Source organism: Xenopus tropicalis, chromosome 4 (assembly GCF_000004195.4).
Source record: "Xenopus tropicalis strain Nigerian chromosome 4, UCB_Xtro_10.0, whole genome shotgun sequence".
NCBI classification, from domain to species: domain Eukaryota; kingdom Metazoa; phylum Chordata; class Amphibia; order Anura; family Pipidae; genus Xenopus; species Xenopus tropicalis.
This window is the reverse complement of record NC_030680.2, coordinates 16,352,024-16,496,202: the sequence shown is the minus strand read 5'-3', so window position 1 is coordinate 16,496,202 and position 144,179 is coordinate 16,352,024. Positions and strand designations below refer to the sequence as shown.

General features: G+C 43.7%; 5 protein-coding genes across 18 annotated transcripts; 3 read left to right on the top strand and 2 right to left on the bottom strand.

Moving 5' to 3' along the window:
* The first annotated feature begins 1,081 nt into the window (after positions 1 to 1,081).
* On the top strand, positions 1,082 to 7,778 carry olfml1 (olfactomedin like 1). The gene is made up of 3 exons (XM_002938036.5): positions 1,082 to 1,529; positions 3,339 to 3,627; positions 5,538 to 7,778. The coding sequence occupies exons 1-3, from the start codon at positions 1,407 to 1,409 to the stop codon at positions 6,323 to 6,325; spliced, it is 1,200 nt and encodes a 399-aa protein (XP_002938082.4). The 5' UTR covers positions 1,082 to 1,406; the 3' UTR covers positions 6,326 to 7,778.
* A 15,212-nt stretch (positions 7,779 to 22,990) lies between these two features.
* On the top strand, positions 22,991 to 110,211 carry ppfibp2 (PTPRF interacting protein, binding protein 2 (liprin beta 2)). Of its 13 annotated transcripts, XM_031900504.1 has the most exons (31): positions 22,992 to 23,187; positions 24,308 to 24,394; positions 26,991 to 27,078; positions 39,159 to 39,373; positions 60,959 to 61,042; positions 64,192 to 64,305; positions 76,189 to 76,320; positions 78,686 to 78,877; positions 81,918 to 82,010; positions 83,036 to 83,147; positions 84,001 to 84,033; positions 85,444 to 85,505; positions 87,922 to 87,997; positions 89,536 to 89,642; positions 89,905 to 89,969; positions 90,555 to 90,614; positions 90,898 to 90,952; positions 92,555 to 92,596; positions 93,475 to 93,625; positions 94,274 to 94,306; positions 96,429 to 96,567; positions 96,897 to 97,025; positions 98,121 to 98,271; positions 99,398 to 99,509; positions 99,603 to 99,691; positions 101,579 to 101,701; positions 101,778 to 101,903; positions 102,597 to 102,785; positions 104,326 to 104,493; positions 108,234 to 108,299; positions 109,591 to 110,211. In XM_031900504.1, the coding sequence occupies exons 3-31, from the start codon at positions 27,018 to 27,020 to the stop codon at positions 109,657 to 109,659; spliced, it is 3,048 nt and encodes a 1,015-aa protein (XP_031756364.1). In that variant the 5' UTR covers positions 22,992 to 23,187; positions 24,308 to 24,394; positions 26,991 to 27,017; the 3' UTR covers positions 109,660 to 110,211. The 13 variants fall into 13 exon arrangements, with proteins under 13 accessions (XP_031756367.1, XP_031756364.1, XP_031756365.1 ...); XM_031900507.1 differs by lacking the exon at positions 92,555 to 92,596 and having other exon boundaries at positions 22,991 to 23,187; XM_031900505.1 differs by lacking the exon at positions 24,308 to 24,394.
* Positions 110,212 to 111,142: 931 nt separating this feature from the next.
* On the bottom strand, positions 111,143 to 114,651 carry LOC116410524 (trypsin inhibitor ClTI-1-like). The gene is made up of 4 exons (XM_031901373.1): positions 114,459 to 114,651; positions 112,899 to 112,939; positions 112,437 to 112,546; positions 111,143 to 111,752 (listed from the first exon to the last, which is right to left on the bottom strand). Exons 1-4 carry the CDS (start codon positions 114,502 to 114,504, stop codon positions 111,707 to 111,709), a joined length of 243 nt encoding a protein of 80 aa, XP_031757233.1. The 5' UTR covers positions 114,505 to 114,651; the 3' UTR covers positions 111,143 to 111,706.
* A 6,937-nt stretch (positions 114,652 to 121,588) lies between these two features.
* On the top strand, positions 121,589 to 132,943 carry LOC116410289. Its single transcript, XM_031900503.1, has 13 exons — positions 121,589 to 122,069; positions 123,124 to 123,314; positions 124,675 to 124,812; positions 125,264 to 125,402; positions 126,522 to 127,365; positions 128,273 to 128,414; positions 129,231 to 129,389; positions 129,735 to 129,787; positions 129,983 to 130,152; positions 130,529 to 130,923; positions 131,142 to 131,238; positions 131,636 to 131,825; positions 132,250 to 132,943. The coding sequence occupies exons 1-13, from the start codon at positions 121,947 to 121,949 to the stop codon at positions 132,393 to 132,395; spliced, it is 2,787 nt and encodes a 928-aa protein (XP_031756363.1). The 5' UTR covers positions 121,589 to 121,946; the 3' UTR covers positions 132,396 to 132,943.
* Positions 132,944 to 134,519: 1,576 nt separating this feature from the next.
* On the bottom strand, positions 134,520 to 143,194 carry cyb5r2 (cytochrome b5 reductase 2). Of its 2 annotated transcripts, none has more exons than XM_012961221.3 (9): positions 143,113 to 143,194; positions 140,702 to 140,848; positions 139,906 to 139,978; positions 138,645 to 138,751; positions 138,231 to 138,360; positions 137,887 to 137,970; positions 137,138 to 137,223; positions 136,141 to 136,240; positions 134,520 to 135,120 (listed from the first exon to the last, which is right to left on the bottom strand). In XM_012961221.3, the coding sequence occupies exons 1-9, from the start codon at positions 143,131 to 143,133 to the stop codon at positions 134,948 to 134,950; spliced, it is 921 nt and encodes a 306-aa protein (XP_012816675.1). In that variant the 5' UTR covers positions 143,134 to 143,194; the 3' UTR covers positions 134,520 to 134,947. The 2 variants fall into 2 exon arrangements, with proteins under 2 accessions (XP_012816675.1, NP_001025638.1); NM_001030467.1 differs by having other exon boundaries at positions 143,119 to 143,142.
* Between the last annotated feature and the right edge of the window lie 985 nt (positions 143,195 to 144,179).

The following is a 144,179-nucleotide window of genomic DNA, read 5'->3' as shown; positions in this document are numbered from 1 at the left end:
TTTGCAAAAGTATGCAGATCAGCTCCAAAATCACATCTACCTGTACCTGTTAAAACATCTCCCGGAAAGAGAGTAGTAAGCACAGTAGCACCAGCTGTAGCTGAAGACTCAGGCAGCACATACTTGTTTGCAGTTACAGAAAAGGATTTGCCTCAGGACCAGGCCATTCCTAATCCACGGCAGATAATTCTAATAAATGGCAATCCTGTAGAAGCTCTTATTGATACAGGGGCATCTGTTAATGTTATCAGCCAAACCATTTACCAGAACTTTACAAACAAACCTGCAATACAGAGTACCGCACTGAAAATATTTCCTTATGGTTCATCACATGCTTTGCCTATATGTGGCAAATTTCAGTCAGAACTGACCTTTAAAGATAATTCCATTACTGACTCTTTCTATGTAGTGGAATGTGCTGCTGACACACTTCTTAGCTGCAGCAGTGCAATGGCCTTAGGACTTGTTACACTAGTAAGCAATATCAACGAATCCCACATTCCTGATATAGTGCATAAACATCCGCAACTCTTTCAAGGCATTGGCAAATTAAAAGGTCTGCAGGTAAAACTACACATTGATCAGTCAATATCACCTTCAGTTCAACCGCACAGGCGCATCCCTTTTCATGTTCGCAAGCTAGTGGAGAAGGAATTACAGCAACTGCAAACATTTGACATTATTGAACGGGTTGAAGGCCCAACTCCCTGGGTCTCACCAATTGTTGTTGCACCTAAACCAAAACAACCTGGTAAAATCAGATTATGCATAGACATGCGACATGCAAACCGGGCCAATCAGAGAGAAAGGCATATTACACCTACTATTGATGACATCATCACAGATCTAAATGGTGCTAAATTATTTTCCAAGCTTGACCAGGGACATGCCTAGCAAGGACCAGATCAGCTTTAACTGTACAGGTTCCTGGTCGGCCATTGTGTCATAGAGCTAGACACAGGATGAAGCAGCCAGACATGGCACCCACCACCCAGTTGCACTACTCTGCCACTTTGGTATGGGTGAAGGGGACCATAGTGGGGAGTTTGGGAGGTTCAGAAGGAGGGAAGGGGGCCTATGCATGGGGTCTATGATGCATAAATCACTTTCCTTGTTCTTTAAATTATGGGAGAGAATTTTTTCAGCTCCAGATGTGGGGGAGATATGGGCGCAGACTGAACATATGGATGTGATAAGCAGCGAGTACAAATGCTCAGAAGCCACATGTACTGTGTGCAGAGAGGAATATGTTTCACACTGGGAATTTCTTGCCTTGGGTTTGTCGGTTCCACACAAACAGCAGCAAAACCGCCTCGTGGAGCTCTGTGTAAAGCTTTTCATATGAGGACGAGGCTTTTTTCCTGGACAGCGGCCATATATACGACTCCATCAGATTGCAGGAAACCATGGAACTGATGTTCATTCGGATACTTGTTCTTTTTGTGCTATATACAGATACAAACAGCCAGGGTGAAGCCCAAGACTCCATAATGGTGCGTTACATTGAAAGCCGCGTCGTTTCTCTGGAGGTACGTTACCCACTTATTCCTCTAGCTGGCTGGCACTGGGCACCCAAGGCAGGATTGCTGTCTACCATTTATACACTTATATACATAAATCTTGGACTAGGATTCTTTTGTTCATTCTCTGTAATGAGAAATATTTGGTATTGTGGAAACTTATAGTCATATCATAGGTTGGTGTAGCTGGGAAGAGATGCAGCAGTTCTATACCCTGTGACAAGAAGGGACATTAAAGATCTAGTGGCCTCAGACTTCCTTCATTGCCTGGGGTCAGTTCATGTTCTAGAAAAGTTACTGCACTGACTTTTGATATGAACCTTTAGCAGGCTAAGCATAGGTCAGAATTTTCAAAATGGTCAATATGAAGACTTTTCTGACCAAAAGTGGTTGGGGAAGCTGGTGAGAACTAAGGGGTCTCCTGATGGAGCCAAACCCCATCACATATTTGTTAGGTTAAGTTATCACTACTAATGTGCTTTGGCCAAATTATTGGATCAGCCCTATTTGACCCATCAGCTGCAGATCTGCTTATTTGGCGACATGTGAAGCTTCATTGCCATTCATGAGTCAGAATTGTAGGGCCAAAATGAGGACCATCCTGACCAATAAGTGAGAACTAAGGGGTCTCCCAATGGCACCAAACCCAATAACATATTTGTGGGGTAGGTCATTACTTTGGTATTCTAATGTGCTGGGGGACAAATGATTGGATTGACCCAATTTGAGCCATCAGATCCAGATCTGCTTATCTGGTAACCTAGCCAGACATGTGGAGCTTCATGACTATACATGGGTCAGAACTGTCCTGAGTATGGGGTCAAAATGAAAACTTTCCTGACCAATAGTGACTGGGGAAGCTGGTGAGAACTAAGGGGTCTCCCGATGGGACCAAACCCCATCACATTTTTGTGGGGTAGGTTATCACTTTGGTGGACAAATGTACTAGGGCTAGGATCAGCCCACTTTGACCCATCAGCTTCAGATCTGCTTATTTGGTGACCTGGCCAGACTTGTGAAGCTTCATGGCCATTCATGAGTCAGAATTGTAGTGTCAAAATAAGGACCCTCCTAACCAATAATGATCTGGGAGGTTGATGAGGACGAGGGGGTCTCCCAATGGCACCAAACCCAATCACATATTTGTGGGGTAGGCCATTACTTTGGTTGTCTAATGTGCTGGGGGTCAAATGATTGTATCGACCCAATTTGAGCCATCAGATCCAGATCTGTTTATTTGGTAACCTAGCCAGACATGTGGAGCTTCATGACTATACATGGTTCAGAACTGTCCTGACTATGGGGTAAAAATGAAGGCCTTCCTGACCAATAGTGATCAAGGAGGCTGGTGAGAACTAAGGGCTTTACCAATGGGACCAAATCCAATCACATATTTGTGGGGTAGGCCATTACTTTGGATGTCTAATGTGCTGGGGGGTAAATGATTGCATTGACCCAATTTGAGCCATCAGATCCAGATCTGCTTATCTGGTAACCTAGCCAGACACATGGAGCTTCATGACTATACATGGGTCAGAACTGATGGGGTCAAAATGAAGACCTTCCTGACCAATAGTGATCAGAGAGGCTGGTGAGAACTAACGGCTCTTCCAATGGGACCAAGCGCAATCACATATTTGTGGGGAAGGTCATCATTTCTCTGGCCTAATGTTATGAAGGTAAAATGATTGGATCCAATCAGCTGCAGATCTGCTTATCTGGTGACCTTGCCAGACAAGTGGAGCTCCGTGTGCAGTTTAAGAGGTAATAAAAATAAAATCTCATCAGAATGTATTTGTTTTTTGTTATTCGTTTCAGGACAGACTGTACAAATGTGAACAAGTCCTGCACCATTATGATTATGAACTCAAGGGCCTGTCATACAGACTCATTTCCCGCCTTGAGGAACTAAGTAGATACAGGGCCGATGTAAAGAGTGAGATGGAGAATCTTCTCGGCAGGATTGAACGAGCCGAATGGGACATCGACTACCTGGAGACTGCGTCCCCTTCAAACACGTGCGTGGAGATGGACGAGCGACTGGTGAAGACTCAACTGGAAAATGCAGAAGAAGAAAAAAGAAAAATCATGCAAAAATTAAACACAAGTATGTAATGAGAATGTTATGCCACGTGCACACATTAGTTATGGTAGGGGCAGAGCAACTGCAACTCTCTGGTTTCTATAGAAGTCACAATGCAGCAAAGCAGATTGTCTTCTCCTTGGTTTGGGGGCCCTCAAACATCTTGCTAAGAGCCCCAGTGATCTCTGCCTATGTTTATGGTACTGCAATGCTCAGGGAGCTCTATAGAGGTGACAACCCTAGAGTAAAGGTGGCTTCACCATCTAGAATTCTTTCAGCATGCTTTGCAACGACCCCTTCCTGTGCTGCCTGTCGAATAGGGTTCCCACCTGTCCAGTTCAACACTCTCTGTCCACTTGTCAGCATTTTGATACCTGAGTAGTGATGAGCAAATGTGTCCCGTTTCGCCATAAAATTCACGAAACGGTGAAAAATTCGAGAAACACATTTGTCGCTCGATTTTTTTGTCACCCACGTCTTTTTTGTCGCCTGCGTCTATTTTTTTTTTTGTTGCCCGCGTCTATTTTTTGTCACCCGTGCTTTTTTTGCCGCAACCACGCCTTTTTTCCGCAACCACGCCCTTTTTTGACACGACCACGCCCAATTTGACACGCAAAAAAACAAAAATATCCGCGCAACGCATTTTCATGGAAGTTTCGTGAAACAATTCTCCAGTGGCGAAATGCGGAAATTCGCTGCGAATCCATGCCTGCCGAAAAAATCCGCTCATCACTATACCTGAGCAAAACTTCTGCTATGGCTTATCTATCTCACCTGCCACATCATGTTGCCCCCCCCCAATATCATTATCCTGCACCTAAATGTCATCACCCCACCAACCAACATCATCCCTCCACCCCCTCAACCAAATTAGGTTTCTAAAATAGTGATAGGTGGCAAACCTTCTGCTGGAGGTGATATAATCACATACTGTACCTCCTAATGGTCATGATTGTGGCAGGACAGTCCTGAATCAAGGAAACCCGAAAGGGTGAGAAAGGGATCAGTTGGAAGCATATCTGGAGGAAACTATAGTCCTCCAACCAAGACAAGAGCCCTCCAACCTAGGCAACTTGTGTCATTGCAGTGGGACCATGATCTGATAATGTTGGGTTTTATTGTCTAACTAATTGTTTTGGTTTCACCCATGCAACATTAACAACAGAAGGGAATATGCAGCAGAATGACATACAGTATGTAAAGGGGCTTCTTATTTGAGAAGCCTCCACTTGGTCCAATTATATCCTTTCTCCTTGGTACTGCAGATTCCCTGCCTGGACTGCAACTATTTTATTTTGGAAATTATGGGGTGAAATGCCATGTATAAACCCCCTGGGCTATACTAGATGAATTAGGAGAATTACAACTCTTTTCCAAGAAAACAGATCATCTCTATGGTTAATCATAAATAGTGACGGGCGAAATGTTTTGCCAGGCATGGATTCACGTCGAATTTCTGCTTCCCACCATTGGCAGATTGTTTCCTGAAACAGATGAAAAAATTCCCAGGGGAAAAATGTGCCGTGCGTCCAAAAATTGTTGCGGGCATCAAAATAAATAGTTGTGCATCAAAAGAATAGTCGCTGCGTCAAAATAAATATTTGCAGTGTCAAAATAAGTAGTCGCGCATCAAAAGAATAGTCGGGGGCGACCAACGTTTTCGCCGCTTCCCAAATTTTTCACCGTTTTGCGAATCTTTTGAAAGAATCGTGAATTTTTCGGCAAAACGGGACAGATTCGCTCATCACTAATCATAGACATATTTGTATTCTGCCATCTAGTGGCAGTCACAGTTGTGAATGATTATAATGTTATTGCACTACAGTGAAATGATATCTAGTGGATATGTCAGTGCAATATGGGCAATATGGGCAATTTGGGCAATAGTGTGATGACAGCACCCTTCTTACTAAACTCTTTACTGTATTGTGCAGGTTGTGCCACTATGTTAGCGAAAATCAAGTCCCAGAAGATGGTGAAAAGATCTGGCGGCGCCGTCGGTTCCTGGATGAGGAACGCAGGGAACAGCTCAGAGGGTATATATTTCTTTAGTGGCAGTAACGGGGACACATTTCTAGAATTTACAAATATGGAGGACTTCACCAACATAGATTCCATGGAAAAGGCCAAGAACGTCTCACTGCCGTATCCCTGGCAAGGTACCGGGCAGGCCGTGCACAACAATTTCATGTTTTTCCACAGAAATGGCACCTTGAATGAAATAGTTAAATATGATCTGAGGGGCGAGAATGTCACAGGGATATTGGAACTAGCAGGGGCCGGTAGCATTCCGCCCTATCAGCTGTCCCCATTCACATTCATTGACCTGGGCTTTGATGAGCACGGCCTGTGGTCCATGCATGGAGATGCAGGCAATGGTGGGAATATCGTTCTTACAAAGATTGACTATCGGACTATGGTCATGGAACAGTCTTGGAACACGTCCTGCCAGAGCGCCAATGCCGAGGCGGCCTTTGTCCTATGTGGGACACTGTACGTGGTGTATAACACGGCCAGCGGGGGGCGATCCCATATTGATTGCATCTATGACACTTCCGGCATCATAACTGAAAACAAGATGTCCACCTTATATTTCCTGAGGCGCTACAGCAGCCATGCCTCCATTAAGCATAACCCCATAGAGAAGGCACTTTATGCTTGGGATGAGGGGTACCAGACTGTCTATAAATTCGATACAAGGGCCAAATATGAACATCCATGATGGACCCTACACAAGGTGCCTTATGCATGTGTTTTGGCACCAGTATAAAAATACCATCAGCACTGAGCATAGACAGTGAGACCCCTCTAAGGCAAGAAATATGGCGGCTATTACTGGCGAATCCACCCTTCGACCCTCCATCTGTTGTTGGACTACAGCTCACAGAAACAGAGTGGGATGCTGGTCCATGGGTCACCACTAGGGGCAACAGTGTGTGGGGTAGAGGCAAACATAGGCATCATTCTATCTTTCCTATTCCTGGTTTTTACCTTTACTGATATCTCTATCCCTGATCACTCTATGGTAAAGCCCTGTATCAGGTCAAGTACCTGCGGGTTTACTGCAAAAAAGTGGGTATTTTGTGGGTTGCTGGTAGGACTTCTGTAACCCTCAACCTCCCACTCCCTACCTGAACAGATCCCAACCCAGTAAGCCATCATTACCCATACACCCATGCCCAACCTACCCATCTCTGATGTCACCAGAAGGGGTGGGGCAGGCAGGCCCAAGTATATGAATAAGCCAATGGAAGGCAGTTGTCAGTGGAATTGGGTGTTAACGTTGTAGGTGGGGTGGGCTGTGGGTAGCATTTGGCCCATCCCCCATCTGTTAAAAATGTGCTTTTCCACCCAAACCCACTCAAAGCAAGAGTTTTGGGCTGAACTGCACATTACTAGACTTCCAGATGCCTGTATGGGTGTGAGTCAGTGGGTTTGGGTCAGGTCACAGGACTTAATATAAACAGATTTTGCTCCTTTTTTCTGTTTTTATTTTACCTTCTTTGGCTTCTGATGATGTCACTCACTTCTGGCTTTCAATGATGTCACTTCCATATTGCAGTGATGTCACTTCCAGTTTCATTGTGAGTTGCAGAATTCAGACAAAGCAGTTATGGGTTGGATCAGCTAGTGGGTCCAAGCGTGTCCAGGTTTGGGTCGTGGATCTGGGTCCCATCGTAGCCCATACAGCAGGCCATTTTCCTCAGTCTGTATTATTTATAGTAATGGGTTTCAGATAAGCCACACAGAATAAACAAGAACTCTGTAGTGTGGGAGTAATTGTGCCAGCACAGTCGCAAGAGCCTTTATAAAAGCCGGGGAAAGCCCTGCAACAGGAGTATTACTGTACAGGTGTCTCTTTGCCTTTATTCCTTTTCTTTACATAAATACAAAAGGACAAAAGGAAAATCTTTTGCACAAATGCCCCTTGTAATCCCTAACATGGCGCCATGCAGAGGCGGCACGCATTGCAGCTCCAGATGCATCACGTCAGTATTTCTATACGGGGAACCCATTAGCCATCGGTACCGAGTAAGAACTGATGAATTTGCTGTTGTGCAAAAGTGATGTGCTGTTAATGTTTATTGTAATCACGATTATTACTGTAACAAATATATAAGCAATGTGAGAGCAATAGTTTGGTAATTAGAGATTAAAGTCCATAATAACATGAATACTTTGCAAACTTTGCCTTCAGTATTTTCATAGTTAAAGCTGGCCTTATTATAGGGAAATTATAAGAGATGCCAATGAGAAATACGGGCTTAGGGAACCGTTCCAAACCATATTATTACATTAAAAATCATGAAAAGTGACTTGGCTTTCTTTTAATAAATTTTTGAAATTAGCCACAAGATGGCGCCATAGATCAGCATTTTTCCTTGAGCAGCATTCAGTTTGTAAGGCTCAACATATAAATAAGCAAAGTCTGAACTTTTAATGGGATGAAATATAACAGCATTATGAGAGCTTGTGGGTCAGTATGAAACGGCATAAAGAGTTAAAGGAGAGTGCAGCAGGTTATTAACCCCTGTGAGTGAGGAAAAGGGTTTGGGGGACATTCAGTGGAGGGACAGGCACAATTGTGCATAGTAAGGCATGATAAGGGGGGAAGGGTCTGTAACAGTGTGTATTGTGTGTATTGTAAAGGAAGGTGGCATATGGGAAAGGCACTGTAACTGTGGGGCGCTTACAGTAAAGCAAGATGGTGTTGGGAGAAGTTTCAGCAGTGGGGTAGTGGGTACAGTAGGTCAAGATGGAGTTTGAAGGGCTTTCTGCCTGCAGCTTTCATTGAACCAGCAGTTGTACAACTCACAGAATCATTAGGCATACAGGGGATGCTGGGATTTGTGGTTCAGTTACAGATAGAGGGCTGCAAATTGTATTACAATGGGCCTTACATAGGTTATTGTGCCCGGGGTCCCTCCAGCAGTGACTGCCAACAGCCTGACTGTGTCACTATTAGCCACATATGGCTCTGTCCCAGAGCTACAGGTATTCTCCTTGCCTATTTAATTAAACTACAGCTCCCAGCATTCCTAGCCAGACAATACAGGCCTGTGTCATTGATTAATTACAGGTAGACATGCTGTGCTGGGTACCCTTCTCATTCTGGTTGGGCAGCCTGCCCCCGGCTCTTGCCTCCACCCTACTGTATACAGATAGCAAGTCAGGAAGGCCCAGTCTACAATATCTGAAGGTCAGAGTGCTGGATCAGCCTACACTACGCTGTAAAATATCACAGCAACAGAAGGAGCTTTTGTTGTACATTTGCTGACTGACGAGTTACAGCCCTCGGTGCTGGGGCGTATTCATCCTTTCTCTGCTTTCCTTTGTGCATTTGAATGTTTGAGCCCCCAGCCCAGATGTCTGTGTGTTTCTTGTGCAACAATGGCTCCTGTTCCGCCGGAACAATGTTCCTGTGTGAGCTCAGGGCCCAGACAGAGCAGAGAGTAACTCATGAACGGAGCTTAATGTATAAATGGAAGCCATGGCCCCCCAGGCCTTGGGATCTCTGCCTTTGTAAGGAGGGTGCCAATAGGGGTGCCAATACTGATCCCTAAAGGGGAACTTCACTTTATTATTAACTTTTATTAGAATGTATAAATTCTATGTCTTTCCAGTATAGATTTTAAACTGCTGTATTCGCCGTAGCAACCCAGTGCCGCTAGCAACCAGCAGTAAAGAATAAAACTACAGATCCCAGCAACGCCACATGGCCTGAGGCACCTGTTGTGGCACAAACATCCAATACAGCACCTATATATGTCTTTTCTATGGAGAGACAAATCCGCCTTTGCTTTACAAATGGGTGCAGAATGTGAAGCCACCCACTTGTTATTGTGCAGATGTGCAGAAAGTGGGGGTGCGCCCATGGTGATGTTATCAGGCGGATGTGCCGGCTCCACGCTGCGTCTGACTGATGATGGGAGCACAGTTTAATGAGGGATTAAGCACAAAACAAACTACAGTGAGATTTGGCACAACAGAACACTCTCTATCTCTCTTCCTCCTCCTCCCCTTATTCTCTCTCACTCCCTTCCACCTCTCTCCTCTATATAATCTGACTTTATTCCCTCTACTCTCTGCTTTCTATATTGTCCCCTGTCTCTCCCTCTCCTCTTTCCCTTCTCTATAAAAAGTTTCATCTTTCTGTCTCTCTATCCCTTACATTATCCCCTATAATACATGGGTGATACTCAGAGTTCCCTGTATAACTCAGCCTGCAGCCTTGTGCCTTTATATGGGGGGCACAGAACCCCTCAGTGACTGCTAATATCCTTATCATTTACAGTAGGGGGTACATTATCCCTTAAAATACATGAGTGATACTCAGAGTTCCCTGTATAACTCAGCCTGCAGCCTTGTGCCTTTATATGGTCACAGAACCCCTCAGTGACTGCTAATATCCTTATCATTTACAGTAGGGGGTACATTATCCCTTATAATACATGAGTGATACTCAGAGTTCCCTGTATAACTCAGCCTGCAGCCTTGTGCCTTTATATGGGGGGCACAGAACCCCTCAGTGACTGCTAATATCCTTATCATTTACAGTAGGGGGTACATTATCCCTTATAATACATATTACTGGGCCATTAAAAGCAGAAAGACAGCAGTTAACAAACTCCTTCAGTCCATTCTCGGCTGCCTGGTTATAATTAGAGTTAAATAGATACAGTGGCAGATTCTGCCATAGAGGAACTGTTGACAAGGCATGGGATTTGCCAGAGCTCCATTTCCTTTAGCTGAGTTCCTAATATATTTAAGGAGGGAAATTATCAGCATCGGGTGTCAGCTAAATGTCCCTGTTATGTGTCAGGAATCAAACTCATTTCCTCTGTGTCGCCCGGTGCTGAGAGCTGTATGGGGCGCAGGAGAGGTTCTAGGTAGGGAATCAATGTACACGTACATGGGAGTTTTGTGATAATAATGAAACTCTGCGTGTTCTGAATGGGAAGGTCTGGAACCGTGTCCTAATCTTTGTTGCAAATGGTGCAGAATGTAAAAAAAGGTTTTGTTCTGGACTATAAAGGGCAAAAAAAAAAATATAAAATTATATATAAATATGTTCTTAGGGTATCTGACTTACTCTCTCAGAAAAATCCTTCATTCCCGGGACCAGAGTCTGTGCAGCTCTCTCCTCTCTCCCTTCTCCTGCTCCCCCTCCCATAAGAATTCATAAAACTCACTCCCCCTCCCTTAGGAATGTGTAATCTGAGCTATAACGAAGCTGCAAGCAGGAAGCTATGAAGACCAAGCTAAAATGGCAGCTGCTATCTTAAACAAACAGAGAAAGCTTCAAGGGCTCTTTAGTCAGGTATGATAAAGCATTCTACAGAATAAATCTAGCATTCTAGCTTGCACTATTGGGACTAATCTATTGGGAACAAACTGTCTCAGCTGCTTTCCTTCTCCTTTAAAGCTGCAGGGGGGGCCCAGTCAAGGACAAAAGCCTGGGGTCTAAATATTGGAAAAAACCCAAGTGAATAGGGAATATCTGACTGTCAGCCTTCAGTAATATGTCCAGGCTTCTGTAGTTCAGCAACAGGTAGAGCAGGAGTGGTAGGACATTTCTGATTAAACTGCTAAAAATATTTTATATTATTCATACAAGGCATTTGTTGACCATCGGGGCTCCTGAGACTGGGGGCCCAGGGCACACGCTCCATGTACCATACATGTCCTCTCCTGTGTCTCTCTGTATCATGACACTTCTCTATAAATAAACAACAAACTCAGATGCTTCCCTTCTTGCAAGGTTTTGGGGAGCTGCCAGGTAGCGTTCGGCTACAGGGCTGTTTGTTAGTGAAAGTTTGGGGTCCAAAAAACCCCTTATAACATGTAATTTGCTTGTGTATGATAGAGTCTATGCCTTATTATTGCTACGGAGCATGTCCCTTGTCCCGTGGTCAGTAGTTTCTTACTAACAGGCTCAATATGTCTAGTTAGCATTATTAATGATGAGCACATTTTTCACCAGGCATGGATTCGCAGCGAATTTCCGCATTTCGCCACTGGCGAATTGTTTTGTGAAACTTCCGTGAAAATTTGCTGCGATAAAAATCGTTGTGCAGATTTTTTTTTTTGTCGCGCGTCAAATTGGCAGCAGTTGCGTCAAAAAGGGTGCGGTTGCGTCAAATCGGGTGCAGTTGCGTCAACATTGGGCGCGGTCGCAGCAAAAGCATGGGCGACAAAAAAATATACACGGGCGACAAAAAAAATTGTGCGGCAAATGCATTTCGCTAATTTTTCGCTGTTTCGCTAATTTTCTTGCCGTTTCGCGAATTTTATGGCGAAGCGAAATGGGACAGATTCGCTCATCACTAATCATTATTACTTATAGGGCTAATTGGGGAGAAACATGGGCATTAGGGTAATGAAATTAAGGCAAACTTCATTCTATTCCCAGGTACAGAGATTTGATTCCCTGGGCTTCTGGGCCATCTTTCCAATGGTCAGAGTTCCAGTACTGGTGGCCATATATTGTAGGTAGAATTAATTAGACCAAATGATCAAATTGAATGGATGTTTGCCCTTTTCATCCTCATCTGTTATTTAACAGTATGTATGTGTTTCTATGTAAGAGAATACATGAGCCATGGCTTGGCCATAGCACCCTAACAGCACTTTAATCTGGGGAGCAGCTGCAATGCTGAATTACATAACTTTCTTTAAAAGTGCAGCTGGAACAGAGGGATAACTATGGTTATTTATATAAACTGACAATGTGGCCTAGTTCAAGAGATGCTGATCATTGTGGACATGTATTTATATTATACGGCGCGGTGCTCACCACAATTCACATCATGTTCTGCTTCCCTGTAACCGCTGTTAACAAAATAAGCAGTTTGTTCCATTCCACAGACCTCTCAGGCTACAGTGTGGGACATGTTATCCTCTTATAAACCCAAAATATTAACAGACCCCCCCCCCCACATTGCCTGTCATGTTTAATGAAGTTGTTGGTTTGTTGATAGGTTCCTCTCCCTCCATTATGATCCAATCATTGAGCCACTATCAAAGCAGTTTGACCCAGATTGTTAGTGGTGAAACTGGGATCAGCTCATTTGGCAACCTAGCCCAGCTTTAGTTGGATCCACACTGTGATGTAACTAAACACACTCTATGCCAAGGCAGCAGATACATACTTATACACACCTTACAGAACTGGCAGCCTATTGACACTATTATGGCCATCTTGGATTTTGCATAGATATTAAACTCCACTCAAAAGGGGAAAGAGCCACAAGGCCTGTTAGAAGACTCAAACCACTTCTAAGGTAATGTTGTCTCTTTGAATTTATCCAGACCACACCTAGAGGAGGCATTATGAAGGCACCCATGTATGTCAAGTGCCTAGAAAGTAAACTCTACTCATAAAGGCCCCAAAGACTGCTAGGAGACTCAAACCATGGCTAGAAAGAGGAGAACCTGGAAGAAGTGCTAATAAGGTGACATTACCTCTTTGAATGTACCCAGACCACACCTGGAGGAGAGTCCATGGCATAGTGTACCAGTCTGAAGGCACCCATGTATGCCTCTTTAAGCGTACCCAGACCACACCTAAAGGAGGCATCATGAAGCCACCCATGTATATCAAGAGCCTTAAAAGGTTAACTCTACTACACAAAGAAATCCCTGGTACAGCAATAATGCCAGCCTTGGGTTGTCCTGGTACATGTGTAGCCTAGGTCCCATAGGGATGTGCAGTAGAGCTTGTAATCTGGATAATGAGAACGCAGTCACAAACATAAAATATAAAATAAGTGAATGTAAAGTAGATGAGAGCACTTTTCTGAGCACATTGGCAATTTACATTGATTTTGTCAAAGAAACACTGCATTTCTTTCCTTCTATTGTGTTCACATGGGGTTCTGTGTCAGATTTCCTTCTCACAGCTAAAACCACCAGGGCATGGGCTTGAGCATGCTCAGTTTGCTCCCTCTCCCTCACCCCCCTCCCTGCTGTAATCTGAGCCCAGAGTTGTGATCCAGCTGCACTGAAATGCTGCACTGAGTCCTCTATCAAAAGAAACACCGGATTTCTTGTCTCATTTATATCAAGTGCCTTGAAAAGTTAACTCTTCTCATAAAGGACCAAGAGCTCCAAAGACTTCTAGGAAACTCAAACCATGACTCAGAGAAGGAGAACCTGAAGAAGAGCTAATAATGTGTCATTGCCTCTGTGAACGTAGCCCAGACTACACCTGGAGGAGGGACCTTGCCATAGTGTACAGTCTGTGCAAAGCATTATGAAGACACCCCTATATGTCCAGTGTCATACAGGTACCCAAAAAATGAATAATGGAGGAGAGGGTAATAATAAAGGGAATTAACCTTTACCAAGTACAGCCACTACACAGCCGTAATGTGCAAGGCAATTTTGGTGCAACCACCTGGTGTATGGCGGTTGCCCCAAGAAATAAATAAGTTATGTGAATTCTACCCCACCCTGAGTGCCATATATCTATATTAGCCATATAGCCATGCATGATAATTACCTCTTGCACACATTTCTGAGCATGGCACATCACAGCACTGTGTTTACTTTACATCAAGGGAATCCAAGAGACACGCCGGTGATGAGCTGTCTGGGGGCTCTGAAGGTTCGCAGGGCATTGTCTGGAATGGATCTTCAGGAAGAGAGAATTATGACATGTGACATAATGGATGTATCTTACAAATTAGCCGCAAAGCCTTTATCTGCTTCTTTGCTTACACAGACGTTATACCAACACCCAGCCAAGGTCCCGTGCCTGAGCCACAACAGTTGGGGGGAGAGGAAAAATCATAGACTTTGTGTTGGTGGGTGCTTAGCTTTCATGGAATATCTCAAATGTATTACATTTATTCCGTGCTTTGGGGACAGGCCTAACATATGTGTATAATGAGTTTACTGCAAATAAAAGAAGAATATCTATGGAGCCTTTGAACAGGCTGGGGGGGGGGGGCATAAAAAGCCCCTGAAGGGCATCATCTGGCATACAGACCTTCAAGGATAAGTAAACTGGGATTCACCCTTATGTCGTTTGGCATAGTATGTAATTTTCTGATTTTGTGTAATGAACTGGAACCATTAGATGTTTGCGTATTTCACTGCTAACTTGTAGTGTAGTGTATAAAGGATAAGTAAACCTTTAAAATAATTTAATGTAAAATTAATGAGAGGGCTATTCTAAGTACTTTGCAGTATACATTTTTTATTCATTATTTATTTATTTTTTGAATTTCAAGATATTAAGGGTTAAAGTACTGTTAATATGAATGGATTTTGTTACAACAGCGCCATCTGCTGGTCACTTTCCGAACATGAAGTATCCAAGGAAGTTGTCAGGAGAGAGAAAGAGGGCTGATCTGATGTTCTTCTGGTTAGGGAAACATTAGAAACCTCCGATAACTTTTCTCACGTTTTTCCTAACCAGAAGAACATCAGATCAGCCCTCTTTCTTTCTCTTGACAACGTCCTCGACTACGTAATGTTTGAAAGTGACCCGCAGGTGGCGCTGGGTAACAAAATACATCCATATTAACAGTACTATAACCCTTAATATCTTGAAATTCAAATAAGAAATAAATAATGAATGTAAATTGCAAAGTGCTTAGAATAGCCCTCTCATTAGGGATGTAGCGAACCTCAAAAAAAAAGTTTGCGAACGTGTTCGGGAACTTACGCCAAAAAGTGCGAATATTCGCAAACTTTGCGAACCCCATAGACTTCAATGGGAAGGCGAACTTTAAAACCTAGAAAAGCCATTTCTGGCCAGAAAACTTGTTTTAAAGTTGTTGAAAGGGTGCCACGACCTGGACAGTGGCATGCAGGAGGGGGATCAAGGGCAAAAATTTCTCTAAAAAATACCTTGTTGACACAGCGTTGCGTAAAACCGCAAAGGCAGCTGGCAGGCCTAGCGGAAATACGCTGCGTTTTTTGCTATTTCGCACTATTAGCACCATGGAAACGGGATTTGCTGAAAAACGCCATGTGTGGCTTGTGCGGCGTTTTTAGGCCGAGAAAAAACGCAGCGGGAAAAACGCCACGCGAACCCAAATTGCGAACATACGCGAAAAGTTTGCGAACTTCCGAACTCGCGCAAATTAGTTCACCGGCGAACAGTTTGCTACATCTCTACCTCTCATTAATTTTACATCATTTTACAAATTATTTTAAAGGTTTACTTATCCTTTATACACTACACAACAAGTTAGCAGTGAAATACGCAAACATCTAATGGTTCCAGTTCATTACACAAAATCAGAAAATTACATACTATGCCAAACGACATAAGGGTGCATCCCAGTGTCACATGGTCCCCAAACTCCGCCCTCATATTTGCCTATTCCACTGCTAACTTGTTGGGGAATGTATTTATGTATATTCAGGACCTTAGCGGTGAAGTCGATGGTAGCACTAGATGGTTTCTCTCTTAATCGTTTTTTTTGTCTTGTGGTTTACTTATCCTTTAAGTTAGACATCCCACAAAAGTGGCTCCCAAGATGCTTTTTGGCTCCTCAGTGCAGGTGATTTGCACCCGAATATAAATACCCTCTGATCCAAAAAGAAATAGCAAGATTCGAAGGTGTATTTTTGCTACTAAAATGCCACACGGGTCAAATTCGCCGGTGTGAACTATTTTGGCTTGTTAATAAATGTCGCCCTGGTTCACAAGTAATTGGAAAAACTCTCTGCTATCAATGAGAATAAGGCTTTCCATTGCAGCTTGGTGCCGGCATGTTAAATATTGCCTGTGTAAACAAGGGGCGAGTCGTGGGTATCACATGGCACATCACATCCTGAACTTAATCAGCCAGCTCAGATTTCTCCAAGTGTCGCCCCATAGATATCCCTGGGCTGCACCGCGTCCCTATTACTGGCACTACTGAAACTGAAGGGCAACAGTGTTCCTAACTATGTCTAAAGATACACGGCACTGAACTTTCCCTGAGTTTGGGATACAGACCTCTAGGCTGTATATGAAAGGAAACTCAAGAATGGTGGCTTTTTGCCATGGAAAGTAGTTTTGGAGCCCAAAGACCGGGTAGAAAATGAGAGATAAACCAATAGATACTACTATTGAAATGGGACATACCGTACATTTTCCCAAAAACACAGCAATTTGGAACTTCTATCTAGTATATTGACTGTACATTCAATCAATGGCCTTGGCTGGTAATTTACTGGATAGGCCAGTAAAACAACAGCTGGGTGGCAACCCTACCTCTGAGGTGACAGACAGCAAGGTAGGCAGCTAGGTTAGCTAGCAATGGCAGCTCAGGCCCCAGTGGAAAGGTTAGTGGGTGTACTAATTGTACTTGGTAGCCTATGATTAAGTACCCTATTGGTACGAAATGTGTAAGGCTTCCTTCTCTGTTTTTATATATAGATTAAATAAACTTTATACATTTTTTACCTACTACATGGCTGCTATTGACAATGTTTTGGGAAACCAGAGTGCCTGCCAGCACTCCTATGTGTTATTTCCATAGTTGGTGTACTAATCCAAAGTCAGATTGGGGTATCGGGGGCCCACCAGGTATCCAACTAAAGCACCTACAACCCAGGTACCCAAGTGCCCACCACCCAGTCGCTCCTGTTATTGTTCCACTGTGAAACGCATGGCCATCTTAAATTTTAAACAGCGAAGTAAGTAGCAATCAAGCGGGGAGTGGTGGTTGCTGGAGACTGTTGGGTTGGAGCTGATGGAAGGGCCCAACAGGGTTGGGCTCACTGGGATTTTTCCTGGTATCCTGGTGGTCTAGTCCAATTCTGTATTAATCCTGTGGCTAAGTTATACTTAAAAAAAACAGTGTGTAGTATTAATGTGTGGGTCAAACTCACCCTCACCCAACCTGGACCCTACCCTGCCACCTCCTTGCTTGCAAACCCACACCAGACCCACCTATCACTAACCAGACAGGGCAGGTAAGGATATATAAATGAAAAGAGACAGATGGAATGGCAGAAGACTGAGCTGTGCTGCCATGATGGGTGGGGAGGGCTGAGGGCACAGTCAGCCCCACAAACTCCTGCAAAAGCATGTAGGGTTCAGGTTAGCCCTGGGAACCTAAGGAGCTGGTTGTCACCAGGCTATGATTTATATAGCCATGCCCTTGGCCCACCAAGTTATTACATTTCATTTTCATTCTACTAAAATGAGAAATAACTGGACAGATATGTTATCAAAAATACATTTTTAAGCGACGTGCTTATAAAATAAATATCCATGCCATGGAGCACTGGAACATCTTGACTTTAGTGCCATGGCAACTTTGTACTGACTGCTGCTGGATGCGCCGGACCCTGATTCAAACCAAAATATTCTGGAAAATGAATTATAGATAATATACATTTTTAGCAAAAACTGCAGTGGGAGAAAGGACCCACGGCAGCTACAGATCAGCTGGGAGACCAGTGTAAAATCACCTACGATATGGAGCCAACTGATGTGTTGGAGCCCATTGCAGACCCTTGATGAGATGTGATATTGCTGTAGATAAGTGCTAGATAATATGCTCAGACCAATGGTCCTATTTATGGGCCACCAAATTGCTCCTTTAGGCTGGATGTGACGATGAATGGCTTAGTGTATTTATAAGGGGGGTTTAGTTGGCAATAATATGTGAGTTCATGTTTTTTGTGCTCATAGAAAGTTGGTCCCTCACTTTTTTTTTTTTTATATTGTCGACTTAGCCAGGCCCGGACTGGCAATCTGTGGGTTCTGGCAAATGCCAGATGGGCTGCTGTACGATGCCATAGACAGTCACTATTTATTGGGCTGGTGGGGGGCTGTTTGGGCCTCTGTGTACTTGAAATGTCAGGGCCTATTTTGGATCTCAGTTGAGACCTGGACATGGCTGAAACCATCTCAGTTGATATCTACTGGAAAAGCCAACCTTGCCAGGTCTGGTTTGACAGATTTTGGATTTCATTTGATACCAGGACTTGGCTGAAACTATCTCATTTGATATCTATTGTAAAAACCAACCTTGACTTTGGCTACTCTTTTCCTATTTAGGTTGGAAATGAGCAGAATGGTCAATGCTTCCTGTGCCCACACAACAATGTTGGCAGCACACAAGGATATCTGATGGACAGGACACAAAAGTAGGTATGTTCATTTTTTCTTTTCCCTGATCAGCCTCAGGGTGGGGCCAAGACCAAATATATGCCCTTATACCAGTACTGTGAGGCTGGCCCACCCTGGGGGCCTTAGAGCAGATAGTTGTTGGCTAAGCCTGAATTCTAGCTAGGATAATATTTGTGTAGAATCCCTATTTGCCTAGAGTGCAAAATTTGCCCTTTGCTGAAGATCTCCAGGCAGGCGCCATGGAGGGATGGTTCTCTTATAAGAGAAGCCCTGACCAAGCGGTTGACTTCCAAGGGGTCATTCTGCAATTGCACAACTCACATCACTGCACAATTCACATCATTCCCTCCCCCAGTGGAACTTGCAATCTAATTTCCCAGTCACATGCTCGGACACACAGAAGGATCAGTATTACCAGAAGCCAGCTACTATTCCACTATGTTATTAGACAGTGGGTGGGCAGACATGCAATATTATCACCACCCCTACCCTCTGGCGGAGAACAGTATCTGCCTTTCACTATAGACAATCAATTAAAAAGTGCTGTCTCACCCAGATGGACCTGCTCGCTTGAGCATTTTTGCACAGAGGTCCATGTGTCACTTCATGTTGGGTGCTATTTATGGTGGCAGACGTCTTGACCACAGCTGTTTTCAACCGGAAGACATGGGTGGTCAATATGCTATTATGTTTAAGGTGAATATGGGCAAAAAAAACCCTCTACACTTGATCAGATCAAACCCAAAACCTGAACATTTCAAAGCCCAATACTAATGTTTGCTGCTTGTATTAGTATTAATGGACAGTTGTGGGCATAGGCTATAATTTGTTATAGGTCTGGTGTCTGGTAGATAGGGGCTTCAGCCATTCCACATGAGAATGTTCTTATCAGGTATCTGTGGGAGATAAGCTGCTGTATGTTTATCTGTGACATTCCCCAGCAGACATTCCATGACCAATCTAAACATAGCAACCTGTGTGCCTCTGATATTGCCCAAGCTACTGGCCTTCTGGGAACCCACCGGCATGACCTAGGTTATTTTGAGCTTTCAGGGCAGTGGTATGAGGTGAATGGCTTACAGATTATTTCAGGGTACAGATTCCTTTCTGTGTCCCACTATGTAGAAGTTTAAGTCTTTTCAGAATGCTTTCTTGCCCATGGGTTCATTCCATACATGATATAAAGGAGTGAACCTGTGGGTTGAACGGTCAGATACCATATGACTTTCCATGCATGTAGATGTCCACTTTCCATTGTTCTGTTTCTTTGATAATGATAAACTGGCCAAAATAGTGCATTGGGCAGAGGACATTGTCGCTTTGGACAACTTGGTCTGTCGAAACCTACCCCTCAGTCCACAAAGATGCCCAGCCAGTTTGGGGCTATTTTCAACCGTACCACCTGATCAATTTTGGGCACATATGGCTCAGGATTGTACAGGCCATAGCTAGTGTCCTGGCTAATGTGTATGTGAGAGAAACAGATCATATTCCCAGGGTAGAGACCTGCAGTGGGTCGGATACCCATAGATTACCCACAATATGGTCCAGTTTTGGGTAGGAAGTTACCGATCAATCAGGTGGGTGGTCCATGGGCACCCTGCTAGGCTATCTGGGTAAACTGTCGCTGTTATCCTTCCACCTGCCCCTGACAACGCAGCAATATTTTACCTATACCTGTTGATCCCCCTCCAGAGTGACATCACTTCCAGTCCATGGTGACATCACTTCTGGTCAGGTAGTAAGTAAACCCACTATGGGTGGGTTTGGGTAGTGAGTCTAAATAGGGGACATAGCGGGGTGGCGGCTGTGGGTTGGGTTGCAGGTCAGCAGGCATGTGTCTGCCCAACTGGACCCGCGCAGGACTCTATCCTAAGAGTGAAGACACACAGAGCTACTAGTAGCAAATACTTGTCGTGGGTACTAAGATAGACAATGCTGATCATTTACTGATAATTGTCTCAAAGTGTGTTTTAGCAGAGGCAATTCTCAGTATTGTCTATGGCAGGGGATTTTCTGAAGTTTAGTAACCATGACAAGCAGCTGCTACTAAGTAGTTCTGTGTGTCTTCATCCTAAGGCATAAAGCTAATAAGACATTGCTGATTTAATATCAGATTATTACTATAACTATTTACTTCTTGCTGTAGGATGTAGGAATTAGATTTCAGCCACAACTCCCCGGTGCCCTTACCCAGTCGTGATCTAAAGGAATGTGTTCTTAATAATCCTGGGACTATTTCTGCTGCGCCGCCTTCTCTTCGCTAATTGATCGGCAGTTGGGCTTGTTATGGCTACTGAAACAAATGGCTGGTGCCTGTAAGCGGATATAAGGCTTCTCTTTTGCTTGGAGAAAGTCACTCAATCCCAGGGGTTAATTATAAGACATAGATATGATTCCACTTTATTATTAGTTTCCAAGCCTAAGTAAGGCACAGTTACTCTAATACTCTGGAAACATTTCCCCTTTTCCTACAGCCACCATAACTTTTGCATGTTATGTTCTTGCCATTGCAGCACTAGGACCATCACACATAGGGCATTTCGACCACCACTGTGTTCCAGCAGAAAATAGGGGCAATAAAATTTCTCTTGATGCTCCTAATGGTGGTTAATGTAACTGAGTCCTGGCTGGTGGTGCTTCACTGACCCAGTTTCCTCCCAAACCTGCCCAATTAAATCCTAGATCCTCACCAATTCTCTCCAACTATAGGCAGTCCCCATCCCCCTGGTTCTGCCCTCATCAACCAACCACAGCCACCCCCCTAGATCTGCCCTTATCAACCCTTTCCCTGCTCACAATCCATCCCTTTTCTGCCCCATGATGTCCCTATATCACCCCTACGTCCCACCTGTATTATGTAACCCGCTGCCCCCCTTAAATAGTGGCCAGTATTAAACACCAAGGGGGCAACTATAGTGGGGTTGGAATTTATAAAAACAAAAATAAATGCTCCCCTGCGGTGTGCTGCCTCCCTGGCTTCTGGGTCCATTTCTAGCTGGGGTACCCCCTTAGGGATTCCATCTGGCCTGTATTTTACTGAACTGGCTGATAAAAATGATGATTGATACCAATGTTATTACCAGGGGCAAAGGATAAAAATATAGGAAAGCCAAGGGCCGGAAGGAGGGGTAGGCAGAAGAGGCACGTGCCTGGGGCACAACAGTGGGGTTTTATGTTTCTTATTGAAAGCTTTGCAAGAAAAGATTAACATAAGTCAGAGTGACATGGGCACAACAGAGGGGGAGAGGGCACGGACCTTTTTCACCTACCCTTGTACCCACAGGTCCCCCCACCACCTGAATGCCCATATTACCTCCCTCCCCCCATATTTAGCATGGCCCTGCACGCTAGTTTGTTTGTGAGTGCCTGCCAGGTTGCCTAGGGCACCCAGCCAAGTTGGCCCGGCACTGGAAAGGGCAGTATTTGTAATTATTGTTGTATGAAGTGCAGGTATATTGATTAGCATTTGACACCCAATGATGGATCCCTGTATTATAATGACACTTTCCAGGGAACATTTAGGCAGTGTATTAGCTATCTATTTAATGCCTTGTTGCTGGCTCCATAGTCTCCCCTCACCTTGCCCCTGGCACCTACATCCCCTGCCACTCACTAAGATATAAGGGCCAATATTACAGAGACGGCGGTGTCTTTATCAAACCCAGCACCATCAATACCCACCGTCTGGTTGAATTTGAGACACTTTAGCAAAGTTAAAAACTAAAATTAGTGAGGGGTGCCAATTTGTCAGTCACCATTTAGCAGGTAAGTACTAGAATTACCCGGGGGGCCTAACAACTTGCCCCCCCCCACCTTGTTTATTTTACCCTTCCTAGAATATTTACTCCTATGCTGCTATTACATATTTTTCTTTCATCTCAAAGGATTTTTTAAACTTGTTTGATTTTCGTTAGTTAACAAATATTCATATTCCATTTGATGTTTCTTTAATTAGCACTGCCCTGCGCTTGAGCGACTAGAACAAGGAAAGCGCCCACTGATTGGCTGCTATGTTTTAACTAATCCGAGGGGGGGGATCTAATAACCCACCCACCCCTTCTTTGTTTATAAATGTTGCTTTACACGAGTGATCACAATGGTTGTTGCTGAACTGGCAGAGCATGATGGGAGTTATAGTTCATAAGGCAGCATCTACTGCACTGTAACATGTGGCTCTGCCTTTAAAGTAACTCTTTAACCCATGCAGCCAGTCAGCCAGTGATCTCTCCCTATTGCCCTCCCTAGTTCTGCACAGGCAGAAGAGGCTGAACTTGAATATTTGTTGTAATCAAATTGTGGATGTGCCTGAGTGAGTGAGTGTGTGTGGTTTTATGGGACGTGTTCTGCCGGAGCCTTTGGTGTGGTGCTGTGTTTCACAAGACTTGTCATTAGCTTCAAAGTGAGCACTATGGTCTGATTACAAGGGAGGACCTGCACCCATTAAAGAGCCGAGAGAGAGAAAATAATAAGGTTCCCCTAGGAAGAGATAACAAAAGGTAGGTTTGCTTTACTAGCCGTCGGTTTGTTATGTTCTACTGGTAGCCCTGCTTGCCAGCTCTGTGCCCCGGTCCTGGAGAAAGTCACCTTGTTTGTGTATGATGCCAGCCATTTCAAAGGGCAGCTCTCTGCTGCCATTCCCTTAAATATATATATATACTGTATATTATAGAAAGGCATCTCCTTATATCCTTCTCATTGGCAAGAAGGGGTTCTTTTTCATGGGTTATAAAAGAGGCAAAAATCTGTCCAGCATTTAAGGAGTGTTTGGGGTGAAGACAAATTGGTGTGACAGCGGCAGAACAGGTAGGACCAGTAATGCCGTACCCTATGTCTGTGCTCTTGTTCTTGTTTGACATGTATCTTTCTGGCGCCCGCGTATGGTTTTGGGCTGATGATGCAAGGATAGGAGGCTGCGGCGCTGTTTGGCATGGCACCTATGGACTGGGCATTTCTGTTAGAGAAGAGGGGACCCTTGTGATATAATAAGGTGGGATGTAAATCTTAAGCCTAAACTATAACTGGGAAGTTGCAGCCTTTAGGGGGAAGTTGTAGTTCAATAACAAGGGCTGCAATTGCCAGTGCCAATACCATATTAGATATACTTTGTATTTCTATCTATGTTCTTGCCCACATGGGCCCCCAGCCCAGGCCACACCCCCCTCAATGGCCTGTGCACTATTTGATTTATTAGGCACATGCTGGGGAAATATCAGGGGATGAGTGGATAGGATTCATACTATGGGTGCTGTTGCTATCTGTCACACTTCCGGGACTCCCATACTGTAACCCTTTCGGGACCTTTTCAATAGTAGTTTGCCTGGGTGTTGGCACATTAACAGGGTTGGGCATTGAGTGACAGATGTGCTTCCAAAGAGGTTCTGAAGCATCTGCTCCCGCAGGGGAAGCAAAGGGAACAGTAACACCAAAGAATGAAATAGCTTTAAAGTAATTAATACATGAAGTACTGCTGATCTGCACTGGTAAAATGTGTGTGCTACAAAAACCCTACCCTATGTAGCCCCGGGGGCAGCTATTCACATTGAAAAAAAAAGGCACAAGTTACATAGCAGATAAGAGATAAATGCTGTACAATATAATAGTGTTTTATCTGTTCAGGAAAGAGATGGGAAAGGGCATCTGAGGCTTCGGATCTCTCTCCTGAGCGGAGCAACATCAAAACATCTCCCTGTTTTCCTTCTGAAGGTATATGTCTCTGACTGTACCATTAAATGAACTGACCAGCGGGTGGTGCTGTTGTTACAAAATGTATTACATTGAGAGTTAATAAAAAGCTCTGAAACTGAAAAAATCAAATAATGAATGTTAATTGCATAAGTGCTTAGAAAAGCACCCAGAGCAATGTTACATATAGTTTTTAAGGTTTATTTATCCTTTACACTAGGAGATGCACAGCTACCAGAGGAGAAGCACACTGGCATTATGTGGGTCTCCCTCAGGGCAAATACTAAGTACTAAGTACTAAACATTCACTAAACATAAACAATGGCATCTTAGAGCAGCTCCTCTGGCATTTGCCTGGGCCTATGGTAAAGGGTAAATGAACCATTTAGTATATTCCCACTGGCAGTTATTTAAATGGTAAACAATTTGGCAAAATCCCAATTTTATTTTATCCTTAACTCCGAGCTCAGTGTTCCATAGTTAATAATTATCAGCAATCCCTAGCCTTGCATGCTGGAATACTGGGAATTGTAACGTGACATTCTAAAGAGAACATGGTTCTCTTTTAACCCTGTAAAAAAGGGCAAATCAGCAGTATAAATAAGACCCATCAGAGCCAGGCCAAGTAGTATTGGCACCCAAGGCAAGGCAAAAGGGCCCCACCGGCCCTGACCCGATTCCAGCCGAGCACTCCCAGGGAGGGAGATGGGGTCGGGAGGGGGTTAGACGGGTCGTGGGGGGCCCCGCCTGGGGGGGAGGGTATGAAGGCTGCAGCGGGGGGCTCCTTGGGGGGTGCAGGGGCCCCTGCAGCAGCAGCACCAATGGGCTCTGCAACCCCCAGTCCAACCCTGCCCATTTGTACCCACACCAAACCAACCATAGTCAGCCCACCACTTCCTTCCATATCTCCTGTCTGCTCAGCTTTCTCCCTATTGAAATCACCCCCTACCAACTGCACCCTATGGCCCATTTAAGAATCTTGCATCATTTGCAAAACACATTGCTTCAATGTGGGGTAAAGTGGACCAGTCTATGAAACCCCTCTTGTGTGGCCACTCATCAGCACTCTCGTGGGTCTGTAACATTGCACATTAGACCTCACTCACAAAGGAAGGCTATGTTTGCTTTACATTGTACCAAACAATTACCTGCCTGAGTATGTCACCTTTGAGTTAACTTTTAGTATCATGTAGAGAGTGATATTCTGAGAAAATTTGCAATTAGTCTTCATTTTATATTATTTGTAGTTTTTTAATGATGTCAGTTTTTGTTCTGCAGCTCTCCTGTTTGGCGTTTCAGCAGCTATTCGGTTGCTAAGATCCAAATGACCTTAGAAACCAGGGTGTGGATTGAATGAAAAACTGATATATGAATAGGAGAGGACTTGAATTGAAAAATATTTTCTACAAAAGTAACAATAACAATTTAACTGTAGTTTCACAAAGTTTTTCTGGTGCTGTCAGTGTTAAAAAGCTGCAAAGAGTTAGAAGAAGAAGGCAAATAATTCAAAAACTATAAAAAATAAACAATGAAGACTGATTGAAAAGTTGCTTAGAATTGGCCATTCATTAACATACTAAAAGTTAACTTTAAGTATAATATAGAATGTCCTATTCCTATCAATTTTGCAATTGGTATTCATTTATTTTTGATTATTATTGATTTTTTAGGGGCGGTCACTGACCCCGGCAGCCAAAAACCATTGCTGTGAAAGGCTACAATTTTATTATTATTGTTACTTTTTATTACTTGTCTTTCTATTCAGGCCCTCTACTATTCATATTCCCATCTCTCATTTAAACCACTGCCTGGCTGCTAGGGTAAATAAGACCCTAGCAACCAGATAGCTGCTAAAATACCAAATGGAGAGCTGCTGAACAAAATGCTAAATAACTGGAAAAAATGAAGACCTGTTGCAACTTGCCTCAGGATATCAATGTCTGCATCATATTAAAAGGTAATTTAAAGGTGAACTATCTCTTTCAAGCATTCTAAAATAATACAATAGCATTTAATACTTATCAGATTTCCACATACACAACCACTTCCATCATTAGAAACTCAAAAATCAGAATAAATGAGGTTACTCCATTGACCTGTCATTATTTTTCCTACCCCAATACCATATGTAAATAAAATGCACTAAGTTTGCCCAGTAGCAGTAACCCATAGCAACCAATAAGATATTTACTTTTAGACAGGTGACCAGAAAACGCTGCCTGCTGATTGGTTGCGATGGGTTACTGTTCCTGGGCAAACTTGGTGCCTTTTATTACATAACCCCAAACTTGTTGTAAAGTAATTCACCTCCATAGAGCAAATACTGATTCAAATATAGGCCCTGAAATTTTTAAGTACACAGAAACCCCTCTGGCATTTGCCAGAACCCAACCTAGGCCTGGAAATGACCATGGAAGTCAAGAAAGAGACAAATTTAAGTGGTTTGCCCCCACACTCTTCATTAGAATGGCTGAATTTCTTAAAAAAAACTGAAATTTGCCCATTCAGGTTACTAGGGCAGCCCCTACTAAAGCTCACTTTTCCTCATGACAGGAGGAAAATTAATCACAGATCCTTGAGAATCCAATGTTTATGTATATACACTTCCTTCTTTTAGAGCCTGAAGGGAGGAGCCACGGCAGCCATGTCGGATGCCAGTCACATGTTGGAGGCGGCTCTGGAGCAAATGGATGACATCATAGCAGGTAAATTTCCCTCAGATACCAGAAGAAGCAGAGATATTACATCCCTATACATGTGGGGGTGGCATAATAAGGTATATAGTAGTTATAGTGTGTCTGTTTGGAACAAACCCATTGTAATTCACTTGTTTAAGGGTTGGTCCCAAATAGGGATGCCATTTTCAGTGGCGGCTATCTCCAGGCAGGGGGTGGGGCCTGATGTCACTGTGGGTAGGACTATGGTGTTGCGGGGGTGGGACTATGATGTAGTGATCAGCGATTGGCCAATATTTCTGCATGGTTTTCCATATTGGGGAAACTGGGCAGGCAGTTTTGACCCGGGCAGCCCTTCTGAAAACCGACTGTCCATGTCAAAACCAGGCAGGTGCAGGCCTGGATTTGTGGAAAGGCCACAAAGGCCCAGGCCTAGGGCGGCACAAGTTTAGGGGCGGCATGCCGCCCCGCCGCAACAGAATTTTTAAATTTGGCTCCCATACGGAGCAGTCGGGACCTCTCCCCACTGCTCCGTATGGGAGTTTAAATGTGCGATCGGGCATGCGCACTCGTGGGGGGGCGGGGGCGGCCCTGGGCAGGTGGCAACCCTAGTCCCAAAATCTGATCCCCATGCTGGCTTATGAACCCCATCAATTCCAGTATGGGAGATATCAGCTATTCCAAAAATAGCACTGCCTGTTGAAGGATGATAATACATTGTTTCAAGGCTACACCCCGGATATTACTGGATTGCCAATCCCCAGCATGGGTTAATCTACTATATTATTGCACAGCAATTTAGCTGAGCTAGTGATGTTTATTGACTATGTATGCCATTATCACTAGGTGGCGCTGTTATGAATACAGTTGTTTTGCTGTCAGTCTGTAAACTGCTCTCTATTGCTTTCCTGTTTATCTATCCTTTTCCACTTACCTTACTGATCAATTCCGCCATCTTGTTTGGCTAAAGTAAAACCTGTTCTAGCAGAACCTTTTATTGGCCTCCTCTGCCCCGTAATGTACAAATCTCAGAATTCAACAGGCATTGCCACATACCTATTAACTGCAGGAAATGAACCCGCCAAAGCAATATATTTGGGTGTGCTTAGGCTAAGCCCATTCTACGTCTTTCATGTAGGGTTCCCACCTCACCCCTTTAATATATAACATATTGAATCCATATCCTGCATGGCTGATTAGCAATTAATTTAGCTGCATTTTACATGGCTGCACATACTTCAGTTCAGTCTGCAGAATGGCTCTGAATGAAGTGCCAGGCAGGTGTTTCTCCGGCCCTGCACTGGTTCTGACCAAGCTATAAAGTTGACAAAGTACTTTACAGGGACAGTAGAAGTCTGGGTTAATTTAGTTCAATTATTAAGCTGCCTTGGAGGTAGGAAGGTTCTGTGCACATTATCGGGGGCTCTCTTACCCCAACTGCACTTCAGAGTCTGTTTTCCTGCTCACTCGGCTACTGATTGGTAAAAGCACCGGCAATCACATGTTTGGAAGGCATAACCTTGACACGCTCTGTTTAAACAAGTTTGTTAATTCAACAAACACTCTGGGGAGGGGAAGCTACTCTGAGAATTTCTAATCAGTTACTCGTGATGTTATGGCAAGCAGGGCATACGCCAGCCCCCTGCTGTGGGGCACCAGGAGTACAGAGGGCCAATGGGGGTCCCCTGACTCATGTACAGTGTTAGTATACGTGTGGGGAGCAAATCTGTCTAATATAACTGGAACTTCTGGGGGTCCTGACTCATGTACAGTGTTAGTATATGTGTGGGGAGCAAAGCTGTCTAATATAACTGGAACTTCTGGGGGTCCTGACTCATGTACAGTGTTAGTATACGTGTGGGGAACAAATCTGTCGAATATAACTGGAACTTCTGGGGGTCCTGACTCATGTACAGTGTTAGTATACGTGTGGGGAACAAATCTGTCTAATATAACTGGAACTTCTGGGGGTCCTGACTCATGTACAGTGTTAGTATACGTGTGGGGAGCAAATCTGTCTAATATAACTGGAACTTCTGGGGGTCCGGACTCATGTACAGTGTTAGTATACGTGTGGGGAGCAAATCTGTCTAATATAACTGGAACTTCTGGGGGTCCTGACTCATGTACAGTGTTAGTATATGTGTGGGGAACAAATCTGTCTAATATAACTGGAACTTCTGGGGGTCCTGACTCATGTACAGTGTTAGTATATGTGTGGGGAACAAATCTGTCTAATATAACTGGAACTTCTGGGGGTCCTGACTCTTGTACAGTGTTAGTATACGTGTGGGGAGCAAATCTGTCTAATATAACTGGAACTTCTGGGGGTCCGGACTCATGTACAGTGTTAGTATACGTGTGGGGAGCAAATCTGTCTAATATAACTGGAACTTCTGGGGGTCCTGACTCATGTACAGTGTTAGTATACGTGTGGGGAACAAATCTGTCTAATATAACTGGAACTTCTGGGGGTCCTGACTCATGTACAGTGTTAGTATACGTGTGAGGAGCAAATCTGTCTAATATAACTGGAACTTCTGGGGGTCCGGACTCATGTACAGTGTTAGTATACGTGTGGGGAGCAAATCTGTCTAATATAACTGGAACTTCTGGGGGTCCTGACTCATGTACAGTGTTAGTATATGTGTGGGGAACAAATCTGTCTAATATAACTGGAACTTCTGGGGGTCCTGACTCATGTACAGTGTTAGTATACGTGTGGGGAGCAAATCTGTCTAATATAACTGGAACTTCTGGGGGTCCGGACTCATGTACAGTGTTAGTATATGTGTGGGGAGCAAATCTGTCTAATATAACTGGAACTTCTGGGGGTCCTGACTCATGTACAGTGTTAGTATATGTGTGGGGAGCAAATCTGTCTAATATAACTGGAACTTCTGGGGGTCCTGACTCATGTACAGTGTTAGTATACGTGTGGGGAGCAAATCTGTCTAATATAACTGGAACTTCTGGGGGTCCGGACTCATGTACAGTGTTAGTATACGTGTGGGGAGCAAATCTGTCTAATATAACTGGAACTTCTGGGGGTCCTGACTCATGTACAGTGTTAGTATACGTGTGGGGAGCAAATCTGTCTAATATAACTGGAACTTCTGGGGGTCCTGACTCATGTACAGTGTTAGTATACGTGTGGGGAGCAAATCTGTCTAATATAACTGGAACTTCTGGGGGTCCTGACTCATGTACAGTGTTAGTATACGTGTGGGGAGCAAATCTGTCTAATATAACTGGAACTTCTGGGGGTCCTGACTCATGTACAGTGTTAGTATACGTGTGGGGAACAAATCTGTCTAATATAACTGGAACTTCTGGGGGTCCTGACTCATGTACAGTGTTAGTATACGTGTGAGGAGCAAATCTGTCTAATATAACTGGAACTTCTGGGGGTCCGGACTCATGTACAGTGTTAGTATACGTGTGGGGAGCAAATCTGTCTAATATAACTGGAACTTCTGGGGGTCCTGACTCATGTACAGTGTTAGTATATGTGTGGGGAACAAATCTGTCTAATATAACTGGAACTTCTGGGGGTCCTGACTCATGTACAGTGTTAGTATACGTGTGGGGAGCAAATCTGTCTAATATAACTGGAACTTCTGGGGGTCCGGACTCATGTACAGTGTTAGTATATGTGTGGGGAGCAAATCTGTCTAATATAACTGGAACTTCTGGGGGTCCTGACTCATGTACAGTGTTAGTATATGTGTGGGGAGCAAATCTGTCTAATATAACTGGAACTTCTGGGGGTCCTGACTCATGTACAGTGTTAGTATACGTGTGGGGAGCAAATCTGTCTAATATAACTGGAACTTCTGGGGGTCCGGACTCATGTACAGTGTTAGTATACGTGTGGGGAGCAAATCTGTCTAATATAACTGGAACTTCTGGGGGTCCTGACTCATGTACAGTGTTAGTATACGTGTGGGGAGCAAATCTGTCTAATATAACTGGAACTTCTGGGGGTCCTGACTCATGTACAGTGTTAGTATACGTGTGGGGAGCAAATCTGTCTAATATAACTGGAACTTCTGGGGGTCCTGACTCATGTACAGTGTTAGTATACGTGTGGGGAGCAAATCTGTCTAATATAACTGGAACTTCTGGGGGTCCTGACTCATGTACAGTGTTAGTATACGTGTGGGGAGCAAATCTGTCTAATATAACTGGAACTTCTGGGGGTCCTGACTCATGTACAGTGTTAGTATACGTGTGGGGAGCAAATCTGTCTAATATAACTGGAACTTCTGGGGGTCCTGACTCATGTACAGTGTTAGTATACGTGTGGGGAGCAAATCTGTCTAATATAACTGGAACTTCTGGGGGTCCGGACTCATGTACAGTGTTAGTATACGTGTGGGGAGCAAATCTGTCTAATATAACTGGAACTTCTGGGGGTCCGGACTCATGTACAGTGTTAGTATACGTGTGGGGAGCAAATCTGTCTAATATAACTGGAACTTCTGGGGGTCCTGACTCATGTACAGTGTTAGTATACGTGTGGGGAGCAAATCTGTCAAATATAACTGGAACTTCTGGGGGTCCTGACTCATGTACAGTGTTAGTATACGTGTGGGGAGCAAATCTGTCTAATATAACTGGAACTTCTGGGGGTCCTGACTCATGTACAGTGTTAGTATATGTGTGGGGAGCAAATCTGTCTAATATAACTGGAACTTCTGGGGGTCCTGACTCATGTACAGTGTTAGTATATGTGTGGGGAGCAAAGCTGTCTAATATAACTGGAACTTCTGGGGGTCCTGACTCATGTACAGTGTTAGTATACGTGTGGGGAGCAAATCTGTCTATTATAACTGGAACTTCTGGGGGTCCTGACTCATGTACAGTGTTAGTATACGTGTGGGGAGCAAATCTGTCTAATATAACTGGAACTTCTGGGGGTCCTGACTCATGTACAGTGTTAGTATACGTGTGGGGAACAAATCTGTCGAATATAACTGGAACTTCTGGGGGTCCTGACTCATGTACAGTGTTAGTATACGTGTGGGGAGCAAATCTGTCTAATATAACTGGAACTTCTGGGGGTCCTGACTCATGTACAGTGTTAGTATACGTGTGGGGAGCAAATCTGTCGAATATAACTGGAACTTCTGGGGGTCCTGACTCATGTACAGTGTTAGTAATACGTGTGGGGAGCAAATCTGTCGAATATAACTGGAACTTCTGGGGGTCCTGACTCATGTACAGTGTTAGTATACGTGTGGGGAGCAAATCTGTCGAATATAACTGGAACTTCTGGGGGTCCTGACTCATGTACAGTGTTAGTATATGTGTGGGGAGCAAATCTGTCTAATATAACTGGAACTTCTGGGGGTCCTGACTCATGTACAGTGTTAGTATATGTGTGGGGAGCAAATCTGTCGAATATAACTGGAACTTCTGGGGGTCCTGACTCATGTACAGTGTTAGTATACGTGTGGGGAGCAAATCTGTCGAATATAACTGGAACTTCTGGGGGTCCTGACTCATGTACAGTGTTAGTATACGTGTGGGGAGCAAATCTGTCGAATATAACTGGAACTTCTGGGGGTCCTGACTCATGTACAGTGTTAGTATATGTGTGGGGAGCAAATCTGTCTAATATAACTGGAACTTCTGGGGGTCCTGACTCATGTACAGTGTTAGTATATGTGTGGGGAACAAATCTGTCTAATATAACTGGAACTTCTGGGGGTCCTGACTCATGTACAGTGTTAGTATACGTGTGGGGAACAAATCTGTCTAATATAACTGGAACTTCTGGGGGTCCTGACTCATGTACAGTGTTAGTATATGTGTGGGGAACAAATCTGTCTAATATAACTGGAACTTCTGGGGGTCCTGACTCATGTACAGTGTTAGTATACGTGTGGGGAACAAATCTGTCTAATATAACTGGAACTTCTGGGGGTCCTGACTCATGTACAGTGTTAGTATATGTGTGGGGAGCAAATCTGTCTAATATAACTGGAACTTCTGGGGGTCCTGACTCATGTACAGTGTTAGTATACGTGTGGGGAGCAAATCTGTCAAATATAACTGGAACTTCTGGGGGTCCGGACTCATGTACAGTGTTAGTATATGTGTGGGGAGCAAATCTGTCTAATATAACTGGAACTTCTGGGGGTCCTGACTCATGTACAGTGTTAGTATACGTGTGGGGAACAAATCTGTCTAATATAACTGGAACTTCTGGGGGTCCTGACTCATGTACAGTGTTAGTATACGTGTGGGGAGCAAATCTGTCAAATATAACTGGAACTTCTGGGGGTCCGGACTCATGTACAGTGTTAGTATATGTGTGGGGAGCAAATCTGTCTAATATAACTGGAACTTCTGGGGGTCCTGACTCATGTACAGTGTTAGTATACGTGTGGGGAGCAAATCTGTCTAATATAACTGGAACTTCTGGGGGTCCTGACTCATGTACAGTGTTAGTATACGTGTGGGGAGCAAATCTGTCGAATATAACTGGAACTTCTGGGGGTCCTGACTCATGTACAGTGTTAGTATACGTGTGGGGAGCAAATCTGTCTAATATAACTGGAACTTCTGGGGGTCCGGACTCATGTACAGTGTTAGTATACGTGTGGGGAACAAATCTGTCTAATATAACTGGAACTTCTGGGGGTCCTGACTCATGTACAGTGTTAGTATACGTGTGGGGAGCAAATCTGTCTAATATAACTGGAACTTCTGGGGGTCCTGACTCATGTACAGTGTTAGTATATGTGTGGGGAACAAAATCTGTCTAATATAACTGGAACTTCTGGGGGTCCTGACTCATGTACAGTGTTAGTATACGTGTGGGGAACAAATCTGTCTAATATAACTGGAACTTCTGGGGTCCTGACTCATGTACAGTGTTAGTATACGTGTGGGGAGCAAATCTGTCTAATATAACTGGAACTTCTGGGGGTCCGGACTCATGTACAGTGTTAGTATACGTGTGGGGAGCAAATCTGTCTAATATAACTGGAACTTCTGGGGGTCCTGACTCATGTACAGTGTTAGTATATGTGTGGGGAACAAATCTGTCTAATATAACTGGAACTTCTGGGGGTCCTGACTCATGTACAGTGTTAGTATACGTGTGGGGAGCAAATCTGTCAAATATAACTGGAACTTCTGGGGGTCCTGACTCATGTACAGTGTTAGTATACGTGTGGGGAGCAAATCTGTCTAATATAACTGGAACTTCTGGGGGTCCTGACTCATGTACAGTGTTAGTATACGTGTGGGGAGCAAATCTGTCTAATATAACTGGAACTTCTGGGGGTCCTGACTCATGTACAGTGTTAGTATATGTGTGGGGAACAAATCTGTCTAATATAACTGGAACTTCTGGGGGTCCTGACTCATGTACAGTGTTAGTATACGTGTGGGGAGCAAATCTGTCAAATATAACTGGAACTTCTGGGGGTCCGGACTCATGTACAGTGTTAGTATATGTGTGGGGAGCAAATCTGTCTAATATAACTGGAACTTCTGGGGGTCCTGACTCATGTACAGTGTTAGTATACGTGTGGGGAGCAAATCTGTCGAATATAACTGGAACTTCTGGGGGTCCTGACTCATGTACAGTGTTAGTATACGTGTGGGGAACAAATCTGTCTAATATAACTGGAACTTCTGGGGGTCCTGACTCATGTACAGTGTTAGTATACGTGTGGGGAGCAAATCTGTCTAATATAACTGGAACTTCTGGGGGTCCGGACTCATGTACAGTGTTAGTATATGTGTGGGGAGCAAATCTGTCTAATATAACTGGAACTTCTGGGGGTCCTGACTCATGTACAGTGTTAGTATACGTGTGGGGAGCAAATCTGTCAAATATAACTGGAACTTCTGGGGGTCCTGACTCATGTACAGTGTTAGTATACGTGTGGGGAGCAAATCTGTCTAATATAACTGGAACTTCTGGGGGTCCTGACTCATGTACAGTGTTAGTATACGTGTGGGGAGCAAATCTGTCGAATATAACTGGAACTTCTGGGGGTCCTGACTCATGTACAGTGTTAGTATATGTGTGGGGAGCAAATCTGTCTAATATAACTGGAACTTCTGGGGGTCCTGACTCATGTACAGTGTTAGTATACGTGTGGGGAGCAAATCTGTCTAATATAACTGGAACTTCTGGGGGTCCGGACTCATGTACAGTGTTAGTATATGTGTGGGGAGCAAATCTGTCTAATATAACTGGAACTTCTGGGGGTCCTGACTCATGTACAGTGTTAGTATACGTGTGGGGAGCAAATCTGTCAAATATAACTGGAACTTCTGGGGGTCCGGACTCATGTACAGTGTTAGTATATGTGTGGGGAGCAAATCTGTCTAATATAACTGGAACTTCTGGGGGTCCTGACTCATGTACAGTGTTAGTATACGTGTGGGGAACAAATCTGTCTAATATAACTGGAACTTCTGGGGGTCCTGACTCATGTACAGTGTTAGTATACGTGTGGGGAACAAATCTGTCTAATATAACTGGAACTTCTGGGGGTCCTGACTCATGTACAGTGTTAGTATATGTGTGGGGAACAAATCTGTCTAATATAACTGGAACTTCTGGGGGTCCTGACTCATGTACAGTGTTAGTATACGTGTGGGGAACAAATCTGTCTAATATAACTGGAACTTCTGGGGGTCCTGACTCATGTACAGTGTTAGTATACGTGTGGGGAGCAAATCTGTCTAATATAACTGGAACTTCTGGGGGTCCTGACTCATGTACAGTGTTAGTATACGTGTGGGGAACAAATCTGTCTAATATAACTGGAACTTCTGGGGGTCCTGACTCATGTACAGTGTTAGTATATGTGTGGGGAACAAATCTGTCTAATATAACTGGAACTTCTGGGGGTCCTGACTCATGTACAGTGTTAGTATACGTGTGGGGAGCAAATCTGTCGAATATAACTGGAACTTCTGGGGGTCCTGACTCATGTACAGTGTTAGTATACGTGTGGGGAGCAAATCTGTCAAATATAACTGGAACTTCTGGGGGTCCTGACTAAAGCTGGCCATACACGCACCAATATATTTCATATAATTTTCAGACCATGTGTGGGCTCTGAATTATCATTCCGATACTTTTTGTAACATGGCGATCAGTCGCTTAGTGGTTAAAAAATTTTAGTTGGATATGGATAAAATCTGCGCATGTATTGTATATCTGACATATCCTTGGGGGACCTACAATGTATTTCCAGAGAGTCTCTTTTGTACGATTGGTGCCTGCCAACTATATCATGAACATCCTCCAACTTGTTATTTTTAGGGCTTTATTCTACAATTTCAGTCTGAATGTTAGTTTTAGACTGTTGCATTTAAACTTTAAGCTTTAAGAAGCCACTTCTATGGTTGCTGAACTACAGTTACTCATCAATAATATACTGGAGAATTCCTATTACTGAACTGCGTGTTACTAGTCATATGGGACATAAACCTTCCATAGCACTGTTGCTCCATCTATATGTTGGCATGGGTTAAAGCATGATGAATTTGTACTCCCAAAACCATTGAGACATATCCTTAAAGCAACAAATCTTTTTCCGTATCCTCTGTTATTATTAATGGCTTGGGATGTGAAACTTAGAGACCCAAAGCATCATTCTTGGGAAGGTTTATATGCCCTTTAATTACAGCAGTACCAAACAGATCACAAATGTCTCTGTATCTTGGGCCCAAATCAATTGTTCTGACCAGTCTATTCTCCAGGAAATGTTGTTGATAATGAGCCCCTTTATATGTGGGGGTCTTTGGCCTTAGGGCCAAAAATCAAAGTGATCATTAAAGGGGTGTAAGTACAAAGGAAGTGGACCCTGTGACTGTTGGGGGGGGGCTCAGTGGGACACTGACTGATAAGCAGTTTTAACATAGGTTTGTGGAAAATGTCTTATTCCCAAAGGTTCGTCAGGCCATAAAATGATCTTTTTGGGGGCTCCTGGTAGGTAACTTTTAGTTACCCCCACTAGATCCTTCAGGGGCAGGCAAAGCCTACTGGGTGCCCTAGACAACCCTGTCGGCCAACTCGTCCCTACACCCTTTTTTCCCCCGTGTGTGTGTGCAGTGCAGTCATTGCTTTGTCAATCATTGCATTGCTTGTCATTGTGAGATGGGGGCAATGACGCGGGGGCAATGATGCGGGGGGCAGTGATGCGGGGGCAATGACGCGGGGGCAATGACAAGGGAGCAGGGACAAAGGGTAGGCAGGAGACATACCTGCCTGTTGCCCCCCCCCCCAGGTCCGGTCCTGAGACCCTTGCAATAGTCCGGATCTGGATACCCATTATCCAGAAAGCTCCGAATTATGGAAAGCCCATCTCCCACACACTCCATTTTAATCAAATAATTCAGATTTTTAAAATTGATTTCTTTTTTCTCTGTAATAATAAAACAGTACCTTGTACTGGATCACAACTAAGATATAATTACCCCTTATTGGGGGCAGAACAGCCCTATTGGGTTTATTTAATGGTTAAATGATTCCCTTTTCTCTGTAATAATAAAACAGTACCTGTACTTGATCCCAACTAAGATATAATTACCCCTTATTGGGGGCAGAACAGCCCTATTGGGTTTATTTAATGGTTAAATGATTCCCTTTTCCCTGTAATAATAAAACAGTACCTGTACTTGATCCCAACTAAGATATAATTACCCCTTATTGGGGGCAGAACAGCCCTATTGGGTTTATTTCATGGTTAAATGATTCCCTTTTCTCTGTAATAATAAAACAGTACCTGTACTTGATCCCAACTAAGATTTAAGTAATCCTTACTAGAGGCAAAACAAGCCTATTGGGTTTGATTAATGGTTTATTGATTTTTTAGTAGACTTAGGTACGGAGATCCAAATTACAGAAAGACCCCTTATCCGGGACACCCTTAGTCCCGAGCATTCTGGATAATAGGTCCTATACCTATACAATGCATTCTCAGCCAACCAATGAAATAATGATATAAAGTACAGGAAGGATTATCAAGGATTTTATTTTTCTCAAATGGAATAAAATATATTTCTCCCGCAGATCCTTATTTTTATCAATGCACGCATTTCACATTATAGTGCTGTGGGGACACCTTGTGGTTTCGCATGAGAAAATGAAAAAAAGGAAAATAGAGGAAAATCTGTTTTTTTTTCTTTTTTAGAATAGATATAGGTACAGGCATGAGAAAACCTGTGGATGTAGCTGAATTATAACTCCCAGCCCCCTACAGACAGCGGACTACAACTCCCAGCTGCAGTCAGATTCTCCAATTGCCCATCCCTGGTTTTAGAGTTCCAAAAACATGACTTACTATGCACATTATAGATTCCATCTCTACACGTAAGCATTTGAGTAGGAGCAGCCATATTGTTTGAATTAGCTGAGCTAAATATCCAACCTGCAGCCACTTAATAACAGAGAGCAGTCAGGAGTCTCATTGTAGAATCTTCTCATTAGTTATACAGAGCTGGGAAAAGACAGATAGGACTTTTGTGGGGAGTGACAAAATGTCCATAAAACTCTTTACATGCATTGACCCTTGGTAACTGCAAGAATATGCCTTCTGCATTCTCTTACAATTACCCGAGATTGCCACGTAGTTCAGCAAGTAGATCAGGAAAGGTTATTGTCTCCTTTAATAAAATAAAGATAAGCATTTCAAAGTTTCTCATTGCAGCTCCCTGTCTTCTGACCTTGTTAGGCCATCTTTTGTGTGTCAGCGGCACTGCACATGCTCAGTGCGCTGTGGGCTACTGTTGAGAAGCTAAATTAAGGGGTCATCAGGAATATGAGGTCATAGAAGCTGCAGGGTTGATTATTAAATCCTGATGAAGGCTTCACTGGTTTCTGAGCTGCCATGTAACGTGGCTCTGAATTAATTACTAATCAGCCTCGTCCTGTGACTGTTAAATTGCATATATACTGTATATTGTGAGTGGGTCCCTAAACTCCGTAAACTGGCAGCAGCTTGTGCCATAAATCAGGTTAATGAGGATCCCCATGTCCCAAATAACAGAAATGTCATGTATAACAAAGCAGCAGCCTGCATACATCTCCGAAACCATAACCTTCTCTGCTTCCTGTGGGAATGTTTCAGGCACAAAGGCAGCCACAGAGTTTGCGAATGGAGTGTTTGAAATCGGATCCCCAGTTCCGGAGGAGTACTTTGGGACCATATCAATTCTGCATCTCGTAGAGGAGCTGAAGGTTTCCTTGGAAATGGTGCAGAACTCCCAGGAAAGAGACGCACTCCGAAATCAAGTACCAAATGCCACGGCCTTCTATGTCATGGAATGGCTGCAGAGCAACTTGGTGAGTAGTCGCTGGCTCTAAATCCCATGCTGACAATAGAGCATAGCCATGATGAGTCTGGGTACCATCCTAATTGGCTGTATTATCCAATGATTGACAGTTTTTTGGCAGTGTACCTACAGCCACCCACAACTAATCCAATCATAGGGGAGATCCACCAACTGACCATCTGCGTCATCTGAGACCCCCCCTTACCTGCTCCACAATAACCAGTCATGCCCCTGCTGTAAAGTTCATACAGGAGATATAATTCAGTAAATAGATCCCAATATAAACAGCTGATGTTACTCTATAATAAGATAATTAATGTGCTAATAAATCAGTAAGTTCACTGGGGGGGGCAGGGGAATTTACCTTAAGTTTATAATTCATTGGGGGGGTCAGTGGAGTTTGCCCCTGCCTGGCCCTCACACTTTTCTGCAATCGTTAGCTTGATTGTTAAGGAAGTTTATAGGCAGTTTTTGACATAACTAGAATTACTGGGAGGGCCCTATCCAGGATGGGAACTAGGGGACTTGTCTAGGGTGGAACAGTAGGGGGCGCTAGGCTACCTCTTCTGCCTAACCCTAGGTCTGACCCTTCTGTATATCCAGCCACAGCAGGGCAATAGGCAAGCGGGAGGGGTGGGTTTGTTGGGTGAGTTGGTGACAAGTGGGGGGTTGACAAGGCCTTACAAATTGCCAACCCTAGTGATTTTCTCTGTACTTCTCCTTTAACAAGAAATGGTATTAGTATCAGAAAACAAAGTACAATGTTATGAATGAATTCATTCATTCATTAAGTAATCAATTAATTAAATTCTATGGCTGGAAAGATTGTAAAGGCACAGTCAGAATGGACCCAATCAGACTCTCTCTATAAATACCATAGGTAAGTTGCTTGAGCAGTTATGGTATCAAATGGTCAAAACTGTTCAAACTGTATCTTCCGCATATTTCTGTAACAAAGACTGATAATAAGAAAGGCCATTAAAATTCCTTTACATTCCGCAAGTAGTTGTTGAAAGATATGACCTTTGCCCAACACTGTGCCCTTATTGCTAGTTCTTCCTTTCCGGTGTTTGGGTGCAAGGTTCAGCTCCATAAGGAAGAGGTCAAAGGCTGCCAGAGAGAATGCAGAGACAAGGAATGGGCACATAGGGAGGGTGCTGCTGAGTCAGTGCAGGTAGTGACATACACTTTGATTCTTACGGCTGCATGGAGCACTGACTTGGGGACAATGGAGGAAGCGCTGACCCATAGATAGACAGGTATTTGTCTTGTTTTGTATTAGATACCTATCCATGTACTACTGCATTCTGTAGGGCAGGGATCCTTAACCTTTCTTACTCATGAGCCACAGACAAATGTGAAAGAGCAACACAAGCACCATAAAAGTTCATGGAGGAGCCAAATAAGGGCTGTGATTGGCTATTAGGCAGCCTCTATGCACACTATCAGCTTACAGGGGGCTTTATTTGGTAGGAAATCTTGTTTTTATTTAACGAAAACTTGCCCCCAAGTCAAGAATTTAAAAATAACTCCCTGGTTTGGGGGCACTGAGAGCAACATCCAAGGGGTTGGGGAGCAACATGTTGCCCCCGAGCCACTGGTTGGGGACCACTGCTGTAGGGTATGAACAATTGTTTATGGGTGCCTAATCTTATTATTCATGTTGGGGAGGGTGATTTCTCAGGGTGGCACAGATACGAGAGGTTTGGTGCTTCTCACCTATAGAATGCCCATAATACTTCAAGACCCTATGAGCTGCTCAACCACATTTGTTTTGGGTTATTGGGAAATTGGAATGTCATGGGCAGTGAGATGTCTTTAGTGGGACGGCTGAATGAAATGTTCTGGGAGTTGTAGTTAAACTGTAAGGGAATAATATACTATATATATATACTGGGCTTCAACAGCACCATCTAATCTTGGGCACATGTAAAGGCAGCCATACACGAGTAGATAAAAGTTGGTGACACACCAGTCAGCAGCTTATTGGCCCATGTATGGGGCCCTCTGACCGGCCAACTGTACCAGTATCTGGATGGAAATTGGCCAGATATTAATAAGGCAGGTTTGATTTTTTTTCCATCAGATTTAGTAACAGGTCTGCTTGATGATGTGGTCTTTGATCCGAAGGCCTGCATAGCAGCAATGGCCGAATAGTCGGATCAACCCAATATCACCTAACTCAAGGTAGGAGCCTGGGGGAAAGATCTGCTTGTTTGGCGACCTCACCAAACAAAATCTTTCAATGGCGGCTCAAGAGAAAAAATGTAAAAGGGCAATATTTACTGATATATATATTCCAGTTCGGCAAGATTCTTTAATAGGTCACTTAATATGATATAAACTGTTGTATATGTTGTGATCTGTTTAATAAGTATTCATTCTGGCGGTATAGTTTCTCTTTAATTATACATTATAAGGAAAACTTGACATAGCAATTCAGTGTATAGGGACCATTTATTAAGGAGGTTCAGTAGCAGAAGCAGTGCAAAATCCCAATGATCAGGCATGAGGGATACAAATGGCATTCTCCCTGCCTCCCTCGCAGTCAGACATCTCAATATAGAACAATAAGTGGTAACATCCCATGCAGTGACCGTGAGAACTGAGAAGGGTGCAGAAGACATTGGCAAGGGAAACAATGGGTCGTTGTAATGAGAAACAAACAGTAGGTTGGGCAGCGTGGGTAGGTGAGTGCTGCGGGCCTAGTGCATTGTTTGCTGTCGTTAATTAAGGACTTTCCTCGGCTGTTTCTTCCAAGGGGCACAGGGAGTTGCTGAAACTGCACAGAATATATTGTATATCTGCGTGAGCTGGACTAGAACCCAATGGACCTACCACTACCAGCGGCAGAACAGCAGGCAGAACCTGCAAGCAGAGCTAGTAAGAACATCTGTTTCATATGAGGCGCTGTCTAATGGATCATAGGATCATCATAAGGGTGAAGACACACTAGCTACTTAGTAGCAGCTACTTGTCAGGTCTGCTAAACGCCAGAAAATACCCTGCCATAGACAATACTGAGAATTGCCTCTGCTAAAACACACATAGAGACAATTATCAGTAAATGCTTAGCATTGTCTATTTTAGTAGCCGTGACAAGTAGCTGCTACTAGTAGCTCTGTGTGTCTTCACCATAAGAGTGTTACATTCATTTTTTTCCAGGGTTTATATTTCTTTATCAAGAAGAACACAATACAGGTCTTTTTGGGGGGTAGCGCTCATTTAAAGGGAAAATATATACAGGGTTTATTGGGCAGTGTGGCAGTGAAATTAGCACCCAGACTCAGAGCCGTCATTTCATGCAGTTTTTATTAGTTTTCCGGATTGGTTAACCGGATTTGTAAACCAGTTGGGGTGTGGTTGGGGTGTAACTGGGCGTGGCTGGTGCTTAACTGGGGTGTTCCAAGATGTGTTCCAAAAACCTCCCACAGCTGACACCTGTGCTAGCTCCTGATTGGCCAGTGAAGCTAAACTCACTCTGATTGTTTGCCCGTTTATCCAATGCAACGTCACTTGTGTTTCAAATATTTGATAGAGGGACATTAGACCGGCAGTCGTATTTCATATAGTCACATTTGTTCTTGCATAGGAAAAGTTATTAAAATGGTTAATCCTCTCTCATTTCCATCAGCTGTGTGACACTTTATGACAGATATTCCAGCTATCTATAAAAACGCAATTATGTCCCATCTGATACCCATTGTTTACAGCCCAGCTGTTCCACCGCACATTCGCAAAGGGCCCAAGGTTCAACCTTTCATATTTAATTTGCAGATAACTAGATATATTTAGTAACAGAAAGCTGCCAATTTTAAAGGAAATATTCGGGTCATTGTTCCTTTAAGAAACTAAAAGGCAGTTTTTTCGGAGTCTGTGGTTACATTGATGATATCAGTTTCCCACGTTTCCCCTTTGTATTGTTTTGCTGCACCTCTTTCTGTTTTCATCCTCAAATATTAGATTGTCAGTTTCTTTGTAGCTTCCCCTCCTGGCTGGTATAAAGGCTCCATTGTTCCCTATTAGCCACAAACACACAACCGCACTCATTATTGTTCCTCAGGGATTCAGCTCTGTAGCGTCAGTGCAGGTGGGGATCATTCACACAGAGTTGGTGCGCTGCTGAGTAGCTACAGTAGCAGTGTAACATGTATACATGCATTATTATATATGATAATGAGAATATCAGGGTTCCTGGGCATGACACAAGTGGCACAGACATTAATTATGCTGGATATGTGGGGCAAAATACTGCATTTTGGGTAAAAAAACAGCAGTCCAAAAATGTAGCTCTTGTGTTCATAAATGAGCTTAGGGGCAAAGTATTGGTGAAATGGTTGATGGCCACAGTGTGTAATGATATGTATGGGTGCGTCATGAAAAGCTTGGGGGACAGACCATACCAAGAAATTCTGGGGACCAATGGAACAAGGGAGATAGGTAAAGAGGCAGCTAGCAGCAGTCAGTAGGAGCGAGGAAGTTCCAAACCCCAGAGGCATTTTGCCCACCAGGCAGCAAGACCCAGCAAAATGGTCCAACATTGGGCCTACAATTAATAAGAAAGGCCCTGGCTCTAGCTCTGTGAATGTTCTATTTCTCTAATCAATTTATTTGATTTAATCCTTGCATTTCCTAAAATGAAATTGGCAATTGCCTGTAGTGTCCCCAGGTGAGGGCAGCCATGTTCTGCTCTGCTGGGCAATTTTGGACACTTGCTCTGTATTCAACCGTTTTCATCTGGCTTAGACCATTAGCATCCCATGTCCATGTGGCGTTTTAGATTAAAAATAGCTGTTATGTTAATGCCCTAGCAAAACAATTTGAGCAAACTGTGTATAAACACAATAAATCGTTTTCCCAGTTTCTCGGGGCAAATAACATTGGACAGGGGAAAGTTGAAGGTCATCAAATTTGCAGCTCAGTCCAAGACATTGAGGGGAAAAATGTTATTCACATGTGAACCAATCGGCAATAAAGGAAATAAGGAGCTGTAAATATTTATATGCAAAGGATAAACTCAGCCGGCGCTAAGCCAGATGGTCAGATGTCCCGGCCAGTAACCCCCCCGGAAGTACAACTAATAAACTGCAGCTCATTCTCCCAAGTCAGATAGAGCCCCAACCTTGCTACATTGCCAGGGGCCACCTTGTCTATAACTTCGGGCTTGGGGGGGAGATTTGTTGGAGAACTAGGGAAAAGCCTGGCATATAAAATAATAGAACATTCCTACAGTGTCTCGCCCAGAGGAAGCCCAGCTGTCACTTTGCCACCTGACACCAGGGCATGGATTGGCATTTGCTGCTCTGCCTTATGGGTAATCTGCCACTTACCCTGCCAGCTGTGACTTCTGATCAGTTAGAATTGGGATTCTGCCAGTGCAGTTTATGGAGGAGTAAGGCAAAGCGATGTTTTGGCATTCTCTTTGTGGCAGCTTCAGAACCTCTTGCCAGCCTTGCAACGGACACCATTGAGCTGCCATAGAGCTGAAAGTGCTAGGGGCCCCAGTTTGGAAACACTCACTTACTATCCTACTTGTAATGCCAGCACAGTTACCAATCACCATATACATTTATGCTGCACAATTAACTTTCCCCTGTATATAACCACTGCACTGTGGAGCCCCAGAAAGACTGCGCCCCAGCGTAATCACCCCATCACCCACTTGCATCTCTGTTGGTTGCTCTTTATTTTTGGAGGTTCTGCAGCTGCTGAGACATTTCAATTCTGATTAATCCCCCCCTCCCTCCTGTCCAAATATACTAATGGGTTTAACAGCCCTGTCTATATATACAGCGGATGTGTAAAAGCTACCAATGGTTTGATATCTGGACCAGTAAGATTAATCTGATCCCAGTGAAAGAGCTGCCAAGCTGCTCCCGTCTGTAGCCTGGAAAGTGTTGGGATTGGATTACATCTCCTCTGCTGGACATAAATTAGCCTAACTGCGAGGGGTCCAGCTGCACCGAAACCATCCCCAAGGCTAATCTCTGCCCCGCTGGAGTCATACAGAACCCCTTGTTTGTTTGGATAGGAAGAGGGGGGGTCTGTAGATCAAAGACCTAGTAACATAGGATACAACTGTTATTTTTAGTGGATAACTGCACTTTTTTGGTTGCGGTTATAACACCAAAAAAAGCACTTCTCAAGTGCCGTCTCATGTTCTGTGCTCAGTAGTTATACTAAAAGGATATTGTCACCAGAATGATAACAATATCTTACGGAGGCCAATGCAAACTGCCAACTCAGCTCCTCCTCCAGGTTTCAGTTATTATTTGCCTGTTTATGGGCCTCTCTCATGCCCCTCATTTCACATGGGAATTGTGCAGTTTGTGCTTTGCTCCTTGTGTTGTGCAATGCAGTTACCTGTGGCTACAAAGAAGATAAATACATTGCCCCGCTGTGCCTTGTGCCCACTGGCACTCCCCAGGTAGCATGCCTGAATAATAAACCAGCTACAGAGCGACAAAAAGCCCACATACAGCCTCATGAATACAGCACTGCCAAATGCAGTTAGTAATGTATTCATGGCAAAAGTGCAGGTAGAGAGTGCAAAATACCTGTGCTGTTTCTCATGAATACATTGCTGACTGCATTTTGCAGTGCTGTATTCATAAGGCTTAGGGCTGTATGTAGGCATCCCATTTTGTCGCTCCATAGCTTGTGTATTATTCAGGCATGCTACCTGGGGAGTGCCAGTGGGCACAAGGCACAGAGGGGCAATGTATTTATGTTCTTTGTAGCCACAGGTAACTGCATTGCGCAACACAAGGAGCAAAGCACAGACTGCACAAATCCCATGAGAAATGAGGGGCTTGACAGTTTGCACCCATTTTTTGGGTTGCTGATTGCACGGGAAAGTTTGCCCAATCTTTACACCGGACTCACCACTTCCCCGTGCAATCAGCTTGCAGCCTTGAGCCCTGGGGTTTAGTGGACTCTGCCCACCCCAATGCAGGTCTGACCAGGAAAACGGGCACTGATGCAAGTGCACCCTCTGCCCCCTGGTAGTTACCCCAATAATCCCATTACCCCAGAGGGCTGCAGCAATGGCACCTTGACATTCGTAAATGAGGCCCAGCGTAGGTGCAGTGCTGCCTGTAGAGCTCTGCGACTGCTTTAGTAGAGGAACGGGAAGGGGCAATAAAAAATCTTAGCTGAATAAGCAAACCTAATAAAACTTTTAAACTCTATAAATGTATGATATCTAATAGGACTGAAAATTACACACGCACTATGGAAGCCAGCGTAAAAACTAAAAATGAATGGGTGTATATATTCCAGGGAGTCATTATAGGATGCGCGTATCCCAACCAATACAGGCGCAGGCTCCCACACTCAGACCCGGACTGGCAATCTGTGGATTTGGGCAAATGCCAGGGGGGCTGCTGTAAGGTGCCACAGACTGTCACTATTTATTGGGCTGCTGGGGGGCAGTTTGTGCCTCTGGGTACTGGGAATGCCAGGGGGGCTGTTAGGTGCCACAGACACTCACTATTTATTGGGCTGGGGGGGCTGTTTGTGCCTCTGGGTACTGGGAATGCCAGAGGGGCTGTAAGGTGCCACAGACAGTCACTATTTATTGGGCTGGGGGGGGGCTGTTTGTGCCTCTGGGTACTGGGAATGCCAGGGGGGCTGTAAGGTGCCACAGACTGTCACTATTTATTGGGCTGCTGGGGGGCTGTTTGTGCCTCTGGGTACTGGGAATGCCAGGGGGGCTGTAAGGTGCCACAGACAGTCACTATTTATTGGGCTGGGGGGGGGCTGTTTGTGCCTCTGGGTACTGGGAATGCCAGGGGGGCTGTAAGGTGCCACAGACACTCACTATTTATTGGGCTGGGGGGGCTGTTTGTGCCTCTGGGTACTGGGAATGCCAGGGGGGCTGTAAGGTGCCACAGACACTCACTATTTATTGGGCTGGGGGGGCTGTTTGTGCCTCTGGGTACTGGGAATGCCAGGGGGGGCTGTAAGGTGCCACAGACACTCACTATTTATTGGGCTGCTGGGGGGCTGTTTGTGCCTCTGGGTACTGGGAATGCCAGGGGGGGCTGTAAGGTGCCACAGACACTCACTATTTATTGGGCTGCTGGGGGGCAGTTTGGGCCTCTGTGTACTTGGAATGCCAGGGCTTATTTTGACTCCCAGTCCAGACTGATTCTTTTGTACCAAATTCTGAATATTTCATTCTCTTTTTTTGGAAGTACCACCCCAGGCTTGTTACAGCTCCCCCCCAGTTCTACGGAATAACAATTCTTTCTATGCCAGACTTTAGTCATTCCCATTAATATTGTGGTTTTGTTATTCTGGATGCTGGAGAATACATGAGCGACCCAGCGCGTTTGACAGGGGCTGCTTATGGCGTCTCTCCATAAACAGTGTGTAAAAGAGAGACAGGAAGCAGGGGTCTCTTTGTAATGAGTTCCAGCTTCTGGCATTGCTGGAAAATAGTTTCCCTGTGACGGCTCGGCAATATTTAGCTTTTACTCTCTCTCCCTCTGTGCGCCAGCAGCTACATTACAGGAGGTTCCTAAATCCATTCAGGGAATATAGGTTCATTGTAGAACCGGTCTGGGGATCCCGTGCCAGAGCAGCATTACTAGGGAGGCTGCAGCGAGCGACAGTAGGCTTCTTTAAGTGTGTGGCAGTTAAATCACTGCAGAGCCCGCCTGCGGGGCTGAGCGCCGACTGTAAAATGTGACCAGATTATTTGTGTTCGGAGGAACACAACAAGGCATTCGAGTCCACGAACGACAAAAAGGCAAGGTTGCCAGACAAAGGAGACTTCTCACAGCAGCGGGGACCTGACCTGCGAAATGGGCGCACAGCATGGATATTGAAATTGATATATACAAGCATTTCAGGTGGCTTAAAAGGGTAAGTGCTTTGGTTTGTGCTTAGAGAACGGCTCACTAACTACACACAGTTACACAAGGTACCTCTCCCAAGCAAGGCTGGGGCTGTCAGTCGCTAATAGGTAGCCAGGTTTTATTGTATATTTTCTTTCAATGCAGAACTGCATAGCAGAGGTGGTTTTTTTTTACCCCGTTTGTGTCAATATTGTGCTTTGAGGTAGTGGGACAGGGATGCCGAGCAGGATATGTAGATAGGCAGGGGGGACTGGGAAGATCAGGGGATATTCTCATCTTAGTACGTAAAAAAAAAACTTCTATGATTTAACAAGTAATGGTATTGAGCTGAAGGATAAGGGTGAAGACACACGGAGCTACTAGTAGCAGATACTTCTTGTGGCTACTAAAAAATACAATGCTGATCATTTACTGATAATTGTCTCTAGGTGTGTTTTAGCAGAGGCAATTCTCAGTACAGGTATGGGATCTGTTATCCGGAAACCCATTATGCAGAAAGCTCAGAATAACGGAATGCCTGTCTCCCATAGACTACATTTTAATTAAATAAATACATTTTTTTAATGAATTTTCTTTTTCTCTGTAATAATAAAACAGTACCTGTACTTGATCCCAACTAAGATATAATTACCCCTTATTGGGGCAGAACAGCCCTATTGGGTTTATTTAATGGTTAAATGATTCCCTTTTCTCTATAATAATAAAACAGTACCTGTACTTGATCCCAACTAAGATATAATTACCCCTTATTGGGGCAGAACAGCCCTATTGGGTTTATTTAATGGTTAAATGATTCCCTTTTCTCTATAATAATAAAACAGTACCTGTACTTGATCCCAACTAAGATATAATTACCCCTTATTGGGGCAGAACAGCCCTATTGGGTTTATTTAATGGTTAAATGATTCCCTTTTCTCTGTAATAATAAAACAGTACCTGTATTTGATCCCAACTAAGATATAATTACCCCTTATTGGGGCAGAACAGTCCTATTGGGTTTATTTAATGGTTAAATGATTCCCTTTTCTCTGTAATAATAAAACAGTACCTGTACTTGATCCCAACTAAGATATAATTACCCCTTATTGGGGGCAGAACAGCCCTATTGGGTTTATTTAATGGTTAAATGATTCCCTTTTCTCTGTAATAATAAAACAGTACCTGTACTTGATCCCAACTAAGATATAATTACCCCTTATTGGGGCAGAACAGTCCTATTGGGTTTATTTAATGGTTAAATGATTCCCTTTTCTCTGTAATAATAAAACAGTACCTGTACTTGATCCCAACTAAGATATAATTACCCCTTATTGGGGGCAGAACAGCCCTATTGGGTTTATTTAATGGTTAAATGATTCCCTTTTCTCTGTAATAATAAAATAGTACCTGTACTTGATCCCAACTAAGATATAATTACCCCTTATTGGGGCAGAACAGCCCTATTGGGTTTATTTAATGGTTAAATGATTCCCTTTTCTCTGTAATAATAAAACAGTACCTGTACTTGATCCCAACTAAGATATAATTACCCCTTATTGGGGCAGAACAGCCCTATTGGGTTTATTTAATGGTTAAATGATTCCCTTTTCTCTGTAATAATAAAACAGTACCTGTACTTGATCCCAACTAAGATATAATTACCCCTTATTGGGGGCAGAACAGCCCTATTGGGTTTATTTCATGGTTAAATGATTCCCTTTTCTCTGTAATAATAAAACAGTACCTGTACTTGATCCCAACTAAGATAAAATTAATCCTTATTGGAGGTGAAACAATACTGTTGGGTTTAATTATTGTTTTATTGACTTAAGGTACTGAGATCCAAATTAGGGGCCCCTTATCTGGAAAAACCTTCTGGATAATGGGTCCTGTATTGTCTATGGCAGGGTGTTTTCTTGAGTTTATAAACCATCACATTTAGCTGCTACTAAGTAGCCCAGTGTGTCTTAACCATAAGTGACAGAACTGATTTAATTTCATTAGAAAAGTGGTGTCCATTACTGTACCTAAAGTTAGTTAGTTAGTTAGTTAGGTACGGCAATGGGTACCCCTTGTGTACCATTAAGAACTCAGGACTACAAGGATATCTGGCAGGCTGTAGTAAATGTAAGCTATATTTCTCTATCATGTACAACCATTACCCTAGTGGCCCATGTGCTTTGATAAAAATGTAGTGGCTTCCCCATAATCATAGTTGAGTGCACTTGTTGCACCCCCACAGGGGATATTAAAACTATTTAGGCAGTGGCAGGATTACCTTATCTGTGCCAGGTACAGAGACAATGCATTCTTCTAGGCACCGTGGCACAGTGGGTAGCATTCCTGCCTTGTAACACTGGGATCCTAGCAGGGCACTATCTGCAAGGTGTCTGTATGTTCTCCCTGTGTCTGTGTGGGTTTTCTCTGGGTACTCTTGTTTCCTCCCACACTTACAGACAGGATAATTGGCTGACAAAATTGCATAGTGTCTGTGACTGTTATAGGGACATTAGACTGTAAGCTCCACTGGGGCAGGGGCTGATGGGAATGGGATAGGGACCTTAGATTGTAAGCTCCACTGGGGCAGGGACTGATGGGAATGGGATAGGGACCTTAGATTGTAAGCTCCACTGGGGCAGGGGCTGATGGGAATGGGATAGGGACCTTAGATTGTAAGCTCCACTGGGGCAGGGACTGATTGGAATGGGATAGGGACCTTAGATTGTAAGCTCACTGGGGCAGGGACTGATGGGAATGTGATAGGGACCTTAGATTGTAAGCTCCACTGGGGCAGGGGCTGATGGGAATGGGATAGGGACCTTAGATTGTAAGCTCACTGGGGCAGGGACTGATGGGAATGTGATAGGGACCTTAGATTGTAAGCTCACTGGGGCAGGGACTGATGGGAACGGGATAGGGACCTTAAATTGTAAGCTCCACTGGGGCAGGGGCTGATGGGAATGGGATAGGGACCTTAGATTGTAAGCTCCACTGGGGCAGGGACTGATGGGAATGTGATAGGGACCTTAGATTGTAAGCTCCACTGGGGCAGGGACTGATGTGAATGTGATAGAGACCTTAGATTGTAAGCTCACTGGGGCAGGGACTGATGGGAATGTGATAGGGACCTTAGATTGTAAGCTCCACTGGGGCAGGGACTGATGGGAATGTGATAGGGATATTAGATTGTAAGCTCCACTGGGGCAGGGACTGATGGGAATGTGATAGGGACCTTAGATTGTAAGCTCACTGGGGCAGGGACTGATGGGAATGGGATAGGGACCTTAGATTGTAAGCTCCATTGGGCAGGGGCTGATGGGAATGGGATAGGGACCTAAGTTGTAAGCTCCACTGGGGCATGGATTGATGGGAATGTGATAGGGGCCTTAGATTGTAAGCTCACTGGGGCAGGGGCTGATGGGAATGTGATATGGGCCTTAGATTGTAAGCTCACTGGGGCAGGGACTGATGGGAATGGGATAGGGACCTTAGATTGTAAGCTCCACTGGGGCAGGGACTGATGGGAATGGGATAGGGGCCTTAGATTGTAAGCTCACTGGGGCAGGGACTGATGGGAATGTGATAGGGGCCTTAGATTGTAAGCTCACTGGGGCAGGGACTGATGGGAATGGGATAGGGACCTTAGATTGTAAGCTCCACAGGGGCAGGGGCTGATGAGAATGATGGATAATATCTGTAAAGACCTGCAGAATTATATGTTGGACCTATAGAAATCATTATAACAAAGGCATTTTTGCCAAACCAGCCATTATTTATATTGTATATAAGACCCCTGCTTTTAAAAGGTGCCAAGTGGCTGAAAATAGAGATTCTTCCTTAGGTTCATAAAACATTTCCCATTGGTGTTGATTGCATTTAGCACAAGTAAAATGTTTCCCCCAGTACCCAGCTACAAACTGGGTCACCGCATAACTTTGCCAAGTTGCTAGGGTCAGTGACCCTCTTAGCAACTGTTTGGATAGCCAGCATGAAGTGTTGGGGGCCTGGTAGCGTGTGGCTAATAATTGAAGCCCCCTGGGGATAAGGGTCCTGATTTTTAATATTGGGCCCCATGATTATAGAGTTCCCCCCATTGTAGTCCCCCAATTGTTAGAAAATAACTTACTGGAATGCTGTTGGTTTTCAGCCCTAATATTTCAGCTTAGTCCACTTACCCGGGGGGGGGGGGGGACATTTTTCTTTTATTTTTTTCACTTGTTTGTTTACCTTTAATTGAGGCCCAAGTTCAGCTGTAAAACAAAACTCAGCGCACTGCCGGTCAGATTTAAAGGGCAGCTAAATATTAACATTTTACCAGCAGAGTAAATCTGTACTCAGCCTCTGCTTTGCAGCTTGTGCTGTATTCCAAATTCATGAATTCATTATTTCATAGCCAGTTAGTACGGGATCTGTTATCTGGAATACAAACACACCAGGTCTTGTGACTAAAACATTAACAATAAAACATTTTTAGATTATTTTGCCATCAATATAGATTCATGCAGCTTAGTCACCATCGAGTATAAGGTACAGTCGGATTGTAAAGAGCAAATTAGTTAAAAGAAGAAGAAATGTCTTTTTAACTGGGCCTCTATAGGAAATGACATTCCTGTATATGAGAGCTTTCTGGATAACAGGTTTCCAGATAATAACTCACTCAGCCTAAGCCATGCCTAATTTATTCCAAAGCTCTGCCCACTTCCCTGCAAGCCCTGCCCACTTCCCTGCAAGCCCTGACCACTTCCCTGCAAGCCCTGACCACTTCCCTGCAAGCCCTGCCCATTCCCTGCAAGCCCTGTTCCTATCAAGACCTGCAAATCACACCTTTCCATCTTGGGTTACCAACAGGGCCCCTGACTGCACTACCCCCTGTCCCCCACCCTGGATCCAGTGAACTATGGCAACCAATCAGCAGATAGAATTGAATGGTCCGCAGTTTAAAAGAAATCTTGTTGGTTGCTATAGGTTACAAGGCCTGCACAAGTTTAGCATTATTTATTACAGTGTTGTCTAAGAAGCCTCTCTCGTAGGCTTGCCAAGGGTTTTCTTATCACCTCCCATAGACCCTCTGCTGTGTGATAATCTCATTACAAAAAGCCAAAGAGGGGGGGGCCTAGCGGTTAAAAGGGGCTGTATTGTATGACATCATCTTAGCTAACAAAATAAGGGTAAATCTCCCTTATTAACTGAGCAAAATGGAAAGTTGAGGAAGACTGACAGCTGGGCTTGCAAAAGAGGGTCTGCAGCATGGCCCTGTAGGGTAATTGTTTCCATTACAAATAGCTGCCGCAGAGGGATATTGAGGGGAATACAAAGAGAGTGCGTTCCCCTTGGGCCCATATATGGTATAACTATTTAACTGTGAGCTAAACCAAAGGGAGTAAAGGGCTACTAATGGAATGCTCTGGCTGGCAGAAGGCAAGCCTTCCATAAAGATACATCGCTGCTCTAGCTATGGTTGGGTCATGTTTTACGTTTTGCTGTACAAATTGTGCCCTAAAGTAATGGTTTTTCTGTTTGTAAACTGGGCACCCATTGGGCAGATGAAGTTGGCCAAGTAGGTAAATTCCAACCAATCAGCCTCCACCCATTATTCCTTTTCCACCAGACTTTACAATTGGCTAGTGATGGGCGAAATGTTTTGCCAGGCATGGATTTGCGGCGAATTTCCGCATTTCGCCATTGGCGGATTGTTGAAAAAATTAGCCGCAGAAAAATTTGCCGCACGTCCAAAAATTGGCATCAGTGTCAAAAAAGAATAGTCACAGGCGTGAAAAGAATAGCTGCACGACAAAATAATAGCCGCGGGCAACAAAAGAATAGCCATGTGACAAAATAATAGCCACGGACGACAGAAGAATAGCCGTGCAACAAAATAAAAGCCGTGGGGAAAATTTTCGGCGTTTCCCGAATTTTTTGCCGTTTCGTGGATCTTTTGAAAGATTCGCAAATTTTTCGGCGAAGCGGAACAGATTCGCTCATCACTACAATTGGCATTTTGCATTCAGGAAGGCAGCATTCTCTTGGCGCTCACCAAACCCAGACTTCCGCAGACAGTTTGGAACACTTTAGAGAGTGTTCTGAGCACTCTAATAGTGTTCCTATTTTGCCTGTGTGCAAATGCTCTCCAGTTGTTGGGGTCAACAAAAACAGATTGATTGTGGGAGTTACAATTTATAGCTACTGTTATTTTCAAACATGTATCTTTATATTGATCTCCCATTCTGACATTTAACCTGCTACCTGGTTGCTAGGGTAACCAAGTCTTAGTACACAGCAGTTCAAATTCCAGGCAGGTGAGTTGCGGAACAAAAATTGCAAATATGGCAAAAATTACCAAAAAAAAAGCCTGATTGCAAATAGACTGAGAACACTTCTGTGGATATCATAAAAAGCTCATTTTAAATTAAACTAATGCTTTTAAACCAACCAGTTTGGGCTTTTCCCAGGAGGAAGCTGTTCTGATTGTGGCCGCTCATTTGTCACAGATATGAAACCTCCAGATGCAGCATAATAACTCCTAATCTATCTGCAGAAACAATATACAGAATTACAGTGAATGTAACCCCCCCCCCATGAAGAGGGTATACTTTCCCTTTATTTATGCAGTAATCAGAAGTTTGTGTATAATACTGAGTGCTGCACCACAAGGTTGTCTGTAGTTGTGATATCACTGTCCAACCTACAGTTGTTATTGGACTATAAATCCCAGCACTCCCTGACTGCCTTTATCTATCTGGGCCACACTGATATGAAGTGTTACTGTCCCCACCTTGCCCTACTGTCCCCACCTTGCCCTGCTAGCTCCATCTTGCCTATTGCCTTATAGTGTATTCCTCGTTTTTCTATGCAGCTCCTCCTCTTTATATTATATTCCAACTATCAAAATGATGTCTGGGTTGCTAGGGAAAGCCAGCTCTAGCTACCAGAAAAAGAACAGCTAAAAACACTTTTATTTTATTTTTTTTATTATTTATTGTTTATACAATTACAACAACCATTGACAAACAAGCAAAATCCCAACAGGGATTAATAAGGTACATAATAATTTTTTGTTGCAATTGAAGAGGCTAGTAAGAGTTTATAAGCATTCATGGAACTATGGTAAGTAAAGTTCTCTTGAATACTTTGGTCTCTGTTACACTAAACAATTGCAATTAGGTTGAACTTCACCTTTAATAGAAGCAGTAAATTAAGGATGATTAGCCATAAAGTACTCAGCACCACCCAATGTGACAGCTTTTCAGACATACAGGGATGGGCTGTGCAAAAGGTGTGCCCAAAGTGCTGCAATTATATGACATGGGGAGAGTAGCTGTCACTTGTCATGGGGAGAGGAGATAAGTGATGGGGAATGGATCCCGGCCATGGGTGCTTAGGGTGCATAATAATGCATCAGCATCTACAGCAGTGATCTCCAACCTGGGACTGTCCAACTACTCAACTCTCCCAATGAAAGCTATGGGCTGTAACACTTGCGTTATGAATGGGGGCGGGGCTGCGACATAAAGAGGGCAGGGCCATAACGTAAATGGGGTAGACTGGGTGGGGACTTCTGAAGATCATAGTATTTTAGTGGGGAGCTGGGAAAGGGGATTGGGTTGGATTAGAGGCAGTCCAGGGTGGGGGAATAACTAGGGGTTTAAAAATTTACTGGCTAGTACAGGTATGGGACCTGTAATCCAGAATGCTCGGGACCTGAGGTTTTCTGGATAAGGGATCTTTCCATAATTTGGATCTCCATAACTTAAGTCTGCTAAAAATAATTTAAATATTAAATAAACCTTTCTGTAATCAGAGTTCAGAACTTTCTGGATAATGGGTTTCCGGGTAAGGGATCCCATAGCTGTACTACTGGCCACGGATTTGGCTATAGGGTTGCTAGCTGGCCTAGCAGGGTTGCTATTGCTAATTTACCGCCAATCTACTTGCTTTTTAATCTGTAATAAGTAGTCAATATGCTCCCAGCCCACTTCCAATCCACCCCTTTATCTCCCTCCTAGAGCCTATACTCACCATATTTCCTGTGGATCCACGCTTGATAATACAGCGCTTACCCCTTGATGTCATGACTCCGCCCCCTTGACATCATGATTACATCAACATCACAACCCGCCCCCAGCCCACGGGTTGATTAAGAACTCTTTAAAAGGTGGCAACCCCTCTTAACTGGTACTTTACTGACTAGGACCAGTTGGCCACCCAAACTAGTTCAACTGCTCCATGTAAACATGCCTCCATGTAGACTGGTATTGCTCTGGGATGGCAATGGTTAATTTTCATATTTGCATTTCAAGGCCTGATGAAGGGGCCTTAGAGCTCCGAAAGCTTGCAATGTATTTTTATTGTTAGCCAATATACTGTAGGTATCATTTCTACAATACTCTTGTATTTGTGTTTTGTTGTTTTTTTTATTATTTTTGACACTGGCTAACACGGTACTACAGTTTTTGTTTTGCTAATAGGAAAGGACATTACAGACCAATGGGGTGATTAGAATTAGATCAGTATGTATGTATGTAGTATGTGAGCTGGCGAGGGATTGTGTCGATACTGACGTTATATTACTGTCGCCCTGGGCAGTTGACCACACAGGTCAAGATTACCTAGTGAGACAAAAATCCTCCAATAGCAGATGGGGGTCTCCCAAAGCTGCAGCTAACGGTGAGATCACAATTAACAATTGTTATTCCAGGCCTTGAGCAATTCATCAAATAGCCGCTAATGTTATTTAGACCTCAGCAGGCCAGTAACTAGTGAATATTGATTGGTTGCCCAAGGGCGCCCAAGGTAATACTATTTGGCCTGGCACCCTGCCTGTCTGTGCCAAATCCCCCCTCAACTTGGTCTGCCTGCCAAGTCAATCCTCACCCCCCTGATCTGCACGGCCACCCAACGCTTACCATGATCGAAATGTCCCTTTGCTCGCTGTGCTTGCGGCTGTAAATGAGCCCTTATATCAGAGCAGGCAAGGCCAAGTTACCCCCCACTCTCCAATTCAGCCTATTAGATCACCAATAAAAATACACAAGCTATTCTTCTTAGCCTTGCTTCATTTATGCAGAAGAAAACTGTACGCAGAATTTTTCATGCCTATCTTGCCCCAAAGAGCTTACAATCTAATTCTCATGCTTGGGGGGCCCGGGGGAGGAAGTCATAAATGAGTAACAAAGGCAACTGATTTTCCTTATCGCTAAACAATGCTCACAATCAGTGCAAGCAGCGCCACTATGAACACTCTCATTACATTTTATTGCTTCCACATATATTGGTATCGCTGCCTTCACTGTCATTCGCAGATAACATTCTCGGCAGGCACGTGATCCGCCAGTCCTTGGTGAAAAGTGGCATTTAGTGTGTGTTCACCTGCCTTATCTCTGCGGCCCAGTCTGCTTTCATTGCATGGAAAAACTGTTTGACACAATAATAGTATAGGCCATAGATCATGTTTATTGGGAGCTTGTCCTGTTCCTTTTATTTCCCCTTTAAATTATGGGGCCATGTTTGAAGTCACCAAAGTAATTGGAGGCAGCTGCCTGGACGCTAGCCTTGAAGGTATCCAAATGTCGCACTCACTTGGCATTGAAATAATATCACAGCAACAAAGTTGTAGTGCACAACAGGCATTGGAGCGTATACTGTCAGTTTACAAAAACTTCATTTAAGCAGCAGTTTTGTATAAAGAGTTTTGGATCCTTTGGTTCTTTTGACAGAAGCAAGACTCATTTATTCTCTTTAAAGGGGTTGACCACCTTTTAAAGGATAAATAAACCGCTAAAGGAAAGGTAAAATCACTGAGGGGGTGCCAAAAAGTGAGGTACCCCTCAATGATTATAATCACTTACCCTGGGCTAGTGCTCCTTAGGAGAAAGCCACACCCACCCAGGGTAGCTTATATCATATTAAGTGGCCAATTAAAGAATCTGGAATATATATCAGTAAATATTGCCCTTTTATATCTTTTCCATTGAGCCGCCATTTAGTGATGGGCTGTGTGCTCCCTCAGAAATCACCTGACAGGAAATAATGCAGCTCTAACTGTAACAGGAAGTAGTGTGGGAGTAAAAGACAGAACTCTGTCCATTCATTGGCTGATGGGGCCTAGCATGTATGTGTGCCTTGGCTTGTTTATGTGCACCTATGATCCCAGGGGGCGGCCCTTAGTACTTAAAATGGCAATTTTGTATTTAGGATTACCCAATGGCATATAATACTAAAAAAGTACATTTTTATGAAGATGGTTTATTTAGATGAAGCAGGGTTTTACACATGAGCTGTTTTATGCAATATATTTTTATAAAGCCCTACATTATTTAAGGGTATAGTTTTCCTTTAAACACTTTGGCACAGTGTGGTGGATACAAAGACTCCTTGTGTCATTACCCTAAAGATCATAGTCATGTAAAAGATCTAATATATACAAAATAAAAGTAGAGTATCCTCTGGCCATGCCCTTGGAATACCCAGGCATGCCCGCTATGCCCTGACTGTGCACCCAGGGATATAAATCTGGGAGAATCCAAAAACATTCAAAGGGTCAACAGCTCTGTAACAGGATGGGGAACCATATCTCTCCTTTAACTGCTGGCAGTCAAGAAAGCAACCACTAACTTAGGGAACTGGATCAGCTCTTCCTTATCTCTCTTCCAAAAATAACACTCTCCCCATAGAGGATTTTGTTTGCATTGAGACCTTTCCAACATTCTGCCCGCAGGCGACCCCTCTATTCCCACATCGCCGGCTGCCAAAGTGTCTGCATGTTTTTTTTATTTCTATTTCTTTCATTGAGCTTCAGAACAGCAGCCCGAGCACTGGGTACAAATGGGAAGTGAACCCCCCTACTACTTTGCACTGGAGAGAGTTCTGTATAAAAGACTAACATTCTGCCTGTTTAGCAATGCATTGGGTTGGGTACCTGCTGAATACCGGCAAAGTGTTTGGGTTTAGGGCTGAAAGACACCAATTCCCTAAAGCAGTGATCCCCAACTAGTGGCTCGTGAGCAACATGTTGCTCCCCAACCCCTTGGATGTTGCTCCCAGTGGCCTCAAAGCAGGTGCTTATTTTGAAATTTCTGGGTTGTGGGCAAGTTTTGGTTGCATAAAACCAGGTAAAATGACAACCAGACCCTTCTGTAGGCTGCCAGTCCCCATAGGGGCTATTAAGTAGCCAATTATAGCTCTTATTGGCACCCCAGGAACCTTTTTAATGCTTGTGTTGCTCCCCAACACTTTTTCCATTTAAATGTGGCTCACGGGTATAAAAGGTTGGGGATCCCTGCCCTAAAGGGTAGTGCGGGAAGGGTCGGGTAGTGGGGGCAGGGGTGTATGATAGCGGGTCAGCAGAGGGTTGAGAGTTAGTTGACAATGCCCTTGGCTACTTCATGTTTGAAAAGTGACCAGCAGGTGGCGCTGTTGTAACAACATTCATTTATAACGACAGTACTTTATCCGGTAATATCTTGGACTTAGAAAAAATATCAATAAATGTCAATTGCAGACGTGCTTAGAATAACACTCTCATCAATTTTACATCATCTTATTTTGAAGGTTTACTTATTCTTTATTTACAGAGGCATGAGGAGGCCCCACAACTAGCAGCAGTTGGCTGAAAATTCATTCTGTGAGAAGAGGAAAGTCTTGACTTTATTTTCTAAGCAGAGCAACATTTCAAGACTTTCCTTTTCTCACTAAAGTCATTTTCTGCCGATTGTTGCCACATGAACAGCAGGTGGCGCTGTTGCTTTACATTCTTTATGCTGGCACTGTAAAACTACTAATATGTATGTAAATTGCTTATAATAGGCCTCTGAGCAACTTTACATTTCCTTTAACAATCTGTGCTTGGTGTTGATGGACCCCTGGCCCTGATGATGATGATGATGATGATGGTGTATGCTAAGAGTTGTAGCCCTCCAGCATTTGGGATAGTAGGTTAGGCAAGGCAGCATTCTGCTACATATAATTCTAGTCTTCATAAAAAGTTGTGGTACGGCATGACATCACCTTCGAGCTTGTGTTGTTTGCCAGAGGGTCTCATAAAATTCTTGGGCGTATGGAGTTACAGGCACCACTGTCTGACTCAGAAAGCTATAACTACTGCCGGGTTACGCTAGCACCTCTATGTGCCGCTTTCATTACAGGCAGAATCCTGTACGGATACCTAGTGACTGCAATTCAACTAAAGTCAAGGATTTGTATTCAAAATACAGTGTTTGTAGGGGCAAATAGGATCTTTCAGCCTGCAGCCTTGTGCCTTTATATTAGGGGGTACATTATCCCTTATAATATATGAGTAATACAGAGTTCCCTGTATAACTCAGCCTGCAGCTTTGTGCCTTTATACGGTCACAGAACCCCTCAGTGACTGCTAATATCCTTATCATTTATAGTAGGGGGTACATTATCCCTTATAATACATGAGTCATACTCAGAGTTCCCTGTATAACTCAGCCTGCAGCCTTGTGCCTTTATATGGTCACAGAACCCCTCAGTGACTGCTAATATCCTTATCATTTACAGTAGGGGGTACATTATCCCTTATAATACATGAGTGATACTCAGAGTTCCCTGTATAACTCAGCCTGCAGCCTTGTGCATTTATATGGTCACATAACTCCTCTAATAACCTCTATGATAAACTATAAGGACATTATATATTATATTATTCCATATTTATATATATATAGAGAGAGAGTATATTCTGGAATCATATTAGATTTTGAAACGCATATTTCTGTTTTCTTGTCTCGTAGGTAAACTACACAGCAGTAAATAATGAAACATACCAAGAAAGGTTGGCACGACTGGAAGGTGACAAGGAATCTCTAATATTACAGGTACATTTATTACTTCTTTACCTTTACACAGCTCATCGGCAGGCAAGTAGATTCTGGGTGTTCCCCTGTTATGTAGGTGCGTTTTACCTTCTGTGAGGCCCATTCCTTTAGGATGATGGATACATGGGAAGGGCCCCAGGCAGATTATATGAGTTCTCCTTACATCAGTTGTTCCCAACCTGTGGGGCTGGCCTGGTCACCATGGCTGAACTAAAAATGGTGGCACAGGGATCCCAGGCCTTACCTTCTCCTCTGCCCCTTATATGAAGAGGCCCATCTCTGCTCCACCTCCCCAGATATTTCCCCAGGTTCAAATCAGCCCACAGAATGCAGATTCCCTATAGAAGTATTTTGAGGAAAGAATCTACTATTATTAAAGGGAAAACTTCCACCTGTTTCCAACAATGCACTTGCAATGGGATAGGAATGGCCAACAGGTGGCGCTCTGACCACCTAGTTTGGTATTAAGAGTTTTAGTTCTCCATATTATTCCTAACCAAACAGAGTATGTGACCTTTCACTAATTAACTACTGTAGGGCCGGGATTTTTTTAGTCCTTGCCTCTGATTGGTGCATGCCATAACTTGGATGTGAGTAGTATGTTGTTTTAAAGGCATGGGGGAGCGATTCCTGGGCTAGCAATATATGTTCTATAGATCAGCAACTGGTGCAATATAGCAGCTGAACTCAATCCATTCCATCAGTATTGCCTCTAGGCTTTGTCTTTTACTTCCCTTTATCCTTTATATTTAAAGGGAAACTTAAACAAGTGACATTGCAAAACCAGGGCTGGTACATTATTGCTTGCCCTTAGTTGATTCAGCTGGCTTTGGAGCTTATTTATTATACCATTATTTTGATGGCATGTCCTATTCAAATTAATGGGAAAAGTTTGCCCCAGCACCAGACACTTGTGGCTAAACTGGGCAGCGCCAGACCCAAGCACAGTGCAGCGGGTACTGTGACTATGGGGAAGAATGGTGTCTGTTAACAGATATGTTCCAGTGCGGTGGAATGCATAAAAGCAATTGCAGTGCATGAAGGCATAGGGTTCAAACATTAACCCTGTAAACCAAGCTCAGATCTTGCTTTCTGCATGGCTGCCTAAAATCCAGTGCAGTCTGCAGGATGCAAATCCAGAAACATATAAAGTCTTCATACTGCACGGCAGGGTCGGACTGGGGGGGGTGCAGGGCCACTGTGGCTGCTGCCTCAGGGGCCACTGGACCATCCAAGGGACCCCCACCTAGGAGGGGGTCGGCCTTCACACCCCCTACCACCCGGCCGACCCCCTCCTCCAATTGTGCATTAATTAAGCTTACCTTCAGCATGTCAGGGGAGGGAGACCAGCAGCTCGGGGGAGTGCCCTGCAGGGATCAGGTCTGGGGCAGGAGGGCCCACCGTTTTTTTCCCAGTGCCCCAATCCAACCCTGCTGCACAGCTAATTATAGATGCCAATAACATGGCTACATAAAAAGTGCAGCCTGCAGCAGTTTTTTTTTCCTTTTCTTATAAGGGATATAAACCTTCCAATAATTTATGCAGGAGAATTATGCAATAAGATTCATCCCAACCAGCATTCAGTCATCATTCTGTTATCTAACAAGCGAAGGCTATGGAGTCATTTGTGCCTTCGGCTTTTACACTCTAATGAGACATCAGAAGGGTGGAGATAAACCTGTTCAAGCATTTTCAAAGCTAAAAGAAATAAATGTTATGCCTTCAGTCTCACAAACAAAGATCAGTGAGAAGAGTGGGTGCTAAGCAAGCTGAATTCCTATTGGAAGGTTTAAAGGAAAACCATATCCCCAGAAAGAAGATTTAATCAACAGATAGTTTATATCATATTAAGCAGCCTATTAAAGAATCTTACCAAACTGGAATATATATCAATAAATATTGCCTTTTTACATCTTTTCTCTTGGGCCACCATTTTGTGATGGGCTCCCTCAGAGATCACCTGACAGGAAGTGATGCAGCTTTAACTGTAACAGGAAGTAGTGTGGGAGTAAAAGACAGATCTTTTATTGGCTGATGGGGCCTAGCATGTATGTGTGCCCTTGGTCTGCTGCGTGCACCGTATGATCCCAGGGGGCGGCCATTAGTACTTGAAATGGTAATTTTCTATTTAAGATAATTACCCATTGGTACATGCTACAAAAATAGTATATTTTTATGAAATGGTTTATTTAGATGAAGCAGGGTTTTACATATGAGCGGGTTTGTGTCATATATTTTTATAGAGAGCTACATTATTGGGGGGTATAGGTTTCCTTAAGCAGCCCACTGGCTATGGAGACTCTTGAAGCAATGTAGCTCTCTTCCAGCAAAGACTCCAGTTCCCATCATTCCTTGCATGGTTTTCACAGGTCACTTACCTGTTTCAAGAGTCAGAACCTGCAGTGCAGAGAATAGCAAAGGCATTGAGAACATGTAAATGTAACAATTTGTTTATATATATATAATCCCTGGTGTTGCTAGATTACCGTCCCCAGCATGACTATGAAGATTTTCATTCATCCAGGTCATGGTATATCTAGTATAAATAAATCTAAAGCAACTGGACTTGTTAAGATTACTTATTACTATACGCCCCCAGCATGCTTTAACCCTTGCTGATGTGTTGGCATTTATTGGAAGGAGCAACACTGCTATGGAAGTTTTATATCCCCCTATGAAAGTGTGTGTTTAAAGGCAACCAAAGTGTGTTTTTTGGCCACAAGAACAATGCGAGGGCCAATCCCATTTGCTGTTTATTGCCCGGTGTTGATAAACACTCAGCCCCATTACGTTAGCATTTCTCAGTCATGCAGGAACTTGCAGCGCTTGGGAAGTCTGACTGCTGAACTCCTTTAAAGCGCTGCTACGTGCCCCAAACCCAGCACAGTATAGGCAAGGCTCCTCCGGGGTGCTCGTTAGCTCTAATAGCACCCACAGCACTTTTATTGCCTTTCTGGGAAACAGGCGGGGGAAAGAAGTGCCTGGGGGGGAAACAAGTGTCGCCCCGGCTGGATGAGAAGGTGCGGATCAGGTGCTTGGGTGCCTGGGTGCTGTGTCAGAAAGGGAAGTGCTCTTTGTTCTGCTTTTGATTTGTAAACGCTCCGCACAGAGAGGGTGACCTTGTTCCTTGTGTGTTTGTGCCGCACTAGGTGAGTGTTCTCACTGACCAGGTGGAAGTCCAGGGGGATAAGATCCGGGATCTGGAGTCGTGCGTGGAGGAGCACCACCTGAAGCTTAATGCCACCGAGGAAATGCTTCAGCAGGTAGGCAAGGGATGGGGCTCCTAGTGGTAACAATATCCATTGTTTATATATTTATAGTCAAGCTGTGTGTCTGCACTCTAAACCAGTTTAACAGATGGGTGCTGAAGTCAAAATATATAAATACCTATATATAATATATATATAATACAACCTGGGACTCTACAGCTCTTGTTGGACTACAAATCCCAGAATCCATGGCTGGCAGCTGCTTTACAATACATGTTTTATCAGTTGCCTTATTATACACTCTATCCCACAGCTACAGTCCCTGACACTGGCTTGCATTACTATACACAGTTACACCTCCTTCTCATAACATGACTGTAGAGTGCTTGCTAGAAAGTGATCACTTGCGCTGCTGTTCATATGTGAGAAAAAAAAGGTTGATTTAATAGGGAAAAAGTCCCAGCTGATGGGCAGGGATATTTTTTGCAATTTGTGCAGTGACTGCAGCATTGATAATATGCTGGGAGTTGTAGTTCTGCAAGACTAGGGTGGCACAACAGTACTATAGAAGGTTTATGTCTGCTTCAAAGGGAAATGTACACAGATTACCATAGTTTATTCTGTATAGGAAGTTTCCTGTTCTGTGCCTACGTGTGTTTGTTTGCACGCCTGGAAGCAGCCATGATTGCTCTGGCAAGGTTCAGTTGTTCTAGTTTAATATCAAGCAGTGCCCCCTCTGTTGGCTATTTTTTATAATGGTATCATACCTACTATCATTGCCCGTGACTTGCCAACCACCCAACTGAAACCCCACCCACTTTCACATAATCCCCACCTCTTTCAGCATCCATCATTTGGGACTGTTCCATTTGAACACTGCTCAGACATAGAGGTACCTTGTTTTAGTCAGCAAAAAATAGCTATTTTGTTCCCAGACAGTATAAAGGGCACGTGCCAGAGTCAGGCCAAAAGGTAAGGGCGCCCAAGGCAAGTCGTCAGGTCACCCCCCCCCCAGTGTGGTTTATTGTCCCTTTTAAGTAAGCAGACACGTCTGACTGAGTAAATTCTTACTTTAGAAGCGGATGTTTATGACGTAGGAGGGGGGAAAGGGCAATAAATGGAAGATGCTCACATTGCAAGCTGGTTATTCTGCATTTTAACGTTATTTAGGCAACTGGGTCCAGGTCCGGACTGGGATTCAAAATAGGTCCTGGCGTTTCAAGTACACAGAGGTCCAAACAGCCCCCCACCACCCCAACCTGATAACTAGGGACCCAATCAATAACCATTGGATTTCTTTTCTTGATTTGGATTTTTTAGCATTAAAATTCACTAAAATTCACATTTTCTATTCGTCAAAATGCCTAAAAATCTGAAACTTGCCGAGATCATGTAGATGTCAATGGCAGAGGTCCCTTCTCTTTACTTGAAGAGTCTTCTTTTGTCTCGAAATTTGGGCTTTTGGATTTGAGCGACAATTCCATAAAGTAGAAGTTTTCGTGCAACTATTTGCAAATTTCAAGTTTTTGTAGTAAATGTCAGATTTGGGGAAATGAGTTTAGTCAAGCTTCAGCTGATGTGATCCTTGCCCTTACTGGATATTATTTAAACCTCACCAATTTGCCCCATGCACGGGCTGATTAGCCACCAAATCAGCAGCATAAAGGGGTAGTTCTCCTTTAAGTTAACTTATAATACGTTATAGAATGGTCAATTCTAAGTAACTTTTCAATTGGTCTTCATTTTTTATTCTTCTTGAATTATTTTCCTCCTTTTTCTACCTCTTTCCAACTTTCAAATGGGGGTCACTGACCCCGGCAACCAAAAAACTACTGCTACAGTTTCATGTTTATTGTTACTTTTTATTACATATGTTTCTATTCAGTCCCTCTACTATTCATATATCAGTCACTCTCTCAAATCACTCCCTGGTTACTAAGGTAAACTAGACCCTAGCAACCAGATTACTGCTGAAATTCCAAACTGGAGAGCTGCAGAACAAAGAGTAAAATAATTAAAAAACGACCAATAACAAAAAATGGAGACCAATTGTAAATTGCACTCTACATCATACTAAAGGTTTAAATCTTCCCATGTATATCCACCTTTAGAGACCTGCACGGGTCTGATTTGTGAGACCCAACCCAGACATGCGGACCTACACCTGACCTTTCAATTGTAAGCTCCACTGGTTGCAACAGCCATGAATCCTCTCTGACGCGATTACATCAGGTTCGGATTGGGCCAGCGGGGCTCTGGGTAATAGGGCCGCCATCTTTTTCAGATTATAAACCTGGACAAAGGGTGGGGTAATAATGTTGGGGTTGGGGCTATTGTATCCACTGGATGTAATTCAGAGGGTTTCTGTCTGGTTTTCTTAATGTTGACAGTTCCTCGACTGTTGCTACCAGTGAGGCTTACAATCATCATTTTTGTTAAATAATAATATTAATGGACACTGGAAAGTTTCTTTCGTTAGGCAGAAATTTATTTTGGGGTTTATATCCCCCATTGTATAAACATATGCTCTCTTTTCAAGCTGACGTACTTTTTCCACGCTGCTTGTTGCCCCAGTATGGGAACCCCTGAACTCTAGGCAGAAATACCCCTTGCCCTGCTGCTGCCATACTGCATTTCTGTGCTATCCCCATGCCATATAATCGCTGTATTTAGAAAGCAAATCCTCTGAGAAATGTGCTCTGTACTCGGGCAGCAGAATTTGCCCCTTTGTGTATGAGAAAAAACTCACCCCCCCACCCGTGTGTGAAGATGAAAGGTGACACTGGGATAGGAGGGTGCACGGGGGGGGGGGCCAGACCTGTAGAACTGGTTATGTATTTTCATTTTATGATGATCTGTGATTATTCCTCACACATATCGATAAGTATCTCCGCTTTCAGGTGGTGGGAACCTCCAGTGTTTGTTTGTTTAAAGACCAGGGTGCTGGCGGAGTTGCACTGCTGCATTTTTTTATTGTTATTCTTTGGCAGAAAAAGCCATTTTTTCCCACCATTGAAAATTGCTGAGAATGCTCCTCTGAGAACTTTAGCAATTTACATTTTCCTTTTTTATTTTTTTTTCTGTTTTCATATACTGAATGTATAACCAGAGCACCCCCTGCTGGTCAGGCAGCTTCAGAAGCGTCTTCTGGCACTTACCTGCTCAGTTCTATGGCTCAGTGTGGAAAACCAGCAGCTTAACTAGTCTTCACCGGACCCCCTATCCCAGCATAAATATCTTCAGTGTACAGGGACTAGGGTGCCTATCGGTGAGGCTGATATATCAACCAATCCAGTGTTTTCTTTTATTTCATAGCTAGTGGTCTTCTGATAAAATCTAAGTGCTGATTGGTTGCAGTGGGCGGCTGCAGGTTAACAAATGAACCCCTGTAAGTAGACCAGCTTCCCCATGCATGGCAGGGCATGGCGACAGTCGCAACTCACAGTATTAGGTAACTCCTCGGGTTTTTGTTTTGTTGATCTGATTTTTGCTCAGTGTTTGTTTAAAGTGGCGTAACCCTGTGTTCCTAAAGCACGCGGAACCTCCCCTCGGCTTCACCCAAAAGCTAACAAAGGCGCAGGAGGACTGGGTGTCAGAAAGGCACGTGTATTTCCGCAAACAAGTGCTGTCACCAGTGGCGTAACTAGATGTCACTGGGCCCCACAGTAAAGTCATTTTAGGGCCCCAGGGGTTAGCCTGTTACATCCCTTACCAATAAATATTTAAATTGCTCGTTAATTAGTGCCTCATAGGGCCCCCTATACCTTCTGGGCCCCCCTGCAGCCACAGGGTCTGGTTACACCCCTGGCTGTCGCTTCTGGTCTTATTTGGGTTCAGTTCCCATGGCTGGCAGATATACATATAACATTCAGTGACCCAAGCAATGAAAAGCAAGTTAACTCAGAGGCTTGTGGCTTTATTGTTATTGTAAAGGTTTTATTGTTACTCCTATTGTTATCACTTATATTGCATTTCAGACCTTCTCCTGTTCATCCTGTCTAACCACAGCCTGGTTGTTAGGGTACATGTGACACTCGGCAACCAGGTAACAGTCCCCCCAAAATTGAGGATCAGAAGAACAAAAAAATTTGAAATAAAAAAAACCCCTAAGAAAAAGAGACCAGTTCCAAACTGGGGGCCGCTTTCCACATGAGTCAGTTTCAAGGTGAACTTCCCCTTGAAAGAAACAGACTTCTCCATTTTGCATGCTGATTTCTTTCTTCGTTATGGAATGAGTAGGCACAAGTTCTGACACCCAAGCCAAATGAAATAGGAAGTGAAAACACTTTGTGCAATAGACAGTATTGTGCTGAATTCTAGTCTAACCGCAGCTAGTTGGATATCTGATGGGACCCTTGGTGGGGGCTCTTCTTTACTAATTCTGCTCCTGAACTGCTTTTTGCTTAAGCTGACTGTTATAAAATGGGCGAAAGGGCAAATAATACCTATGCAAACAATGCAAAGGGACATGTGATCCTGTATTTGTTATGGGAATATACACTGGAGTTGTTTGTGTTTATTTTGGCTCACAGTCAGATCTGTTATTGTGAACTGGATACTTCAGAAATTATTACTTATTCATTCTGTATAAATAGTGATTTGTCACCTAGAGCTGCCACCAAGAACTAGCTGTACAGAATGGTTCCCCATAGGATAGATTGCTGCCCCCTAGCTGTACAGAATGGCTCCTCATAGGAGGATAGATTGCTGCCCCCTAGCTGTACAGAATGGCTCCCCATAGGAGGATAGATTGCTGCCCCCTAGCCCTATAGAATGGCTCCTCATAGGAGGATAGATTGTTGCCCCCTAACTGTATAGAATGGCTCCTCATAGGAGGATAGATTGTTGCCCCCTAACTGTATAGAATGGCTCCTCATAGGAGGATAGATTGCTGCCCCCTAGCCCTATAGAAGGGCTCCTCATAGGAGGATAGATTTTTGCCCCCTAACTGTATAGAATGGCTCCTCATAGGAGGATAGATTGCTGCCCCCTAACTGTATAGAATGGCTCCTCATAGGAGGATAGATTGCTGCCCCCTAGCCCTATAGAAGGGCTCCTCATAGGAGGATAGATTGTTGCCCCCTAACTGTATAGAATGGCTCCTCATAGGAGGATAGATTGCTGCCCCCTAGCCCTATAGAATGGCTCCTCATAGGAGGATAGATTGCTGCCCCCTAGCCCTATAGAATGGCTCCTCATAGGAGGATAGATTGCTGCCCCCTAGCCCTATAGAAGGGCTCCTCATAGGAGGATAGATTGCTGCCCCCTAACTGTATAGAATGGCTCCTCATAGGAGGATAGATTGCTGCTCCCTAACTGTATAGAAGGGCTCCTCATAGGAGGATAGATTGCTGCCCCCTAACTGTATAGAATGGCTCCTCATAGGAGGATAGATTGCTGCCCTCTAACTGTATAGAATGGCTCCTCATAGGAGGATAGATTGCTGCCCTCTAACTGTATAGAATGGCTCCTCATAGGAGGATAGATTGCTGCCCTCTAACTGTATAGAATGGCTCCTCATAGGAGGATAGATTGTTGCCCTCTAACTGTATAGCATAGCTCCTCATAGGATAGATTGTTGCCCCCTAACTGTATAGAATGGCTCCTCATAGGAGGATAGATTTTTGCCCCTAGCTGTATAGAATGGCTCCTCATAGGATGATAGATTGCTGCCCCCTAACTGTATAGAATGGCTCCTCATAGGAGGATAGATTGTTGCCCCCTAGCCCTATAGAATGGCTCCTCATAGGAGGATAGATTGTTGCCCCCTAGCTGTATAGAATGGCTCCTCATAGGAGGATAGATTGTTGCCCTCTAACTGTATAGCATAGCTCCTCATAGGATAGATTGTTGCCCCCTAACTGTATAGAATGGCTCCTCATAGGAGGATAGATTGTTGCCCCCTAGCCCTATAGAATGGCTCCTCATAGGATGATAGATTGCTGTCCCCTAGCTGTATAGAATGGCTCCTCATAGGATGATAGATTGCTGCCCCCTAGCCCTATAGAATGGCTCCTCATAGGAGGATAGATTGCTGCCCCAACCATACAGAGTGACTCCTCAAAACAGTTTTCCTGCTAGTAACCCAAAGAAACAGCCACCCCACCAGCAGGGCTTAAGGTGTGTGTTGCTTGTGACCATGTCTGGGCACCCTATGTAGGCAACAACAACTAGTAAATCACAGAAACTTACTCATGGCCTGAGGCTTTTAGTACAAATAGAGACTGAAAGTATGTTACCTTCGTGAGTTCCAGTCTGGGTGGTGACAGGCAAATCACTCAACTGCCCTCCATACACTTTCATGGTAACCTCCTGGACCCTTCTGGTAGAATCGAACAGGTGGCAATCTACTTGTGTGTAAGTGACTTTGGGTAAATAGGGCACGGACTGTTTGGGCTGCTGCTGGGAGAACCAGGACAGTTAAAATGCCCTAGGCCACCTGTGATGTATAGGAAATGGGTGCCTTAGGTGGCACTGTCCAACGGGGTCTCTCAGGAACATCAATCAAAACCCCACTGTGCATCACTTCCCATTGACTTGAGTTGTGCATGGTGGCACTTTAACACCTCTGGGAGAAGATCAGCAACTTGTAGGAAAACAAAACCCTGCTTAATACCCTAGCCCCTTCTAGTACCCTGCCTCCCCCTCCTGAACTGCACCACTAGGGAACCCCAAAACTGCCCTGTTTGCTTCAGGTTTTGAAAAGTAGAGCAGTGTCACTGTGTTGATGGGCTCCATCTTCAGGTTCTCTTCTCCGTGCTCTCCCGAGGAGGATGTGTAATTAAACCAATGGGTACCTGGCTCCATCTGTGCAACTCTGCATTTTAGAACCGACTACAGCAAACTGGGAAACGTAGGAGGTCCCAATAGGGCTCTAAATGGAACCAAGGGATACAAGAGGTTCTTATACAAAACCTTGAGTGCATAGTAGAGGCCCAATTCCTGAGTGCAGTGCCAGAGTTCTGGTTACAACAATCTAATCGATTACTCAATATTTGGCCAATCAGGTTGCTGATTGAGTGCAGATCTGAATGCATGATCGGAGCTAAATGCCAGACCACTGACAGACGGGAGGCATAATGAGCACTACAGTGATATGGCAGTGTAGCATGTCAGCATACCAGTCTTTATTGTGCCTTGCCCTGTGGCCCGTCCCTAGTAACGATAGCATTTAGCCAAGGCCAAGTCGGGCAGCTGAGCAGGATCTACTGTCACCAGTGAGCATGTGTTGCCCATTATGTGCCTCTAACATGAAAGGAAACCATGGCAGCAATACATATTGATACAAATCTGTCTTCTTTCCTACTATCAAATGTTTGACTTCAAAGGGAATCCATCTGCACATTACTGTCATTGTAAGGATCCTGCTTAGCTCTAAAAGGGTAAGTATGCCCTGTTTAAGATGAAAATATATTGCCTAACCAACCAGTTCTACAGGGAAAACTTTATCTGAAAACTTACATAGGCATACAGGCTGGCAACTCTAAAGCATATTGACCCATGTATGGGGCCCTTCCGACAGCCCACCTGAAGGATATACCAGGCTGGTTAGAAAGTCCCTTTGGATAAGGACTGTACTGGCGTGTTGTTGCAGTCCTTCGATTACAAGTCTCCCTAGAACCAATTACAATCCCATTGCTGGTCCAGGGGACAAATGATTGGCTCATCCTTTGGCCCTGCGTGTCAGTGGCTAATCAGGAACACTGGTTTGGTGCCCTTACCAAATAACTAGACCTAGCAACCTATGCCCAGCTTTAGTCTTAGAGGCCACTTTGGGATTGCTTCCTACAATTCCCAACACAGTCTCTCTCTCTTTAATCATAACTAGTTGTACAAGAGTCACCCAACCTTTCTCAATAGGAAGCAGCAGCCCTGCTGCCCTTGGGACTGACTTCTCTAACCACCGTCTGGGACTGTCTCTGGGAAGCTCAGGCTGAGGCATAATGTAGCTGAATTTCCAGTTGCTGTTCTTGGCAGCTTTTGGAACATTTGACTCCTAACGTGTAGGTTTCCACTTGCTCGCTTGGGCCTGGATCAGACACAAAAGTCCTTCAGACTACAATATTATTGTGGCCTGACAGCTGACATGGAGGGAGATAACTGTGCAGTGTCCAGAGAAACTGCCTGAAGCCCTGTTGGAGGCTGGCCAGCCAGTACAGCAGCTGAAAGCTGTGGATAAAGCATATTGGCAGTATAAAACTGCTAATATTGTCAAAGACAATAGAAAATACTGGCTTCATAATTTTATTAACATTCATCTCATAAGCCAGAAGTCCAGTCAGGGGCCCAGTCAAAGCAGGAGACCCAGAATTCCACTAAAGGGAATTTTTTTTTCCCATGAAAAAAGCTACGTTTGGGCGGATTGGTGGTGCAATTTTGGGTGGGTCAAGTGCGTGGCCAGGGGACATGGTCTTTTGTTGATCTCTATCACAGGCCTGTGCCCGCCCCCTATGCCACATGTGCAATACAGTTAGCCAATCACATAAGAGATGGGTAGCCCCTCTGGATTTAGCAATAAGTATCCAGAGAGGGGCTATATAAGTGGGAGCTGAATAATTGTGTGGGGGGGAGAGAAAGTTCTATAGAGGCACCTAAGCCCCCCCTGAAGCTGCCCGCCTAGGCATGTACCTTGTGCCCATATAGAGAATATGTCCCTGCCTCAGAAGTCCCGACAATAAGTTGCATTTAACTTTTAATTTGTCTTCTTTAGTCCTTCTATCATCAGGCCGTTCTTAATCTTCCGACCCGTCCATGCCGGCAATCGCTAATTATGAGATTACACCCTAACGCCCTATAGCCTAATTAAATGTGGCTGAAGCCCATAACATTTCATGCCTGATGTGGCCAATTAGCTCCTAATAAACCATATTGCCACATGCAAGGAGCTTCCCAAACCTGCACTTAAGAAGCCCAAAATACCCAGGATATTTCCAGGCTGACGAGAGACACGTCGGATTTGGCCGCCGAGATCTAAAAATATAAGCCCTGGGTCCCATCAATAAATTGTGAGCATCAAAAGGCCTCCCTACTTGGCAGGCTAAATAGGGGAACATGTGGATTCTGCATTCTTATTGTTCCTTAAGCTTTGTGCCGAGGCGCTCTCTCGCTCTCCCTCTCTGTCTGTCTCTCTCTACAGGGCACATTTGTTTCCCATTTGCAGAGCACAGGGCTGAGGCTGTCATTCCGGGTGCTGTTTTGGTTAGGAAGGTGGATGAGTGTGCAAGCCTGTGATTAGCTGATGTGCGGTTGCCTAGCTTTTAATTATCTGCTGAATATAGCGTATGGCCAGGCTCAGAGTGAAGTGACGGCTGCTCCTTCATGCCATTTCCTTGGCTGCGCCGGGCAGGGGCTGCTTCTCTTTATTGCAGAATATTAAACTTTACAGTCCAAAGAACTTAGCTTGGCTCCCTGGGGAGACTGATAGATGTCGGAGCATCTGGAGTTCCCTCAAAGGTAGGTTGGATGCACCACCAAAGGGGCAATTGCCACATCCACTTGCGTGGTAACAGACAGGGAGGTAACTGTAAAGTCAGCAGATCTTTTAACTGCTGCGGGCCCAGGAGAAATGGGGGCACAGAAGGTATAGGGGGCCAGTTGGGCAGTGACTGATAAGCAGGTTTAATATAGGGAAATGTTTTATTCCCAAGTTTAAGGAGCTCCAGAACTTATAATTAAGCCCCTGGTAGAAGCTTTTATTTGTGTGAGTGTATGAGGGGGGGCATATCTTTAAATAGTATTTTTCCCTATTGGACTTTGAACAGGACGCAGTAATAGACCTAAAATGAACACACTGAGATATAAGGGCATCGGGTTAGATTCATTGCTTATGCTGAGTTTTTTGCACCCTGGGGGCAGTTCTCAGGTAACTGTACCTTATAGAAAGGGATGTACAAGGTGCAAGGAATTTATTAACCCCACATACAGTGTGAGCATGAAGAGTAAATACTTTAACATGTAATAGTTGTGTATCTATCTATCTATCTATCTATCTATCTATCTATCTATCTATCTAATCTATCTAAGGAATAACAATTGGGCATCTCTTTGGTGCATGTCTCTGTACCGGCTATGGCATGGGCCTTTCTGTCAGTGGTATTACATTACTGGCCATACCCCATCCCAGTTAGTTGGAATGGGATTATAACACAACAGAAGTTAATAATAAAGATGGCTGTGGGCAGACAGCCCTTGACTGATGGCAGCTCATGTAATACTGGCAATGATAACAAACACACCCATATAGTGCATTAGAATACATGTTACTTGGTTCTGCAAGCTAGCACCAATAATGAGTCGCATGTTTGCTCCAAGCCTAAACCAATCAGATATCAGATATTTGCTTGTAAACAGCAGATGAGTAAACATTGGTTACTGATTGGCTACTAAGCCTGCTTTTCTTCATACATAACCCGTAATCTTTCCCCAACTTCCCAGCATTCCCAGTAGTGTTAACATTTCTAAGGTCTCTCAACTTTCATTGCCGCCCACCCCCTTGGTAAGAACCTACGGATTAGGGGCTCCATGGCTTCCTGCCCATTTGTTTTAGTCCATCACTGTTGCCCTTTCTCATGTAGAAGGACATAATGGCACTTTATCAGTTGATCATTCATGTAATAGTGTGTAAGATTCAGAATATATATATATGGTATGTGCCCAGGGCCCCTATAGTTTAGGGCCCCATCTTCCCTAACATTAGTCTTGAATGGACAGCTGCCCGAGTCTCAAAACAGTGTTACTGTTAGGATATTGAGATCCATACAACCCTGCACCATGCAGGCGCAAAAGTGTGGAATGGACTGCTTGCCCCCAAAGAGCTTACCATCTAACTTCCATCTGTAATACAGCCCTGCAAAAATGGCTTCCCCTGCTATTATCTTGTTACGGAAGTTCTGGAGTTGGAAATACACATTATATAACATTCAATATACAGTAGATTTAGGGGTGCGTTTGAGAGGGGCAAGTTACTGGCTCCCTATCTAAGCAAGTTATTGACTCTCTATCTGGGAAATGTGCAGCTCGTTAGTTTCTGGCTGCAGAAAACGGTTCGGAAGCCAAAGGACTCGGATCATTGGCTCCTGAGTGACTCAGCCAGCGCCCCGTCGGCCAAGATCAAAATGAGTGCATTTTGTAACTATTTCATTTGTGCTCAGTGTATGTGAGAAATAGAGATGTCTAGCTTACTGCCCTGCAGCTGCTGATAAAACTACAACTCCCAGCATCCTCTGTCATGCTGACAACAATACCTGTAATTCAACAAGCACTGAAGAACATCAGATCAGCCCTCTTTCTTTCTCCTGACAACTTCCCTGAATACTTCATTTGAAACTGACCAGCTGGTGGCGCTGTTGTAAGAAATGCATTGATATTAACAGTACTTTATCTCTTAATATCTTAAAATGAATGTAAAAAAAAAAATAGCCCTCATCAATTTTACATCAACTTATTTTAAAGGTTTACTTATCCTTTGATTAATTGATGCAGGAAGAGTCACCTGATGGCTCAGTTCTATGGCTTCTGTTACAATGAATGATAGAAATGGGCAGGGAATCATCAGGAGAAGCTTCCGGAATTGAGCATTTGGTTCCATCTCTCGCACTTTCATGTGAAAACTACTAATATCATGAAAACAAAAAAGAAATTGAAATTGCTAAAATGCTCAGAAGAGCAGGCAATTTTACCTTGTTATACTGGAGGGAATATGTCCTTGTTAACAGAACCTCCCAGAGTCCAATTAGCCCCGCCCAGAGCTGCTCCAAACTATTTGGAATAGGAGCCCAATTTCACCACTCGTTCCATGGCTGCTCTGCCTGCCTCACAACTTACTAAATGAGCCCAAGAGGAAACAATCTATTTCTGTTTAGGAATCTACACAGCGGTGTTGGTTTCCCCCTTTAACCCCGCGTTACTCATGAACTATTTTGTTTTTCTGCTCCACAGGAGCTTCTGAGTCGCACCTCACTAGAAACTCAGAAGCTGGATCTCATGGCCGAGCTGTCCAACCTCAAGATCAAGCTGGCCGGCCTGGAGAAGGAGAAGATTAACTACGAGGATTCGCACAGTAAAGCAGAGGTAGGTGCCCTTTGTTCCTCTGTATCCCTAACTCGTGTGTTTGTGGCTTTAGTAGGATCTTTACTAGTACCTTGTATTAAAGCTCACCCCTTTAACATTATAGCAATATAAGAGTACCTCTAGGCACAGTGGGGCTCATTCATAGACACTGGACCAGTTTGCACATGGGCAATCACCCATGGCAACCAATGAAATGTTTGGTTACGTTATTCACCCTGCAGTTGGCTGATAAGACAGTCACTGATTGGTTGTTATGGGTTACTGCCAAGGTGCAAAGGAGCCCAGTGTTTATAAATGAGCCCCACTAGTGTGACCGTATTGGTTGACAAATATGCACAGAGTGGGGTAGGCAGTCTAAAGAGTTACTTGCCTAGGGTTGCCACATGTCAGGTTTTCAAAAAAACGGGTTGTCCAGGTCAAAACCTCCTGCCTGGTTTTTCAAATGAGATTGATGCTGCGCCCAGCCAATCGCCGATCGACTCGTCATAGCCCTGCCCAGTGATGTTACAGTCCCACCTCTTTCCTGCCCCATAATATTATAGCTCTACCTCTTCCCCGCCTTGTGACATCATTGCCCACCCCTAGCCTGGCAAAAAAGCCAGCAGAGGTGGCAACCCTACTATTGCCCTCCCCCCCAGCATTTTGTCCTAGGCACGTGCTCCTCTGCCTACCCCTAGTTCTGGCCCTAGGCCCCTGACAGCCAGCTCACCAAACCCGCCCACTTACCCACCGCCAGACCCTCCTCCCCATGTGTGTACCTTATACTTTGGGAGGGAGGCCAGTGGGTGGAACGATGCAGAGGTGATTGGTTCCCGATGTCCCGTTGGCCCAGTCCAACCCTGCTTTTGCATTACAAGAAATGTGCCATTCTTGGCTCCCTGTGGTCATCATCCTAAAAGGCAAATCACAGCCTTGTTGAAAGTGCGAGCGGCCATGTTGCTTGCCTTGTTAAAGTATTTCCCAATGTGCATAAAAAGCCACAAACAGTCGGCGCCTTTGCCTATGGAGAGTCCCTCAACTGAGACCAGCAGTACTGTATAGCTGGTGTGGGGGATACGCAATGCTTACATGCAAATAAGCAGAGGAAGGAATTACTGGGTGCATAACAAGCTCTTCTCTCATTCGTTATGGTCTATTTATGGGGAGACACATGGAGGATAATCCATTCTTATAAACAGGTGATGTTTTCCCTCTGAGCCGCACTTTGCTTGCACCAGCCATGCTCTCCTCTCAGCTGTTTCACTGTATGAGCCAGGGCTAACGTATTCCTGCCTATAGTGGCCACAAATATATCCCTCTACTGCTACATGATGGGTTTGCTTTCGGGGACTAACCAGTTTGTGCCTGGTGTTCTGTGGGTTCTGTAGAATACAGCTGGTAGGGATGATTATGTTTGTGGGTTTATGTTGGGCAATGCTATTATAAGACTCCTTGATATGGACACCACTGACCTCTAAGAGAAAAACAATTAAGGGAGAACTAAATGTTAAATAATATGGTATGAGGTTCTGTATCAACTCTTTAGCAGGGAAGGTCTGTGCCCCTGAAGATGCCCCCAGTAGCCCCCATCTTCTTTCTGCTGATTCCCAGCACATACATGGGCTGCCGGCACTTACCTGAGCTTAGGGACCTACTCACAATATACTGTATATATGATATGACAAACAAACCTCATTTTCTGTTTGATGATTTCCACTCTCGCCAGCAGGCCAGAGCCCACTGAGCATGTGCAGTGCCACTGACACTCAGGAAGTTGTCTAACAAGATCCAAGATGGGGAGCTGCTGTGTGCATCTTTGAAGGCTTGGATCATTACTGTTATAGGGCTGCTAAATATCTGGGCTGGTACTAGAATCTGTGAATTCTGGCAAATGCCAGAGGGTGGGCCTGGACTGGGATTCAAAATAGGCCCTGGCATTTCAAGTACCCAGAGGCCCGAACAGCCCCCACCAGCCCAATAAATAGTGACTGTCTATGGCATCTTACAGCAGTGCCTCTGGCATTTGCCAGAATCCACAGATTGCCAGTCTGGGCCTGCCAGAGGGGCTGCTGTAAGATACCATTGACGGTTACTATTTATTGGGCTGCTGGGGGGCTTTTTGGGCCTCTGTGTACTTGAATCCCAGTCTGGGCCTGACTGGTACAGTAGGGTCAGTATATAAATACAGCATTTCTAGGTTTAGTTCTCCTTTAAAAGATCTCTGGTCGATCCATCCTGCTAAAAGCCTAGATGCACCACTTTAGTCTGCTATCCTTGAACTTCCAGTAATGCAATTCTTTCTCTTTAGTTTCAGGCAGGAAATTACGTTCCTTTTTTTATTTTTCAGCAAATGTCCCTGATTGTTTTGTGTCTAAACTTTTTTCAGTCGGTAGTGAATCTGATAAATGAACTGCAGGAGCAGATGTGCAAGCTACAGCTGGAGATCAATAATAAGATCCACGAAAGGCAGGCTAAGGGTAGCCAGTCTGACTTAATTATTAAGTCTCCTTATGCCAGCACTCTTTGCCTTACTGAAAGCCCACAGCAGCAGCACTGCCCGGGATGTGAAGGGAAGGAAGTACGAGAAGTATCTCTATCTCCGCATGTGCTTGTGCCGCCTTGGGGCTGTTTATATACAGGTGAAGCAAAACTGGTGTATCTGGCACACAAAAACACGGTTTATTTAGATGGATAAAAGGGGTATGTCTGTGTGTTCCAGATGCTTCATTTTATCTTGCTCCATCTGTAGACTAACAAGAACCTGCAGTGTGCCTTAATATCTAACCCTTTTCTGAGGACAGGCAATCGGTGTTCCAGCTGGTGCAGAAGGAAAATTGCCTTCAGTTCAGTCTTTAATTATTTTGCATATTCAATATTCGGGGTACAGGCCTGTGTAAATTAACGTGACTTTCTTCTGTACTGATTTACATGTAGATAGTGACGTAAACCACTATGTCCAAGACAGACTTGAGATGACAGAAGGTCAAGGCCTTGAGATGAAAGAAGGTCAAGACTTGCGGCTAGAAGAGGTGAATGCCATGTAGGTTAGAAGAGGTAAAGGCCATGTAGGTTAGAAGAGGTAAAGGCCATGTAGGTTAGAAGAGGTAAAGGCCATGTAGGTTAGAAGAGGTGAGGGCCGTGTAGGTTAGAAGAGGTAAAGGCCATGTAGGTTAGAAGAGGTGAGGGCCGTGTAGGTTAGAAGAGGTGAGGGCCGTGTAGGTTAGAAGAGGTAAAGGCCATGTAGGTTAGAAGAGGTGAGGGCCGTGTAGGTTAGAAGAGGTAAAGGCCATGTAGGTTAGAAGAGGTGAGGGCCGTGTAGGTTAGAAGAGGTAAAGGCCATGTAGGTTAGAAGAGGTGAGGGCCGTGTAGGTTAGAAGAGGTAAAGGCCATGTAGGTTAGAAGAGACGAGGGCCATGTAGGTTAGAAGAGGCGAGGGCCGTGTAGGTTAGAAGAGGTAAAGGCCATGTAGGTTAGAAGAGACGAGGGCCATGTAGGTTAGAAGAGGCGAGGGCCATGTAGGTTAGAAGAGGTAAAGGCCATGTAGGTTAGAAGAGGTAAAGGCCATGTAGGTTAGAAGAGGCGAGGGCCGTGTAGGTTAGAAGAGGTAAAGGCCATGTAGGTTAGAAGAGGCGAGGGCCATGTAGGTTAGAAGAGGTAAAGGCCATGTAGGTTAGAAGAGGTAAAGGCCATGTAGGTTAGAAGAGGCGAGGGCCATGTAGGTTAGAAGAGGCGAGGGCCGTGTAGGTTAGAAGAGGCGAGGGCCGTGTAGGTTAGAAGAGGCGAGGGCCGTGTAGGATAGAAGATGTGAAGATTTGGGACGAACAGAATTCAAGTGCAAAGCAAAACCAAGACTAGAGGGTTTCAATAGCAAGACAATATAGCATCTAGTCTGGGTCAAAACTGGGACTAGCTTAAGACTGAATTAAGACCTTGACTGAAACGGTTTTACAAAATGGCAGATATAAGATTTTCTGGTAACATTACTTTTTGGCATTGGGTTGCTAGGTCATGGAAGCAAGACTACAAGGTCATGGCTGACCAAATTCACTCTAGAGCTTGGGTTCAACACCTCTGCTCCTATACAATATTGCTCATTATTCCAACTGATTATTGAGTTATTACCAATCCCTGCATTGTCCTGCAGCAGGTAACATTGAAGGTTGTTGTCCTTTGTTCTTCTGCAACAGCTGGAGCATTTACGCTTCCCTGTCACTGATCTGTTCCTGATGTAGGGTGGTGCTTTCTCTCTGGCAGAAGGGCTCTCAGGTACTGCAGAGCTAAATATTATCCTTGGGGTCTTTTGGAAACAAATCCAAGTACGGCCAAGGTGTGACCTGCTTTAGAAACCGGCCTGAGAGTTTGTTAATATTATTGATAATCTGATTTTGAACAGGTTTATTGTACATTGACAAAAACTGAAGGGATGCAATCAGTCTGTTTGGGTGAAAACCAACAAAAGATTAGTTCAAATAAAATAATAAAATATAAGGAACAACAACTTTGGGTTTGGATTCATTGGAACCCTGTATTAAGTGCTGGGGTCGATTCAAACTGAATCCTGCATTTGATGCATCCCTCAACTTTGAAAATATAAAATAAACATTATTACAAAGTGTTCCAACCAGTTTCTTGCATGATTATTGTAGGTTATTAGTTGACTGGAGCCATCCAAAAGCAGAGGAGGGTTAAGGTAATCCACAGAATAGCCCATTACTGTCTTCCTGGATTCATATTTCCAGCTTCCCAGTGGAAGACCATCTATCAAACCACCTTAGACTTCCATGACCTGTATAAAAGGACTATAAAAGGCTCATAACTTTATATAGTCACGACTTCTAATATAGATATCCTATACCAGGGCCTGAACTAGGGGTAGGCAGAAGAGGCACGTGCCTAGGGCGCAACGGTGGTGGTGGGGGGCGCTAGGTATGTACCTCTTCTGCACCCCTAGTACTGTCCTTTGTCTGCCCACTCTTCAATTTGCTGTTCCTCCAGTTGCTTCTCAAGTTGCCCCATCCCAGGAGGATGCTGGCCTGTTTGCCTAAGGTGCTTAGCCAGCTTGGCCACTCTCAGTACAGAGGAATACCTATGGAATGATTGCTAGGTATTGCTTCCTGCTGAGTTTTAACATATAATAATGCTACTGAAAGAGAAATGGAAGGCAGAGAACAATGGTGACCTTGTGCAAGTCAGAAATTAGCAACATTAACACCTATAGTTTTCTAATAAAGCCTGTGGGATTACTGCCCTTCAGATCTCTACAAAAATGTGAGAATTTCCTTCTATGGCCCCTTTATCCAGCTCCATGTGAGGCTTGAATTGACAGGCAGCGTGCTTATGATGAATGGAGTTATGCAGAGACTTGTCGGAGCACCTTAATGTCTCTGCAAATATCCTATAAAACCATCACTTACACAGGGGGGAAATATTTTCTTTAGCAACGCTATTAGCTGTAAATTCAAGTGCAAACAGGCCAGGCTGTGCTAAGGTGAGTGGATATATACTCATTTAATCATTCTGCATTGGGCGTTGATTTGGGTGTTTCGGTATGATGAGATTACGTCTGGCAATCAGAATGTGGCCCAATCTTGCCTTATCTTTTCTCATTTGTACCCCAGGAGCTGCTACAGGAGCTAAAAAACCTTAAAATGAAAGTAGAAGAACTGGAAAATGAGAGAACCCAGTACGAGTGGAAATTAAAGGCAACAAAAGTGAGTTTTCTTTTATTTCCTGTTTTTTAGAGGAAAAGTAAAGGTTAATACCCTAGGGCACATGTGTCAAACACAAGGCCTGCGGGCCGAATATGGCCCTTCTGGCTGTTTTATGTGGCCCCTGGTGACTGTGCCTGACTGTACAGTATCTCAATAAAAAATTTGGCCAGTGGCTTCGCCTGTGTTTTAGATTTCGGCCCCCTTATGTGATTGAGTTTGACACCCCTGCCCTAGGGGTGCCAATACATTGGGCACCTCTAAGTGAGTCCCATGGGTAACAATGTAGCTGGGGCCAGTGAATATATTCCAATAAAAATTGCCCCAGCCCAAGGTATTTTCTTAAAGTGCTCCAGTAGGTTAATGAATCGCATGCAGCCGCTGGACTTAGAGCAGGGGACACTTAGGCAATTGGACCAACTAGGGTTGCCAAAATTGAATCCATCCAGTATGTTACCAGCCTAGCCAGTAAATCTTTAGCAAGGACTGGGGTCTATATCACAAAATTGCCATAATGTTCCTTTGTTCCACCCCTGGAGCTTTAATTTACCGCTCTTGCCCCTATTTCAGCCTCAATCCACCCCTTTGGCCTTTGATCTGCCCCAGTCCTTGTTCCCAAGCCAACCAGCTCCCTGTCACCCACTAGGCCCTGCCCCAAACCCACCCTGTTGTTGCCCCTGTCCCATCACATCAGTAAGACATTTTGCAAAAGGTTGGAACCCTCGAGCCAACATGGCGGCACGCTTCAAGAAAGTACCCTGGGCCCTAGTGATTTTTATGGAAGCACTTCTTTAAATAGTTTTTCATGGCTCGTGTATGATCATTGTGTGGCATGGGTGCATCAAACTGGGACACTAAAGATTATTTGCGATGTTTGTGTCCCAACTGGCCACCCGCACTAGGAGCATTTTTGCACAAAATGGTCTTGTTTCCCCAATGTAGTGCGGCTTCTATTAGCCCACAGCTCTGATAGGGGAAACAATATCCCTCCAATAAGTTAATGCTGATGTGTATTCTGTATATTTTAGGCAGAGATTGCCCAACTACAGGAGCAATTGGCATTAAAGGATGCTGAAATCGAACGGTTAAAGAGCCAAATTTCCTCCAGGACCATTGCACAGAATGAATCCTCAGAAAGAGGTACAGTAACGTTCATATTGTTATTGGCCTCCCAAATCTGCTTCTGCCCCTTCCACATACATAATATCCCTCATGCACCCTACCCACCTACATACAGTATATATATATATATACTATGCCCTAGCACACATGCCCTATGCAATAGCGCACTCGCATACATGCATATATATACCCATGCACTAACACATACAAGCCCTGTGCATAGGCATATACTCTTTACAACATGTTCTCCTATGCAGAAGCCACTGAGTGTTGGCACTGTGCCCCTATAAAGACTCATGCCATCCCCTGATACATATCCCAGTGCCTGCCAGTAAGACTGTCTCCAGTATCTGCCAGAGAAATCCGCTCTCTCGGTGAAAAGTGAATGAAAGTGAAACCTTATCCCAGGCGTGCCGGAACTTCATATCCCATTCGGAAATACAGACTTGCAGAGTCATGACTTGTTCCAATAGGCTGCCAAGCTATTCAGTTACACGGTGTGACTGGTTTCCCAAACACATATATACACTATATCCGTGCATGGAAATTCTTCCTTTCCTAAAGGGAAAATATATCCTATTTCTAATTCAGGTTTATATTCCATATATTACCTGCATGCATATACCCTTCCCTTTCTATTGCCTGCTGAGGCATGCTGTGGGTACCAGCCCAGGGGCAACAAGGTATGGATACAACACAGTTTCCTGCCTTGGGTTGGCAGGTCTCCTGGCAGGTTGGGACACTAAACATTTAGTTGGCATGGATCAAATTTATGGTATAAGATCACATTTTTGTATAAGTCTATTGAGCGATGACTGTCCAGATGGGCATATAATTTCATTCTCTTTCTTTACTCCTATGGAATACATAGAAGAAGTATTTAGGCGAAGGATAAAAGAGAAACGTAAGCCACCCGTCCGTCTCGTCCTTGTGCTTCCTCGCCAGTAGTAATTTTGTATGGCGCTCTAATCCCCCTACCGGGCTGCTGATTTGTTTTTTTTACCAATCATACGGTCTGCGTCTGCTCACCGCAAACACACTACCTAACTATTGCCAGAAAGCTGCTTCCTTCCTGGTGTAACCCCTTGCACGACAATCACTGTTGGCTAAATTAATGTGAGTTGCTTAACCCCTCCTGGGATCCAGAGCAAAATTAAGCTGGGTGGCTGGATCAGTAATGTAATCTGGTTGAAGGCCTGGTTGCTAAAAACCTCTCTACTGAGTTGTTGATCCTTGATTTTATAGATCATTCCATATCTTGATTGTGCAGCTCTACTACCAGTCCCCTTTAGCCAACTTAAATTTGGACATCTAGTACTTAATTAGGCCCAGGAGTAAGAGAAGTATTGTCCGGGCTTATAGCATACTAGGGGTTCTGACTGCCATAGTGCATTGATTACTTTGGCTTTCCCAAAGGACACCTGGGTCTTTCATAGGCAGTTTCTGTCTTATTTGTTTGAATAGGAAACCATGACAAGTGGGGAAGGGGCATGGTCATTGCTTCAGCCCTTTAGAGAATGTCAAACAAGGGAAACCACCCTAGGAACCACTACAGACATGTTGTTAGAGGCTCGGGGGCCCTGCTGCAAAATGTGGTGTAATGCCCTTTTATTCTAACCAAATTATATCCCTCATCCTCTATATGTGTCATTGTGGTTCCATTGACACTACATGCAAAGTGACATCCCTTACTTTTGCAGTGTTCAGTACTGAGCCATCAACTTGAAGGTTATAGCTTAGCAATACTAGGCATCTGAGTAGCTCTTGGAAGATACTAGATGTGTAGGATACCTCGGAGTAGCACTGATGTATGCAGCAAACCTCTTTTTAATTGCCCAAAAAGCTCACAATGTTCAAAATGTCCATCATACGTTTGGCTATAAATTGTTCCCCTCCAGTCAATGTCTGCCTCATTAACTCTTTCCCAAATACCCCCTTGTGTATCCGCCAGCTAATGGCCAAATGAGGCAGCCTACTTACTTACCTGCTTTAAAGGCCATCTTGATCTGTATCCATTCTGTCATTATGATTGTCTGGGAGCGGATAGATTTGTGTTGGAACTTGGGGACAGCACTGTGATCAGTAACCACTGCGGCTTCCACTCGCTAACCTCACGCCTTGTTTCCTTCTAATCTGATCACTTCATTTTATTTAAGTTATATTTGTCATCAATAGGCAAATGTATTATTTGTAATTGTATAGTATTAGGATGGTGGGAACTGTAATATGAAGGTAGAAACATTTTTGGCATCTCATATATACTGTACATATATTTCATGACTATTAACCATTGTGTATGTGCTTTAAACTTTAGATCAAGAAGTTCAGAGGTTAAAACTGGGCATGGAGACATTATTGGCTGCCAATGAAGAAAAGGTGAGTGCGCTTTATTGTAATGCTTCCTATGGTGTCCTTGGTGCCGGCTTACTGGTTCCCAAAAATAAGAGTATTTTTAGGCCACTACAAGATGTTTAATGTGTTTTCTAACAGCCTAATGGCCACTGTGCTTTGCTTTATTTTACATTACATTACTTTACATTACATTACCCTTTATCTATAAAAATCCCAGTGCCCATAACAGTTGGGATAACACTACCATAACTACTATGTAAATGAAAATTTGGCCTCTCCTGTATTATTTTGAAGTTACAGATGCCCATAGACAAGTGGTATTGTATTTACTTGTCTCAGCAACTGGCAATCCACTCAGATTTCTATAGACAATCCCCTGCTGCCATTATATAGTGATAGTAAGAGGGAAGCGGCCACCTAGATCAGAATCGTTTGTGGGTAGATAGAGTGGTAATTAAAGGTAGCACTAGGTAAAAGCTCAATGCATGTTCTCAAAATGATATATAGGTATGGGACCTGTTATCCAGAATGCTTGGGTCCTGGGGTTTTCTGGATATGAATCTTTCCATAATTTGGATCTCCATACCTTGTCTACTAAATAATCATTTAAATGTTAATTAAACCCAATAGGATTGTTTTGCCTCCAATAAGGATTAATTATATCTTAGTTGGGATCAAGTACAGGTACTGTTTTATTATTACAGAGAAAAGGGAATCATTTAACCATTAAATAAACCCAATAGGGCTGTTCTGCCCCAATAAGGGGTAATTATATCTTAGTTGGGATCAAGTACAGGTACTGTTTTATTATTACAGAGAAAAGGGAATCATTTAACCATTAAATAAACCCAATAGGGCTGTTCTGCCCCCAATAAGGGGTAATTATATCTTAGTTGGGATCAAGTACAGGTACTGTTTTATTATTACAGAGAAAAGGGAATCATTTAACCATTAAATAAACCCAATAGGGCTGTTCTGCCCCAATAAGGGGTAATTATATCTTAGTTGGGATCAAGTACAGGTACTGTTTTATTATTACAGAGAAAAGGGAATCATTTAACCATTAAATAAACCCAATAGGGCTGTTCTGCCCCCAATAAGGGGTAATTATATCTTAGTTGGGATCAAGTGCAGGTACTGTTTTATTATTACAGAGAAAAGGGAATCATTTAACCATTAAATAAACCCAATAGGGCTGTTCTGCCCCCAATAAGGGGTAATTATATCTTAGTTGGGATCAAGTACAGGTACTGTTTTATTATTACAGAGAAAAGGGAATCATTTAACCATTAAATAAACCCAATAGGGCTGTTCTGCCCCCAATAAGGGGTAATTATATCTTAGTTGGGATCAAGTACAGGTACTGTTTTAGGGCTTCCGGATAATGTGTTTCTGGATAACATATCCCATACCTGTATAAACATATAAAAAATGACTATTTAGAAAGATGCAGGTGCTGAAATCTTAAGATATTCCTATTGCAGTTCTATCACTGACCCCGGGGAACCTCGCCGCACCTTCTCCTGTACACGCAGGGCTGGGTTTACTTTAATAACGGAACCAGCTGCTTACATTCACTGCAATGTTTGGCCCGGGTTAGTGACGACGTGGCCACTGCTCTGGCACTCATCCCCCCATAGGGTTATTAAGCTGTGAGTATTGCTCGGGGTCTGGAACTGATTTGCTCCTGCAGCCGCTGCAGTCTCCAATGAATTGTCCCCCCGAACAAACATTTGGTACATTTACAAAAAAAAAAGCAATTTTAGTGTCAAATGTGTAAAGGTGTATAAACCAACTGCGCTAGAATCAACCAAAACATTTCTACTTTAAAGGGGAACTCCACCCAAACACAACTTAAGATGTTTGAAAAGAAAGCATAATTTCAAGCAACTTTGAAATATATATCAGTTAAAGATGCAGCTTTGTTGTCATTTTTTAATACAATAATAAGGTTTGGAACAATTCCCTAAGCCCCGCCCCCTGTTCCCCTGCTGATCTGGCTGACTACTTTGTGACTCATATAAAATGTAACAGTTGCACACGTGATGTCAATAAGGAACTACATAACCCACAGTGCAATGCATTGTGGGTTATGTAGTTCCTGCATGCTGTCTGTAAGCTGTGGGGAAGTTGTCACAATTTGTAACATCAAGGTTTTAGTCCCTCCTCCCCTGCCAGGATTTCAAATGATGCAAAAAGAGAAGAACTGTTTTGGATTTCAGCATATAAAAATGGTATTTATTGATAATAAACAGATTACAGTGATAGGTATATTAGGGGTTTTTGGGTTGTGGGGCTCTTTAACTAATTTTGGTTCGGAAGCCGGAGTTCTCCTTTAATCGCAATAAGATGGAAACGGGATATTTTTGCCTGTGCTGTTTGTGATTGGGGGCACAAAGGGGAAGGAAACAGCTTAGTGATTGTGACTTTCTGGTTTCAGGACCATCGAATTGAGGAACTCACACTGCTGCTCAGCCAATACCGACGAGTGAAGAGTTTTGTGATGGCAGCTCATGGTAATGGATTTTTATCCCCCCCCCCAGCACATACAGTATTATATAGATCTACAGATGATACTACCCAGTGATGTCATACCCAGCACCAAGGACAGGGCCCATATGAGTATCATGTCCTTAGAACTATGGCACAAACGGGTGAACCCAATGACCCATTTGTCTAATGTTATTGGCTTATAAGTGTAGTATTGGGTTTGTGATCTGTGCATGTTGGCATCTCATTAGCACCCTACCTGTGCTTAAGCACCCATTGGGTGAGCATCAGAACATAAGGTGTTCATAAAAATGGGAAAGCAGGGAGGCAAAATATGGCTGCTTCTTCTGGTGGGGTCACTAAACAAGTGGAGGCAATTGGCCAACCAATTGCCCAGTTGGGATTCTCTAATTGTTAGGCCCCAGGGCCAACACATGAACTTGATCCTTGTCCTTTGCGATCTTATAACCTGACCAATAGATATGAAGCTCATTTTTTAACCAGATATATTGGCCAGGGCCCTAAACACTGGGCAGCCTACCGACTCAGTCTGCAGCAGCCACTAATAACCCTAACTGAGTGTTTCAAAAATATACATATATTTCCTGTTCCCCAGTAGCTTTACGGAAATAGCCTGGATCATTATAAGCAAATCCTCAGCAGTTATTTATAAAATAAATAAACACCTCTGGGTTTAGCGAGTACAGCCCTAACGCCCGGCATGGGCAGCATGCCCTGCTCCAGGTGACACGGTTTTACTTAGGACCATGGCAGCGCGTAAATATTATTCTGTATTTAGTATCTGGGACTGTACTGCTGTTTATTAGAGAACATAAGGCTGCTATATGCTTCCTCCTTTGCAAAAATGAATGATACTGCTACTGATTCATGTCGGTGATATAAAGCTCCCATGGTATTACAGAGGGCACTGAGCGATTGCTTTAAAGGACAAGTAAACTGTTAAAACAAATGTATGTAAAATTGATCAGGGCTATTCTAAGGACTTTTCCAATTTACATTCATTATTTTTTTTTTTATTCCAAGATATTAAGGGTTAAAGGTACTGTTAATATGAATGGATTTTCTTACAACAGCGCCACCTGCTGGTCACTTTCCAAACATGACGTAGTCAGGAGAAAGAGGGCTGATCTGATGCTCTTCTGGTTAGGGAAACATTAGAAACCTCAGATACCTTTTCTCACATCTTTCCTACCCAGAAGAATCAGATCAGCCCTCTTTCTTTCTCCTGACAACTTCCTTGACTAGTTAAGTGACCAGCAGGGGGAGCTGTTGTAACAAAATGCATTCCTATTAACAGTACTTTATTTCAATTCCAAGATATTAAGGGTTAAATAGAATGGTTATCAATTTTACACCAACTTATTTTAAAAGTGTACTTATCCTTTAATGCCAGTTCTGCCCAGTTGCCTAAAATAATCTTTCCTGCTATAACTCAACATGTTTTAGTAGGGGGCAGTGTAGCAGAGCCATAGAGGGACCAGCGTACCCACTACCTACACTCATTGGCTATTGGCACGCTAACCCAAGCTGTGTTTCTTTGCAGCCTCCTCTGAGCGAATGCTGTCTCTAAGCAGCGAGGAAGAAGTTGAGGCCACTTTAAGGAAACTAAATCCAGTCGATAACCAGACTAACGAGTTACCTAAACCAGAGGTAAGTTCTGCCACCAATGCTGGGGGTGGGACTGTAATATCAAGGGGTGGGGCAGAGAAATTCAGGGGAGGGGTGGGGATGTTGCAGATGGAGTTGGTGGTGGGGCAGAAGGAGGTTCAACACTACTCCACCATCAAACCCATAATTACTGAATACTCTGACTCCGGGTACCTCTCTATATGCCATGTTTGAGAACTGTTGGGGCTCATTTGGTTTATTTATAGTATAAATATGAATACATTCATTCCATTATTTTTAATAGCCGTGCCAAGGAGACCCACCCCCAATTACATCCACTTTGCCTGCACCAAATAATCTGCAAACCAGGTAAGGAATAAAGATTATTGCTTTACTTTCTACTATACAGGTATGGGATCCCTTATCCGGAAACCCTTTATCCAGAAAGCTCCGAATTACGGAAAGCCTGTCTCCCATAGACTCCAATTTAATCAAATAATTTAATTTTTTTAAACGGATTTCCTTTTTCTCCGTAGCAATAAAACAGAACCTTGTAATCGATCCCAAATAGGATATAAATAATCCTTGCAATGCAATACAATCCCATAGGGTTTAATTACTGTTTTATTGATTCTTTAGTAGGCTTAAGGTATGGAGATCCAAATTACGGAAAGACCCCTTATACCCTTGGTCCCGAGCATTCTGGATAACGGGTCCTATACCTGTACTACTATACTGATAGTGACACTGGTTAGGGGGTGGAGTTACTGGCAGATCTGAATGTATTGGGTCATATATGGGTGTGGTCAGAGCTAACTTGGGGGCGTGGCTGAGTGTGTACTGTGTTATTAGGAGCTCAGATGGGAGGTATGAATACATTAGCTTAGTAAAGTGGGAGAGTTAGAACACAAATACCCCTTAATAGTAATCTGTGGTTAATTGATTCCCTGGCAGTACGAGTCCGGCTGAGCCCTGCCCGGCTTCCTGGGAGGAAACCCCTGAATATAAAAACAGGTAAGAGCTACTCAGCCAAAACAACTCCGTACCGCATATTAGAGCCCCAACTCATTGGCACGTGGGCTCTAGATCTCATGTAATAGAAGGTACAAAATTTGCACCAGGTCTAAGTACCCCTAGTAACCAATCAGCAATAGCAGTCACTTGTTTCAAAGCAAACTTTCATTGGTTGCTATGGGTTACTAGCCCTGCTGTACTGTAAAACTTGTATATTTGCAGCAACATTTTTCTACTCATTTTAAATGTTTTAAACATTTGTGCTTTGTTCTTGGTGCTATAGAATTATACCCAGAAAGCTTTGTTCCAGTCTGGAAGATTTACAGTGTGCGGAAAAGGTAAATAAGCCAAGGGCAAAAATGGGTGCAGTGATTCCTTTGAGACTACTGGCCCCCAAGCAGCTAGAATTCCATAGAGAAGTATGGCGCCACCCACTGTGGGTAGTTGTCCCCTGACCCCACAGCCGTAGCACTTACCCACTTCTATTCCATAAATATAGCTCACAAACTGCAGATACACCAATCACTGCCCATCCGTGTGTGGGGCCATATTCCTGTAATATATTCCTGCCCAATCATTACACCCCTCACTGGGGCCAAAGGATGGGCAGCTACACATCCAATGGCCTGATTGTGCTCAGTGTTTATGTATTGTTGTTTAGTCTGCATTGCCTACTCCTTTATATGTTGTGGGTTATGGTATTAATATATGTGTGTGTATATATGCATCAGGTCAGCATGCGTTTAATATGTCCTTTTAATTATGACATTTATTCTAATCGCTATAGCAATTCAACCCTCCTCCTCCAGGCTTCAATATACAGGATTTTGCTTTACATTTTATTTCTTAGTGTAGTCAACAGGCTTTAGTTTTGGGCATGGAGCCTGGGACCCTGGCACCAGCAGCCATCTTTTATACTGTTACATATAGATAGATAAGGTTCAACTTTCTTTCCAAGTGAATCCTCTCTGGCATTTAGTTGATCCAGAGGAAGGCAAAAACCCTATATACAATTTGCCTTCCTGGCTCCAAAAGGGCTTTTGTACCAGCCCCTGGGTCAGGTGTGCCAGTTAGTATTAGGTGGGCAGTGGGTTCGGGCCAGTGCAGTGATTTCACACCAGGTGGTGGGAGAACTTACCTTTGGCCCTACCCCATTTGAGATGCCAGTTGGCGCATTGACAGTATACATAATACTCCCTATTTATATGCCTATTATACGCCTAATACTCACACCTGCCCCCTCCAGCGACATCAGAGAGGAGAAGGCAGAAGTATATAAATAAGGACAGTACTTTGATTTGGGAACGGGCAGGTTAGGGTCGGGCACAAGTTGACTTTCTGCTGATCCACACATCACTAGAGCCAGTGCTGTGTGTATGGGCATCTGAGGGCACCCTAGGCACCGGACATAAATGAGCCCCCAAGTGACGTCACGTACACATCACTTCTGATCTGCACTTGTCCCATATACCCTCACGCCCCATTGGCAGTGGCTGGGGTATTTTGTTTTATATACATTTTTTTTTAATTATATAGGCACCCAAGGGCCTGAACCTAGGGCTTCAGCTTTAGGGAGGCAGCATTTGGGTGCCTTAAATATAAATACGCCACTGGTTGTAGCTTCATGGGTGCCTATATAGCTCCCCATAGGCTGCCTCTCTTCTGGGGGGGGCTGGTGAGAGGGAATGCAGGGCCAGATTTTAAATCATTAAGTGCAGAAGGGAGGGCCAATCAGCTCCGGGCTATAGAAGTCTGATGGGGACAGAGGAATGAGTTGCTAGAATGAGTGCCGCTACAGGTACCAGTAATGTACAGAAGTGCCTTACAGGCTTCTCTGGCACCGAATGGAGCCACGTTCATATTAACCAATCAGCAGTCTGTGTATGCACCCAATACTAACAGCATTGTCCTTGTCATGTTTTTCTCTCTCACCTCCATAGCATGTTGATGTGGAAGTCACTGATCCTGTTCTAACACCCGAGGTATAATAACTGCACTACTTCCTACAGTCTGTTTCATATATGTGTACGGCATTTAGCAGAAGGCAAACGTGCAGTGGCATTTTGGGTCGGAACCTGTTTTTTTCTGCATAATTGGGGTTGTCTGCTGCTGTTCCGTTTACCGTAGCTGAGCTACGCTCCCTAGATTTAAAGTGATAGGACTGAGCAGAGAAGCATCAGGACAATGTCGGACTGGCCCACCAGGATACCAGGAAAACTCCCGGTGGGCCCTCCTTCTCCTGACCATTTCATGGTCATTCCCTATTTCTGAATGGGAACAAAGAGGAGAAATAGATGGAAGAATAGATGCTAGCATGGAAATAAAAGAGACTAGGAGAATAATAATAATAAAGAGGTTGGGCAAGGAAAGCAGGAAAAATAGTTTGGAGAGTGGGCCCATGGTCTAAGGTTTCTGGTGGGCCCCTGAGGTCCCAGTCCGACACTGCATCAGGAGATGCTTCCAGTATCAGTAACTTAAGCTTTTCTGTTCTATCTGACAGCCGCCAGGAAAGAACAGCAGGGGGCGCTCCTGTTAACACATTTGTGATAGAAGTAGTGAAAATAAGGAATGTAAATAGTAATACAGAAGGAACTGCAAAACGCATGTAAATAGAGAGGAATAGATGGAAATGAGGTATACCTAGTATGTTACTGTCTGTTATAGGGGGACTACACCCCAGAAACTAAGGTTTGGCTAAGCACAGGTTAAAGGTGCCCCTACGAATAAAGTAATCACCATATAAATAAGGGAGCTGACGAATAACTGGGCACGTGGTGGGCATAGGCGCCATCATAAGGGGTAGAATGAAGATATATGGCATTGCATGGCATTAACCCTTTGCAAATATACTTTGTGCCAGAGTAAAGCTCACATAGAAGATCACCGGTACCAGACCCTGCCAGGAAAGCTTCCTCGGCCCAATCAGAACGGAGCTCATGACCCCCACAGGAATCCACCCTCCCAAAATCTCCTTCATGTCTCCAGTGCAACCAATGGGATTCACGACTCCTGTAAGTTACATGGGGGTCAGTCACGTGGGCATACAGCTGCCAATCAGTAAATAATGTAAATAATGATGGAATATTAAAGGAGGAAATCTAATTTAGTCATATTAATTGCTCGTTATTGCCTGGATATTATTGGACACTTTGGGAATGCCTGCAGCTCTGATTGGCTGCTTGCAGACTGAGCAGACAGAATCTGGCCAAGTGACTGGCTGCATGAGAGTCCAATTACATTTAGATTTTTAGCTTTGGGGTGGGGGTAAAGTGGGGCCAAGGGTATTATCCAGGCTTTATTGTCCCTTTTAAATGAATTTGCAGGTGGAACAAAAATCTAAGCAGCTCTGCAGTTGGTCACTTTTTTAAAGAAAAATATTTCTCTTCCATGTTGCTTGAAAATTAAAATCTCACTCAGCAATCTGGCTTTGTGCTTCTGGTTTCTTATGAAAGGGCATTGTTGCTAGGGTAAGTTGGCCTAGCAACCAGTATAATCCAGAAAACTGAAGCAATATAAAATCTGGGCATTTTTTTCTTTTTCCACTTTTCTGCACTGCTATTTGATTTGAGCTTCCAGCTTTGTGTTTGCTTGGCTCCTCCTTTCCTGAAATCTCACTTTCTTCTTCCTTTCTTCTTTTCCTCTTGTGGGATTGGTTGAAGATATCACCAGAAGTATCAGTGCCCCGGTCATAGGTACTGTACCCGCAGTATTAACACTAACATGGGTCACGCTTTATAATGCTGAGCAGGGGATCTGTATCCGATGGGGGAGTCTATCTGTATCAGTTTGTAGCTCCTCAGGAGGGGTACAAACCATTAGATATCCCCCCTCAAGGGAATGAATTGTTGGGGTATAAACAATTACACAGCCAAGATTATTTGATCCATTGATTGTTAATTATATGACTTGGCATTACAATGCATACTTCTTCCTAATCTGCCTTTGTGGCAGCAAATGGTATTTCCTGGGTACAAATGGTTAATGGGGGGGTTCAGAGATAAAGTAAGGATGTGGGTTAGAGACAGACTGGTGCATAATACACACAGGCAAAGTGTTGGAAGGTTACAGTCTGCTCTGCTTTTATTCTAGGAATTGGTAAAGGTTGATTGATGGGATAGATATAAGGGGAAAGTGTGGGAAGGGTTACTGCCTGCTCTGCTCTCATCTCCTCAACAGAAATAGGGTGTAACACAGTATTTTAAAATATGATTAAGGGACTTAAAGGGGTTGTTTACAAATACATTGCAGTATGTTATAAAGAGTGCTATTCTGAAACAATTTGCAATTGGTCTTCATTTTTCATTATTTGTGTTTTTGTAAATTATTTAGCAACTCTCCAATTTGGAAATTTAGCAGCTATATGGTGGCTAGGGTCAAAATTTCCCTAGCAACCAGGCAGTGGTTTGAATAAGAAACTGGAATATGAATAGGAGAGGGTCTGAATAGAAAAAAAAGTGATAAAAAGTAACAATAGCAATAAAATTGTAGCTTCACAGAGTAATAGTTTTTGATCCCCATTTGAAAGCTGGAAAGAATCAGAAAATGAATTCAAAAACAATAAAAAATGAAGACCAGTTGAAAAGTTGCTAATTGCTGGCCATTCTGTAACATACTAAAAGTTACTAAAAGTATGTATGTATGTATGTACTTATATATACAGGTATAGGAACCGTTATCCAGAATGCTTGGGACCAAGGGTATTCTGGATAAGGGGTCTTTCCGTAGTTTGGATCTCTGTATCTTAAGACTAAAAATAAATAATCAATAAAACATTAATTAAAGCCAGTAGGATTGTTTTGCATCCAATAAGGGGTAATTCTATCTTAGTTGGGATCAAATACAGGTACTGTTTTATTATTACAGAGAAAAGGGAATCATTTAACCATTAAATCAACCGAATAGGACTGTTCTGCCCCAATAAGGGGTAATTATATCTTAGTTGGGATCAAGTACAGGTACTGTTTTATTATTACAGAGAAAAGGGAATCATTTAACCATTAAATAAACCCAATAGGGCTGTTCTGCCCCAATAAGGGGTAATTATATCTTAGTTGGGATCAAGTACAGGTACTGTTTTATTATTACAGAGAAAAGGGAATCATTTAACCATTAAATAAACCCAATAGGGCTGTTCTGCCCCCCAATAAGGGGTAATTATATCTTAGTTGGGATCAAGTACAGGTACTGTTTTATTATTACAGAGAAAAGGGAATCATTTAACCATGAAATAAACCCAATAGGGCTGTTCTGCCCCCAATAAGGGGTAATTATATCTTAGTTGGGATCAAGTACAGGTACTGTTTTATTATTACAGAGAAAAGGGAATCATTTAACCATTAAATAAACCCAATAGGGCTGTTCTGCCCCCAATAAGGGGTAATTATATCTTAGTTGGGATCAAGTACAGGTACTGTTTTATTATTACAGAGAAAAGGGAATCATTTAACCATTAAATAAACCCAATAGGGCTGTTCTGCCCCCAATAAGGGGTAATTATATCTTAGTTGGGATCAAGTACAGGTACTGTTTTATTATTGCAGAGAAAAAGGAAATCCATTTTAAAAATCAGAATTATTTGATTAAAATGGAGTCTATGGGAGACAGGCTTTCCATAATTCGGATCTTTCTGGATAATGTGGTTTCTGTATAATGGATCCCATACCTGTATGTATGTATGTATGTATGTATATATATATATATATATATAATATTCCCTTCCACTGGTGCCCCAATAGCAGCCAGTGGATTCTGTGGCTAAAAGCAGAATATTAATGGTGGATTCTATTCTGAGCAGCTGTTTATTATTCCTTGCAGGCGAAAAGGAGCACAATCTGGATATCACATTTACTTCAAATGATCTTTCCCTCTCGTCTGGGACTGATTCAGGGCCACAATCCCCTCTGTCTCCCGAATCAAAGAAAAGCCCTAAAGGCATCAAAAAGTTTTGGGGAAGGTAAGTTTCATGATTGTTTTTGTTCCACTGTCATTTCATTACCATCTCGATGCAAGCGAGGAGCAAACCCAAAACACAATACTCTTTACCACCACTAGGTGGCACTACTTGCAAAGATTGAACCAGATCTATAGGTGCTATACACTATAAGATCCAATAGTTTGTCGAGTATACTAAAGCCCCATTAACCCCTAGCAACCAATCCTATGGGTGTTATCAGCTATAGAATCAATATTCTATATTATCTAATTATCACTATTATAGCTTCTTAAGGCATCCTCCTACCATGGACATTTTGTTCACAAGTCTTGTTTTGTTTCCATCTGCAGAATTAGGAGAACTCCTTCTGGAAATTTCAGCATGGATGGAGCTGCGCTGTCTGAATTTAAGAGAGGAGGCTTGAGGGCAACTGCTGGACCAAGGCTTTCCCGAACAAAGGATAACCGTATTAAAAACAGGTATGACAAGGGACTGTGGCTGTGGGATAGCAGGTATAGTAGGGAGAGATGGTGCCTATAGTAGCAGTGGGGGGATAATAGCCTCTGGGAAGGGACTGGGGCTGTGGGATAGCAGGTATAGTAGGGAGAGATGGTGCCTATAGTAGCAGTGGGAGGATAATAGCCTCTGGGAAGGGACTGGGGCTGTGGGATAGCAGGTATAGTAGGGAGAGATGGTGCCTATAGTAGCAGTGGGGGGATAATAGCCTCTGGGAAGGGACTGGGGCTGTGGGATAGCAGGTATAGTAGGGAGAGATGGTGCCTATAGTAGCAGTGGGGGGATAATAGCCTCTGGGAAGGGACTGGGGCTGTGGGATAGCAGGTATAGTAGGGAGAGATGGTGCCTATAGTAGCAGTGGGGGGATAATAGCCTCTGGGAAGGGACTGGGGCTGTGGGATAGCAGGTATAGTAGGGAGAGATGGTGCCTATAGTAGCAGTGGGGGGATAATAGCCTCTGGGAAGGGACTGGGGCTGTGGGATAGCAGGTATAGTAGGGAGAGATGGTGCCTATAGTAGCAGTGGGGGGATAATAGCCTCTGGGAAGGGACTGTGGATGTAGATGTCTGTGCCCAAATTCTGCTTGTTTGGTTGTTGTTGGGCCCTTAGTTTCACAGTACAACTGTATTTATATAATGGGGCCCCTATGCCTTGCCCTGAGCCCAGCAGCCACATTAGCAATACAATACATAGTATGGAGACAGCTCTAAGCCACTATGCCTTTTGCCCCTATCTGTATTATGATGGGAAGCTGCTAAATAACTCCCATATGTTTCCCGGCCCCACATCCTGTGCTAATGGTACTGCTTGGGGCTGAAGCTTTTAAGTCGACCACATGGATAATCACTGAATGAACAAAACATGGGATTCTGCCTGGAGCGGCCTGTTGTGATGTGGTCTGTTAGAGATGTTCCTACATGTACAGCAGTAACATTCTCTATTTCTATTCATAATATTTATGTGCTTTTGGGAAACCGAAACCATCTTCATATGTTCCACTTGTCACTGTTACCCTGGTAAATAAATATATATATCTGTGTTCAATCTTCTGCCCTCAGTGACTGCAATGCTCCTTTTGCTCAGTGGAGCAATGAACAAGTTTGCAACTGGTTAGAAGACCTGGGCCTGGGGCAATACATCATCTTTGCCCGGCAGTGGATCAGCTCCGGCCACACCTTGTTAATGGCCACGCCACAAGCTTTGGAAAAGGTGAGCAGTTTAACCTTAACATGGCGCCAGGAAACATTGCAGCGTCTGCCTGTCCCTCTGCACTGCTGGTTCTGACTTGTAAACAGGGGAGCTTGGCTGGAAGGGAGCTGAATATTTTTATATGTTTCATGAGTCATAACCAGCAGTGCAGAAGGAGTAAAACAAAGAGCAATTACATTTACAAATTAAACATTAAAACCAATGAGACATTTCCATTAATGTATGTTGTAAAGTTGCTTAGGATGACATTTTCTTTAATTAGGGAACACTTTATTCTGGGGTTAAAAATAATGATGAATCCTATCAATATAACTCTTTTTGTGGGATTTGTATTATCAAAACTAGTGTGGATCCCTAGGGAAATTTATTCTGAAAGCCCCCGCCACTCTCACAGCTCCTGTTTTCTGAGCCTCTACAGAGCCAGGCCAAGCACTATTGGTACCCAAGCTAATACTACTTGGCCTGCCCCCCAAACACACCACTGTGCTCCCTACCCCCAGTGGTTGGTCCACATGGTCCCTCACATCTCAAGCCCCATGGCCCCCTACTTCTTGCTCCTTCCACCGCCCTCCACTTACTCCCCTACAATTTGGCCCAAATCATGTGTCCCTCCTACCTACCCTTAGTTCCTGCCCGGGCCTCTGTTAGAGACACTCTAGGCAAAGGAGAGTCAGTCTTTCCAACCCAAAACTAATATGGGCCCTACAGGGCTGCCATTGGGGAGTACAAGGGGTACTTTACCAGGGGCAGAGGGGAAACCCGAGGTGAAAAAGCTGTAAAAGGGGTGGGGCTTGTTTGGGAGTGGGCATGACTTGGTTAATCATGGGCCAGATCTAGGCTAATTGGGAAGTGGCCAAAACAAGTCAGGTATGTAGTTGTGGATACATGGAGCATTTCTTTTGCATTGAGCCCCCATTTTACTTGTTGGCAGGGCCCAGGTGTCCAGTAGACTAATAAATGGGCTCTGCTAACCTAATATGGGGCACCATGATTACTAACGGTGGCCCTGGTGGCTTATATGGACTGGAGGTGTAGCCAAAATGTTGCTTTTCTGTAACCTGCAGGCAGCCATGGTGCTAACTGTGACATGTTCGTTATTAAGGTGATTATCTCTTTATTTACTTAGGAATTAGGAATAAAGCACCCGTTACATCGAAAGAAACTTCAGATGGCGATAAATGCTATAAACAGCAAAAAGGAGGAGAAATCGGGGCAGCTGGACCATATATGGGTGACACGTAAGCACAATATTGGTTATTATTGGAATGGTTTTTGTATCGTTTCTAGAGAAATAGAGATTGAGTTGATGAGTAAACTCTGTTTATCGGCAGGGTGGCTCGACGACATTGGGTTACCCCAGTACAAAGATCAGTTCCACGACTCAAGGGTTGATGGGAAAATGCTGCAATTCTTAACTGTGGTAAGTGAGACGGGGGCTTTGTGTGTATTTAGCTGAGTTGTGCTGCTCCATGGAGCAGCCCATGTAGGTAGGAACGGGGGGGACAAGATGGCAGCAGCATAGACCTTCTAGTATTGTTGAAACAATACGTTCACCAACAACCACAGGGTTGCTTGTAAGGTAAACTTCCCCTTTAATGTTTTTTTTTTTTTTCAATGGGTTTTGAATACTGGGAACAGGTTTGTCACTTTCAATGAAACATCTACAATAGCGTTTAGTGATTTCCACCTACAGCTGGTAATAGAGCCCATCAGAACACACATATTATCAGCTTGCCTGTCCCAGGGAATAGGGGCCTCAGCCCGGCTGGCTAAGCTGTGTTTCCTGGCCAAGAGGAAGGGAGGGCTTAGCACACTCAAAATAGAGATGGTGCAACTGAGAGGAGACGTGTGAAAGAAACAGTGAGAATGCTTGGTCACCGGCTTAAAAAAATATATAAGGCAGGTCACATTTCCCATTTAAAGGAAATGTAAAGCCTCGAAACAAATGTAAAATTACCCAGATTACTCTTCTGAGCACTTTCCCAATGTACATTACATTAAGTCTTCTCTTATATATACATTAATGAAAGATATGCAGCTTTTTCATGATGTTTAATGTAATAATAGGGTTTGGAACAGTTCCCTAAGCCCCGCCCCCTGTTCCCCTGCTGATCCGGCTGACTACTTTGTGACTCAAATAAATGTAACAGTAGTTGCCTGTCCCCAGCCTGCCTTCAGCCTGCATCCTCCCAATCCCACAATTCCCTGCACACGTGATGTCAATAAGGAAAGGAACATCCCAGTGCAATGCATTGTGGGTTATGTAGTTCCTGCATGCTGTCTGTAAGCAGTAGAGAGGTTGTTACAATTTGTAACATCAGTGTTTTAGTCCCTCCTCCCCTGCCAGGATTTCAAATGATGCGGAAAGAGAAGAACTGTTTTGCAGCTGGATTTCAGCATATCAAAATGGTATTTATTCATAGTTTTTGAAGGAACAAAATAAAGTGATATACAGCATATAGTGGGTATATTAGGGATTTCTGTGTTGTGTGGGTCTCTTTAACAAATGTTGGTTTAGAAGTCAGAGTTCCCCTTTAATTGCAGTCTCAAGGAAAGTTTTGGGACTCCAGTGAATGAAGTTAGTGAGCATGGAAGTGTCATCTCCCTCTGATATACCTACCGAGTCCCTCTCTTTAGAGTTTCCTTAAACCAGTGGTCCCAAAACTGTGTGGCTGCCTGGGGAGGGAGAGGCTAGGGCAATGGCACTGGTTGGGCTGAGGCTTAGCCTAAATGGCAGTTACGGGGACATATGGGGAGGGCATACATGCTGCATTAGATACACCTAAAATCCTTGTTTAAAGGTCAGTTAGCATGAAATTTGGGGTGATTTTATGGCCTAGATGTTGGTTAAATAAATGATAAACCAATATTTAGTGACTGCTCCATAGAATCTGAGTGATATTAATGATTAAGGCTCAAGGAAATGTAATTTTCCTCCTCTAGGCAGGTAAAGGTAGTGAAGGAAACTGGTGGATCAAGAGAGGCGAGGAGAAATGTCCAATTAGCATTGATTGATGGAGTCACAACATTGCTTTTTCTTTCCCTCTTCTAATACCCGGGGGGGCCATTCCTAACTGCAAAGTGCCCCTCCAAACAAACTCTCCCACGTTCCTTCACACACTGGGAGCACAAATCTTTGGGTCGGACTTGTATGTAGGGACCACCTCCTTAATTATAAACAAACAGCAGCCTGAGAAACAAAGTCTACAGGGAGTCCACGGTCTCATTCAGCCCCCCTCGGATGTCAGGAACTGGTGGTTACCAGTGAATGACCTGATCTGTATATTTATTTTATTTCTATCTCCAGAACGACCTCCTGTTTCTTAAAGTCACCAGCCAGCTGCACCACCTCAGTATTAAATGTGCCATCCACGTCTTGCACGCCAACAAGTTCAATGCGCACTGCTTGCGCCGCCGACCGGCAGATGAGGTAGGTTACCGTCTTTCTTCAAATCCGTTTTAGTGCCTAGATAGAAATGCCAATGTCTGGGGTTTCTGCCTTTCAGAACAACATCTCTCCATCGGAAGTGGTTCAGTGGTCCAATCACAGGGTCATGGAGTGGCTGAGATCTGTGGATTTGGCAGAGTATGCGCCCAACCTCCGCGGCAGTGGTGTCCATGGCGGCCTTATTGTAAGAAAAATAGTTATTTGACAATGATTTAGGAAAATGGGACTGCAAGTGGAGTCCCTTGGTAGATAACATCTTTTACCCTGAACCCTGGATGGATGAATCAAGCCTTTGTTGTATATTGTTATTTCCATAGTATCAGGGACCACTGAGGGCCAAGGCAACAAAGAGGTGTCCGGTTCTTCTTCATTCAGCCAGCCAGGCTCTTTCTAACTAAAAATATTTCTGGTGCAGACTAGGGCCCACCAGGAAACCATAGACCCCCTATCGACCCCCAATGTATTTTCAATCCTTTCTTTATTCCCATAACATACACTCGTGTATCCTTCCATCTATATCACCGGAATGGGGAAAGGCCATGGTATAGGCATGGTTGGGGGAGCAGGAGAGCCAATTGGCACCTGGGCCCACTGGGAGTTTGCCTAAGGACCGGTCCTACCCAGCACCCTTGTTAGAATAACTTGAACCTGGACCTATACAGAACAGCATGGAAAGATGATGCCACTATATTGCCACTAGGCTACCAAAGCTGAAGTGAACTTGCCCAGTGCTGTTGCTTATACCATTGTTAAAAATCCATGCTAATTTTGTTGGCTGTGCTGGTGCCTGTGTGATTATATTTCAATGTACAGTGTGCTACAACCAAGTTCACTAAGGTCGGGACGCCTGCATAATTTTGGGATTGCATTGTTTCAGATACTGGAACCTCGTTTCAACTCCGACACCTTGGCCATGCTTTTAAACATTCCAACCCAAAAGACCTTATTAAGAAGACACTTGGCAACCAACTTCAATTTGTTAATTGGCCCAGAAGCCCAACAAGAAAAGAGAGAGATTATGGATTCCACAAGCTTCTCGCCTCTGTCTACCACTGCCAAAGTCCGGGTAGGTTAATTATATGTATATTGTCAGCAAAGTTTCATTACCGCCCATGTCTTCTGTACAGCTATGGACTGATACCTTGTCTAATTGATTGGCAGGCCCTTTTTGTTTCAGCTAGGGGGTGCCAAACTTCCTGGTAACAATTAGTGGGAGGGTGGGAGGCAGATCAGTGGCTTGGACAGGGCAAATGAGTAGAAGCAGTTTGTTGTGGGAGAGGGAATTGGACATACAGAACGTAACTGGACTTGGAGTGGTTGAGGGATGGGTAAGACTACATATGCTAGCAGGTACATTGCCCATTAATTAATCTCACTGCCCCCTGTCTTAGCTGGCATTTAACAGACTAGATTTGTAAAGTACCAGCCAAGTGTCAACCCCAAGTTTCAGCAAATAAAATTCATATTCATGGTCATAATTTTTATCAGGGGCTTGTGATTAAATCTATTGAGTAGCAGGGGCTGGCCTGGCATCCCCTTAATCACTTGGGATTCCTTCTCCTCCTATAATCCACTTGGCCCCCTCCCTTAGGTACTGACTTTGGCTCTTGGCTTACTGAGCATGCTCAGTTCTCCTCAACTCAGGTTACCAAACTCACCCTCCAGTCTAGCAGCCAATGAAGAGTTGGCATTGCTGGTTACCATAAAAAGTCTGTTCTAGCTGTGCACTCTGCTGGAGAAACATGTGTTTTCTCCTAACTTCCTCTCCTGAGCTCAGTTTAACCATTACAGTGCTCAGTCCAAGCAGGGCCTTTTGTCAAAGTAAGTTCTGCCCGTGTAAGCCTGCATTCTATATTGCATGAACTTTACAGCACATATGTGCTGTTTGTTGATGTAAATGTCACTGAAGATGTGTGAGAGGGAAAGTGGCTGCTGGTTGAAAGTTGCTATTTGTTTTAGGAAAATGTGATGTTCCTGGCGAACAGAGGGGATATATGCAGTACAAATGGTGTAGTTGGGGGTGAGCGAGATGTGCCCAACTTATATACATCGTAAGAAAATTTAGGGGTTAAATTACAAAGTTTGGACATTCAAGGGAGCCTGAACTAAAAAGTTTGATAGCCTCTTCCTTCAGGTTGTTATGATTATGAGTGTGTGGGGACCACCTATTGAGTGATTTGGCCAATAAAACTCTAGTGCGATTCCCCATAATTACAGAGTTAAGTCAGTTGTTTTACTAAAAGGAGGCTGCAGTCAGTCAGAGCGGACTCAGGACTGGTCCGATTGCCATCTTGGAGTCAGGAAGGAATTTTTTCCCCTCTGTGGCAAATTAGAGAGGCTTCAGATGGGGTTTTTTTGCCTTCCTCTGGATCAACTAGTAGTTAGGCAGGTTAGGTATAGGCATTATGGTTGAACGTGATGGACATATGTCTTTTTTCAACCCAACTTACTAAGTTACTCATAGACCCTTCATGACTCTGAACCATAGTACTGTTGCATCTCAGAAGACCCCCATATAATAAACGCCCATAAAATAACTACACCGAAGCTCTATAATGAGAATATAATCAGCCATTATTGTGCTGAAAATGTTGCTTCCATTTCAGCCCAAGAAAATCAGCTTATCCAACTTCGGGCAGCTGCGGAAAAAGAAATTCGACGAGACAACAGACTACGTGTGCCCGGTGGACGCTACAAACGGTACCCAAAGGGGCTGCGCTGATTTTAAAGTGACGAGCGCGAGCTCCACCAAAGAGAACGACAAAGTGGAGCAGGTGGGCAGACTGGTTTGATGGCATCCGGCATCCATTCCCATAATCCTCAGTGTTTCTCAAATAACTCTGCATCTTCATTTGTCTCATCTTCCTACCCTCACATACATGGCATCACTATGGGGGCGCTGACTTTTATTCCCCCCCATATCGTTACCAAGGCAACAGACAATTCCATAGCATCTTTTTTTTCTCCCAAGAGGCTACAGGAGCACCAAGTAATGCCCCGCCCAGTACGCCTGCGTTCTGCCTTAGCCACAAGTATTTAAATATCCCAATTCCCTATTCCCTAAATATCCCTATTCCAAATATTTTTTATTTGAGTGAGAGAGAAATTGTCACCCCAAAAGATGGTTAAATGAAACTGATGTAACATAGTGTATATAGTTGAAAAAGAAGGAAATTAGGGATATAAATGGAAGTTATGAAAGGTTAATGTACTCTGTGTATAAGGAGGATTTTACATTTACTTTTATTTTTCTATAAATATTCAGTAAAACAAATTTCCATTGGTTCTTGTGCCCTGGGAGTCGTCTTTTTTTTTTTTTAAACCTTATTGCTCCAGTGAGGCCACTTTATTCATAAACCTCAATGATCCAGTGGCCCTGACTTTAGTCTAAAACTGGTAGCGGCATCTGCCCCTATTAGTAGCCCCCATTAAGGACACCCATGTTTCCCTCATCCTTTATATAATAAAGGAGAAGGAAAAGTAGGATCCCTGGTGGGTGCCAGGGAAAATCCCAGTGGGCCCCATCAACCCACATTCAATCCCCGCCAACACTCACCCAGCGATCCCCCACTGGCCGCCTCCCCTGAATGCGGCAAAAGTAAGTATAAGCTGCACGTAGTGGGAGGAGCTGGTGGTGGTAGATCAGGTGACGGGGGACCCTGAGGTAGCAGCCCAGCAGGCCTCGCACACCCCATTGAGACCCTAAATGACCTTATGGTGCCTGGCACCTTTACTTGCTAGTGCTAAGGCATCTCCTGTGTTGCCCCGGGGCAAGTTCATATACACTACAGAAATTTTGTGGCCAAAACCTGTGCATGTTCCCAACATCAATAGGAACAGGGGGTGCCTGGGACTCCACTCTGCCATGGAGCTCACAATTAGTCCCCCCCCTCACAACAAGTCCCCAAGCCAGAACATTTTTTTATAAGAAGAGGCATGCCAACCCAAGGTAGGAGGTAATTGATGAACAACTTGTACCCCCCTTCCCCAGTGATTCTACCTTACTTTCTCCTTTAATGGAAAATATTTTAGACTGAACAATCCAAGCCATCCTCACACACCCCAAACAATAGTGACTGCATTTGCATGGTGTTTGTGTGCCGTGTGTTATTAGAAAAGCATGAAGAGACCTTCCAGGGGAAATATGCACCAACTATGAGTCAACTGCTGGCAGACACTTGGTTGTCCAACAGGGCTCAAGATCAGAGGGGGCTCTTGGGCTGTTAATGCTTTTCCCCTGGCCCATAAATTACTATTTGCTGCCTACTGTACTTTTTGTGTGTGTGGCTTGGAAGGGGCATCTCCCAGGCAACCTGAGTTAACTGTATGGCATGCTGGGAAACATATGCACCTTGCAGGCTAGGTAAAGCACATTAATGGAGCCTAATGTTTCTGTAGTCCAAGAGTTGAAGGTCTACATGTTACATGGTGTTTGTTTCCATAACAAGTTGTTATCATCAACTGAGGCTGCTGTCTAAAATGTGACCGAGAGGGATGCTTTCCCATAGCCAACATGGGAAAAAGAAGTTCAAAGAGGCTCTTTAGTCTTATGGGAACCAATCACAGAGCAGAGACTTAAAGTCGACACCCTGAACATCTCCGCTTCTCTGCCCTCCTTACCCTTTGTGGTAATAATTGTCAGGATATCGGTCGAATCAGCCACCTGGAGTCTGCAGTTTATTACCCAAAATATAGAAATACTCCTCAACCCGTGTCAGTTTCCTATTTCAGCTATTTATAAAATTCCTATTCTACATAATCTTATTTTTAAAGGTTTACTTGTCCTTTATAGGTTCCTGCTCATAAAGGGGTATAATATTGACGATCAGGGATTGTAGAATCTACAGTCAAGAAATTGTGTTATGAGTGAGAAGGGCATCAAATGTAGAAAGCATAGCACAGAGCAGGAGCTAAAGGGAATGGGGTTGAGTTGTAAGGGGGGAAATAAGTACCCAAAGTGGCGTGGAGTGTAGAAGCTCAAGTGAATAGAATGGAATTACAAGGGGAGAAGAGAACATAAATGTAAAAAGCAGACTGGGGTGCAGAAGCTCTAGAGCAGGGGACCCCAAACTTTCCATTCCCACAATCAAATGTAAAAAGACTTGGAGAGCAACACAAGCACCATAAAAAGTTCATGGAGGAGCCAAATAAGGGCTGTGATTGGCTATTAGGCAGCCTCTATGCACCCTATCAGCTTACAGGGGGCTTTATTTGGTAGGAAATCTTGTTTTTACTCAACCAAAACTTGCCCCCAAGTCAGGAATTCAAAAATAACTACCTGGTTTGGGGGCACTGAGAGCAACATCCAAGAGGTTGGGGAGCAACATGTTGCCCTGAGCCACTGGTTGGGGATCACTGCTAGAGAATGAGGTTGGCTTATGATATGAGAAGCAAGTATTGAAATCAGAGTAGAGTTCAGAAGGTTGATAGAATGAAGCTGTGTTATTAACGGAGAAAAGAAGGAAATATTTAATGCAGAGAAGAGTTCAGAAGCTCAAGAGATTGGGGTTGGGTTACAAGGGGGGAAGAAGAGCAGCAAATGTTGAAAGTAGAGTCCAGAAGCTTGAGAGAATGAACTCTGCTACAAGAGGGAAAAAAAACAAATGTCCAAAGAAAAGTGGAGAGCAGAAAGCTGTGGATTTTAAAGGGAGACAAAAAATTATATTGAACAGGAGTTCAGAAGCTTGGGGGAACTGGGTTGGGTTACAAGGGGAATAGAGAAGCAAGTAGAGTGAAGTTCAGAAGCTTGGGGGAACTGGGTTGGGTTACAAGGGGAATAGAGAAGCAAGTAGAGTGGAGTTCAGAAGCTTGGGGGAACTGGGTTGGGTTACAAGGGGAATAGAGAAGCAAGTAGAGTGGAGTTCAGAAGCTTGGGGGAACTGGGTTGGGTTACAAGGGGAATAGAGAAGCAAGTAGAGTGAAGTTCAGAAGCTTGGGGGAACTGGGTTGGGTTACAAGGGGAATAGAGAAGCAAGTAGAGTGGAGTTCAGAAGCTTGGGGGAACTGGGTTGGGTTACAAGGGGAATAGAGAAGCAAGTAGAGTGGAGTTCAGAAGCTTGGGGAACTGGGTTGGGTTACAAGGGAAATAGAGAAGCAAGTAGAGTGAAGTTCAGAAGCTTGGGGGAACTGGGTTGGGTTACAAGGGGAATAGAGGAGCAAGTAGAGTGGAGTTCAGAAGCTTGGGGTAACTGGGTTGGGTTACAAGGGGAATAGAGAAGCAAGTAGAGTGGAGTGCAGAAGCTTAAATGTTTGGGGTTGGGTTGTGACATGGGAGGAGAAGCAAAAAGGCAATAAGGACCCATTAAGAATGAAATGTAGGGGGGATACTAGGGGCCTTGTAGACCCACTAGGAAATCGCCACAGGTTGGGGACAACAATGGGATGCTTGCACCAATCAGCATGTTGCTTGCTAACTGCCGCCTTGCCATACTTCTCCTTGGGAGTGTCATGTGATTGTGCATGAAACAAAGAAGTGTGCGTTTGGGAGGAGCCCTACTCACGGCTGGTTTTGCAGATGGAGCACTCGGAGGGTACAGTAAAGCAAATAGGGGCTTTCTCTGACGGCATTAATAACCTCACCGTAAGTATTTCCTTCTCTCTTCCTACTCTTTATCCCAGAGTTTAGGGATCTGTCACAAGTCATTTCTAATTACAAATGTATTGCTTTATAGTGAATGCTCTGTTTATGGCTTTAGGGATAAAGGTATTCCTTAAATAATTATCCTCCCCCCACTCCCCAAGATCTCGAACAAAGGCATCCTTTTAGCTCTCACACAGTACTGAGTATAGGGCACAAAGTCATCTCCAGCGCCTCCATCTTAGTGCCCCGGGTGTGACAAAGCATGTGGCATTCTGCCCTATAGGCCCGGGCCTTTGTGGCCTTTCCATGAATCCAGGTCTGTAAATCAATTTGGAGTTGGAAGGAATTTAAATGCTAATATAAAGGGTCTCTCCTTGCCACTTCACTACATCTATCTCTCCCTAATTACCTATCCCAGTACCTGCTATTCCACAGCCCCAGTCCCTTCCCAGAGGCTATTATCCCCCCACTGCTACTATAGGCACCATCTCTCCCTACTATACCTGCTATCCCACAGCCCCAGTCCCTTCCCAGAGGCTATTATCCCACTGCTACTATAGGCACCATCTCTCCCTACTATACCTGCTATCCCACAGCCCCAGTCCCTTCCCAGAGGCTATTATCCCCCCACTGCTACTATAGGCACCATCTCTCCCTACTATACCCGCTATCCCACAGCCCCAGTCCCTTCCCAGAGGCTATTATCCCCTCACTGCTACTATAGGCACCATCTCTCCCTACTATACCTGCTATCCCACAGCCCCAGTCCCTTCCCAGAGGCTATTATCCCCCCACTGCTACTATAGGCACCATCTCTCCCTACTATACCTGCTATCCCACAGCCCCAGTCCCTACCCAGAGGCTATTATCCCCCCACTGCTACTATAGGCACCATCTCTCCCTACTATACCTGCTATCCCACAGTCCCAGTCCCTTCTCAGAGGCTATTATCCCCCCCACTGCTACTATAGGCACCATCTCTCCCTACTATACCTGCTATCCCACAGCCACAGTCCCTTCCCAGAGGCTATTATCCCCCCACTGCCACTATAGGCACCATCTCTCCCTACTATACCTGCTATCCCACAGCCCCAGTCCCTTCCCAGAGGCTATTATCCCCCCACTGCTACTATAGGTACCATCTCTCCCTACTATACCTGCTATCCCACAGCCCCAGTCCCTTCCCAGAGGCTATACCTGCTATAACAGAGGCTATTTTGGGTTGCTTTCATGTTTATAGGATGCACATGTGTTTGTTATCGCTTGAATCCTTTAACCATTTCTATTTCAGAACATGCTCAGCCAAGATGAGCTGTTAAACAATTACAGGTTCTTCTCAGCATATGACACTTGGAGATAGAACATTGGAGGACTCGGTATTGTGCCAGTATTTCCATAGGTGCTATAATCAATGGTGGAAACTAAAGGAAACTCACCGGAATAATTAAAATAAGACCACTTGTCTGTGGAGGCTGAACTGCAGGCACAAATGGGGGCTCAAGATAATAGCACAGGGATCCCCCACACTACTCTTTTGCACAAGGGTCAATATTTTGTATTCACACAACTGTTACTTATTGTCAAAAATGTCCTCAATGAACCCAGAAGGGATGAATCTATAGTGTTGGGACAATGGCATTTATTTGCCAGCAGCATTGATTCTACAGCATATGGCACGTTATGGGTTAAACTCTGCCCTTGGAGAAATGAAGCGTCTCTTCCATTGGTCACTATTACAGTTTTATCATTTTTATGCCCGTGTTTTTATATTAGCGCAGTCTGTATATATTGGAACTGTGTAAATGGCTTCAGCCTATTCCCTGCACTGTAACTGTATAGTGAGCTCTTGGCTTTCATCCATTGTTGTTACCTGTTATATCAACGCGTGCAATAAAGTTGTATATATTTTTTTTTTCTTCATTTCTGGTGTCAACTGCTATGACTTAACCTCATAGGAATAAAGGGGGGGGGATACAGAGAATACACCATTTTTCCCGTTTGTGCGGGAAGGGCAGCCAGAGCAGATCTTGTATTACACAGCTCCCACAGTTTGACACATGGCCTTCTTTACCGCGCTACGTAGCCCCCCTGTGCTTCTATATGTCCCCTCCTGTCCCTCTACATAGCCCCCCTGTGCTTCTATATGTCCCCTCCTGTCCCTCTACATAGCCCCCCGTGCTTCCATATGTCCCCTCCTGTCCCTCTACATAGCCCCCCCGTGCTTCTATATGTCCCCTCCTGTCCCTCTACATAGCCCCCCGTGCTTCTATATGTCCCCTCCTGTCCCTCTACATAGCCCCCCGTGCTTCTATATGTCCCCTCCTGTCCCTCTACATAGCCCCCCGTGCTTCCATATGTCCCCTCCTGTCCCTCTACATAGCCCCCCTGTGCTTCTATATGTCTCCTCCTGTCCCTCTACATAGCCCCCCTGTGCTTCTATATGTCCCCTCCTGTCCCTCTACATAGCCCCCCGTGCTTCCATATGTCCCCTCCTGTCCCTCTACATAGCCCCCCTGTGCTTCTATATGTCTCCTCCTGTCCCTCTACATAGCCCCCCGTGCTTCTATATGTCCCCTCCTGTCCCTCTACACAGCCCCCTACCTCCAGATATCCCCTTCTATGCCCCTACACAACACCTATATTTATACATGTATATATGTGTGCCCCCCTGTATCTGTGCACAGCCTTCCTACTTCTATATATGCCTTTCTGTACCTCTATAAATCCTCTCTCCCCCAAAATATCCCCTTCTACGCCCCTACACCCATACTTATACATGTACCCATTGGCCATTCTTTGATTTGGGCCAAGCTGGATGAACAAGGTCAGACAACAGATTTGTGCACTTTTTTAACATTATGAATCATTTTTTAATTCTGTGTGCAGTAGAAAAACACAAAACAAGTGGCACATTTAGACCTAAATACAGTGTTTTTTGCAAGATACAGTGATGACAATTTCCGCAGGGACTGGGGCTGATCTACAGTTCTCAGATACCCCAAGAATATGAGGGCTAATAGTATCCAGCCAGTTGGCCTATCCAGCCAGAAATGCTGTACATAACTGCCCCGTGTAACCTGGCTATGGCTGCTCTTCTCCCGAGGATAAGTATGATCAAAAACTTAGTGTGAACAGAAAATAGAGAAAAGGAGAGAACAACAAATGGAGTATAAAAGGGGTTGGAGAAGAGGATGAGTAGGGTATTCTATTGGACCCACGCCGGCCCAGTCAGCCCACTTTACTATATGTCTAATTGGAAGTTAACCCCAATTTCTATACAGGATACATTTTCCCAGTAGGAAGCCATGACTTGATTGGGTTACAGAGAGAGCTGGGGGTAGGGTACATGAAGCACTGAATTAGCAGGATAGTCATGTCCGTCTGCTGGGGGGTCCTGGTCTCTGGGTTCAGCAATGGCCGACGTGTTGGATCTGAATTTTCTCAGAGCGAAGCCTAAAAGACATGAAAAGAGATGAAATGATGATATGAAGCTGGAATGGAATATATCCCTACAGCTCAACAGCCAGAGACACGGCTCACAGGGTGTCAGTTCAGAGCAGTGCCGGGCCTACACTTGAGGGCACCCCATGTCCCCTCCCCCAGGCACCAAACAGCTTTGCCCCGACACAGACTCCAACCACACTTTAACCCCCCCCTCACCATGGAGAGACGGCAACACAACTGTGATCAGGCAGATTCAATGTGCCAGAACCTAGGGGCAGGCAGAGAGGTACGTGCCCAACTACCCCCCATCGTTATGTCCTGGGCAAATGCCTTTACTGCCCACCCCTAATTCCGCACTGGAGTCAGAATACTACACCAGCCGCCCAGGTCAGTGGAAGAGGGCAGGGAAGGGAAGGGGATGGTGCTGATGTCATCAGTTATAAACACTGCTTAGTGATGTCATGGCATGTGATGTCATGTGACATTTTATAAATGAGGATATTGGAAGGCACCTTGGAGCGCCATAACCTGTATCAGACCAGGCTGCCTGCAGTTTTATGCCCCTACTGTATGTGGTCATGAAGTTTCTCAATGACTTCTAATATCCTTATATTCTATAAAAGGGGGTACTTTATTCCTCCTAGTCCTCCTCTTTGGCAGATCTGTTGGGGTGAGGTGGGCCCCATTTCGTACCTATTTTCATAGCACAAGCTGCACTCATTGCCGTAAGTGTTTCCGTCCGTCCCACACACCGGGTTGTACTCCAGTTTACATGGCGCCTCCCCGTACCTGGAACACAGAGGCTGCAGGGCTGTCAGTTACGGCGTCCGCACTCGTTATCAGTACAACTCACAGTCACTTGTTAAGGGTTTATATTTCCTTTAAGTAAAGGAGCTGAGACTGGCCTGTATGTTATTATATAGAATCTGTCAGTATTACTTTTTATGGGAGGCAAAATTCATCAGCAATGATTAACAGATTGGGGTGAAGGAAAAAGGGGGTTCAGATGTTACAATCTATAACACAAAGACTGATACAAACACTAGTATTATACCTTATCTGACTGGGGGTTTATACTATGAACATATAATATATAACTTAATAAGACAAATAACTAATTGCTGCTTTATAATAAAGATTATTTTTGCAACTCACTTCTTGTGCCTTCTGAGCATTAGGGGCTGTAAGCACCATTCCTGCAATGGAAATATACACAGCGATCAGTGAAAGTGTCTGAAATGTCACTAAATATTTCTCATATAGACAGCAAGAAAGAGGGAGAGAGACAGAGAGATGATAGACAGACTAATGATTAATAGATAGATGATAGATAGATAGATAGATAGATAGATGATAGATAGATAGATAGATAGATAGATAGATAGATAGATAGATAGATAGATGATAGATAGATAGATAGATAGATAGATAGATAGATGATAGATAGATAGATAGATAGATAGATAGATAGATAGATAGATGATAGATAGATAGATAGATAGATGATAGATAGATAGATAGATAGATAGATGATAGATAGATAGATAGATAGATAGATAGATGATAGATAGATAGATAGATAGATAGATAGATAGATAGATAGATGATAGATAGATAGATAGATAGATAGATAGATGATAGATAGATAGATAGATGACAGAGTGATATCATATATATATATAGAAAGAGAGAGAGATAATGATAGATAGATAGATAGATAGATAGATAGATAGATGATAGATAGATGATAGATAGATAGATAGATAGATAGATGATAGATAGATAGATAGATGACAGAGTGATATCATATATATATATATATATATATATATATATAGAAAGAGAGAGAGAGAGATAATAGATAGATAGATAGATAGATAGATGACAGAGTGATATCATATATATATATATATATATATATATATATATATATATATATATATATATATATATATATATATGTATATATATAGAAAATAATCATCTGTGGCCAGCACACCCTTCAATGTTTCATAAAAAAAATTTTTATTGCAGATATATTGTTAAAACCAACGTTTCGGTCCTTGTTAGGACCTTTCTCAAGGATAAAAAACAATAGTGCATCACATCACATCTAAATACCTGTGTACCCTAGCATGTGAAATTAGGTGCCCAATCCCCATTCTCTGACCATTATGTAATTAACCAATGTGGTTACTTGTGTACAAATTTGAATAGTCCAATATGTGGCCATTATTTGTGCATGTGTATATCCATTCTAAAAAATATATATATATATATCTCTTATTATATCATGACCTAAGTGATTCACTTATATAAGTGATATATATTTATATCACTCTATCTATCTATCTATCTATTAATTTATTAACTACCTGTTCTGTAAATATATATATATATATATATATATATATATATATATATATATATAGTGAGAGAGAGAGATATATAGATCTCTAGATAGATAGATCTCTAGATAGATAGATAGATAGATAGATACCAAGGGAAAGAGACCTAGCTGGCTAGACAGACGGTAGAGAGAGAGAGAGACAGACAAACAGTATGAACAGTTTAGTGATTCAGGGAATTGGGGTTTGGGCAGGGGGAGAGCTGACTTTTCTGACATTGTTTGAAGATTCAGAGCCAGCAGTGCAGGGAAAGGCAGGAGCTGCTCTCAGTAGAGAACTCACTCAGCAGTTGAATGAGAGCCCTTACCTGCCAACGTCCCGAGCAGCAGCGCCTTCAGCAGGAAGGAATTCATGGCTCCCAGTTGTGTATCTGGTGTAAGCGCTTCTCTCGCTGCCTTTATACCCACATATGGGCCTTTACTCCCTCCCCTGTCTGCGCAATGTGGGCAGCGCCCAGCACCATCCCCGCCATATACACATATATTATAGTCTGATGTATCAGCGCAATCAGGCACACAATGATAAATATGTTTATGGGAATAAAGGTCGGAGGATTTATGATTTGGGATTTTCTGCTTCCCAGAGGATCATTAACCAACCTGTCAGGTACAATATGCAAAAACGTCCTTTTCTTCTACCTCTGTAGGTTCATCCATTTCCCCAACAGGTCAACTTACTAAAACACGGAAAGGTTAAATAGAAGCGGTTACAGGGAGAATATTGCGCAAGGTGATACCTGTGCCAGCATTTCTACTTTATTGTACATATTGGAGGATGAGTCCCATGACTCCCATGAGACTCAGGAGACTAAAGCTGGCTCGCCAAGCAAGCGGATCTTCTCCCGATATGCCCCCGCCTATGAGTGGGTGATACTGGGCTGATTCGATTGTTTGGTCGTAGGGCTAAACAATCATATTAAAATGGTGGGCACAGGCACCATCGGTTTGTTGATGCGGCCCCCGATCCAACGTAAAAATCAAACCTGCCCGATCGAGATCTGGCGGATTTCAGGCAAGACGTCGGTGGGGCAGGGAACTGTCGTTAGTGCCCATACACAGGCAGATAAGCTGCTGAATGGTCTAAAGGACACATATCGTCATGTAAATCAGCCCGTGTGTGGCCACCTTAATGCTGACCATACACTCAATTATATAATCACACAAAATGGATTTTCTGCTCCAAATTGTCGTCCCGTTAATTTTCATACCATGGCAATTGGTCGTTTAGTTGACGGGACTGGTTAGAAAATTTCAGTTGGATAACACTACATGTACTGTGTATTTCCATGGGCAGCACTGCCTCAGGGGTCCTACTGCCCAGCTAAAGCCGCAATAGCACTCTCTGCACTAGAAGAGCCAAAATTCCAATTTAAAGATCTGAATTTTGTCTCTTTAAGTTACCAGGAGTGGCTTTTTGCCTCCCCTGGTAATGGCATGTTTCTCACCTCACCTAATGGCAGCAGTGCCCCTGTCCTTGGGGGACCTACAATTTATCTCCGGGCATAACTTTTGTATGATTGGTGTCTGCCAATTATTTTATGTTCAGAACACCCTAAGATTTATTTTTAGGGCTTTATCCTACAGTTTCAGTCTAACTGAAGACCTACATCTGGACATATAGGGCAGGCTCTATGCTGAACTGTCGGATGGGGGTCATGAACACAATGGAGAGCAGATTCTGACACATTTAAACAGGGTACGTGCATTGCGCCCCCAAACTTCTGTATGGCTGCCGGTGTGTCCATCCTGCCAGTAGCGTAACTACAGAGGAGCTGCCCCAGTAGCCACAGGAGAGCCAGGGGGATGGGGGGGGGGCTGGACCGGGGGTCTCCTTCCTCTATAGCATATAAATCCCCCATCCCCAGCCACTGTCCTACCTGAGTGTGAGTGAGGAGCTGGGCACACAAGCGGCAGAAGGGGGGGTGGATCCGGGTACGGTTGGCTGTGCACCTCGGGTGCCTCTGAAGACTTTTTGCAGGGGAGCCAGATGCCATGTAGTTGTGCCACTGCAATCTGCCTCTTCTGGTGAATGGTGGGAAACCCTGGAGTTGTTGCCCACCTTAAACTGAAGGCAGCCCCAGGTTTCCCACAAAGGGTTGTGTTATTAGGAACACAAGACTCGCCCAGTGAATTGGAGGCAAAAAGCACTTAAATAAATAGGTTGGTTCACTTTTAAGTTAACTCTTAGTACGTTGTGCAGGGGCAACATGTGACTCCCCAACCCCTTGGAAGTTGCTCTGCTTTGCAGTTGGTCTTCATTATTTATTTTGTGTAGTTTTTAAATGATTTGCCTTCGTCTGCTGCTTCTTTCCTCCTTTCATATGGGGGTCACTGACCCCGGAAGCCAAAAAACTATTGCTAAGGTAAACAAGACACACTGGAGAGCTTCTGAACAAAAACCTAAATAACTGAAAAGCCACAAAAAAACAAAAAAATGAAAGCAAATTGTCTATGTGTAAGGGATCCCATGACCCTAAGCTGCAAAATGCCCAAATGTTCCACCAGTTCAATACTCTATAAGGGGGCCACACATCCAACAAGGTTTAACCAATTCATGTTATACAGATAGCAGAGGGCCACATCACTTCCCATTGAAATGAATGTATCATGTGACGTGAGCCATAGACTGCCAGTGGGTAGGACACAAGCGTATATTGAGGGCCTTCATTGACATCATTCCTGGAGCACAAAAAGTTACATGCAGGAGAAATATGTCCCAGCCCCATACTAGTGAGAGGCAGCTGCATTATAATAACCCTCATTGCCCCTCTATGGGCTGCACATTGGGCCCAGCGGCTCAGTAACACAGTATTGGTGCAATAAGTGCATCAGAGCTATCTATAGAGAAGGCTTATGTTAGTTAACGCCTTTCAGTCACTGATTAACTATGTCAAGGTGTCATGTTATTTTAGTAGATTGTTCCAATAAAACATCACCAGACACTTCTGCAGTCTGTGTTGCAGTTGGTTTATATGTTATAGCTCTGTAGGGTTATACCCAGTAACTTCTACCTGTTCCAGCTTCCTCCTTGTGTGCACATTGTACCTTCTTCTGTGCTAACTCATCAACCAAATTGTGCCAATCACGTACCCTTTATACTGAATGCGGCTTTCTTTCATATTTTTATAGAATTTTTTTACAGTGATGTTGATGTCTCTACATACATGTAGCCTTACTGCTAGTCTGTAGATTTATATGGATATGTATGCACCATAGTGTTGCTAGAACCACCCCAGAGAGTCACAGGAACCTATTGGGGCTCCTTAATTAAGTAGCATTTGGGGAATTTTTGTGGCTACTAAAGCAAATAAACTGCTGTCTTACCTAAAAAGGGCATTGAAGAAAAAATATACCCCCGAACAATGTAGGTCTCTATAAAAATATATCACATAAACACAGCTCATATGTAAAACCCTACATCTTTATGTGAACAAGAAATGGTTCTACAGCGATTCCGCCCAAACTGGGAGGTTGTTGGGATATGAAAATATTGTGACAGGCAGGGCTGTATTTTCCAGGCACCAAGGGTCTTTGATGCCTATATATATATATATATACAGGTATGGCATCCCTTATCCGAAAACCCGTTATCCAGAAAGCTCAGAATTACGGAAAGGCTGTCTTCCATAGACTCCATTATAAGCAAATAATTCTAATTTTTAAAAATGATTCCCTTTTCTCTGTAATAATAAAACAGTACCTGTACTTGATCCCAACTAAGATATAATTACCCCTTATTGGGGCAGAACAGCCCTATTGGGTTTATTTAATGGTTAAATGATTCCCTTTTCTCTGTAATAATAAAACAGTACCTGTACTTGATCCCAACTAAGATATAATTACCCCTTATTGGGGCAGAACAGCCCTATTGGGTTTATTTCATGGTTAAATGATTCCCTTTTCTCTGTAATAATAAAACAGTACCTGTACTTGATCCCAACTAAGATATAATTACCCCTTATTGGGGGCAGAACAGCCCTATTGGGTTTAATTAATGTTATATTGATTTTTTAGTAGACTTAAGGTATGAAGATCCAAATTACGGAAAGACCCCTTATCCGGAATACCCTTGGTCCCTAGCATTCTGTGTAACGGGTCCTATACCTGTATGTATATATATATATCACAGTATGTACTGTATATATAAACATTTTTAAAGCCTGCTGTGTAACCCTAAGGAGCAGTGTTGCTTATTAATGGTGACATGATGAATTGGCAATCACATGATATTTACAGCAAGTTATAACAATAAATAGAAAGCTTTAGACCAATCCTCAGCAAATATTTGACCTTCCTAAATTTATCCCATATTCTTTCCCATGTTAGATTATTATAGGATTCAGAGTAAACTGGGAGAAGTTTATCAATCTGACCCCGAAGGGCCCTAATGAACGGGTGAATCCATGTAGCCTCCGCTAATGATTTTCTCACTTCCCCTTTAATATAACATTCCTACAGTGATATACTGGGATAAAATCGATTTTCTTTCTTCTGAGAGTGATTAATACCCCATAAACTCCATTTTTATTGTGTGAGCTGATTGTGGCTAAAACGTATTGCCGATATCTGCACGTTTTATTGTAGTGTCTATCACAACTTTGATTCTAAAGGTGGCTGGATTTTCTTTTCATGAGAAGATTTTTGTTGGCAAGAACTTCACTGTTAATGACAAATACTGGAACAAAAACAGTATATACCTGGCAAGAAAATCTGTAAAAAGTTGAAAAATTTCAGATTTGTGTAAATGTGCACTGAATTTGTATCAGTTAATAAAACATACTGTGCTGGAACTGGGGCTCCTCCAGTGCAAATGGTAGTAGTGCTGCCATTTTACCTATTAAGCCCCTTGATCCCTAGGCCTGGCCAGGGCTGTACTTACCATATAGCCCCCCGAGGGCCTGTGCCTAGGGTATAGGGTTGCCACCCAGCCAGTTAAACACCTGCCAAGGTCGGGGACAGGTATTGTAACTTTACCGGCAATATAGCTGGTAATACCCTTAAGGTAAGCCCTTTGCCCACCCTTGATTTGAACCCCTGATCACTCTACCTCCTTCCCTCTGGCTGTTGTGTGTTATAGCCCTGCCCCTTTCACATCATAATCCCGCCTCTTTCATCTCACTGTCCAACCCCTTTTGTCCCCCTTTCCCCCCGCCAGCTGGAAATGAAATGTTTTTAGAAAGGTGCTAACCCTACTAGGGTGGCGGGGGTGCCTATACAATCACCCAGGCCATATGTACCCAGAGAAAGGGGCTATTGAGGTCAGATTCACTATAAAATTTAATCATCATAAGGCAATTTATGAACTTATGGACATTGGGGGGGGTATTGCTTACTTGTACAGGTATGGGATCTGTTGTCTGAAGGTATGCAATAAATCCACTATTTTGGAATATTCCGCCGAATCCTGAGCCAAATCCAAACCCTTGTCTTGCCATGAGTATAATGTAGATTAATTACCAGCAAGGATAAGGCAGTGGCTTCTTAGTACAGAAAGTTTCAATTGGCCTTTATGGGAAATGATATAAAGGTGGCCATACAAGGGCAGATATCAGCTGGTGATTCGAGGCCTTCAGACTGCCTGTGTATGGGCACCCCCCGACGGGCCTAAAATTGACCTGGGGCCTTATGTGGGAATTTTGGGAGAAGTTTGCCTAAATAGCCAATCTTACCTTATTTGGCCACCTTTACTGTATTTTGGAGATCTCTAGGCTTCCCTTTGATATATACCTATATAATAATTTATAGACTAAGGTAAAGAGGGGCAATAAGGGCTATAAATGATGCACTATGTCATAGGTCTGGAAGATGTTATCTGATGATGATCCTGTTATCTATTCAGCAGTTTATATGCCAAGGTCTGTCAATAACTAAACCTCCTGCTGTATAACATAGGGGGAATTAAAATCACTGAAATGTTCCTTATTCTATAAATACACAGGGCTATATGACGTCTATTTGTGCGAGTCAGTGAACTCTGGTGACTTAGATGCAATGTCGGAATCTGATACGGAGGGCTGACTCTCACGTACATTAGGGATAGTGGGGGCTAATGGCGTAGATGATGTATAGGTCTATATGTTTTGTTGCTGTGGAGCAGATATGACAGTCAGTGTCAAATTGGAACACGTGGGGACCACCAGAGTATGTGACCCCAAGGGCCCCCCTGCCCAGCACCCTAAATGCTCACGGTCATGGAACTCCTTGGTGACTTATAATATCCCTATATATTACAACAGGGGGTACTTTATTCACTATATAGGTATTGGACTCCTTATCCAGCAACCCATTAACCAGAAAGTTCAGAATTACGGAAAGGCCATCTCCCATAGGCTCCATTTTAATCAAATAATTCACATTTTATAAATGGTTTCTTTTTTCTCTGTAATAATAAAACAGTACCTGTACTTGATCCCAACTAAGATATAATTACCCCTTATTGGGGGCAGAACAGCCCTATTGGGTTTATTTAATGGTTAAATGATTCCCTTTTCTCTGTAATAATAAAACAGTACCTGTACTTGATCCCAACTAAGATATAATTACCCCTTATTGGGGCAGAACAGCCCTATTGGGTTTATTTCATGGTTAAATGATTCCCTTTTCTCTGTAATAATAAAACAGTACCTGTACTTGATCCCAACTAAGATATAATTACCCCTTATTGGGGGCAGAACAGCCCTATTGGGTTTATTTAATGGTTAAATGATTCCCTTTTCTCTGTAATAATAAAACAGTATCTGTACTTGATCCCAACTAAGATATAATTACCCCTTATTGGGGCAGAACAGCCCTATTGGGTTTATTTAATGGTTAAATGATTCCCTTTTCTCTGTAATAATAAAACAGTACCTGTACTTGATCCCAACTAAGATATAATTACCCCTTATTGGGGGCAGAACAGCCCTATTGGGTTTATTTAATGGTTAAATGATTCCCTTTTCTCTGTAATAATAAAACAGTATCTGTACTTGATCCCAACTAAGATATAATTACCCCTTATTGGGGGCAGAACAGCCCTATTGGGTTTATTTAATGGTTAAATGATTCCCTTTTCTCTGTAATAATAAAACAGTACCTGTACTTGATCCCAACTAAGATATAATTACCCCTTATTGGGGCAGAACAGCCCTATTGGGTTTAGCAGACTTAAGGTAGGATATCGGAATAATGGAAAGACCTCTTATCCAGAAAACTCCAGGTCCAAAGCATTCTGGATAATAGGTCCCATACCTGTTTAAGATATATAAAAGTCCAGTAGATAGTAAAAGGCCCAGTATGAAAAATATGACATATGATCTTACAGTTATAACCCCAGTCAATGGGTAACAGGTAATGACCACACTAAACATAATAACAAGTGTGAAACACCCAAAAAATAAATGCAGTAGGAATTCAGTTTAAAAACAGAAAATCTATTTAATCATTTACTGATTTTCTGTTTTTAAACTTATTTGTTTTGGATAATCCTCACATTTCTGTTCTGTTTGATCAGACCGGAGATGGAGCAGTGAGTTGCAGTTCCCCACCCCTATGATAAGAAGCTTTTCTATAAACACTGGGAGATATAGAGATATATTGCAGCAATAATGCACAGTTGAAGATGATAATGTCACATCAGATCCATATTTATGGGGCAGCGCTGCTTCCTTATTGAACTGGGTTTGATTTACACGCGACTCCCAAGCAAATGAGATCTCCTTATCTTTGTACTGAGATATTTCTCCCAGCACCTCCCTGACAGTGAGATATATAAGGAGCAGGGACTCCTGCCTCTCATCAGAACCCCCAGGGTCACAATGGCACTGCTAGGAGTCTTGGTCTGCTGCTCCTTCCTATTGGCTGCGGCGCATGCCTCTCACATGATGGGGGGAGTCATGACTTTCCGCCCAAGGGGCAAAAACCCTGACGGATCATTAAAGGTAAGGCACAAAATAAAAAGAATTCCTATGATGTAAAGAAAATAATATTAGTAGTACTGAGTCCTCTGTTTTAAAGAGAATTATGGGAAGGAATATAAATCATATTATAGATTTACTATAATAAAGCATAACAGTGTTGTATTTTATAATATGCCTATTGTAAGAGAGCGCACCTTGACAGGTAAAAGGGGAAATAAACCTTCACTACAGTGCCGCTACCACTCAAAGATCACCATCACAAACTTAAAAGGGTTGTTCTAAAGCAGTTTGCAATTGGTCTTCCTTTTTTTTATTTGTATTTTTTTAGTTATTTAAATTTTTGTTCAGCAGCTCTCTGGTTGCTAGGGTCCAAACCTTAGCAACCAGGGAGTGGTTTGAATGAGAAGCTGGTATTTAAATAGGAGAGGACCTAAATTGAAAAAAAGTAGTTGAAAGTAACAATAGCATAAAACTGTAGCCTCACAGAGCAATAGTTTTTTGGCTGCCGGGGTCAGTGACCCCCATTTGAAAGCTGGAAGGAGATAGAAGAAGATGGTAAATAATTAAAAACATACAAAAAATAAATATCAGTTGTAAAGTTACTCAGAATTTGCCATTCTATAACCTCTTTAGAGGGGAATTCCACCCAAAACTGTTTTTTTCCCCTAATGAAAGAAACTATGATTCTAAACAACTTATAACCCAATATACATTCAATAAAAAAGTCAGTGTTTTTGTAAATGTAATTGCTGAAGGCAGTATGTATCTGTCCCTTTCTGTTGTTCTGTTGCCGACGTCAGTTTTCCTCCAGGTCTGTAAATCAGCTAAATCTGCTACATTATTGCAGCAGTCAGAACCACCAGTGTAGATACTGTACATCTTTCAGTAGCCATTATATTTACAACCTGAAATTTACCAACCTGAAATCCATGTAAAAAGTGCAGTGAGTGGATGACTGTAGGGCACCCCTAATGGTTGGTAGTGCTGGTTTTGGTATTGTATTGGCTACAGCACCCAGATCTTTCTAGGGCACCCTCCCTATTGTGGTTGTGACTGCAGCGTTTCTCCTTTCCAGGTTGACTTTAAATACAAAGCTGCATTTATTGATCAATATAGTCGCGACTTCTACTGGTACTGTTATTCCGGGGACTGCGGCAGCGAGCAGCAACACTCCTACGCCAGCGTGGATAACAGCACATACAGGTGGTACCAATCCGAGGGTCACATGGTCAGGCATGTGAGGAACGACAAACCCTTTTACCTCATGTAAGTTCTCTTATGCTCATTATATACCCTTATCCCTAGCAGTATGGGGCCACAAGGGGATGTTGAGTACACATAATTCTGCATTCTGGCTTCCAGATAATACATCCCATACCTACACTCTTATTTTTATATTCCTTTTATCCAGAAGGCTGTAAGGCACTGGTGGTTAAGGAGTTAGGCAGGTGTTGCCTGGGGAGTACTAACACTCCGCTATTCTCCTCAGTGGAAAGAGCTCTAGCTAAGCTGGCCGGTTGGCAGTGTCGGACTGGGACCCTAGGGGGCCGACCAGAAAACCTTAGGCCAGTGATCCCCAACCAGTGACTCGGGGGCAACATGTTGCTCCCCAACCCCTTGGATGTTGCTCTCAGTGCCCCCAAACCAGGGAGTTATTTTTGAATTCCTGATTTGGGGGCAAATTTTGGTTGAATAAAAACAAGATTTCCTACCAAATAAAGCCCCTGTAAGCTGATAGTGTGCATAGAGGCTGCATAATAGCCAATCACAGCCCTTATTTGGCTCCTCCATGAACTTTTATGGTGCTTGTGTTGCTCTCCAAGTCTTTTTACATTTGACTGTGGCTCACGAGTAAGAAAGGTTGGGGGTCCCTGCCTTAGACTATAGGCCCACTTTCCAAACTATTTTTCCTCCTTTCCTTACTCAGCCACTTAGTTCTCCAAGTTTCTTTTATTTCCATGCTAGCATCTATTCTTCCATCTATTTCTCCTCTTTCTTCCCATTCAGAAATAGCAAATGACCATGAAGTAGGCCAAATGGTGAGGAGCAGGAGGGCCCACCAACCCCTGGGCCCACCGGGAGTTTTCCTGGTACCCTGGTGGGCCAGTCCGACACTGCCGGTTGGTCTGACATGACAGGAATTACTATCCACTGCCCTTACCTCATTCACAGGGTCCCTACTTACCAACATCTCAACACTAGGTAGGAGACGAAAGATGGTGAGCTATGTGTTCCCATTATAAAATTTGGACAGGAACTGGGCCAATTGGGGACCCCCCACAAGGCATAGGCAACAGAACCAGGGTACCTTGGGTCCCTGAAATAAGTATAAACTGAGTCCCATATGTAATAAAAAGCACTAGGTTTGTCCAGGAGCAGCCAATAAGATGTTGGTTTTTAAACAGGTGACCAGTAAATTCTACCTGCTAATTGGTTGCTATGGGTTACTGCTCCTGGGCAAACCTAGTGCTTTTTATTACATAACCCCATATATTTTTTGGTAGCCTAAGGCCTGGTGCTATGCATTAGAAAAAGACTCCATAATCCAGTTATTCTGGATAATAGATCCTGTTCCCATAAATTCCGCTACTTAATCGCATTTAAATTTCTCTCTGTTTTGCAACAGGGACAGCAGTTGCTGCTGGGTAAACGCGAATAACAACTATGGTTCATGGAGCCTTCAGACAGGCGTGGATTTGGGAACCAGATCCGATACAACGAAGCCCAACCATTCCCCGGTGACTACTATACTCCCAGTGATCAGGTTTGTAACCTACACACGGTACTGTCTGTCTCTAAGGAGATGTATTAACCATGCTGTCCTCTTTAAAGCGGTATTTTTATTATTAACTCTTAGTATGATGTAGGCATTCATAGTCTGAGACAATTTGCAATTGGTCTTCATTTATTTCATTTAACTGAATAGAACGATAAGGAATAAACAGTAACAATAACAATAAAATTGTAGCCTCACAGAGCAATAGTTTTTGGTTCAGTGACCCCCATTTCAAAGCTTGAAAGATGTAGAGGAGGAAAGCAAATATTTCAAACACCATAACAAATAAATAATGAAGACCAGTTGCAAAGTTGCTAAGTGTAGAACATTCTATCACATACTAAAAGATGACCCACCCCATTAAATACTCTTCTATGGCTGAAGAGACCAATAAAAGAGCAGCTCCAGGCAGGTCATACCATGTCCTTTCCTCCCGCAGGGTTCCCAGGAATTGCCCCAGTTCCTATAAATTAATGGCGCACGATCCAGACGGAGACACGGTGCAGTGCAGATACGGATATTACTACACAGGGGAATGCGGCACTTGTAACTGGCACTCACAGTTACAGCTGGATCAGGTAAGTGTTCCGGGATTACTCTGGCACCGCCTTATTCCCTTTCCTCCTATAGAAATCAGGGACACTGCCAGGCTCGGACTGGGGGCCCCTACCCAATGTCCTCCTCTGAGCGTGTGTAAGTGAAACGCGTCAGGGGAGGACATCAGCAGGCAGTGGAAGTGGCAACAAGGATCAGGGTCAAAGGGCTCAGGCCCAATGGGTTTTTTCCTGGTGCTCTAGCAGCCCAGCCCGACCATGGACATTGCTGTGCACCACAAAATTGCTCACACACATAGGGGCAGATTGATCAAAATATGAGATTAGAGTTTACCACAAAAAAACTCACTTTCTTTTCATTCTGTGGGGATTTTTAGAAGTATATTTATTAACTGGTGAACTCTAAAGGGCAGGTCAGACTGGACCACCAGGCTACCAGGAAAAAAACCTGATTGGGCCCGCCCCCAGCTGCTCTCGCTTCACTGCTTACTTGCTGTGAAAAAATAAAGATGGCTGTGTGTTCCAAAGTGGAATGCACAGCCATCTTTATTTTTTCCCAGTATGTAAGCAGCGCAGGAGCAGGAGGAGCAACAGCTGGGGGCAGAGCAGGGAGCGGCAGTGAGACCTCAATCAGATACCCCATGGGCCCCTGGGTATGCCAGTCCTACCCTGGAGTTATCAAAATTTGAGTTTAGAGTTTAATACATAAAAAATCACCCACATTCTATTTATTCCTATGGGATATTTAGAAGTGTGATGGGTGAACGTTAGAACTCACCATCTGATAAATATGCTTCTAAAAATCCCTTAGAAATTAATAGAAAGTGGGTTTGTTTTTGTGTAATAAACTCTATCTTACCCTTTTACATTATGTAATGGATCCACATCAAGCTTAGCTTCTCAGCAATTCATTTGGCTAATATTCTGCATGGCTGCACAGAAACCATTGCAGTCTACAAAATGGAGTTTTGTTTTGAATCTTTTAATTAGAAGACGTTGGCTTTGTGAGTGGGAAGGTTCTGTGAGCCGATTTACATGTATTTTTGAGTCTGGAAACATTGAAAAGTTTAAATCTGTTAGATTGTCAGTGTATCCCCCCTCTCTGCTTGGGATATTAACTATGAGGTCCTCTCTGTGTTGCAGAAAAACTGCGTTCTGTCCTTCTCCTCCACCCTCTCGATGGGCACCTTTGCCTTTGAGTTGGTCTTAGAAGATTTCCCCAGCACGGACATTTTCCTCAGATACAGTGACGGGAGCGTTAGCTACAAGTACAGGTCAATGGTACGGAAAAGCAGAGAGGTGCCGAAGGACAGTAAATATTACTGGTACAGCACAGACTCCTATGAAACCTCTATGGTAACCGACACTGCACCAACAGAGGGTCCTTCTCCAGAAAGCACAGCAGCATATGTTACTGCCCCTATTGAAACTACATCACCAGACCCTACAGAAGCCCACCCAACTACTCCCGACTCACGCACATGGTTCCCAGAAAGCACACCAGAAGATACTTCTGCCAACCCAACTACTTCCCCTCCCCACTCACCCACAGAAAGTACACCAGAAGCTACTACTCCCCATGGGACCACTCAAGGTGACACTACATCACCATACCCTTCAGAAACCATGCAAACTACTTTTTATCCCCACTTTACCACATGGTTCCCAGAAACCACAACAGAAATACAGTCAACGTATGCTCCAGCATCGACTGAACCACCCTACACCACAGAAGACCACATGTGGCCTACTACACAGGAGGACTCTAGTACTGTATATCCAACTGATCATCCCCAAACAGACTATTATACACATGAGAGCACTCCCAATCCCTATGATACAGACTTTACCACTCAATCAACTTCTGAAGTAACAACAACAAACACTGAATCCTATGGAACATCAACGCCAACATGGGAGCCATCTCCATCCCCCCCGACCTATATGTACTCTCTGAGCAAGATTCCTCTGCAGTTCATACTGGAAGGTAATTACACCAGAGGGGTTTCATATGCAGAAACCAGAAGTCAGTTTGGGTTACAGGTCTGGGATCAGAAGGCATATAGTAACCACTGGTCATTTGCTAAGTGCCTATTAATGAGGGCATTTGGGAAGTCATGTTATTATTATTAGTGATGGGCAACAAAATTTGGCAGGCATGGATTAACAGCGAATATCCTTGTTTCACTATAGTTTCGCGAAATGGGCACCAAAATGTGCCGCGGTAAAAATTGCCGCACATCCAAAAATTGTCGTCCATGTCAAAAAGAATTGTCTCGTGTCAGTTTTTTGACGTGGGACATTGTTGCTGTTTCGTGAATTTTTCACCGTTTCGCGAAACGGGACAGATTCGCTCATCACTAATTATTATTAGTAAGTATTTATATAAGTATTATTATTATATATTATTGTATATATTAGTATTATATATTTATTTAGCAGCAGCATATTCCCCATCATGGTACAATTAAAGAGGTTATGTATTAATTAGCTTTATAAGTTACATGTGAATATTGGCCAATATAGAAAGTAAATAGGGCCCTGCTCATTAGAGCTTATATATGCTTCTATAGTTAGGATCAACTTAGGTTCTAAATGTGGCCTATCAGTGCCATTGTGCCAGGTAGGGGCACATATGTACTGATGGGTATTAACCTTTTGCTTTTGCTACTGCTCTTTGCCCCCCCGTGGTGCATTTGCAGTAAAGCACATAGCACAGTCAGGGGAAATCACTCCATACCTGAGGCGGAAAGATTTTTCACATGACAGTGGGCAAATAGCAAGAACAAGATGTATTTTGGGCAAAAATATGGCGCTGTGCACCTGGGTAGCGTTCGTTTTATAAGTAAGCACTGCGCCATTCTCAGTGATTCACAACATTTCCTTTATGGCAGTTACTGGATCGGTGTCTTCGTGTGTTTATGGAGAATACAGACCCAAGTTTCTTTCTCCGACCCCTAACCAAGGGGAAGTCCTGAGGGCCATGGCCGGGTCTCCATTCCAACTTCATCTCTCGGCAGAGGCAACAAGGGAGAGGTAGAGCGACTTCATTTCATGTTCATGTACCTGTAGAATTGCCAGAACCTTTAACCTGAGCAGCATAAACTGACAGCTCACATTCCAGCACCAAACCTTATTATACACCATGTAACCCAGTGGTTGTTGGACTTGGAGGTCAGAGCCCCTTTAGCTCATAACAAGATTACAAATATAGGAAAATGTTACTGTAACCAGGGACAGGCTGGGCTGGTGGGCCACTGGCAAAAAATTTGATGGGCTCCACTAAACCAGAACCAATCACGACTAGGAAGCTCCTCCCCAGGCCTCCCTCCCCCAAAAAATGGGCGGGTGCAGGGGCCCCTTGTGGGGTGTGGGAGCCCCACATACCCAAGTCCGACCCTGACTGTAACAGTCATTCAGCCATAGTTCCAAGCATATCAAGCTGGACTTTTAGGTGTTTATGGAAGAGCAAATCTCCCCCCAAACTAAACTACAGGCTGCACCCATTAACCAGCCCAACAGTATACACACCACCACCAATCCCTTCTTCCCTAATATAAGAGTTACTACCAACTGTGCAAGAAGTGCATAATGCACTGGGAGCCCACCCAGGGCAAATAATAAAGTGACACCCTACATACATTTTGAATGATATTTTTTAAAAGATTGCGGGCTGGGTGATAAATTACACCAGTGGATTTGCCCTTAGAAACCCACAATCAAGTCAGTGCTCCTGTATCAAAACTCTTGCTCAAGTTGGAGGGTCAGCAACTCGAACAGTAATGCCGTAGCTAAACATGAGTCTATAATGCTCATTAAGCCATTGGTGGGGTTTTTTTCCATTTTCTCTAGAATTGAAGACTTTAAGATCAGTGGACCTGCTGGGATAAGCAAAAAGTTTTCATCTGGTTCTGCCACGGACATTCGATCTATGGTAGTGGAATGGACCCCAGAAGAAGATGATATTGGAGATCGTGTGCCCTTCTGCTTCGTGGCTGAAACATATAATGGGTCAGTATTAGGGATGCACATTGGAAAAGGATTCAGACAGATCCTAAAATAGTGGATTCAGTGCACCCCTAGGCAGTATAATGTTAGTTACCTTCTGGCCCTGCTCATTGCCTGTTGGCTATTAACCATGAATACTGGCTAATGAATCCAAACCCTGCCTGAGAAACTATGCTTTGGCCCCTCTGCTCTGCTGTAACGTCATGTGTGGGGCCACAAGGAAACCGTGTGACTCCCTTATGTCTGTAACTGAGTTGGGCCAAACTATTTTGGAGAGCCGGGAAGTACATTGGGTTTCATGTAAGACTTAAACTTCTGCTTAAAGGTTTTTATTGTTATTCCCCCAAGGTATCAGTCTGAATTGAGATGCATCATTGTGATCGTTGGATCTAGCAAGCTAGGTAAGCTGTTCCTCATTAGTCACTTTGGCATAATACCTCCGGCAGCTCCTGTTTGATTCTTACAGAGGTTTCATAGAATACATGCCCTGAATTTTCCAATAAGAAGATTTGGGGGGAAATGTATACAGGAGGAGTAAGTGTAAGGAGTAAGCTTTATGCCACCTAGAACTGAGTTATTTTCTGCTTCTGCCACAGCTTCTCTGAGCTGCTCTGAGAACACCATGACCCTGATCATTGCAAAATCCCCTGAGAACGGCCTCTATGAAAATAACTGGCGCCTCGATGATTCTCGTTGTCTCGTTACTTCTAACAGCACCCACTACATTGCCAGTGTTGGGTACAACTCCTGCGGGACAAAAACTGAGGTACATCTAAGTAACTTGTATGAAAGGGAATATGTATTCTGTAATGTGCCATAAAAGAGAGGTTTTGGTTATTCTGAGGCCCCTGGGCCTGTTACATCTTCCCTGACCTCCTCCTTTGGTTCGGATCCAGCAGTTATTTCTCCAAAAATATGAACATGCCTAATTCATAATATCCATGATGGACTCTGCTGACTGCTTTGTGTTTAGTAGACAGCCCAGAAGATCCTTTCCAGCTACATCTGGTTAAGGTGCTCACCTTGCCTTAATGGGAGAACCTCAATTGCATTTTCTTATTCCAGGCTGTATTTTAATTGGAAAAAGCCCATATATCCCCAATAACCATGATAAACATGTTCTTCTTTTGTATGTATTTCAGGAAACAGAGAACAACATTGTCTTTAAGAATAAAGTCACGTCTTTTGATAACCCCGGAGAGGTGATTACTAGAAAGCACCAACTGGCCATTCCCTTTAACTGCTCCTTCCCGAAAAAGAACCGGGTGTCTACATCGTTCCGCCCCCAGAAGGCCTTCTACGAGTTCACGGAGGCCGGATTTGGAAACTTCACCTACAAGTTTCAGTTCTACACTGACGAGCAGTTTATTGATGTTGAGACTCAGTATCCCCTGGATGTGTTGCTCAGGGATCAACTCTTTATGGAGATACAGGTCACGTCGACGGTGCCCAATGTCCAGTTATTCGTGGAGTCCTGCAGAGCCACCCCTCGCGATGATCCCAATGACTCTGTGTTTTATGACGTCATAAGAAATGGGTAAATTCACACTTACAAGCATAGAATTTTGGTAATTGTAGTTATTTCCTTGATCGTTAAGGTGTCTTTGTTGTCTGGCCAAGTTTCTGTAATCATATGATGAATTATGGTTATTATGTATCCAGTTTGGCTCCATATTAGAGATTTGATGCTCCCATGCTATTTTAGATTAAAAACCCAACTGTTTTATTATCTAATTATCAATCTTTTTTAAACAGGTGCACAATGGATGAAACGGTGGTCATGTATCCTGGGAGCAGGACAAGAGTTCGCTTTGGAATGGAGGCCTTTGCGTTCATTGGAAGCTACGAAGAAGTAAGTTATTTAAGCAAGTTTGTTACTTTCCAATATGTGGCTCATAAGGGGACATAATGAACCTTTGCCCACATCAAAACCACTTCCTAAATGGCGCTTTGGCCATTTCTGTATGTGGTCGGTGCTCAGGTACCAAAAGTGATGTGGCCAACATGGTAGCACCCAATACGGTGGCCTAGCTCTGGTGTTGGAGATTAGGTAGGCATACCCTATCTTACTCTCTAACTTGCGCACCATTCAGACCTGCACGGATACAATTCAGCAGGAGAAAGTGCTTTATAAGTGAGCACTAAGGGCCACACTTGCACCCTGCGATAAAGTAAATGACCCCCATTACATAGAGCTGTGATCGTGCTATGGATATTGATGCCCTACGGCAAATGATTGTTCTCCATAGGTTTATATGAGCTGCACAGTTATCCTTTGTAAACTGGGGGAACCAGACACCCGCTGCGCCAAGGGATGTATCAGGCCATTGGCTGCTGTAAAGGCACATCGTCAAAGAAGGAACCTCGCTACTGAATCCCAGCAACACTTCATTTCTCAGGGTCCTCTGCGCCTTAAGAAACTGTCTTCGAGCAGTCGAGGTAAGGGTGGTGGCACCTTTGAAGGGTTTTTGGTTTATAATGTTGCTAAATCAGCATAGCATGTCGAGACAAGCCCCAAATGGTGGTCAAATAGGCTAGAACCTCACTGCTTAGTTTCATTATTTTAGAAAAAAGTTGTCTCAAAGGCTGATCTCCAAGACAATCATACATTTATAAAGTCAAGAGCGCTCTAAGCAAAATATAATGGAAGTGTGACCATCTCCAGTAGGATGAGTCAACTCAGGTGCTCATCTGAGTTCCACCAGAGATGGTGGGGCCTCACTCTATAATAAGGGCAAGTCCATAGGGTTTTTACTGTGGCCTGAGCGTCTGTGTTGCTATGGAACCATGTGAGGAGCATTAGCTCAAACACTTGCCCCAGTTCCCATGTAGAGCTTTCAATGGCCTGTTTTTATTGCTTCAGATTCAAGTGCTTCGCTCAATATGAACACGGTCGTGGTGGCTCTGTCTGGAGTTGCGATCGTGGCGCTCATCGCACTGTCGGTACACATCTACGTGAAGAAAGCCAGGATGTCCAACTATAAGAGGTTGCCCACCCAGGACTTCTAAATTCAGCATCATAACCCGTATTCCTGACAAGTTGTTCTTGCAGAGTACAGGAAGCTAATGAATACTCATTGGGTCCCATAAATTCAGTGTATTATACCATGTACATACGTGTGATTGTATCTGGAATGGACCAGCCCCTCGGCTCTCCTTCTCCTGTCTGTGTCCCCCGCTTACTCTTCTATACGGGGGTACCGGGGCGGTGGGAAAGCTCTTTGGACTGGTTCTTACAAATCATTTGATTGTATCGCTTACTTCCTGTTTCCCTTTTTAAAGGGGTAGTACACCTTTTAGTTTGTTATATGATGCCTACTTCTAAGCAACTTTTCAATAGGTCTTTGCTATTAACTTTATAGTTTTTGACCTATTTGCCTTCTTCTTATGACTCTTCTGACTCAAATGGGGGTCAGTGACCCCGGCTACCAGAAAACTTTTGCTCTGTGAGGCTACAGTTTTATTCATATTGTTACTTTTTATAACTTTTTTCTCAATTTAGGCCCTCTCCTATTCATTTACCAGCATCTCATTCAAACCACCCCCTGGTTGCTAAGGTAATTCGTACCCTAGCAACCAGATAGCTGCCAAAAATCCAAACTGAAGAGTTGCTGAACAAAAAGTGAAATGACAAAAAAAAATTAAATAAAAATGAAGACCAATTGCAAATTGCCTCAAATATGCAATATTACTCAAAGGTGAACAACCCCTTGAAAGGAACTGTAAATACTGAACAGAAAATAAGCCATAAATGAATTATGATCATGTAGCGAATTGTGGGCTGGTCTTAGTTACACTCCCAGCCTCATTAATTGAACCTATGATATTATACAATTAAATCAGGTGAGCCCAGTGTCAGCCATAAAAAGAAGGAGCCGTAAGAGTGGGGGCCGTAAGCTGCCCCCCCCCCCCCCCCCCCCCCCCCCCCCCCCCCCGGGAAGCTAAAAGCTCCTCTCCCTGTTGGCCGCACCAAGCAGCACAGAGAGCACTTTTAAAACATGACATTTGTTAAAAATTGAACTATTTTTAGCTGTACTAATATTTTTATAGTCCAATATGTAATAAAGCTTTTTCCTTTTCCTATTGCTTTATATATCATTTTATACAGTTGCTGACACACAATAAAGGGTCAATATGAATTTGTTTTCTTTCCGTGTATCAATGTAATTGAAATACCGGGTGCTATAAAAGTACATATACAGGGTGCAAGAATCTCAAAGCAAAGAGACTGACTTTATATGTTCCCAAAACACCCCTCGGTGACTTCTAATATCCTTATCATTTACAGTAGGGGGTACATTATCCCTTATAATACATGAGTGATACTCAGAGTTCCCTGTATAACTCAGCCTGCAGCCTTGTGCCTTTATATGGGCACAGAACCCCTCAGTGACTGCTAATATCCTTATCATTTACAGTAGGGGGTACATTATCCCTTATAATACATGAGTGATACTCAGAGTTCCCTGTATAACTCAGCCTGCAGCCTTGTTCCTTTATATGGGCACAGAACCCCTCAGTGACTGCTAATATCCTTATCATTTACAGTAGGGGGTACATTATCCCTTATAATACATGAGTGATACTCAGAGTTCCCTGTATAACTGAGCCTGCAGCCTTGTGCCTTTATATGGGCACAGAACCCCTCAGTGACTTCTAATATCCTTATCATTTACAGTAGGGGGTACATTATCCCTTATAATACATGAGTGATACTCAGAGTTCCCTGTATAACTCAGCCTGCAGCCTTGTGCCTTTATATGGGCACAGAACCCCTCAGTGACTGCTAATATCCTTATCATTTACAGTAGGGGGTACATTATCCCTTATAATACATGAGTGATACTCAGAGTTCCCTGTATAACTCAGCCTGCAGCCTTGTGCCTTTATATGGGCACAGAACCCCTCAGTGACTTCTAATATCCTTATCATTTACAGTAGGGGGTACATTACCCCTTATAATACATGAGTGATACTCAGAGTTCCCTGTATAACTCAGCCTGCAGCCTTGTGCCTTTATATGGGCACAGAACCCCTCAGTGACTGCTAATATCCTTATCATTTACAGTAGGGGGTACATTATCCCTTATACTCAGAGTTCCCTGTATAATAAGTGATGAGCAGGACAGTAAGTAAAAGTAGACGTAGGCTCATATTTATTAAACACTGGCAGATTCTGTATCTCTCTATTAAAACAAAATCCACACAGAAGACTGAGAGTCCTTAATATGAGACAGACATCAGATCCCAGGAATGGGTTAAAACAATCCCAGAATGCTCTTGTGCATCCAGATTCCGGTGAGATAATAGAAAGACCCACTGAGTTGCGTGAGAATTAGGAAAGTTCCCAGCAGAGTAGAGGGCAGAGCCCAGAGGGAACAGAACAGGAATGGTCTTGGCACGGCCCTTGGGGCACCACTGGGGCAGAACCTGAGCATTGGAATGTTACGGGATACCCCAGCTGTACTGATATCTCCTTGGTAAAACATCCGTGTATCCATGGCATTGGTGGCAGCTTGGCGGCATCCCTTGGCACCGACGGCTCTGGCGTCATTTCTATGCTAGTAGGCAAACCTTCCGGCCTCGGGGTACCCAAGCTTGGTCAGGTTGTCCTGGCACGCAAACTGGATCATGGGAGGAGGCCCGCACATCAGCACAACGACATCCTCGGATGGGGGCGGTAGGTGCTCTTTAATCATGTCTGCGGTGACAAAGCCAGCGCCGTACTTCCAGCCTGCAAAGCAAACGAGGTGCCTTTAATGCAGAAGAAATGAGAACTACATCTCCCAGTATGCTCAGCTGGCAAGGAAAAGACAGGGGTTAAAGGGCAAGATTTGATATTCTGCTGCACATACATCTTCCTGAGGCCAAGTCATGTCATATAGGAGGTGTCTCTACCACTCCCAACGCCAATATCACCTAAAGGGCAGGACTGGGCCTACAATAGATGCTAAAATGGTGCAAAATCAACCAAGAAGCAATGCTCAGTGGGCTCCAGGGCCGTATCTATTTACAGGCACCCATGGACCTGTACCTAGGGCGGCAGGCTTAGGGGTACGGCCTTCGGGTGCCTATATAAATCGTTCATTTTTAAAAATAAAAACCCTCCCCAGCCAGCACCAGATACTGGGCCCGGTGCCTGAGGGTGGGCTCTGGGCAGCTGTTAAGAAGCTAAGCTTTGGGGTCGTTGCAAATCCTCAAGCACAAAATGAGGTTCATCTGTCATATAAGTTGATGCTACAGGGCTGATTATTATATTCTGATGCAGACTGGACTGGTTTCTGAGCTGCCAAGTACTGGGAATCTGAATTATTTATTAAGTAGCCTTATATTGAGACATGTATATATATATATATATACGGCAATGTGATGTATTTTTATAATGCAATAAATTGAAGTGGACATTAATGGAGTGCGCAGTACTTTTGGTGAGAGAGATATTATATATATTGTGAGTTGGTCCCTAAGCTCAGATAACTGCCAGCAGCCCTGAGTATGTGCTGGGAATCAGCAGAAAAGAAGATGAGGGGCTACTGGGGGCACCTTTAGAGGCACAGACCTTCCCTGCTAAAGTGCTGTGGGGGCCTTCTGCTGGTACACATAACACAATAAACAAAATGTGCAGCATTTTTTAAGTTTTAGTTCTACTTTATTAACATTTATTTATTATTATTATAATTGGTGGGCATGTGGTAACTGTACCCTTGGCAGAACCTTCCTCGCAGGGATCAGGGGGTCCAGGGCACAGCCTTACCTTGCGGGGGCCGATCCAGTGTATACCACAGCTTAAACTGCTCCGGGTGGCTCTTGGCTACAGTTTCCAGTTCATAACGCAGCAAAATGTCGTCTTCTGTCTACAAACACAATGGAAATCTAAAGAACAGTTCCCATGTTCCCCATATACAGAGCCAAGAGATACTTTTCTATAGAAATATTAACAACCAATGAGAATGTGGGAATCCTACTGCTGGGTTTTGCAGGAAGTAAGGAAGCTCCTTAAAGGGGTGGTTCACCTTCAGGTTAATTTTTATTATGTAATGGCCTGTTCTTAGCAAGTTTTCTTTATTTTTTATTATTTATAGTTGTTGAATTATTTGCCTTCTTCTTCTGCCTCTTTCCATCTTTCAAATGGGGGTTTTTGGCTGACCCCGGCAGCCAAAAACTATTCCTCTGTGAGGCTACAATATTACTATTATTGTTACTTTGTATTACTTATCTCTATATTTGGGCCCTCCTCTATTCATATTCCTGCCTCTCTTTCAAGCCACTGCCTGGTTGCTAGGTTAAATTAGACCCTAGCAACCAGATAGCTGCTGAAATTCCAAACTGGAGAGCTGCTGAACAAAGAGCAAAATATTTCAAAAATGGCAAATAATAAAAAACGAAGACCAACTGCAAATTGTCTCAGGATAGCACTCTCTACATCGTAGCAAAAGTTAATTAAGTAAATTAAGTTCACTAGTAAAAGTTAATTAATTAGTTAAGGGGTGAACAACTCCTTTAATGTTGACCTGGACCCCTTTTTTTTGGTATAATGAAAGCAACTGACACAAATAGATTTATTACACATTTTCAATGAGTTTGGAAGTATTTCTTGCTGTAATTGCTACTGAAATCACTGCCTGCATCCCGCACTGTAGGTCACAACATGGTGATCTGCACCCATTTTTCCCCACTATGCACCTTGCACTTGCATTAGTGAATGAGCCCTAGTGCCACAAACACAACCTGACCATGACATTAGTATTTACCTGGTTAGCAAATATGAGGGAGCATTTTGTATTATCATTGGGATCCTGGGTGATCTGCCGGATCAGCTGTAACATGGGTGTAATACCTGGAACAGACACAGGAGGGCAGTATGTCAGTGACAAAACTGCTGACCAAACTATAGTGCTAACAGTTTAACACAAGAACAACAAACTTACACAATTCTATTAAAATTAAAAAGAAACAGAATAAAATGGGTTTCATTTCACAGAGCAAGATAAACAGTTCTATAAATGGGAGCCATTTTACAATTGCGTCACTGTTTGTGCTTAGATAGGAAAAGGATTTTTTTTTCCTTGTCATACGAGCTTTTTTGGGCTACAGTGGCAGTCCTAGCCTATAGCATTCTATATACACACTCTGTATCAGAGCCATTCCTCCATATGTAATAAAAGGCACTAAGTTTGCCTAGGAGCAGTAACTCATAGCAACCAATAAGACGTTTTTAAACAGGTGACCAGTAAATGCTGCCTGTAGATTGGTTGCTATGGATTACTGCTCCTAGGCAAACTTAGTGCATTTTATTACATAACACACTGTCACACCCCTTGTACAATAACACTTTTCTGCTCAATTCTACTAGATAGAGAGATAGAACTTAGCAGAGAAGAATCAGGGCTCTTAGAGAGACAAATTGCAGGGCTGAATGAATTCCAGTACAGCTCGCTGCATCACATGGCCAGTCTCTATCTCTCAAAAAGATTCTCCGTCCCCCCCATAGTGCTCTTACCAGTTCCTCCGGCAAGCATTCCGACATGTTTGGCCACCTTAAGCTTTGGTTCGGACTTCTTATCTGGCCTGATGGCAAACTTACCTATAAAAGAAATATTCAGATCGGAATGGGAAGAACAGTGAGAGAAAGGAGATGGGGTTAGAGAACACATAGCGGGACAGACAGGATACCCCAGTGGGCTCCACGCAAGGACGACTCCATCACAGCACAGGGTGGGGGGCACCCATAACAGTGTATCCCGTCAGGCCCACCCATCATGCCCTATAGCACGGTGTTTGAGTCCAACACATATACACAGTGTGTGCCTAATGCAAGAGCCCCTTATAGCAAACTGCACTTACCCTTCTCTTTGTAGACAAGAAGCCCATTTGGACCCCGGAAATCAATTGTTTCCCCTATTTTAAGACTGTCCAGGTGTTGGGACATTTTGCCTCCCTCTGGGAATTTGGGATGAACGTTTTTGTAATATACCTGGGGAGAGGGAAAAGGCGTCACAACAACAACAACAACACAAGTTGCCATAGAATGAGAAGCTCTGCAGCAGTGACACAATCAGCCAATCATTTAGCAGCATTAGTTTTCATGATAGTAGCAGTTTTACACATGGTTACTTTTGCTGAAGCAAGCAATATGGCTGCCTTCTTAAAGTGCAAATATGGAGGCAAAGGGGAGCTTCAATTTACTGCCTCTTCACCCTTTCATAAATATGTCCCAGGAACCAGAATATACAGATCTATTTACTATTAGTATTTTACCTTCACTATCAGATCCACGTGGCCCTTGACTTCATCACTAGACACCGGCGTATACGCCCGAACGACCAGGCTCCCATTGATCTTGGCAGAGAGGTAAACATGCTGACCTGCGCAGGGGGAGAATCTGTAAGGTACAGAATGATGCCAAGGCTTGCCCTAATTTGCACCAGCGGGGGTTAACAAGCTGACCCATTTGGACCTTGTGCTGCCAGCTCTATCTTTTATCATGGAGAAACTGCTGTGTATTTATGGCACCACAGCAGGTGTAGCGCAGTAGGTGTGGGAAACATATAGGGGGGGGCCTGGCTGGGATTTCACTGGCCCCGCTCTAATACACACCTAATACCCACCTCAGCCAGTTATCCTTAAGCCAATAGGCCCAGCCCTCGCTCCACCTAATCCTCAATTGCACCTCCTTACATCACTACCCTCCCCAACTGCCCATGTTGGGGTAGGTAACCCTAGGTGGCAACCCTAGATACTCAATAGCTCACCCATGTATTCTAATCGTCATGTATGGGCCCAACCAGGGTACTGAACCCAGTTATGTGCTGGCCCCACAGCTTTACATACAGGTGAGTGTATCAAAAGAAAAAGTAGCCCAGCCCACAGTTTCCAATATGGCTGCCCACCTTTAAGTTAACTTCTATAGACTGCAAGCTCTTTTGGGCAGGGCCCTCTTCACCTTTGTATGTGATTCTGTATGTCCAATGTATAACCCCACTTATTCCTCAGCACTGTACAATATGTTGGTGCTTTATAAATACATATTAATAATAATATGTTATAGAATGGACCATTCTTAGCAACTTTTCAATTGGTCTATTTTTTGTAGTTTTTGAATTGTTTGCTCTTCAGCTTTCAATAGGGGGGGTCACTGACCCCGGCAGCCAAAAAACTATTGCTCTTTGAAGCTACACTTTCATTGTTATTGTTCCTTTTTATCACTATTCTTTCTATTCAGACCCACTCCTATTCATATTGCAGATTCTCATTTAAACCACTGCTTGGTTGCTAGGGTAATTTGGACCCTAGCTACCAGATAGCTGCTAAAATACCAAATTGGAGAACTGCTGAATATAAAGCTAAATAGGTCAAAAAAGTCACGACCAACTGCAAATTGTTTCAGAATATCACTCTCTAGATCATACTAAAAGTTATTTTAAAAGTGAACAACCCCTTTAATACTTGCTGCATTAACCCTTTTTATCAAGGCGGGATTTCAGGCGCAAATAGGAAAGCAAGCAAAGCCGTGCATTACCTACAGGGAGCCCCAAGACATGCTCTTGCGAGGGGAGCCCAAACCTGAATTTCTTGGTGTCGTGGCTGATTTCCTGGACAAGGAAAAACAAAAGATAATTTCAAGATGAACTACTCTTTAATGAGGAACACGAAAATTAAAATTTTGCCTAATGAAAGAAAATATTGCCCTAAGTAACTTTCCAATATCCATTATCATGTGTACCGTATATTGTTCTTTATTCTCACTACCGGCTCTGACTATCGAAACTATGTAGCAGAAGCCATGCCTTTTCCTGCTCAGACTCTGTTTCCCACAAATCACTGCTACTACACAGGTACACAGCTACTACACTACTAACCAGCTGGCAACAGCTACATTGTTTCCACAGTCAGAAGCAGCAGTGCAGAGAATAATGAAAAGAAAAAACACATATACTTCTTTCAAAAGCATTGATAACATTGAATCTTTATATACTGGAAAGTTGCTTGGGATTTCATTTTTATTTTGGAGGTTTATATCCCCTTTAGTTTATGTCACACATCTCTTAACTTTCCCTTTAATATTGCTAATAAAAGTTATAGTTTGGCATATGCCCAGCCTCAGCAGTTATTGTGGAGATTAAAATGTTTCATTAAAAGACTGGGGTATAAACCAATCTTCTGTAAATGGCCCTGTGCCTGGGTGGCTTATTCGTGGCTTCATACTGTAATGTTACTAATCACTAACAGAACCAGCCTTACCCCCCCCCCCATGAGCAGTCACCGTGTGAGCAGCTCCAAAGGGCAAGAGCTGATTCCTACAGTGACGTCAGTACCTGTTTCTCTATGAGAGGTAGTGGGTACTTGGCATTGGGGTCCAGCAGAGTGAGCGGCGCTTTCTTAGCCTGAGATCCCAGCGCTTTAATCAGGAACAGTAACACAGTTACCCCGATTACTGCCAGGGCTACCAGCATGTTAGAGTCCTGCAAGAGAAGGGCATCTATGTTATACAGTATATGTATTTATATCTATATACATTTATATATAGGAAAGCCACTACTGATACTTATTGAACATGCTACCTGCATTTAGACATGCACTGGAGCTGCCATACTGATTCTGCAGCAGTATTTTTCATATTCATCATCTATATACCTCCCCGAGTGATAAATAGCCGACATTGTGCTGCTGAAGGCTACAGGGCAGGCCTTGGCCAAGGGCAAGTCACACAGCATCCCCAGTTGAAGCTGCGCCCTTATAAGGGGAAGTTATATGGCAGCTCCAAAAGTACAAATGAAAATATACAGACTGCTCTATGGCAGCTCCCAGCCTTGTGTATAAATGCAGATATACAGAAAAGCAATGTTCTGAACTTACGCTGAATACTGAGACATAAGCAAAGCACTATGGCATCTCCCAGCCTTATATACTGTATATACAGGGAAGGGATGTTCAATTTAGTTGTGTAACTGGGGTGGGTGCAAACCCACACAGTCTGCTATCTCCATTATCAGTGGTGTATCAGTAGAGGAAGCAGACCCAATGGGAGGAGGGCCCGGACCGCAGCGTTTGCTTCCTCTTTTTTGCATGTAACTCTCTGCTCCACGCCGGCTCCCAGGTAGAAGATTTATTTTTGCAGGGGGGCCTGGCGCGGAGTAGTTATTATGCCACTGCCCATTATGGCCACCCTATGGCTCCCCAGCCTTTTACATCTACTGCTGGTGCTAAAGGGGGCTGGGGGCCCATAAAGGAGGCTGCAAGCAGGGCCCAGCAGTCCAATGCTACCCCCACTGGTCCTGCTCACAAGCTGTACCCCCATACTGCACTTTTTTTGTACAGGGGACTAAATTGAGGGGTTTTAGAGGTTCAACTACAACCAGGCCTGTGGGGGCCCCAATAGGCACAAAGAAGAAAACGGCTCTGCCTCAGGGCCCCAAGCCTTGGTTACTTGTGGGTAGGAGGTAAAGCTGAAGAAGCAATAGCGACCCAGCAAGTGCGGTTGTTTAACACTTATCACTACTTGATATATCCTGACCCAGATGAATAAAACCTTCATAGCCAATGGGGGTGCAGCATTCTTGCAATTACACCCTTTTATTCATCCCATAACACTATGCTAAGATAAGGGCCTACTCTTATTTACCCCTGAAATCTGAAATGAGTGTACTTTTCTATGTACTGTATTTAAGTGGCGTTTCCCACAATCCCCTCACACACACACACAAGTACACACACAAGTACACACACGTACAGCCTCTCACATGTAAGCCCCTCCCATGGTGTGACAGCAGCCGATAGCGTGGGGCAGCCCCATAGCAACACAGGCAGCTCTCAGTGGTCTCCCGTTTCCCTGATAATCAGCGCTCACTCCTGATTGGCTCACAGTAACGTGGGCAATGAGCAGACGGAAGAAGAGGAGGGAAAGTCAATGTTCCCCTTGGAATGAATGGGAGATTTGTGATCCCAATTACTGAGAGCTGTTGATATAAATATTCCTGTTTTGGGAGATATTTTGTTCCCTGTAATCAAAAGCCTCAGCCAGTAACTGATTCGGATTTCATTCACTGTGAGATCATGCCCAACCTGCACACCTGCCACTGCTGAACTACAACTCCCAGCAGCCCCTGACAGCCAACGGAAAGCTGCAAATCAGCAAAAGCTGCAGCAAGGAGGGCTGATGGGAGTAGTAGTACAGCAGTACTCAGTTATATAGTTATATGTATACAAAGCACAGTCAATCTGCCAAGCATTTCCCAGCATGCCCAGTGCTACAGCCCTCTGTACCCAGCATGACAAAGTACTACTATTCTGCAACTCCTGGCTGAGGAGGGATTCTGGGGAGTTGCAGTTCAACCACAGCTTGTGTGTTTATATCTAAATATATGAAAATATATCTATATACTGAAAATATCTAGCAACATGTCCATTGTGTATACAGCTAACCCCCCCCCCCAGACACATTCCCTGCCTGCCCTAGGCTACAAACTGACCCCAGCATTGCATGGGTTAATGGCAGGCCTCCCTATTGTATTGAGTTCCATGTTCTGTCTATAACATTATACAATGACAATTCCACATTCCTGATGCCCAGTAACCCAGTGCCCTTTGCCCCATTGCTTGGGGGGGGGTATCAGTGGGAGAGGCTGGGAGCCATGGAATGAAAGGGTGGCACAGGTAGTAGGTGCCGGGTACAATGCCGGGCAGGGCTGGGGCTACATGATTAATAAATAAGATGCCAAAGTCTCACACTCACTGTGGAAATCTCCATGACTGCTCCCACGCCGCAGCTTTTTCCTCTCTGATCTAGGGAGACAATTCTCTACAGCATGGACTTTAAGCACTGCCAGCCCCGCCCCCAGACCCTCAGTGCCCCTCCCACTCAGCTGTGACTCTGACCTACCTGACAGCAGAGGGAGGGAAGGAGGGAGGTAACACAAATGACTAAAGGCCAGTGACAGCCCAGGGTGGGGAAATGGGCTCATACACAAGTCACTATGGGAGGGGGGCAATATGGGCAGCACTATACTTGTAACATAACAGGGGGGTCTTCATCCCATTCCTTCTGTGCCTGACAGTCAGCTGCCCTTCTCCCCAGCACATTTAGAATTTCATTTGAGCCAATACGTTTCCCTCTAATAATACTGCTCATGGTATGTATAGCATGGATAATATATAGACAGAAAATAATGTACCCCCTAGTGTAAATGATAAGGATATTAGAAGTCAATGAGGGGTTCTGTGCCCATATAAATGCACAAGGCTGCAGGCTGAGTTATACAGGGAACTCTGAGTATCACTCATGTATTATAAGGGATAATGTACCCCCTACTGTAAATGATAAGGATATTAGCAGTCACTGAGGGGTTCTGTGCCCATATAAATGCACAAGGCTGCAGGCTGAGTTATACAGGGAACTCTGAGTATCACTCATGTATTATAAGGGATAATGTACCCCCTACTGTAAATGATAAGGATATTAGAAGTCACTGAGGGGTTCTGTGCCCATATAAAGGCACAAGGCTGCAGGCTGAGTTATACAGGGAACTCTGAGTATCACTCATGTATTATAAGGGATAATGTACCCCCTACTGTAAATGATAAGGATATTAGAAGTCACTGTGGGGTTCTGTGACCATATATTTTGTGGTATCAAATCCACTAAACCTGAGGGCTTCTGATTTTTCCTCTTTACAGTGCTCTGTGCCACCAGCATTACTAGGCACATTGCTGTTAGAGCACCGCCCATCTGTACCCCCGACCCATTCACCCAGCATCTCCTGTCATTTATGTGCAGTCACTATGTCACTAATGGAG

Excerpts from the sequence above, each read along its gene's own strand:
- olfml1 (XM_002938036.5), top strand. The coding sequence starts at position 1,407 with ATGGAACTGATGTTCATTCGGATACTTGTTCTTTTTGTGCTATATACA. Across the intron at positions 1,530-3,338 it reads GCCGCGTCGTTTCTCTGGAG|GACAGACTGTACAAATGTGA; the intron begins GTACGTTACCCA and ends TATTCGTTTCAG. Across the intron at positions 3,628-5,537 it reads CATGCAAAAATTAAACACAA|GTTGTGCCACTATGTTAGCG; the intron begins GTATGTAATGAG and ends TGTATTGTGCAG.
- LOC116410289 (XM_031900503.1), top strand. The coding sequence starts at position 121,947 with ATGGCACTGCTAGGAGTCTTGGTCTGCTGCTCCTTCCTATTGGCTGCG. Across the intron at positions 123,315-124,674 it reads GACAAACCCTTTTACCTCAT|GGACAGCAGTTGCTGCTGGG; the intron begins GTAAGTTCTCTT and ends GTTTTGCAACAG. Across the intron at positions 131,239-131,635 it reads TCATTGGAAGCTACGAAGAA|GTTTATATGAGCTGCACAGT; the intron begins GTAAGTTATTTA and ends TGTTCTCCATAG.
- cyb5r2 (XM_012961221.3), bottom strand. The coding sequence starts at position 143,133 with ATGGAGATTTCCACAGTGAGT. Across the intron at positions 139,979-140,701 it reads TACCTCTCATAGAGAAACAG|GAAATCAGCCACGACACCAA; the intron begins GTACTGACGTCA and ends TTCCTTGTCCAG. Across the intron at positions 136,241-137,137 it reads CCCTCATATTTGCTAACCAG|ACAGAAGACGACATTTTGCT; the intron begins GTAAATACTAAT and ends TTGTGTTTGTAG.
- LOC116410524 (XM_031901373.1), bottom strand. The coding sequence starts at position 114,504 with ATGAATTCCTTCCTGCTGAAGGCGCTGCTGCTCGGGACGTTGGCAG. Across the intron at positions 112,940-114,458 it reads GCTGCTCGGGACGTTGGCAG|GAATGGTGCTTACAGCCCCT; the intron begins GTAAGGGCTCTC and ends TTTCCATTGCAG. Across the intron at positions 112,547-112,898 it reads ATGCTCAGAAGGCACAAGAA|CCTCTGTGTTCCAGGTACGG; the intron begins GTGAGTTGCAAA and ends ACAGCCCTGCAG.
- ppfibp2 (XM_031900505.1), top strand. The coding sequence starts at position 27,018 with ATGTCGGATGCCAGTCACATGTTGGAGGCGGCTCTGGAGCAAATGGAT. Across the intron at positions 101,904-102,596 it reads GTGTCCATGGCGGCCTTATT|ATACTGGAACCTCGTTTCAA; the intron begins GTAAGAAAAATA and ends GCATTGTTTCAG. Across the intron at positions 108,300-109,590 it reads ACGGCATTAATAACCTCACC|AACATGCTCAGCCAAGATGA; the intron begins GTAAGTATTTCC and ends TTTCTATTTCAG.